Here is a 102,140-nt window from a genome sequence, read left to right as displayed (position 1 = left end):
TAGTTGGACCCAAGCGCAGGATCGTTCATCTGGTACTGAGGGGGCAGGTGAATTCTCATTGATCAGTGGACGGAGTGGGAGCGAGGATCCAAGGACGTGATCAGGGGACGAAGCAAAGGGTCAAAAACCGGAAAACGGAGACGGGAAACAAGGGATGGAGGAGAGCGGGACATGGCGCAATTGGATGGTTGTCTCAGACAAGATTCCGCAAAGGTATGGGAGCTGAGGAGGGTCTTTTAAAGGGTTTGTGGTGAGTCAGGTGCTTGGTGATCGTCAGGCGTTGTCAACTGAGGTGCGGGCGTGGTCGTGACAGGCACTTCCTGGGCGTTCCAGCGTTTTCCGGTGCTTAAATTTCTGCTTCCGACCTCCTCTCGGTGAGAGCCACCGCAGGCACGTTTCTGCCGATACCTTAAAGCACATTTCTGGAATATTCACTGTGGCACATCAGAGTTTACCAGTGTGTCGCAGGTGCTGCTGTTTGTTCCTTGATGTTAAACGATTTTCCATGAAGGATGCTCACCTCAGCACCACACACAGCTTGCGTCCCTCCTTTCTGCTTTTGCCTACAGGAAGTGGAAAAGCCCGTGCGTGGTGTTTTTAGACGCTTATTTTGGCAGAGATGCGGCCTTTTGAATTTCACTCCCTTTGTTTCTTTGGCCCAGAAGAAAGCTCTACTTTAGCTATTTTTTATAGACATCCTTGGAATGTCCACCTTGCCCTTGCGTCTGCCACACTGCCCGGCGAGGTTGGAAACGTGTAAAAAATGTGTGCTGGCTGGAGACACGGTAAGGTAAGGTAAGGTAAGGTAAGGTAAGGTGGTATGTGAGCAGGAGAAGAGCTCATAACATCATGCCGGCTGCCTTGTCAGTTCCTCTTCCTGCTGGCAAAAGAGTGAACCTTTAGACATCAACAGACTGGATTCTAGTTTCACTCCATGGATTTTCTCCTTCTCCCTATGACTTACCAGTCTTTACAGCCAGATGCTTTTTACTGGAGTAATTCAGGGTAAACACCTTGCCCAAGGATAATACAGCAGGAAGTAGGGTTCAAACTTGCAACATTTAATTCTAGAGGCAGAAGCTGTAATCACAACACCTGCCACCCCTGTAGCAAGCAATAATAACATGAAAAATATCTGAGGGTGTCAGTAAGAATAATATAATATACACACACACATTTTCTGATACCGCTTGTCCCATACGGGGTCATGGGGAACCAGAGCCTACCCGGCAACACAGGGCGTAAGGCCGGAGGGGGAGGGGACACGGACGGGGCACCAGTCCGTCACAAGGCACCCCAAGCGGGGCTTGAACCCCAGACCCACTGGAGAGCAGGACCTGGTCCAACCCACTGCGCCACCACACCCCCGTGTTAATATAATATAATAAAATATAATACACACACACACACACATTTTCAGAACCGCTTGTCCCATACGGGGTCACGGGGAACCGGAGCCTACCCGGGAACACAGGGGCGTAAGGCCAGAGGGGGAGGGAACACACCCAGGACGGGACGCCAGTCCGTCGCAAGGCACCCCAAGCGGGGCTTGAACCCCAGACCCACTGGAGAGCAGGACCTGGTCCAACCCACTGCGCCACCACACCCCCGTGTTAATATAATATAATAAAATATAATACAATATCGGAAAAATATCTGAGGATATTCAATAATGCATTTTTAATTAAATATTATGCATAGGTTTCTGTCTGGCGCTCTATCAATTATAGGCGAACACAGTGTCTCTTTCCCTGAAGCCAAGACCAGTAACAGCTGCCAGTAGAGAAGGTGCGGAATGGTGTAAAATGAAGTACTCTGAATCTTCCCCTGATGGCTTCTGCTCTCTCTTCTCACTCTCCTTGGAGGCTCCAAACTAACAAGGCACCCTGTGGCAGAGATGTCCAGCAGACTTTTGGTTGATTTACAGCCCCCTGCCGTTGCAGTCGCTGGACTGTTCTCCTTCATGGCAGGACTGCAGATCAACTGGAACTGTAGCGGTTCTTCTGTGCGGAGAAGCTGCTGTCAAGCTCTTTGACCCCTCCAGACACTTCAGACGTAGAACCCTAAGCTGCAGGATGGTACCTGGACAGGATGGACACGCTCGAGAGATGAATCTTCCTATTAACATCCAAAAACAATTTGATCCCAGCCAGCCTGGCCTTGAGAAGTTAAGTCAACCTGCCAGTGTCCACAAAGACACTGGGAAGAAGTCGGTGACCTTAGACAACCACTCGCATAACCCCTTTCCTGTCAAGGAGGGCTCATGTTGACTTGGTACTCAAATACCGCAGTCAGTCATTTCCCTAGTCAACATTCTGTCATTCCTCCAGCGTAGCTGATATTGGGGTAGGAGGTTCTCTAGTCCTTACAGATGTGCCTTTGACCTCAAGTAGAGACCCTGCTTTAGTGCCCTTGAGCAGAGCGCTGAACTATTGATAAAAGCTGTGAAACTGTGGATCGAAGAGGATAGAGCTAGTAGCGTAGTGCTTCCAGCTGCTGCCTTTGGAGCCACACGTCCAAATCTCACCTCCAGCTGCAGTACTCTTGAGAAAGGTACTAACCCTAAATTAGTCCAGTAAAATTGCCCAGCTGTAGAAATGGGTCAATGACTGTATGCATCTGAGCACTGTAAGTTGCTTTGGAGAAAAGTGTCGGCTAAATGGATCAATGAAGCAACTGAAAAACTGGTGCCGTCAATAAGGAAATATGCTCTACTGGAAACAACCTGGTACAAGTGCGGCAAACTCCCGGATGTCTGATACCGTGTAACTCCGGACACATTTTAAACTTTCGGCGATTGAGCCAAAGGAGCACAGCGAAAGGTGATCGCCCAGGAGGAAAGGAAAGGGTGCCACTGATGTTATGATGCTAATAATAGCCTGGTGTCAGTGGTGCAGTGGGAGGAGAGAGGATCCAGGGGTCAGGCTTACAGGACAGGTGTGTGTGTGTGTGTAAGCCTGTTAATGCACTGTGTAAAACACTGACACATTTTTGTGCTGCATCATCACAGTGTCATCGCGCTTGATCCACGATCTGAAAGGCTGCAGTTTTGCAGTTCCCTACCGGTTTCATATCCCAGGAAGGGTGACTTCCGTTGTACCCTTTAGAAAAGTGCCCGACCTGAAGAGTTTCACTGGATCTAGAGCTGTACAATTGTTAAGCTACACGAGGGGCTTCCGTTAAAAGTGCCTATTCGGCAGAACACTCACAAGGAACCCATTTGTCCCAAATGACCAGTTAAGAGAATCTTTTCACACCAGGATGCTCTGTGCTGTCATGGAACATTTTTCACCAAAGCGCTCGTCAGATGAAAGCGAATCCCTGGAAGTAGAACGTCACAGGGTACTACACATTTTTGGTTTCCAATCTTGTTTGCAGTTTTTGCAAACGCAGCAGGCGAACGATGGAAGTGTCGACTTCATCCACCAGGGAGCTGTCAGCCAGATCCGCAGAGGAGAGGCTCTGCGGTAGAAGTATAAATAAAGCAAGGCAGAGGACGTGTGCCGGGCGCCGGGTCCTGCTGGAGGGGAATCGTGTGCTGGGTATTTGGGCCGGCTGTGGAAGTCACTCGAATTGCCAGCTTGTTGAGCTCTAAATAAAAGGGCTTTGGCTGTAGGAGACTTTTGGAAGCCTTTTCCCAGTGAGGTTCTACAGAAGCCTGCCTTGTCTTTGCAGGACTCCTCTCTGTTTGCTAGAGGCAAGACCAGGACCGCGTCCCAACTGTCCACAGCGGGTGGAGTTGATGCACAAACGCGGGAGAAAACAAAATCATTCCAACAAATGAAAAGAGAATTAATCCATTGAGAATCAAAACGGCAGGAAAAAAAAAAAATCCCAAAACCAGTTGGGGAAATGGGAAAATTTTAAGTGTCTAATAAAGCAAAAGTCAAACAACTGCCGGAACACACGCTGACAAAAAATCGGTAATATGAAATAGAAAATGTCATGGTAAGCGGCCAGCTGAAAGTATGCTGACCGCTTACGGTTTTTGCTATGCTTGTCTTGATGGAGGGGCTTGTAATCCAACAGAATTTTGTGGCCTTTTCTCGAAGACCCCAGGGGCCACTGGGTATACCAGGCAAGAATACAACATATTTGTTTATTTTAGGTAAACTACTCTTTGGCTGCAGGATCGACACATGTCTCACACTGCACTGTGCTCCACACTGATATCCCACCTGGACTTCTTCAAATTCCTTCTGTCTGGTCTTCCAGACTTGACCCTCCAGCCTCTGCAGCTGATCCAGGACGTTGCGGCACGAGCTGTGTTTGACCTACCAACATGTCCCCATGCATCACCCCTCCTCATCTTTCTTCATTGGCTTCCTGTGGCTACCTGTATCAAGTTTAAGACAAGATGGTCAAAGAATCTGCACTGCAGTTCCTTCAGGGTCTGATCATTCCAGCAAGAACTCTGTGCTTCTTCACTTGAGTCACCAGTGCCACTTGCGAGAGGTCCGACATCAAAAGTTCGTAGGTTCTCACTTTTAGGTTCATTGTGGTGATAAAGAACTGTCCATCAGAGGTTAAGGGTTAAGGTTAGAGTAAGGGTTAGGTTAAGGGTAAGAGATAGGAGTTAGGGTTAGGTTTAGGGTTAGAGTTAGGGTTAGGGTTTGCATTTAGGGTTAGGTTAGGGGTTAGGGTTAGGGATTAGGGTTAGAGTTAGGGTTAGAGGTTAGGCTAAGGGTTTACATTTAGGGTTAGGGGTTAGGGTTGGGTTTGGAATAGGATTAGTGGTTAGGGTTAGGGTTTAGAGGTAGGGGTTAGGGTTAGAGGTTAGGCTAAGGGTTTACATTTAGGGTTAGGGTTGGGTTTGGAATAGGATTAGTGGTTAGGGTTAGGGATTAGGGTTAGAGGTTAGGCTAAGGGTTTACATTTAGGGTTAAGTTAGGGGTTAGGGTTGGGTTCAGAATAGGGTTAGGGTTAGTGGTTAGGGTTAGTTGGTATTAGAGCAGTAGGTTATGGTCTGTTGCTGGTCCACAGCAATGGAATTGCTAAACATCCTGCAGAACAAAATTTTTCTGATTAGGATTTTTTAAGATTTTTTGTACTCTTCAGGAACCCTAATAACACAGTACGATACAGTACAATTTGCCGGTGTAGGGTACCACGGTGCCACAGAGAAACGGGCCACAGGGAGAAGAAGTGGGCTTGAGGATGGGAAGGGCACTGTGACTCTACTCCTAGAGCCCAGACTGTCCCCAGGACCTCCATATAGCGGCACTCGCTTCCCTGTTTGCCGCTCTGTTTAGATACTTTGCTTTGTTCGTTGCCCCTGAATATCGCCCGTTTCCCACACTCTGCCCTGTTCTCAAAACCGGAGGCTGTTGAAAGCCTCGGAAACGCGGAGCCCCGGGAAGCTGCGGCAGAGCGCCGCCATGACGACGCGCCGCTCACCCGTCCATTTCGAGATCCGCTCACCTTCCCACCTTCCCACCTTCCTCTCCCCCAGCTGCAGCGGGCTGTGCGAAGCTCATATGCCCCCGCTGTGTTTTAAACAAAACAAGGCCACCTCCAAGGACTCCGGGAATCAATTTATTTCCCGCCGCAGCTGGCTGACCCCTACCTCACTGGAACACTGTGAACGTGATTGAACGGGACCGCTGTGTTGCCACGCCTGGGTTTTCCATTAGAGACTGTAATGAAAAATCACAGAGGGTGATGTCGTTCGAAAGACCGACGGCGCCGAATGTGTCCGATTTCAAAAGCGCACGTATTAGAGCGCTGTAAAATATTAGCCTTGCGCGTCTCCCTCGGTCGCAGTGTGTCCCCCCGGCAAGTGAGTCCCGCCGGTTCTTCTCCTTTTCTTTCTTGGCCGCAATTCTTCATGACCCCTCGACCTTTAGCTGCCAAAGGGCTCAGAGTCGCACAGGCCAACCGGCTCCTTCCCCGCAGAATTTTTTCGTTCCCGCGTCACTGCTGACATGGAGCTCACTGTAAGACTTCTGGAACAAACAAACCGAAGCGTAAACTTCTCCGTTTAAGAAGCCAAAACCACAAATCTGCTTCCCTGTTGGCCAGATGGTCCTAAAGCCCTGCGCCCATCAGACACCGGAGTGACGCAGCCAGATGTTGTGCTAAAGATGACGCTACGGACAGTGTCAAACCTGCAATGGGAACATTCATCTCAAATCCCATTACAGGTTCCGGAGACCAGCAGACAAGGGGACCTCTGCTTCCTGGGTGGCTGCCGTTTGACCCAGTCGGCCATGCGGAGCAAAGCGCCGCGGTATCCTGAATTTACAGTATATGCTGCATGTGTTTGTGGATGTGCGTCTCAGTCCATTTTGCGCGACGCCCCCTGGACTTTGGGACTCTGCTCAGACGCGTCGCCGTGGATCTGTTAGCGCTCTGAGCGGTTTGTCCTCTGCTCAGCTTGTAGGGTGTGTGTGTTCGTGCCGGAGGACACGTTCCCGCACTCTCGATGCACTCAGCTGCTTGGAATGCACGACTACGCCTGGGGGTGGGTGGTGTCGGGGGGTGACCGCCCCGTCTGCGTGTGTCCGCGGCACTGGGCTGCAGGGGGCCGGATTTGTTTCCCCATCCAGCAGGCCTCCGCATTTCATGCAGGTGCCACTTGGTGGCAGCGAAGAGCAGAGGACCGATTCGCCAGACAGCAAGAAGAAACGCATGATTTTGGGAGCTCTGCTGGAGAAGGAGCCCAGAGGGGACTGAGAGAGTGTTTGGCAGCTCCTGCGTGGACTCCAGCGCGTCACACACACCCATCCTGAAATCGCTCCCTGTTCTCATTCAAGCCCTGGCTGCACTTGGATGGGAACAAAGTACAGGCTGGTCAAGACCACAAGCTTCTCGACGCGCATCCTGACCATCGCTGACGTAAAAGGGGAGTGTGCTCTCAGGATTCCCAGACCGTCTCTCTGAGCGCAGCGCAGTGTGTGGAGTGTGTTCCACGCATGCCCAGGTTGTAGCGCTACGTCGATCGACCGTGCCGGACCACGGTGCAATCGGGAGTCGCCATCATTGTCTCCTACCTCCAGGAGACCAGTGGAAACAGGTGACAGGTTAAGTGCACCACTTGGATATCAGTACAACCCCCCCCATCACTTGTGTGTCCAGGTGCCTTTATTCACAGTTGGCGATGTTCTCCAAATCAAGGTACAACTCAGAGTAAACAGAAGTGCGAATCCACAAAGGATGAGAGATATGGGTGGACACGGTCGATGGAAGTGCAGTGAACTGGTGCAACACCACCGTTTAACCAGCGTACTTTACAGGACTAGCTGGGTGTAGAACTGCTAGAGAGTATTGTTTTAAACAGAAGTAGTGGAGTGCAGGTTTATGGAGCACAAAGGAGATCAGGAGAAAAGTGGGTCTGAAAGAGGTGTGTTTTGAGACCCTTCCGGAATGTCGAGAGGGATTCAGCAGCTCTGAGGGACAGGGGGAGATCTTTCCACTGCACTGAACGACAAAGAACCTTCGGGCTTTTGATTTTGGAGCTCCTGTGCGTGGGAGCCATAGGTAGAGCAGTGTTGCAGTGTGTCGAGGTGGGTGCGTCCCTTTGTTTGTACGTCATGTCTCTGTCCCGAGAGGGTTCGAGGAGACGGGGTGAGACCATGGTGACGGGTGGGGGAGCACACGTGGGACTGAACCGCCTCTGGGTCACATCCCCTGCACTCACACATCGTCTCCATGTCCCACCATCTCGCTCCGCGGTCTGGTTTCAGTTGCGCTCCCCCGCGTTTCCGGGAGACGACCCCTCCCGGCGATGCGTGAAAAGACGTCGAATTGTGCGGCCAAAAAGGCCCCAGTGAGTTATTCTTCGCAATCGGCCGAAATATGTAATACCTTCAAGATGTCGGGGTCGTGTCCACTGCTTATGACACACATGCGCGCACTCAGAAATCACGCTTTTTATTTCTCCGGCGCGGCACAATCAGATCCGACCGCCTTGGTGCGCAGACCTGACCTGCAGCTCGGAGGCCGAAAATAGACAACGGACCCAAAGGAAATCAAATGGACTTTATCTCGAGCGCATTAGACTGAGCGCCATTAACATTTGGAGGGGATTAAAACGGCAACAGCGGATGGAGATGGAGGTCATTTGGTGCAATCAGAGGTTGGCGAAGCGAGCGGTCATTTACTGCTGGCAGACCAGGGGGCTCAAAAGTGACCCTCGGGACCCGGTGGCCGAGGGCCTCGGGGACGAGCACCTGGTTTCGAGGTGCTGTGTGACCAGGTCTCTATTTTCCTTTGGAGGTCTTTCCAAATGCGCCACGTTTCGGAGAGGCGGGGCATGGGGTTCGGCTGCAGCCGGGGACCGAGGGGGCTCCGTGACCGCCCCTGAAGGAATGAAACGGTTAAGGGCCCGGGACTTGAAGCGGACGGATTGAAGACTGATGTTCTGCCCTTCTCTTTCACCGCCGAATTAGCGCTCGAACAAAGGGAACGGTCGGGTAACAGGTTACGCCTCTGCGCCCTCTGGGTCCCGCGAGCTCAGCGGAGATGCCCTGAGCGTGACCCTCTGCCAACCTGCTGACTGCAGGTCGATCGCAGCAGATGTCTGCTGTATTATTTATTGCGCTCGTTCCTTCTCCTCTCACTTGTGGATCTTATCTTGTGTACGAGTCGGTCCTCATCGCGTTGACCCGAAGCAACCCCAGCGCCAAATCCATATGTCACCGCAGCTCATCTGCCGAAAGAAACGGGCTCGTTGCCAGGGTTACCGTTTATTAAAACCCATCCATAACTCCGGGCTTGGGAGTGAAAATGACAAGGTGAGGTGGAAAGCTCCGGCTGATCAGGTTTGGGAGGAATGGGCTGCTGGATGAACACGGTGCCGCCCTGATGATAAGCGGTGGACTTTCTACAGAGGCACAATTGTGGGCGCAGCTCACATGGGCTACAGCGACACGTGCTGTGTCGTACCGCACGCAGCTCACTCCAGTGTTTCACCTTCGGTGCTGCGAAGCCGCCAGCTGTACATTTATGTTTCGCTCGAATCACCGTTAGGGACTGGATCTGTCCGAGTCGGGCAGCAAGTGGTGTGTTGAAGGTTCCCTGTTCCAAACCTGCTCCTGCTGCTGTACCCTCGGTCAAGCAACCCTGTTAGAATACCCTGCTGTACAAAATGCTGTATAAATCAGTGAAAAGCTGAGTTCCTGACATGGTATAATTCAGCTTTCACAGCTGCCAGATAAATAAATCATAATAGTAATAAATCACTGGTGTCTCACAATGCCTGGGTGGTGCGAGAAGATGTGGGTTTGATCCCAGCTCAGCCTGTGTGGAGTTTGCATGTTCTCCCTGTGTCTGTGTGGGTTTCCTTCGGGTGCTCTGGTTTCTTCCCACACTCCAAAGACATGCTGTTCAAGTTCACCCGCAGTGTGTGAGTGACAGAGAGAGAGTGTTCCACTGACGTATGGATGAGTGACCAGTGTATGTAGTGTATCTAGGAGTCTAAGTCACCATGGTGAATAAGATGTGTGGGCTGATAACACTACAAAGAGTTCATTGGGAGTCTCTTCGGAGAAAAGCGTCTGCTAAATAAATACATGTAAATGTAAATATAAATTCCTCAGTCAGTTGTTAGAATAAAAGGTAATTGTCTTGATGTTGAGATGCTTTGATGATACTTTGAAAGATGGCTTACTCATATTGAAAGCATGATAATAATAAACAGCACTCGTATAATTTAGGGTTTGTCGGACAAATTTTATTGTGATTTTAATCTACGGGATGTTAGACTTTGGGACAGAAACTGGATGCTGGTTTCCAGAAAACTTGACCTTGAGTGCAGGTTGTGGGGCGGCGCCCCCTGCTGGTACCTGAGGGACTTACAGACACTCACAGTGGCCTTTGCTCCCTGCTCTTCTTTTTTATTTAACATGGCAATATATTTTATTATATATGCAATATAATTTGTAATTTATCATTTATTTATTTAATATAGAGGTTATATAATTTATTTGATATAGAGGTATAATGGTTCAGATTTGTTTCTGGACCTTTGTGTCCTCTTGGTATACATTGCCATATTCAAAAAGTGAAAAGACATGCCTGTTTGGACTGCACCGGAACCTTCTGGCACCTTCATCCAAACGGGCGGCCAACTGGCAGGACTTTGTCTTCCGGGTGCTTCTCGAAGTGAAAGGCGAGTTAATGGTTGAAGAAGTGCATTTGTCAGCATTGGGTTGTAGGTTCAAGTCCTAACGTTCCCTTGGAAACGATCCTTAACCTGCCGTAGTTGGGCAGCTGGGGCTTCACACTGTTCTAAGGGAAAGTTGTGGGGTCAAAGTTGCTGCCGGTGATATGCGTAGTGGATTCTCCACAGCTGTGCCTCCTCCAGCCTTCGTGTGTCTTTCCTAAAATGTAGTTTTTCAAAAATAATGATGAAGCTATAAAAAATCAAAAATGAATTGTAATAAAGAATAAAATAATAATTAAAAATAATATAATAAAAGTACTCTGCAATGGACTGGCGTTCCGCCCAGAGTTTCCCTCCCTCAGCCTTGTTCCAGTGCTTCGGGGATAGGCTCCGGATCACCGCGACCCGATGATGGACCGCTGTCCAGAAACCCCCTCCCCCCCGGTGAACATTGCACCCGCTGGACGGGAATTTATAATGGCTGAAAAGCAGCAGGCATGACGACCAAAGACGTGTATCGAATTTCTTGTGTTAGTGATGCTCAGGGCAGTAGGTGGCATAGTGGTTCGAGCCCCCTCGCCCCCCCCAAAGCTCATTGATCACAGGTTCAAATGTCCCTGTCCTGTTGTCGTACCATGCTCTCAGTAGTTCCCACGGAAGTTGGGTGGTTAGTGCTGCTGCCTTTAGACCCAAAGGTTGCAGGTTTAAATCTCACCTCCAGCTGTAGTACCCTTGAGCAATGTACTTACCCTGAATTACTCCAGTAAAACTACCCAGCTGTATATGTGGGTAAATAATTGTAAACTTACCCAGCTGTGTAAACCATAGGTCTCTGTGGACCATTTAGACACGAGGATGTGTTTCCTTGGTTGACGGTGGAACCCGTTTTGCTGGAAATCCTGCTGTCCTGCATCTAGATCCTTCCCTTGTAGCTGCCTCTGCCCACCCCCACCCCCACCCCACCAACCAGCACAACATAAATAATAACACTCTAAGAGGAACGGACCAACTCCCGAGCATCTGTGTGTGTGTGTGTGTGTGTGTGTCTCAGATCGCAGCCCAACCTGTGAGGAGTAAGAGCCGATGCCCACGACCGACTCCCGCTGGACAAACGGTCGGGCCCCAGCGGGGAGGAGCCGCCCCGGCCGGACAGGAAGCCCACGATCCCTACCAGGCTGCTTGCGCTGCCCGCAGGAAGGAGCCGCCTGACGTGTGGAAGGATGTGACAGCTGCAAGTTGCCCTTTATGGTCGGACCTTGGAGTTCCACCCCGAGCGGCGACCGCACGTGATCGCGGCAGCGGAGTCGGATAAAGGGGGTGGGCGGAACCGTGAGCGGTAGCAGATGTGCCGGAGGAGCAGCTGAGCCTCTCGTGCTTCGGACCAGGGTGCGACCCGCTAGTTCGTGCGCCATGTTGCGGTTGCGGTCCTGTTGGGTCCTCTTGTCCGCTCTCACACTGGGAGGTAAGGCCTTAGCGAGTCACGCAGCCACAGCAAGCGTCTCACGTTTCGCTTCGCCTCGCGGTGCGGGTCAGGGCTCGGGGTGGGGGGCGGGCAGGGTGTATCCACCCGGTGAATTTCGACCTTTGTGCGATGCATAAACCGAACACACGCTTTCTGTGCAACATGAACTCTCCGGGCGACGCGAGGCGGGGTCTAGGGGGAAAAGCACAGTTCTGGTCGACGCGGATCGATCGGTCCAATCGATTGGAACGCACCTCCCCGGTCCCCCCCGCCACACGGTCTCGGACTCACAGAACCGTGACCGCGGTCACTGGGACGAGCCACCTTTGACCCTCAGATTAACCCTTCCTCCATGCGAAAGGCAGGATTGAGTCCCTTTCCACTGTGTTTTCTTCCCATGATGCCTCGGCAGGGAGCTGGAGAGGGGTCCTCTGCGCAGCCAATGGGGGGAGCGACCGAAACTGCACCAGCAACCCACCGGTAGGAGCACTGCAGCATACAATGGGGGGGGGTTCATGGACACTTTCACAGCTCGCACCCTGAGCCGCTTGTCATCGTGTGTCGCAGTACCTCCCTCCGACGGTCGTCAACAGCACCCGGCAGCTGCAGGGCCTCCGGCTCGAAATGAGCGCGCTCAAAATCCACGCCTACATCATCCCAGGGACCGACGCCCACCTGGTAAGCCCCGCCCCTTTCTCTCATCCCACGTTCGCTCTTAAATGGCGTCGCCTTGATGTCTCCCCTGTGTGTCTGTCCCCTCTCCCCACCGCCACTCCCCCCACGCCGTCCCACAGAGCGAATACATCGCCCCTCGCGACGCACGGAGGGCCTGGATGACGGGCTTCACGGGCTCCGCCGGTACGTCTCTCGGCACCCCGGTCCAACCCCCCGCTGAGAGATCCACGGGGCCCCTGTGCTTTGTCCACCACTTGGCTGGTCTCCCCTTGCTAAGATATGAGATTGTTCTAGAAGGGTCTTCTCACACTCCTTGGGCTCCATCACATGTCCTCGCTGTCCTGGTTCGCTTCCTTCACGTGCCACACACTCGCTACAGAGGGCTTCGCGCTGAAGGTGTGTCCTCTGTCCAGGCACGGCGGTGGTGACGCAGACGCGCGCCGTGCTGTGGACGGACAGCCGGTACTGGGTCCAGGCCGAGCGCCAGATGGACTGCAACTGGGAGCTGGAGAGAGACTGTAAGGAGACCCCGGCAGAGCGAGGTATTTCGGCGGAGGGAACTTCGCCGGAGCCGTCAGCGCTGACCTGCGTTTTCCCTTTCCAGCCTCGGTAATGAGCATTGCTCAGTGGCTCATCCAGGAGGTTCCTCCAGGCCAGCAGATCGGCTTCGACCCGTTCCTCTTCTCCATTGGTGAGCGGATCCCTACCCTGATCTACGCTGTTTTTATTCATATTTCATAATCCAGTACACTTTACAGAGTTTTAAAACGTACCCGGCGCTGTAGTTTGCGTCCGACCCAAGGGCACAACGGCACAATCGCTGCAGGGCGCCGAACCCGTGACCCTCTGGTCAGCAGTCCAGGTCCTTCGCCCGGAGCGAAACGCCGCGACTGCGACCGATCGCTCCGCTTGTCTTATGGACGTTCGCTCACCAAAACCCTCCGTTCCCTCCAGACACTTTCCGGGCCTTTCACGACCATCTGGCTCCTGCCAACCGCGTCCTGAAGTCCATCGCTGACAACCTGGTGGACAAGCTGTGGGAGGGGCGTCCGGAGATCCCACCCGACAACCTCACGCGCCTTCAGGACACCTTCGTGGGTGCGTGCCGCTAATCCCTGTCCCTGACCTACGGCCAGATAGTAAAGACCTCGAAACAATGCGAGAACGTCGTGGAGGAATAATAGTCGCTGCCATTAAAAGTTACTTTATGACCCGCTATACAGATCCGGGGGGGGCGCCAGGTTCCGCGTTTCCATCGCGAGCTCCTCTTCCCGCGTCTGGGCACCGTGTAGATAGAGGAGCCATAAAGCCGGTCCTGGCGGCGTCAGAGAGGTTCCTCGCTGATGCGTTTGCTCTTCCGCTGTGCGTTCCAGAGAGAAGCTGGCAGCAGAAGGTGGACGAGATCCGAGAGCGGATGATGGAGAACCCCTACGAGCCCACGGCCGTCCTGCTGTCTGCCCTGGACGAGACGGCCTGTAAGGGTTCCGTCGCGTTGCTCGCGTGCTCCCCTTGACGGCGCCCGCTCCGCCCCTCTCGCGTTTCTCCAGGCGCGCTCGCCGAGCCAACCGATCGACAGGAAGTTCGCACCCGCGCACGCCTGCCGCGCGCGTCCGGGCCCCGCACCTGGAGCTCCAACACGTCACACGCTGTTCCGCCAGCTGGCGAATTCCGAAGCGTGTGGATTGCAGCGAACGAAGATCGGCAGAGCGCTATCGCGGGTGTCGGTATTTCTTGCATCGCGTCGCCGAGCCGACCCCGGGCCCGATTCTGAGCCGAGCTGCCTCGGCGACTGGTTCCGACCGCTTTTCTCGGTAGCGTTTGAGCTGTACGTTGAGCCGTGTGTTGCATTTCAGGGCTGTTCAACCTCCGCGGCAATGACATCCCCTACAACCCCTTCTTTTACTCCTACACCCTGCTCACCCTCGACAATATCTGGTAAGTACAATAGTGCAAACCCCCCCCCCCCCCCCCAAAGGAACGTTACGAGGCTCCGGCCCGTGACCTTCTCTCGCCCCTCCCCCTCGTTTCCGTCTCGTCCTCAGGCTGTTCGTACACAACCGCCGAGTCCCGGAGGAGCTCAGGGAATACCTCAACGCGTCATCGCCCTGCCAGGGACCCCACTGCGTCCAGCTGCCCGGGTACGAGAGCGTCCGCCAGCACCTGCAGAGCTACGTGGCGCAGCCCGATGTGAGGGTGTGGATCGGCACGGAGTATACCACCCAGGCGCTCTTCGAGATCATCGCTCCCGAGGTGAACCTGGCACCGGCGACATAGAGCTGGAAAAGAGCACAGAAACCGTGCAGACGGGAAGAGACACGGGCCTGCTTGCCGAACTGGTGTAAAGAGCCGGGATGGTGGGGAAAGGGTGAATCGGGGCTGGTCGCTTCTCTTCTGCCGTGACACGGCTTTTAATAGGATGTAACGCGATGGATAAATAGCAGAACGTGATTTATGCAGCCGGTGGTACGGTGGTGCGGCGATGCGGCGAGTTTGGCCTGTGCCTGCTCTCTGGTGGGTCTGGGGTTCGAGTCCCACTTGGGGTGCCTTGTGATGGACTGGTGTCCTGTCCTGGGTGTGTCCCTTGTGCCTTGTGTGGCTGGGTTAGGCTCTGGTTCAATGCAACCCTGCTTGGGACTGGCACTTTCAGTCTGCGTGTGTGATTTATACAGCTGACTCTCCAGTGAATCACATGACTCCATTGCAGAACCCCTTCGCCGTGCTTTCATACGTTTCGCATTTCTTTTCAATCCACCGTCTCACCGCCATACAGTCAGAGCAAGGCGATACGAGCACGAAAAGGGTTTCGGCGCTCCAAGCGATCTTGGAGGTCGTTAAAAAAAAGCCTAGAAGGCGGATGATATAAATCGTTTGGAACGGAAAAAAGGTCACAAGGTGAATATTCTTTATTGGCTTCTGCTTCGTCGTTTATTTGCAATGTTGCGTTTGGCAAGTTTTCCACTAACTTCTCATTTAATTTAGGCCGTGCTACGAGTCTTCAGCAGGCGATGATGACTCTATCAGTTGCGCTCTGGCCCGACCCCGTCGTCCCGAGTGAAAGTGTCGCTTGTATTATGCCCTTTCGGGACTTGAACCGGTCGAGTGGCCTTCGCATCCCAAGTACGAAGCCATAACTGTTACGCCACCTGCTGTCCGGATAAAGTGAATCTCTGCCGCAGTTCACGAGTCGCCTCCTCCTTCAACCTTTAAGCGACTCACGTCGTTCACTTGGGAACCATTTACCGTGTTTGCTCTGTTCCCGGATGCCAGAAGGGCTCCTACCTAATGTGGCGCCATCTCTTCCTCTTGAGCTCACCCTCCCACCTCTCCCTGTTCTCCCTCTCCTCCTTCCCCAGGAGAAGCTGCTGACCAGTGACTACTCCCCGGTGCTCATCGCCAAAGCGGTGAAGGACGAGACGGAGCGGCACGTGCTGAGACGGGCTCATGTAAGGAGGGGCGCCGACACGTCATCCCCGCCGACGCCGGTGCCGCCGCGGTCGCCGCATTTCCAGGCACGGCGTAAGCACATGCTTTACAGCCCTGCTTTATGGAGCCGCGGATATTTCTTCTCGTAAATCCATAAAGGCGCCCGAAGACGCCAGGCGGTTCCGCCGGCTGCAAAGAGGGCCGTCCGGTCGGCTCCCGTGACGATGCGCGAGCTTTGCATCGACGTCGCGTTGTTTACACACGGGCGGTGGACCGGGTACGAGAAGGATCGAGGTTTCCCGCGCACGTCCCCACTAAGTCCTCGTCGCCCTGTGGTTCGGTGCCCATTTCCGGAGAGAGAGAGATGAGATGCTGATAAGTGCGTGCGCGCGTGTGTGTGCTCTGCAGGTAAGGGATGCGGTCGCGGTCATCCAGCTTCTCTACTGGCTGGAGAAGAACGTCCCCGGAGGCCAGGAGACGGAACTGACCGCCGCTCGCTTTGTGGAAAACTGCCGCAGGTCGGGGACCGGCTCGCTTGCGCGGGCGCGGCCGAAACACGCGCCCCGACACGAGCGCACGCGGCGACGAGCTCCCTGTCCCTCACCTGTCCTATTTGTCTATCGCTCTCGCCGCCCCCCCTCCGACACAGCAACCAGGCGTTGAACAAGGGCAGCAGTTTTGAAACCATCTCGGCCAGCGGACCCAACGCGGCGCTGGCCCACTACAGGTAGCGCCCGCCGCCGCGTCGGCCGCCTCGCGCCCGCTCGCCCGCGCCAGCGGCCCCGCGCCCAGCTCTCCGTCGTCTTGCGTTTCAGCCCCACCGACGAGACGTGCCGGAAGCTGCGAGTGGAGGAGATGTACCTGATCGACTCGGGGGGACAGTACCTGTGAGTGAAGTACGGAGCTGTCGAGCGCAGCCGGATCCCGGCAGGGAGACGAGCAGCTCCGTCGCAAAGCTGCGCTTCTTCCTAATTCCTTTAGCGCGGAAGCAGCTCTCTGCTCCCCGCTTTGCCGCGGCTCCTCCTTTCAGTGTGTTTTCCCCCCTTAGCGACGGCACGACCGACATCACCCGCACCCTTCACTGGGGGACTCCCACCGACTTTCAAAAGGTAAGGCTCGGCCTGCCGGAGCACGGCATCGAGGGTAAGAAGCGCGCGTCGTCTCGCGTGACGCGTCCCCCCATGTGCACCTCCAGGAGGCCTACACACGCGTGTTGATGGGGAATATCGAGATCTCCAGAACCGTCTTCCCCGCGGGGACGAGAGGTGCGTGTGTCATCGCGCCGAAGGACCCTCTCTAAACGCTCGTAGAGACGGCGCCGTCTGGGTCGCTATAGCAACGCCCTCGCGGCTTCTCCACAAGGTGGCCCTCTTCTCTCACATGCGCGCCTCTCTTTCTAGGTATCAACATAGAGATGCTGGGCCGCAGGGCGCTGTGGGAGGTCGGCCTGAACTACGGACACGGAACGGGACACGGCGTGGGGAACTATTTCGGGGTCCATGAATGTAAGGCCGCGCTTCGCGTTGCCGGGCTGGCTCTGAGCCAAAAGTGCGTGTGGGCCGGAGCTCGTGGTTTCCTTCCCCGCGTAGTTCTACGTAACGCCACCTGTGCCGTGAGGTGTCACCCACGCCAAGGCTGTCGCTCCGATCCGTGTGTGAAAAACCGAGAGCGACCCATCATCCTCCCTCTAATCCCCCCTCCCCCCCCCCACTCCTCCCCAGGGCCCGTGGGTTTCCAGTCCAACAACATCCCGTTTCAGGAGGGCATGTTCACCTCCATCGGTAAGACCCCGGCTGCAGGAGGGAGGACGGCTCTGTTTCGCGTGGCCCCGTTAATCGCGCCGTCGCCATACATACAGCTTACCTAAGGAAATCTAAAGCGGCTCCGACACGTCCACGTGTACATTTCTCCAGCCGTTCGAATGATTAATTCCTTGCTTAGCGGACATTTTTCATCCGGTGTGACTTTATTTAACCGATTTACACAGCTGGGTATTTTTAGCACGTCAGTTCAAGGCAATACCTCGCTCAAGGGTACTGCGGTGGTATCGAGGGACGGGTCTCGTCCGGCCGCGCAACCCCGGGGGGGGCTTTTCGGTGCGCGGCCCGTCTTTAGCGACAAACCGGCATGGCCGTGCCCCCCACATTACTCTTCATCCCATCTCGCTAAACATGGATGTATTGTGGTGAAATCCCTTTCAGAGCCTGGATATTACAAGGAGAACGACTTTGGAATAAGGATCGAAGACGTCGCTGTTGTTGTACCTGCGAAAACAAAGGTACCGCGCACCGTCGGTCGCCCGTTTGGCAGCAAATCGATGTAAACGAGTCGTATCGACATGTAAAGGTCCACCTGAGAGACGAGTCAGCTGCGGAGATTTGTGGCAAAGTGTTAAAGACGAGGTTCCTGTGGGAGGCTCCTGCAGTGAGAAGCCCTGTGACCTTCGACCCAATGTCACCCGCATGACCTCCACAAACCCGTCGTTGGTGAGGGGTCCAGGTGCGTTGGGTCCCGCTGCAGCTCGTGTGTCTCTCCTTTGCAGCACGGTCACGGTTACCTGACCTTTGACACGGTGTCGCTGGTGCCTTACGACCGGAAGCTGATCGACACGTCCCTTCTGAGCCCAGAGCAGGTAAGGGCAACACCTGCTCGCACCGACAGGCTTTTACGCCGGATCGGTGTTGGCACTTTGTTGAGGTAGCGGGTGACGGACCGCTTAGAGCTGCTGACCTTTGGGTTCGGCGGTCACGGGTTCGAATCTCACCTCCTGCTGTACTACCCTGGAGGAAGATAATTAGCTTAACACGTATCAATGGTAAATCACCGTAAGGGGATTTAGAGGGAAGTGTTGGCGAAACGAACGAGTGTAAGCGGATCGTGCCGGAGAGAGAGAGAGCTCTCCATCAATCGGAGCCGTATCCCCCCACCCGCAGCTCCGGTGGCTGGACTCGTACTACCTGAAGATCCGCACGACGCTGGGACCCGTGCTGAAGGAGCAGAACCTCAGCGAGGAATTTGATTGGCTGATGACGAACACGGAGCCCTTCCTGTCCGCTGCCGCAGACGCCAGCCCCGGCCCCAGCCCCTCAGCGCTGGTGGTGATGACTGGAGTGCTGCTCCTGGTGTTCTAAACCCAACTGGGCCTCAACACCATTCGGATACACACACACACAAGGCTGCGGAGTGGCTCGCTCCACTCTTTTCAGGGACTCTTTATATGAAAGCTTCTTGTTAATGTAGAACGTGAGGGCTTTGCTGAATTGGGTTTTCGTCTCGCTTGTGACCGTTGTGTTTGTGCGACAAAAATGTCACCGCTTCCCAAAGTCAGAGAAATACCGTCTTTAACTTTTAGCGTCTCGAGCTCTTTCCCAAATTTCTGTCTGCACGTGACTCCGTTTCTTCGTGATTATTAAAGGTGAACAGCAGTTATGTCGACATGTAAGCACTGTACAGTGTTTTACGCTGACAATTTGCATCATGCGTGAGCCTAAATAAAATTGATCCATAACGTTGTTGGCCCCAGTGGAATGATCTTCATGAAGGGACAGCTGGTGGTGGTTAGAGCTGTTGCTTTTGGACCCAAAAGGCGCAGGTTCGAACCCCGCCTCCGGCTATAGCACCCCCGCGCGAGGTCCGTCCGTCCGAACCGCCCGCCCCATACGGGGCACGGGGAACCGGGGCATAACCCGGCAACTCAAGGCCTAAGGCCGGAGGGGGAGGGGACGCACGCAGGACGGGACGCCACTCCATCGCAAGGCACCCCAAGCGGGACTCGAACCCCAGACCCACCCTGAGCAAGGTACTTACCCTAAAATTGCTCCAGTAACATTAACCAGCTCTACAAATGGGTAAATAATTAAAAGTACGCCAACATTGTAAGTCGCTTTGGAGAAAAGCATCTGCTAAATGAATAAATGCAAAGAGAAGCAGGCAGAAGTTGTGGGTGAACCAGCAGTGAGTTAACACCCCCCAGAGTGGGGCATGGGGGGAAACAGCTGGAAACGAATGATAAAACCTGTAACCGATCAGTGTTGTCAAGCACAAGGTCACGTGTGCCTCCTGCGCTGCGGTTAAGGGTGATCCTGGCAGGAAATAAACAGAGCGTTCTCTGTCTGCAGCTCTCCGCCCTGCAGTGAAAGACCACACTGGGTCCCTGGTACCATGGTACACAGCAGAGTGTGCCGTTTCCCACCCATCCCCACCCATCCCCACCCAGCCCCACACCCCCGCCAACACCGTTGGATGGCGCCTTTGAGGTCTGCCTTTACCGCACGTGAAGCGCTTCCGCCGGCAGAGCGCTTGTTGCCAGGCAACCCTTGTGCCGGCGCGAGAGGAAGGTGCACGGGCGCAGTTTTCCGGTGCGCCCGCGGCTCTGCGGGCTTTCTTCGGTCCTTGTTTCAGAACAAAGGCATCGGTCCAAAACGCGTCTCCGCGAGACACACGTGAGCGGAACGCACTTGGCCCTGAGCCCTCCTGCGAAACGGCGCTCGGTGGTTCTCTGCAGCCTGGCCGTAGCGAGGCCCACGGCCGCGCCGCATCGAAACGCTCTGGTTGCCGGCGTTCAGCAGGGAGGCCTGGACGCGGTCCAGCTCACGGGGCTTTTCTGTGGAAATCATGAACCGAAAGGAGAACCTGGAGAGAGCACATGTCGAAATAAAACGAAAGGAAAAAGGAAAAGGTGAGACAGTAGCGCTGCGGCCCCCGGTGGGAATCCTCTCTCGTTCCCGGTGCCACGCCCCACTACCCCGATGGCTTGGTTTTGTACAGCTGGACTCGGCCGGTGAAATAGCCTTTCCTCCTCACCAGCGGCTCACCTATAGTCATTCGCATTTTTATTTACCTGATAGTTTTCCGCACAGCCGCTTAAAACACTTTACCTCTTTTCTCCCTCCGGGTAGTTTTTCATGTACCGATTCAGGGTAAGTACCTTGCTCGAGGGTGTCACAGGAGGAGCTGGGATTCACACTCGAGTCGTCCGGTATAAGGCGGCACATCCAAACACGACTCCACCCGCTGCCCCCAGTCACTTCAGAACGCGGTGACGTCCACCCTCCCGCACAGCTGCCGAAGGGCTCGGGTTTGCGCCTCTCGAAGGGGGGGGCATTTCGAAGTGCAAGGGCTGGCATGGACACTGACAGTGGAGATCTTGTACTAGTGGACACCCTGGTGGGAGAGCCACATGTACGGGAGTCAAGCATCTGATTCATCACCGCACATAACACAGTGCTCTTGCTGCTGAAAGGTTGCTGGTTTACATCCCGCAAGTGTATAAACTGCTTCGGATAAACGCGTGGGCTGAAAAATGACAATTATTTTAACAACCACTCTCTTCCGAGGACTTAGATCTCGGTCTTGATGAACCGAACATCTTTCTTACTGCAGGATTGTACGGTATGTTTAGTTATTGAGGGCGCAGAATCGCCATCGGTTTGGACCAGATCTCTTGCATATGGGCCAGGTGAGAGGCTCCTGTCGTACTTAGTCTGGGCTTGTGGACTCGTTTGAATTTTATTATCTGGCAATAAAACAAATCATTCAGTCTTGAACAGTGCGCACGTTGACAGATGAGCCCATACCCACGTTTTGGTACTTGCCAGTTTAGAATAACAGAATGACAGCACTCGTATTTTCATAGATATGAGACCTAAAATAACCCTGAGCCAGGCAGGAAACAGCGAATAACACCTGGCAGACAGTAGCGGCACGACAGGAAGTTGCTGTCAAGACCAAATTGTCTACACATCCGCACATCTTACAGCAAGACGCTGCCTTTGGCGTTTCGGGCAATCCGCTCCAAATGTCCCTTTTGCAGTTCCGCAAACACCGTTCTGGCCCATCAGTTCAACAGCCACTAGCAAACCTAGTCTGGTGAGAGACCTGTGGAACATCCATCCCTGCATCATCTTGTTGACGATGAAAGCAGCTTTTGCTGTGAACTTTGGCCAGTTTGAGAAGAAAGATCACTTTGAGGTTAGGAACTGATTGCGTACGTAGCTGATGAAACCACCTGGACAAGTGCCATCAGCTTTCCATAGGAGACCGCAAAGTCATCCCCTGATTTACTCAGAAAAAGTACCTCCTCGCTGACGCTCGGCTACACAGTGGTGTCTTTATCACAGATCACAAACAAACCCACCATTGATTTCTTTCCATTACAAAGTGCACACTGAACTGGTGAGTAGCGTGTATTACCATGGTCAAAGAAAATGAATGTGGTCATGCAGAATAACTAAGGAAATAGGACTTTAACTGCACTTGCAAATAATACTGCCTCATAAAGTTGTAGACTGTATAGGAAAGATACACACACACACACACACACACACTTTCAGAACCGCTTGTCCCATACGGGGTCACGGGGAACCGGAGCCTACCCGGCAACACAGGGCGTAAGGCCGGAGGGGGAAGGGGACACACCCAGGACGGGACGCCAGTCCGTCGCAAGGTACCCCAAGCAGGACTCGAACCCCAGACCCACCAGAGAGCAGGACTGCGGTCCAACCCACTGCGCCAACGCACCCCCCGGGAAAGATACTATACAGTATATATATGTCAGCTTAAGAGTATGGCTTTGACTGTGGGTAACATGGTAAAAGAATACATGTACAGCTAATGGTACCTGTGTGAGGCACACTATATTTTCAGAGTCCCTGCAAGGATAACAGAATCTGTATAGAGCTCAATGTACATGTGTTGGGCTCTCAGAGTCAGCTGGGCTTACGGAGTCACTCTACAGCTAACAGAGTCGATCTAGAGCTACAGCTAGCAGAGTGCATGTATAGCTGACAAAGTCAATCAAAGGCAAAACAGTTAATGTTGGGCTGAAGGAGTCAATCTACAGCTAACGGAGTCAGTGTTGAGCTAAAGGAGTCAGTGTTGGGCTAAAGGAGTCAGTGTTGGGCTAAAGGAGTCAGTGTTGGGCTAAAAGAACTAATCTTGAGCTAACAGAATCAATGTTGGGCTGAAGGAGTCAATCTAGAGCTAACGGAGTCAGTGTTGGGTTAAAGGAACTAATCTTGAGCTAACAGGATCAATGTTGGGCTAAAGGAGTCAATCTACAGCTAACGGAGTCAGCAGATGGAATAAGTTCAGGGCTTTCAAGAAGACCCACTCTTACCAGTTTTGCACAGCGCTTGCCGTGAAGCCGCTGCAGTTTCCTGACAAGCGAAAGCTGCAAGTCTGTCGGCGCACAGCGTCGCACCTTTCCGAGAACGCCACGGTAGGCCGAGGCACGGCAGCGGGGAGATCCCACCGGGACAATCCCGGCCTGCGACTGCTGGGCACTCTTGACGTTGCTTAGCTGTGACACAAGCAGCAGGAACCCCAGCGGTTAACAACCTGGAACCCCGATCTGCGCACGATCGTTCGTTCCAGGTTCAACCCGTTTTTTCAGTTCTCTTTTTCTGTTTCACCTGTAACAAAGTTTTAAACTGAGTAGGCTAAAGACTACTGAGAGGCACTACTTTTTCAGTACATTTCACTTGCGTTTGGGGGGTACGGTGGTGCGGCAGGTTTGGCCGGGTCCCGCTCTCGGGTGGGTCGGGGGTTCAAGTCCCACTTGGGGTGCCTTGCGGTGGACTGGCGCCCCCCCCCCCAGGTGTCCCCCCCCACGCCCTCTGTTACTGAGTTGGCCTCCGGTTCACCACAACCACCGCTTGGGACAAGCGATTTCAGACTCTGTGTGTGTGTATTTATTGCATAGTACTGCACATTAAATGCATGTGCAGTTCTGCCCATGAGCTTTTCTGGGCGGCTGATGTGACAAAGAAGCTGTTTGACTGCAGAGGGTTTTTTCACGAGATATTCGATTTACACGTGCTTGTCAGTGCAGATCCATGTCCAACGCAACTGTGATGATGCTTTTGGAGAAATGGCTCCAATAGTCGCACCACCGACAGATTCAGCTGCTCTTTTTTTTTCTTTTTTTTTTTTTTACTGCCGTCAAAATATTTCAGCGGCTTTTGTTCAAAAATTGTACCGTTGTCCAGGTTTGATTTTATCAGACATTTGTTTCCATTTTCTTTCTTTGGCGTCAAGCCCAGTTACTGTGAAAAGCACACGCAGGAAGTTGGTATTCTTTTTAAACTAGGGCATGCAGGAGTCATGTGATTTACCAGCACGCAAAAATACCTCGTTGTACCAAACCACAGTGTGAATCAACACACACTCAGCTAAAGTGTGTATTATTTTGGAGGTTCGGCTTAGACACTAAGGAGGAGGGCGACGCGGGAGAACGACGGCGTTCGACAATCAGCTGCGCGTGTCGTCACTTTGCGCTCCCACGATGCACTTGGGCGCCAACCCGCGAGTAGCGACCCGGGTCCGAGTTTGCGATAGCGGTTTCGCTTCTACGAAGACCCCTTTGCACCTGCTAGGCATCCGTTGAGAGTTTCTGATTGTGTCACTGCAGGACTGCGCGGGATCCGCACTCAGACCCATGCGGCGCTTCCTCTGGCTGTTTACGGCTCCTCTGCAGAGGCGGCACGTTGCAGGAGCGAGGCCCCCTATCCGAGCGCTCCCGCGGGACCTGACAATCCTCCAAAGGCTGACGCCTCCATGGCAGATTGTCACCTTTCTACAACACGACCCTGACCTCCTTGTCCCGTTTACGCCGATCGGCTCGGCCCCGACGACTCCCGGGCGGAGAACGAAGAACCAACCGCGACGTGACGCTCACAGGAGACCAAAGCAGAAACAGAGTTTCCCAGGGACTCTTTTTAAGTCCCCAAGAAAATAAAGCACCACCAGCACCAGAAAGTGCTGTCATGTATAGAGTAGTGGCTGCCTTTAGACCCAAAGGTCACAGGTTTGAATCCCATCTCCGGCTGCAGTACCTTGAGCAAGGTACTTACCCTGAATTGCCCCGGCAAAATGACCCAGCTGTACAAATAGGTGAACAACTGTAAGTTGCTTTGGTTGAAAAATGTGATCTGAACGAATCAGCGTAGCTGTATTGTTGAACAATAGGTGGACTGACAATAAAATTGACTTTGAACATGTTTTCTTTTGTTTTTTTTTTGTTCTGCCTACTGTATGTCTCATCTCCATGTCTACCCCTGTACTGAAGACAACGACAAAATGATGTTGTTTTGGCGTCAGTCATGGTGCGCACGCGTGCGATGATTCATCCGCAATGAAATACAGTCATTTGCCGTTGCGTATGTGCTGTTTTGCAAGACGTAAATATAGACTTCTTGTGAAATTGACTTCTTGGGTCCCTTTTTCGTAGTGGCACAGCGTGAGCGCTGCGTGTTTGCTCAACTTGCACCCATCCATACAGTATATAATTTTTAAAATGATCTCGTCATTATTGTGAGCGGGAACGCTAAGAACATGCCACAAAGCATGACTTGTTTTCACACTTTTTCTCTTCTTTTTGGTTATTCATATTACCTATAATATTATGAAGATGTATGTTATGAATTACCTTCTATTATAGGTCAAATTAGTGCCATTTCCCTTTCTTTTCAGTAATACCTTTACCATTAACGAGATTTAAAATAGCCTGACTGGTGATAGAAGTTGCAGTCAACTAGTTGCTATGGTGTTGACTATTTGCCACCTGCCTCAGCCCATAGTCCTGCTTCCTGCCTCAACAGCACCCCAAAAAAAGTTTGATTTTGAGCTTCCTATGGCGCCACGTGACTTCCGCTCACTCCGTGCCCTGCACTCTGCACAGCTTCTCACAGTTCCTTTTCCTGTCGCTCTCTCGCTCGCCCGCTCGCTCCATCTGTCCGTCCGCCTCTCCGTCTGCGCTCGAGGACCGCGACGTTAGAGCGAGAGGAGCGCGAGGTGCAGCGCGCCTGAGGCCGTCGGACCATCGCCCTCCCGACCCATCGGAGAAGCCGCCATTTCCGCCCTGCACCGCCGGGAAGATGCTGCGACGGAAGTCCTCCAACGCTTCGGAGAAGGAGCCGGCGCAGGTCCAGAAGAAGAAGGTGAGCCCCTTGGGGACGTGGGTGAGAGGCGCAGAGCTGGGCTGGGGGGTGTCGCCGGTGACCAGCAGCCCACCCGAGGCCAGATCCGTAGGAGCTGAGAAAGGATCTTGATCTCCTCCGGAGATGCCCTCCGAAGGGATCCTTTGAGGAGATCCTTCAAAGAGCTTGCGGAGCTCACTCGAACCCCGTCCCTCTCCCCCCGCTCACAGCAGATGGCTGAACAGGAAGAGCTTTGCCTCATGCACTGCTGTCCTCTAATTCATGTGACAGCTATTGGGAAGACTCAGGATGTGCCAGAGTAGGTGGTTAAGGACCCCGTGACATTAAGGTGACATTAATCACTTGAGCTGCCGCAGTAAAGGGTTAAGATTGGCTGCTGGGCCCAAGGGTAAACCGTACCGTAGTGCAAACTGTTACGTGGCGCTTGCGACGCAAAGCTGGTAAAAGTTTGCAAGCGGAGGTCCCCCGAAGATCCTTTCGCGTCCGCACTGCAGCGTCACAGGTACGTTTCAGGGTGAAAGAGTACGCCAAGTACCAACAGGTGTACAACTGTGACCTGCTTTAGAGCACAGCTTCTCCCAGGCAGTTAAAAACATGGTAAACGTGTGCCTCGTCATTCCGAAACCCGAATCCCTTTTGAAGGAGAAACCGAGTGACAAGTTAGTCACTCGTTCCATTGTGACGCGAAGCCGCCGGGGCTGGTTCAGACTCGGGTACGAGGTGCGCCTCTCGGCATCTTGCAGACGCGGACACCCCTGGGGGGTCCGAGCGCCAGTCTTCCCCAGGGACGAGCCGGATTGGCGCAGCCACACGAGCGCCACAGTGACGTGGGTGTCCCGCTTACCCGACCGCACCGATACGGTCAGCTCTGACCTGTTTTTAGGCGCCGCTCGCAGTGACACATCTCAGAACCGCCGCGTGGCCCACGCGCTCTCGCTTCCCCGGCGCTCTCGGCTTCTCAGAACGGCATCGTTCCGCATCCGTACGGTCGAGAAACCGACTGCGGGAAGAACGCAGCTTGCGACATAGTGGATGGCGCTGCTGCTGCTGCTGCTGCTTTGAGATCCCAGGGTTGCGGGTTCAAGTCCAGCCTACTACTGTAGCACCCCTGAGCAAAGTGTTTGCCCTAAATTGCTCCAGTAAAAATGACCCACCTGTACTAATAGATGAATAACTATAAGTAGCTTAACACATAAGTCGCTTTGGAGAAAAGTGTCAGCGAAGTGATTTAATGCACTTTCATTTGATTGCGGGGGGCGCCTGAACCGATGCGTTCCAAAAAGAGTGACCTTGACATGCGTTCGGAGACCCGCCTTCCGTTGCTGCAGGTTTCCGGCTGTAACGCCACTTGTATCTGGGCTCAGATGTTCGGTGTGCATCATCCCGTCTGCATCATGAAACATCTCAAATAGTTCTGACTGCGCAAACAAAACGCCTTTTGCACTTTCTTACTCCGCTCACATGCACCCCCCGACTTTATGGCCGCGACACCCCCCCACGGCGCTTCCTGCTCAGCGTCGAGCTGTTAACGATGTCACACCTTGCCAGAAAACGGGTCTGATTTGCATAAAGCGAAAAAGGAAAAGAGCTCTGAGACGAGCACGTAGCTGGCCTAAGCTCCGCCCCCATTCTGCGGTTAGGCCTTCAGGAGGAAGGGAGGGGAGAGATAAAGGACGAGACCACGGCTGTCAATAGAGAAAACGGCGTTGCTTCATTTCCGCTGAAGAAACCCAAGGCCGATACCTAAGAATCGTTTGGACGGCACCGATAAGATGCGACGCATGGCTCAGCGGCGATAAACGCAAGCAGAGGGCGTACGAATCAGTCCCACGCTAATAATTTTCCACGATCGCTGTTGTTCTCGCTATTAAGTCTCCCTGGCATCGCGGTAAGGTGACACAAAGTCAGCGGGAATTAAAATACACGCCCTGCCTCCACCTTCGCTTCGCTCTGACAGCCGCCCTCCTTTTCCGAATCGACGCACTGCATTCTGGGAAGGAAACCGTCATCCTGCTTGCCGTTTCACTCGTTCGTTGCTGACTTAACAGATCCTCGCTCACGCTGTTGCCGTTACTTCTTTATTAGCTTTACTCCGAGTTGGCGAACAGCATGAGGACTGTTAGAGAGCACATGGCAGCAACCACATCTCACCTTTATTTAAACGACACTTCTCTCCAAAGTCACTTACAAAGTTAACACACACACACACTTTCTGAACCGTTTGTCCCATACGGGGTCATGGGGAACCAGAGCCTACCCGGCAACACAGGGCGTAGGGCCGGAGGGGGAGGGGACACACCCAGGACAGGATGCCAGTCCGTTGCAAGGCACCCCAAGCAGGGCTCGAACCCCAGACCCACCGGAGAGCAGGACCCGGTCCAACCCACTGCACCCCCCCACTTACAAAGTTAAGCTTCTTACAATTGTTCACCTATTCATACAGCTGGGTAACTTTATTGGGGCAACTGAGGGTCAGGAACTTGCTCAAAGGCACTAGAGCTGGAGCTGGGATTCGAACCTGCGACCTTTGGGTCCAACGACAGCAGGTGTGACCACTGTGCTACCAGCCATTAGACATGAACACATACGAGCGGCAGGATGAAACGAAAACCCGAAGCGTCACAATTAAAGTGAACTGTGAAGGAAGGAGAGCAGAAAGAGACAGACTTAGATTTCACTGTAAGGCGAAGGTCGCAGCAGCGGCACCTCCGCACCCCTAACCGCAGCGCTCCCTCCTGGCTGCCGGCTGTCGTTCGCTCTGACCTTCGCACCCGTGACCGAGCCTCTGTGTCCCTACAGCTCTCGCTGCAGAGATCGAGCAGCTTCAAGGACTTCATGAAGCCCAAGCCCACCTCTCCCGTGGTGGCCGACAAGGAGTTCACTTTGGGCGAGACGGTGAGTGTCGAACCCTAACCCTTCCATCCCCCGCACGGGGTCCGACAAAGGCTCGCACGGTGTCGCAGAGACGCGTCTGTCCACGGAGTTGCTGCGAGGTGGCATCGGAAGGACTGTGGTTTACCGTGGTAGATTCTGAGATACGCAGCAGGACGGGGCAGGGTTACCGCTGTACTGTACACACACACACACACACACACACACACACACACACACACACACACACACACACACACACACACACGGCCTTTCATTCTTCTCGCCATTTACTGGCTGCACCAGTAAAACGGACGCCGTTGACATTGTCTTCGAGTTCCACTGCCTGCGTGCAGGAGGAAGTCCTGCTGGACGCCGCTTCTCCAAATAGACGCTAAAAAAGAAGTCCTGCTGCTCGTCTCTCCACGGAAACCTGCGGAACGCCAGCTCTGTCACTTCCCCCGGTCGCGTGTGTCGGGTGACACACGCGCACACACACACATACGCACACACGTTTAATACCTGACACTCGATTGACTGTCGTGACTTTGTCCTCTGGGGTTTCGCCCTGGATGGTGGATGATGCTGGTGTGAGGGGGGCTCCTCCTTCTTCTGCAGCCCCCTCCATACACACACACACACACACACACACACACACACACACACACATCCACTGAACCAGTGCTTAATTATAGGCTAAATATCGTAGTCTTAATCCAGGCCGAGACCCCTTGGACCGCTCTAAATTAATAAAGGTACACGTACAATATACGCAATTCATATTCATATTATTTTTATTGTACATACAGTTACATACAGATCATGAAGAAGGAAAAAAATGTTCTTCATAAATTTTATAAAAGTTATTCATGTTTTTAAAGTTTTCATTTCATAAATTCAGTTATTTTCCATGTAATCGCTCATGAGGACACGTATGCGAACACTAAAACTAATCTTATTTTGTTACACTAACGTTTGTTAATAGAATAAATAGATATAAATTATTCACTGCGCAGTGACAGTTTTATGGAAATTGTCACCTGTATGACAATCAAAGAGGATTCCTCATATCATGTTTGCTTATAGGACAGCGGATCTTCAGCTTTTTAATGAAACTGTTATTAATAAGTGAGAATTTTTGTGAATTATTTGAGAAAATTATCATTTATTTTCTGTGTTAGTGGCAAAATAGGGCAGCCCTGGGCTGTCTGTGTTCATGTAGTTATAAAACAGGCCCTGCTTTTTATGATCATCTGTGTGTCATAAAAGGGACACAAGCCAACGTGTGTGTGTGTGTGTGTGTGTGTGTGTGTGTGTGTGTGTGTGTGTGTGTGTGTGTGTGTCATCAACGGTCTGCTAAGGTGTGAATGTGTATGTATGTGTGTGTCGGTGTTTCAGTGGGTGTGCTGTGGTTTGTGAGGCAGTGATGAGAAAGCGGTACTGTTGTCGCTCCGGCTGCAGCGCAAAGGCTCGGCGGGGGGCGGGGGGGGTTGTGGGGGTTTGGGGGTGGGGGTGCTACTCGACGCAACAGTTCTAGGAGCCATGCGAGGCTGCAGACCAAACTCCAGAGTCCAGGTTTGAGCCCTTCGCTGGAACAGCTGCGTGGATCCTTGCGTGTGTGCGTGTGTGCGTGTGTGCGTGTGTGCGTGTGTGTGCGTGTGTGCGTGTGTGCGTGTGTGTGTGTGTGTGTGTGTGTGTGTGTGTGTGCGTGCGCGCTCCCTAACACACGCACACACACCATAGCTACATGTTCCTTCTTCCCCTCAGGCTGAGCCGCATGCAGTCACTTCCAGTCAGCGCGTCACACTCAGCAGTTTGCCGGGCTCCTCACCCCCCCGACACCCCCCACACCCCCCAACACCCCCCCATGGCAGAAGCCGTATTAACAGCATTAATAACAGCGGTTATGTCATCACACTGCATGGCCTCGAGTCGGAGCTCCACCACCTCCGACAGCAGAAAACCAGTCAACCTGCGACAATTTCCCCCCCCCCCAACACATGTGGCCCCCATGATCCTCTCTGAGACTCCTGGATGACACGCCTCAGACTCGCTGTAGTCTCGTCCGAGGGCTTCAGCTGGATGAAACATGAGGGTCTTCCCTAGCTGAGCTCCCGGGCAGCCAGGAGAGCGACCTTACATCTCCTCGATACTCCCTGGCGAAAAGAGAAAAGGATGACTTTGGTATTTACCGCGTGATCCCCCTACGCTCACCGCGCATCTCGACACCTTCTTTCAGCTCGTGGAGGATGAGGCCCTGGAGGATTCTGGGAAAGGCAGCAGTAAGCTGGGGAAAAGGTGGCGAGCTGTGATCACGCGTACCATGACCCGCAGGACCTCCAAGATGGTTCAGAAGACCCTGGCGGAGGAGGGGGTAATAATAATAATAATAATAATAATAATAACAATAATGAAAAACTCAGGCAGACAAGTGTGCACTGTAATGATGGAAGTAAAAAAGTTTTCGGATATATTCCTAGGGTTCCGAGAAGCGGACAGACATGAATGGCTCAGGTGGAGAATGATGTAGTAGGAATGGAGTAAAATCTTCACAGCATGATAAGCTCTAGGTTATTAACAATCAAATAATAAATGAATTTCTAAAGCTAAGCTGCGGAACAGGGGATCCAGGAGAAATCGGGGCCTTTTTTTCATTCTAATTAGACTGAGATTACAGGTGAGAGATTTTAACAGATTTGCGTCCTTGATCGAAAGACACTTCCGAGCATCTCGCACTGAGTGGGAGATGAGTTATGTAAAGAGGAGCTTGCATTAGAAAGCTGGTTTCATGGTGGGAGGGAAAATAAGGAGCGCAGCGCCCCCTGTTGGTAGGACACACTCACAGCCCTTCAGCGGTGTATCCCATGTATGCAAACGTACTTTGGCACATAGGACGCGCTCACTCAGGGGCCTATGTGTGTTGCAGCTGGAGAGCGGGGAGGACAGCCCCGTGTCCCCCGCGTCCAACGACTGGACGCCCGACCTGTGCTCCGGCCAGCGCACCTCCATGTGCTCCAGCGAATCGGAGGACGCCTCGCACCCGCCACTGTCCCGCCAGTTCTCTGGCTGTAAGTGCACAGGGTTGAGTGTTTGCGCAAAATCCGCCGAAGAAAAACGCAGCACGTTAACGCGGGGCTTCCTGCAAGATATTGACTTGCAATGGTTTATGGGAAGTGTAGTTTTTTGTGGTCAGGTGACCGAGCTCAAAGTGCCACAGATGGACAGATGAAAAGTAAAGGAATGAACAGGCTCAAGTGTCAACAGAGCACTGTGAAAGGTGTGGGCTGGAGAGGGCCTCACTCCTCACTGTGTGTGTGTGTGTGTGTTCACCGCCCTGCAGGTGGGGACAGGCAGAGCTTGGACAGTGGCTACAGCCAGCGGGACAGCATGCGTTTGGAGGACAGCCCCGCCCCTTACAACGGGCCTTTCTGCGGCCGCGCCCTCGTTCACACAGACTTCACTCCCAGCCCATACGACATCGAGTCCCTCAAGCTGCAGGTGAGAGCGCCTCCGTGCTGCGAACCCGCTGCGGCGCCCGGTGCCAGGGGGGGTCCCCCTCATAAATGCTCTTCCTGCTCGTGCAGAAGGGCGACATCATCGACATCATCGAGAAGCCCCCCGTGGGCACCTGGACGGGGAAGCTCAACAACAAGGTGGGCTCCTTCAAATTCATCTACGTGACCCTTCTGCCGGATGAAGCCACGCCCCCTCTGAAGAGGCGGGGCCACGGCAAACGCCACAGGTCCAAACCGAAGACCCTGACAGAGGTGCTGGAGAGGATCAGCCTGACCGTAAGCACAAAGATCCCCCCCAACGTACTTTGAATAGCGCTCCAGCTGACATTAACGCCTTGTGTTACGAACTGTGGAGCTCCTCACCTCATTGTTCTTCCATATGGAGGAATCACTCATGAGTGTCATTGGTGTAACAGTGTGCTGTGTCTATCTGCCCCCCCAGGAGCTGAGCCCCCTCCTCTGCATGCATGGCTTTGACAACCTGGACAATTTCCGGGGTCTGAAGGAGTCCCACCTGAATGAGCTCAACATCATGGAGCCAGATCACCGTTCGAAGCTGCTGTCCACCGCGGAGCTTCTACAAGACTGTACGCTACACACATCTGCGGTCACGCATGTGGTCGAGTGCACGGTCAAACACTTGTTTTAATAGTTTTCCTTTAGTGTGAAGCGGGTCACTTTTTGGAAAGGGGAAAAAAGCCTTCCTTAAACATGATGTAGATCCTTGGGGTTACAGGTTAGGGTTAGGACTGGGGGTAAGATCCTGGTGGGGGTTAGGGTCATGGTTTGGGTTAGGGGTGTGGTTGAGATTAGGGTTATGATCATGGTTAGGGTTAGGATTAGGCATGTGGTTAGGATTACTTTTAGGATCATGGATTGGGATTACGGGTGTGGTTGGGATTAAGGTGAGGGTCATGGTTGGGTTAGGGGTGTGGTTAAGATTAAGGATCATGGTTAGGGTTAGGGCTAAGGTTGAGATTAGGGTCAAGTACGGTCTTAACCCTTTATGAGGATCAGTTCTTCCTACAGGTGCAGTCTAACATTTTCCACTGGAATGTGACCGCGAACACTTATGTGTCACATGGTTTGAACGGAGACGTTCCATGAACACTTGGATCTCCATTTTCAGTGTGATGAAATCTGTGCGCCTCACACATGAAGGCTAAATCACGGTCATGTTGTCACTGGTTGCCGTGGCGTCTCAGTGCTGGTGCTGATGTGCTGTTTCTCCGCCTGCAGCTGATGGGGAGACTGATGAGGGAGAGGAGGATGGCAACGAGAAGACGCCGGCCACCCGGGACTCGGGCTGCTTCGAGAGCACGGAGAACCTGGAGAACGGACGCGAGGAAGCCGAGCCAGAGGCACAGACTGAACCGCAGACCAAACAGGAACCAGAAGCAGAACTGCAGCAGGACCTGGAACCTGAGCTTGATGCTGTTCTGGACCAGCTGCAGGACCTAACAGTGGAAGACACATCCTAGGAGAAGCAAGGTGGGGCCCCAAGCTTTTTTCTTCACCACTTCGCAGAGGGACCACAGGCGAGACGAAGGAGACAAGAATGGCAGAAGCACCAGCCCGTCCACTGTGCGAGCAGCATGGTCCTTTCGGACGTCTCCACGTTCAAGCCTCGCATTCTGACTTTGAAATTCTCACATCTCTTTTACCTTCCCACTGGTGTCGGTTTCAAGGCGGTGACAGGACCTTCCTTCCTACCAGGAAAATGCCGGACTGGATGAGACATTTAAGGTGGTTTAACCCAGGGTTGATCCAGCTGCCACTAGAGAGATTCCATACTGACCTGTGGGCTGGATCTGGTCTGTTCTGAGCTTTTTATGAGCATTTTATCCAACAATTATTTTTAAGTATGGACAGCTTGCATCTGTGTTCACTCGGAGTCTCATAAATATTACTGACGTTCAAATTTGCATGTCACTCAGGGTGGTTCTTGTAACAGGTCAAAAGAGCTGCACACAAAACATGCTCTTGTGCATTGCTGGAGCTCACTCTTGTACAGCTTTGTCTTTATGAAACTTCTTTCCAGAGCTGAAGACTTGTATATTTAAAACTAATCACGCATAATATCGTCGCATTTTTAGTTAGTTTGTACATACACATATTCGTTCCGTTCTTATTTGTGGCTTCACGTTGTATGGATTAGCCTTCTATTTTTGTCTTTAAATGTTTATATGAGCAAATAAAAATGTAGTTTTTGCAAGTATTACTTCTGGACTTCTTCCTTTTGAATGTATCTAATAAATTACTGCAATCTCTATTTCGTTTTTCCACCTTTTCTACATTTACAGTTCTACATGACAGTTCAGTATATTGCATCTCTCAGATGACATTCAGCTAAAAATCCATCAAGATTCCTTTAACCCCAATCCAGACAGCAGACACTCCAACTGCAAAGTATTAAGACAACTTTCTTTTAATTAAACACACAAATCATTCATGTACAAAGAAGTGAATGAAATAAATAGAGGGAAAGACAGGTCACAGGGGTATTACAAAGCCAAGTGAATATAGATAAGATCCAGAGACACTTTATATATTATATTTTCCATTTATAGATCATACTTTCCCAAATAACCAGGGTTGACAAAAAACCTTTGTGTTCCCTTTTCTTCCGCACATAAATAGCTACATAGGTTTATGTCACCGTTGTGTGAATTGGTCAGAATCTGCGAGAAATCCAGCAGGCCTGAACTTACAGGCTCTATGTCCGGTTTCATTGCTGTCCAATTAATCATTACTGCCATCCGCTTGGGATTTAATTACATAGTTATACACACTGAATCCTTCATTGTATCTTGATTAAATCCAGATTTATGAGCCTAGAGTGCTTTTGAGGAACAGGAGACCCTCTTGCTATAAGTTGCAGAGCATCAACATGGTGTTCCTGTTCTTAGACGAGTCCCAGAGGAAGGTGTCGCAGCAGCTAGACAGAAGGTCAGCCACTGTTCCGTCTGTTTTCGTGAAGATGGAGGGTTACTTACAGAAACGCAACATCGGAAAACAAGACAGCGGGTGCACAGAGAAAGCACTATTCAGGGAAGAAAAAAAAAAAATCCCACCTTCATCACATTAACACTTTACACTGGAGGACCGCGGGGGCTGAGATACAGCAGCACACCAGCACAGCAACAGGGTCAAGCTTAATTTCCAGCCATACTGGGAGCATCATTAAAGCACTTTCTTCAGCAAGCTGCAGTTACAGCCAACAATCAAGTGCTGCTGCAAGCATCCCATTCAGCCAGCCTCCTGTTCATTGGCCCTGCACTCAGTCAGGCATGAAACCAAGAAATATGCTTGAGCAGCCATCATCAACTGGTGGGAGAAAGAGGAGGGCGGGGTGGGGGCGACAAAGAAAAGGTTATGGAAAATAGTCATGAGGTCGTGACATCACGAAGAGAGTGGCACCACATGGAGGGGAAGCTCACATTTGGCTCGACAGCACAAGCATACAGATGGCAGCTCACAGACCTCCATCAGAGGTCCCACGATTGGCTCGGCACACAGGTCCTGTGCGTTTACACATTACAACAATGGCTATTTAGCCTCCCTTTTTGTGACTATGCATCGTATTGTTATTGAAAAGATAACCTCATATTATCCTCTCACAGATGCAAATGTAGTCAAACCGTGGTTAATGTGCCCCAGCGGGCTCCAGTGCTGACGGTGTTGGTCGCATGTGCACATAGTGCAGCGTTTCATTAAGGCACAGTTACTGGGGGATGTTTCTTCACCATGCTCAGGCCACAGCGACAGCAACCCTGTGATCAGTAAGGGGGGTTGGAGTCAACGATGCGGTCACAACCAGCACAAACACGGCACAGTCCGGCAACGTTCAAAAGCTGATCACAGTCTGATGAACCTGCGGCCATCACGTACATCTGCGCTTCGAGGGCAGCAGGTACACAACCCCTGCTTGTTCACATCTCAGTAGGGCTTGTAACCCTATAAAACCACTTCAACTGCCCCACCCATTCCCATTAACACCCCCCCTACTTCCTCATCTGGCTGCAGCATTTTTGTCTGCTAGTCCCCCTTGGAGTTGCATAGGGCAGGGAATGTCTACGTGCCTCAGAGAGTTGCACTAGTTCAGGACAGGACCCTGAAAGTCCGACCAAGGTTTAGCACGGCTCATTAAAAGAACACCAAAACGCAACGCAAGTAAAAGCTAAATGTGAAAACAGAAATAAAACCATGAGGTTGGCAACTGGCCGAGGTCCACAGGAGAATTTCAGAAGTTGACTAATGGGTAAAGAATGCATATTTCCTGTTCCTCATGTGCATTTGTCTTAGTGTACAAGTGAGGTTCTGGCACAGGGAAGCCCCACTGTGTCAGCATTGTGCATCACTCAGGCTTCAGGACATGAACAAACAGCCTGCATCCCAAAACGGTTCTCCTCCGAGGGGAAGTCCTGGGTACTAGATACAGACTCACATGTGATTTAGAGGTCATCTTATCTGGGCTTTTTCTTAGTGTCTTTCTGCACATGTTCAAAGTTGCTCATCAGATAAGTTGCTTCTCAGCCCTCTCCGTCCCTCCAGTTTGGCTACTGAGAGACCTCATGGGTGGGGGCGGCCTCTGTATCACTGTCCGGCGATGCAAGGGGTGGGAACTGGGACAGGTGTGGCTTCTCATCCTCAGAGGCAGGGCATGTCTTGTCAGAAGTGGTATCTATACTTGGCTTGACATCTTCCGGGGTGTGCTCGTTGGGAATGAGTGGGGCCGTGGTTTTCTGCCGCGGGGGACAAAGCACAGCACACTGAGCAAGTAAGAAACGCACCTGTTGTATCTGGTTTGAGTTGGAGGGGCAAACTCACTGAAACCTAAAAATCCCACATCTGTGACCAGAACTCTAGATTCCCCAATCCCATCACTCTGCAGCAGGATGTCAGCATCTGTCTAGCAGGCGGGTTTTTATAAACATGTTCCACTGGATCTATGGGTCTAACTACTTACAGGACAGCTAGTAGCATAGTGATTAGAGCTACTGCCTTTGAATCCAAAGGTTGTAGGTTTGATCCCCACCTACAACCCTGAAGTACCCTTACCCTAAATTGCTCTAGTAAAATTATCCAGCTGTGTAAATGGGTAAATAATTGTAAATAGCTTAACACTAAGTTACTTTGGTAAAAAGCATCAGCTAAATGAGTAAATGTACATGTACTTCCTCCAAAATACAGAACTGAACATACTGTGATGTCACTTGAATCCTAACATCACTCTTTCTAAATGATGTCAAGTAGCCACATTGTACTCATTCACAACTTTGTTCTAAAGGATGTGAAACTTCTGCCATCTCTACACAGTCTAGCTGCTGGACCCTGCAGAGAAACAGAACAGTACCTCCTTGACCTTAGAATAATGCGGGCAACTGTGGAAGTCAATGGTGGGACTTGGTGGACTTACTGTGGTCTGAGGCTCAGGGGTGGTACTCTTGACGGGAGCCGTGGTAGTGGCAGGTGGGGCCTCCAGCATCACCCCCCTTCTATCCAAGACGCTGTAGATGGGAGGAGATATGAGCAGTCGTGAGCAAAAGCAAGGTATTTGCAACTACTGAAGAGAGAGATGGAGAAAGTGTTGAGTGACAAGGAGATAAGAAGAAAGCAAGAAGCAGAAAGTGACAGTGTGAAGGGAAAGGTGCAGTTTCAAACAAGCAGAAGAAGAAAGTGCAGGGAGCTAGTATCACACAAGGTAAGGCAGAGAGGGAAAATACACTCAAGGAGACAGGGTGGCAGACACAGAAATCCAAGAACTGGAGAGAAGGTCGTAGTCCTACCTAGGGTAGGATGGTCCACACAGCACCTCACAGCAGTTTTTGATAATGTTCCTGTGGCTGTAAGGGTTCTGCACTCTATTCTTTCCCGACCATGAACCTTTAATCTGTGTAAACAGGGAGACGGGAGGGGGAAAAAAGGAAAAAAAAAAAACTGAGCTGGGGGATGGATGAGCAATCCTCTCAGCTCGCTGCTCTTTCGGCCAATTGCTGTGGATCACTGCAGAGCGAGAGCCGCTACCACGCGAGTGCTGTGTCCCTTTGGTTATTCCTAATTCAACAGTAATGTTTCTTTTTCAGGGTCCTCTGGTGTACAACTGACCTACAAAAAGACTAAACAAAAAGCCAGACAAACTATCTTGGGTGGGGGGGATTGTTCAAGCACGCAATGGCCATCATCTGAACTATGGTTTCACGTTAGCCTTTAGGTTCTGGAGGAAATCACGAAGATCAGAGATGTCAGAATGAGAAAGGACCAGTGCATATACAGCTGGAGAACACAGCAGTATCATGCACCAGCAGCACTGCCCTCAGATGAACCCGGCCACTTTCATTGTGACAGTGGCCTGTCTTTTTTGCCCTCACCCCTCCACTCCCATCAGGCATGGCGCCTGGCTCCCCTTGGCAGTGCTGTATGAGTCTACGCAATATTGATGGGTTTATTATTAGTGCCATATGAGCTGGTTGCAAGCAGCGCTTGCGAGATGCGGTCCGATTAGGGCAGCCTATACACTATGCTACTGAAGGTGGTGAGGTTGGGGGAAAAAAAAGAGGACCATAAATAAAATCACTGAGGCCAAGCACTCATGTTCTAGAATTTGCACTATTTCCGCAGGGAGCATAAACAGCAGCCCACAATGACAAGTCCTCTTTCCTTCCCAACATTCACCAGCACAAGGTCACCCTGGGCCAGGAAAGGGTGGGGTTCGTACATGGGCTTGTCTACACTTCCTTGCCATCTCCATTTTATTCTCCCAGTCCTGGAAGCACTCCATCTCCAAGGTGAACAACCAAGGGCATTCCACAACATCTGCCCTTAGAACCCCTGTATTGACCCTGATTGCGAGGGAGTTACGATACTCACATCCTCGTTCGTGGTCTGGTTCATGGAGATGAGATAGGTATGGAAGCCCGTGAGGCCCACTACGGACCACAGGGTGAAGAAGCATATCAAAACCTCCAGCACAGTAGCAGATGGTCAAGGAACTCATAACACTGAACCAGATGACAATCTAACGATTACTTATCACATACATGCAATTCTTTCTGTCCAGTGATCTTCTTAATAGACTCCCGTATGGTAAAATTACCAGTCAGCATTCTCACGCTTTAGTATACTGCCATAGCACTCTGCAGATTAACCGTTAAATCAGAGTCCTCCTTTTTCTCTTCCCATCATGCAAGAAGGGAAGGCATGGGAATTCAGATTTTGGCTTAAGTGAAAGGATATGTCCCAGGAGTCTCCTTGAGGGTATTCACAAAACTGGAGTCCATGGAGCCTGCAGAAGAGACGGATGTCAACATGAGGGGCGTTGTCAGCCAGTCCACAATTTTGCACACGCACAATAATGCAGTCAACTTCATACACTGAAAATCACGTGTCAGTGCCTGTACTTTAAATGCCACAGGAGTTTCAGCCCAATTGCTGACACTTGTCCTCTCCTGGGAGCTAGTGGGTGGAGACTGTGGAGCCAAACAGGAACAGTTGCAGGGGTGTGCTGCCAACTCCCTGGCCTACACCACTAAGCTCCTTAGCTAAGGCCCACATCTGCCTCCTGACTGGTTCAAGCCTCTACATTACATCGTCATTATTTTCTTGCTCAGCAGATGCTTTAACCAAAAATCTTAATTTCAATGTACATTTTAACATTATTTACATTTAAACAGCTGACCATTTCCTAAATAAATTCAGGTTAAGTACCTTGCTCAAGGTTCCAGCAGCAGAGCTCTTCAAGATTTGTTTGATCACAATGTCAGGTCTTTACCCATTGTGTAACTAACTTTCACCCTGCTTCACTCAAAATCATCAAATTTCAACTGCAAAAGTACCTATAAATGACTGCACCTCAAGTGACTGCATTCCAACACTCTCCCCAGTGACCCTTCGTGACCCTTGAAGGACACTCACGCAGCACCACATGGACAATGTCGAAGGTGAAGATGTAGATGGTGAGCAGCGACAGGGAGAGCGTGAACAGGTAGAAGTAGCGGTAGTTCCTCCTGCCCACACAGTTGCCCACCCAGGGACAGTGATGGTCGAAACGATCTGTGGAAGACAGAAGGGATTAAAAGGACTGTTTGTTACCAGGAAATTCCCGGAGCTCAGGGAGAACGGGAGCCTGCAGGAGTGTGTGGAGTGAAACAATTCACACCACGCTCCCAGGGTGCCATTACACAACATCCTCTACGGTGGGGAAAGAGCATTCCTCAATCAGCACTTTGGCACAGAGCTTCTAACCATTACAGAGGTGGAACTGGGAAGATTCATAGGAGGAAAGCAAATCCTGCTGATGCTTTGAGAACCTAACAACACAACAGCAATAACAGTAACAGACAACAGCTACAAAACATGCTTGGCTGCTCATGTAGAAGAGTGTGATGTTTAAGCAACGCGCAGACAGGATACAGGCTCAGTGTGCGGACAGGATGCTAACGTGATACGCAGACAGCATCCAGGCACAGTGCACATACAGGATGCAGGTGCCACCTCCACACAGGCTGCTGGTGTTATGCGGGAAAAGGCCACAAGTACAATGTAAAAGTGGGACGCAGCAGTGATGCACAGATAGGCTGCAGGCATGATGGATGGCTGGCCAACCTCACGTTCAGAGTGACTCAGCAAGAGACTCGCACCACACGACCACATGCCCATGTGTCATTCACGCATTCCATGACACGGGAAGCATTCGGGAAGAGCTGGGGATGATCAAAGCCCATCCTGAGTCAAACTCTTTCAAGCCCTTCAAATTACCCATCAGTCAAGCAAAAAGCTCAGGTGTTGACAAAGAAGACCGTTGTTTCCAACATCAAAGTGCATAGCAGTAAAATACCTTGACTGTGGCTTAAATATTGCCAGAGGTCAGAAATTACTCTCATCCATTCCCACAAAATATGCCCTAGAACTCCATAAAATGTCAGTTGAAGATGCCATCTTTACGGTAAACTTTGTAAAAATGCTTTCTAACTGTGATCATGTATAAAAACCGAATTAACACGTACTGAATCCATGATGGACTAGTGTCCAGTTCAGGACATACCCTGCTTCAAGCCCTATGCTCCCAGGATAGGCTCCAGACCCCTGTGGCCCTGAACTGGACAAGGGTTTACTGATAATTGACAGAGATGGAAAAGGTGTTATGTTTACATTACAAAAACCTATCTCAACATGATTGCTACTCAATCTTCCAGGTTGCTCAAGATTAATACATTTCAGGTGTGCAGCTGTGTAAGGAAAAACCCACTGGAGACAATCAGTCATGTAATCAAGGGTCAGCAAAATACAAAAATGTTTTGCACCTGTCAGGAACTGTGGAGGCAGGGCGTGGTGAGGGTGAACAGAGTATTTGGCAGATCCCAACTCACCCACGCAGTTGTCACAGATGCTGCAGTGAGAAGCGCGCGGTGGACGGAAGATCTTGCAGGTGTAGCAGTACTTGAGCTTTACTATCTGGTTGTTGATTTCAACGTTCCGGATCCGAGGGGGTGGGCGCTGGCCTGCAGGGACATTCCCATTGGCTGCCTCTGTGGCGATACAAGCCAATAGACATGCGTCAGTCGAGGGTGTCATTTGTTGCCCTCATCCTGGGAACACGGCTCATACCTTGGAAAGGGAAGGTAAATCCACGGCAATTTAAAGTTGACATACGTACTTGGTTTGCATAAGCACTCAAGAGTCACTCCAAGACCATAAAAAAATGACAGCCTCAAATAACACACGCACACTTACAAATACACACAAAGCCAGATACCTGTAGCTCAGATCCACAAAAATCCCACATTTACCAACACTCTCCAAGTTCATTACCACTGCACTGCTACCCAAGGGGACCTGCAGTCAGAACACGTTATGCTCCATTGCTCAGCAAGTCATTCAGGAAGCACTTTGACATCTCCTGCATGCAGTGTGTTTTCACAAACTTCTTTTTTTTTTTTGCCTTTCGAGTGCAACACCTATAACTGATCCAATATAGAGTGTCATGTAGCCTGTGGAGGTTTTACTCCGGATATACTGTACCACGGTGAAAAACAAGCTGACGAGTTAAGTATCTACACATCACTGTACCCAGCAATCAAAACATGGACATTTTACTCTGCACAACATTTGGCCTTCAGGGCAGCTGACGGCTAAAGTGAAGTCCACTTCCTGTTCACTCTGACCCCATCCTTTACTTTAGTGTCCTGCAGGTAATATTCTGTTCACATTCATATTAATCCATAATAACAGAAATTGAGTGCAGACCACAAAAAAGCAGCCGTATTCCATTCTGGCTCAAAGCAAAATTAAGTTTATGACAGAGATCATAAAATTGATGTATGCTGAAAAATATTTAAAAGATATGCATTTACCGAATATACATTTCAGAGGATCAAAGCCCTACATTTATCCCAGACCATGTTACTGCTGTGTGTTGCTGACGTGGCTGTGCACCTGGGTCCCTTATTGCCATGACAACCATGGTTCAAGCCCCAGGGACATTTAAACTTTCTGATCCTTAATACAGGTGTCAGGCAGAGAAACAATACATGATAAACAAGAAAGGAACACATTCAAATTACACACAGGGTCATAGGTCACCTGTTCATAACCAACATTTAATTTCGTCTGTTTGCTCAATAGCAGAAACACTGGCGTGGCAGCCACACGGGGAGGAGTTGCAAATAACCAGGAATGCAAAAAGGTTTCAGCTGTGTTAGGGATGGCAGAAAATGGCTTGAAGTGGAAGATGAACTGAAGAGCACACAGGCAGGAAGTCCAGAGGTAGGAGATGTCAAATAAAGTGAGCGAATCATGAATAAGCAAAGAGGAGGCTGCAGTTACTGGAGCATCATCAAGGTTCCTCCTGCAGTATTCATGCGGCTTAACTACTTTTCGCAACAATGCGCCTGTTTCCTACTGATGAAAACCATCATCTAACCTCTCAAGGGGATTAGATACAGTAATATGTGAGTGGTGCACTCAGCCAGTGCCTGACAACTGTGGGAGGGGTGGGGGAGTGAGTGAGTGAGTGAGTTGTGGAGGTAGGATAGATGTGGAACTGGCTGGGGGTGACTTACCAATCTCCATCTCGATGAAGGTAGCCTCCTCTGGCAGGGCCCGTGGCAACACCCCTGGGTCACTAAAACTGGTCCTCAGGAGGACGGCCATGACAAACAGGAAGAGCAAGACCGCAAACACAGGGATGGCGGGGGACAGGTGCACTGCCAGGTAAGGGCATCTGCAAGGAATAAAAGACCACCAAGATAATACGTAACAGTAACGATAAATCAAGATCAAGGATAAATCGCTTCAAATCAAGCTCTGGACAACTAAATAATAAGCAACTAAATAATTCAGAGACTGAGAATTTTCAGACTCTGGGTGTGAACAATACTTTTACTGTGAATTTAGGAACTCATGAGTAGCCGCTTCAGATAAACAAACAGGGTTTACAAGATTTTTTTTTTTTTTTTCTTAAAAAAACCTGCTGTGAAACCAACTATCACACTTGTTCATCTTCAGCTTGCTTTTCTTGTTATTGTAAAACAAACTTGACTCAAAACCAGACTGTGACGCTACCACTGATTTTATCATTCCACACATTGTTGTTTGAGGTTTCACTTTTTGCCTTTTACATCAGACCTTTCACTCTGTTTTTCCCCATGATTGTTTGCTAGATCACATGTACTGGGAAGAGGCCAACGAGCAGCCATGCTAAAGAAAGAGGGGTGATAAGGGGGAGAGCTGCGTCACACCCGGGAGTCCTCCCCTAAAACACAGCAGAATGAGTCAAAGTCCACCTTTTCCTGGCACACTGTGCAGCTCACACTAGTAAATCAGTATACCTAAGGGCTGATTTCTCCTCCTGGCAGTACCTGCAGAACCTGTCAAGTGGGTTCGTGTGTTGCTGCTTTGCTTTTACATAAGAAAAGAGAATACAAAACAGGAGGAGATTAAAAGAAATTGTAGAACTCAAACTTTCTGCTGGCTCAGACCCAACAAATCAGACGCCGAGCGAGTCCTGCCATTGAACCCCATAAAACCAAGGACAGGCAATGGGGGCAGGGGGTTGACATTACACTCTGGATCCCTCTCCGATACTGCAGACGGAGTGATGCAAGTGCCCTGCCCCGACAGTTGGTAAACAGCCAGCGTGTGTCAACCCTGCTGAAACCACCCAGTTCCTTTGCAAAAAAGGCGACGTGGTGCTCCACGCTATAATTAAAACAGAATCTCCTTTTAACTTTACAGGCATTTTTATTTTAAGAACCAGTCATGTCTCCTACTCTGAACTTGAGTCTAAATCATTCCACGACACCACCTATGTGACAGACATTTCTTCAGCTGCTTATCACTTTGAGGAGAAAGAACATTTCCACTTTAGTGCTGGAAGTCTCCACTGTCATCTAAATTTATAAAAACAAAACACTTCTACTGCTGGGAGGCTTCATGCATGTTGAATGCTAACCCTGCCCAATCAATTTATCGTCACCACGTCCCCGGTGTCACTTTGTAATGCTCTCCCAGCACTCCAGCACCTTGTCACCATATGTGTGGAAAACTAATTCAGCAGCGTAATGAAGGAAGACCCCTAACTAACGAGTCATCCAGGTGAATGTGGAGCAGCAAAACCACCCATGTGGGAATTTGGTGCTTGTTAGGGGAGGTGGTAGACAAGAAATAAAATGCTGGCAGGAAATAGTAGGATGGAAGTCACCTAGAGTGCAGTGCCATAACAATCAAACCCTGAACTTCACCATCAGTGAGGACTGAAGGAACCTTTGCACAGGCCCAATGAAAGAATGCCAATTACGCCATTGTGGATTGGGGTGGTTCGGGGGGGAATCTGGGATGAAGTACTGCCTTACATTACAGAAAAACCATTAGTACAGTATCTGAAACAGAGATGGAGAAGCAGAGAGAGAGAGAGAGAGAGAGAGAGAGAGAGAGAGGGGGGCAGAAGTGGGCAGGACCACCAGCTCAGAACACCATCTGCAGGGCCATGTGCTTATCTGCGAGAGAACAACAAAGCAGATCTGCTCTTTATCCTCCCCCTCTGGGTGAGCTGCCACTCAGATGTGCAAACATATTGCCCCCTTACACACTCACACTGCCCATTAGATGATTACATGCGCAGAGTGCAATGTGCTTTACATTGATGTTAACTGTTACTTTGGCCGACATTGCGGAGGGTACAAAAAGCAACAAGGACCACACACTCTTTGCCAGTGCAAGAAAGCAGTTGCAGCAGACAGCCTTTACAAGATATATCTTAAAGAAGAAAAATCTGGAGAGCACAGCATATGAGACCTTTAAACATAAGGGACTGGTCTCTGCCCCCTCTTCACTGCTGTTGAAGATTTCAGGAACTACAAGCATTCACCCTCATCCAGTCTCCAGGCTTTTCTGCAGTGCAAACAGGCTGTTTACTCCCACGGATCGAGTTGGTATTTGAGGGCATTCGAGGCTGAAGTACAGTTACAGTACAAGCAACCTGGTAGGAAGTAAGGGGCTTATTTACACTGCAAATCTCTAACTTGGAGTCAACAACCCATATCATGGGACTACTTCTTACAACCGGGGGAGGGACTCTCCTGTACCACAGTGGGACCCAGCTGAGCTCAGCCTGCAATGGCCTCAAGGATCAGCCTCTCAATGCGACGAGAAACACTGCTCCAGAGCGGATAGCCTGCCTTAACTTATGACAACAGCTCACCAAAACAGATTTCCTACAACTCTTTAATGAACCCTGAACATCACTTGTAGCACTTTGCAAACAATCAAATAAAACTGACAGTGAACTTTGCCACTATGTGCTAGAGAGTAATAAAAGTGTGCACCTTTGCACCACGCTGAAACCATCAGCCATCACAGAAAGGCTGTTACAGGTGAAACACTGAGGTAGCTGGAAACATTCACCTGGGGGGGGAGGAAAAAAAAAAAAAAAAAAACACACTCGTGCAGTGTTTCTCATATGATCCAGACCGCACGAAAAAAAAGGGCTACTTTCCAAACATGTCAATTTGGAACAGGTTTCTCTGTACAGCCTCTCAGCTTTCATGGAGGAGGACCTCTTGGGCCATAACCTGACGTTACCAAATTAAACAACCAAAGTGCTTTTCTTTCTTCGCAAAGAAGCACCTGTAAGGTCACCTTTGTTTCCAAATTGACTTTGCTGAGGTTATCTGTGTATTTATGACCACAGAGGAGCCGATATTCTGCAGCGGCAGATCAATTATACATCATGGCAGTAGAGAAAAAAACCCCACCAGCAAATCTAATAATACCCAGGATTCAATTTTAAGCGTGTGAAATACAAAACTCAGGCCCTGAGGGAGTGAAATGGGTGGGGGGGGGGGGGGGGGGGGGGAGGAATTGTGCTGCCCAAAATCAATTACTATCCCAAAACCACACTAATATCCAATGCTGTTCAAATGGCAACAGACACAGGAGACCCAAAGATGAAGGCCTCCAGCAAGGCCTTGGAGAACCCGGCAACATCTGATATACTGGAATACTGCAGCAAAGATTAATTTCACAACAAAAAATTATTAAGGACACAATCTTAGTGTCTTGACTGTGATTTTACCAGCACCCTTTGAGTAACAGGACCAGATTCACAACTGTCTCACAAAGCCTTCAAGTGGACCTGGCATATGGAGTCCAAAGGAAGCAGGATGTTTTTCTGCTCCACTGCTTCAATAAACAATACTCAGCCACTTAAAGGTTTTTTTAAGGTGTGCTACTTCCTCTGGATTTAAAAATCTGCCAAGATGTTACAAATAATACGAAAACACAGTAAAGCCGAGAGCAATGGATACCTGTGCAGTCGCTTGTTCTGTTAGCATTTCCTGCGCAAGGTCCTGTTTACTATGCATTCCTCACGACGAAATGGCTCCTTGGCTGATGATACTGACCCCCCCCCACTCCCTCTCAAGCCAAGCATGCACGCTGACGGTCGATGAGAAGATGTCTGCCCAGTTATTCTTGGTTAGGTTCCAGCATGTTCCGAGGCACATTGCCACTCTGTTTCCCCTGTGTGCCCTCATTCTCTGCTCACTGACCCTGCCATGACATGCCTCACTCTATGCACATACAAGCACACACATACACACCCTGTACTTAGCCTCCCTGCCTGGGCTTAGAACTGCCCAAGAATACATTTACCTCCCAGAAAGCCACAAGTTAAGAAAACTACTTTGGTGGTACAGTGAAGGATCTTTCAGTGACCAAACCTTTTGGACCAGTCGCACAAAGTCACAATTCCCCTCCTGTAAGAACTGGCACCACGAGCAGGACCCTCTGTTTTAGAGATGGCACTTCAGTTCCAGTCAGTGCTCTCCGCTGCAGGAGCTGCCAGCGGTCACAAAGAGCAAAAGAGCAGACTGCAGGGGCACGGACTGGTACCCATTCCTGGCAACCATCAATTCTGCTGGCTAGAAGAGAAATCCAAAAGGCCCAGAGCAGCCCTATAATGGAGAGTTTTGAATTACGCCCCTCCTTGCCTGCTCTGTTTCCATGCCAATAGTTCTCCCCCTTGAGGGATAATTATGGACAACTGTAACATGAACGCAGCACTAACGACCATCGAGTTCCTGAGCTCTGCTGGACCGTCTCCTAACTCCTAGGCTTCCTCCATCAGCAATAAGGCAGCCACTGAAATACCCCATCCCACTGCTTCATCACATTATCCTCGTTTTGCCAAAATCAAAGTAAAATATATACAATTTCCCCCATTTCTCTGTAAAATACAGTCAGTTTACTCTATAATTTCATTGAAGGGTTGACATATTTTCCTCCATTAGCAAAAGGAAAGAGAAATGTTGTAAAGGTGAATGAGACATTGTTCTTTGACTACGGGAGATGGGCATCACTGACCAGCGGCTTTGGGCTGAGTGTGGAGTCCTGGACCAGCAAAGGGCATCGAGTGCTGTAAAAGTTATGAAATTACGTAGCAGAGATTAAACCCCACAAGCCAAAGGCAGAGGTATGAAGCACTCTCAGCACATACGAAGTAAGTCAGAAAAACAGCTAACCGTGTCAAGAGATGGTCTGGGGGTTCACGCTCTCCGCACACCCATCTCCTGAAACGGTTGGCTATCCTCCCCCCCCTGCATACAAAAGAAGTCCACACTAATCACTTGAACAAAGCACATGCCACTTTGTACAAGGCACATGGCATTTTAAACAATCTACTCGGTTAATTTATCGCTGTTCCTATAGCTAGTCTCCAGTGTCTAATCTTTAATTGCCTCTAGTTTACAATGAAAATTAGATGTCCTGTAAAGCCTTCCTTTTTCTATTTATATAATATGTAAATATTTTTTAGCAATGGGTTGGACCAGGTCCTGCTCTCCGGTGGGTCTGGGGTTTGAGTCCCGCTTGGGGTGCCTTGCGACAGACTAGCATCTCGTCCTGGGTGTGTCCCCGCCCCCTCCAGCCTTTCGTCCTGTGTTGCCAGGTTAGGCTCCGGCTCCCTGCGATCCCGTATGGGACGGGCGGTTTCAGATGATGTGTGTGTGTGTGTGTGTGTGTGTGTATTTTTTAGCACTGTGTACATTGTCTGTCTATATTATACTGTATATTGTGTGTACTGTCACCAGACTCTGGCCTGTGTACTGCAGTGTCTTGTATTTGCACTCGTCTGTAACACACTGCACTGTGTGTTTCATGTAGCACAGAGTTCCAAAGAGAAATGAAATTGCATCCTCCTGTATGTGCAACACACCTCTAGGTGGAATGACAAAGCTGAGTTTGAAATGCTCCTTTGGGATCTTCCTAATATATTAAATCAGCAGCAGGAAAGGTATTAAAAGAAAATGTATTAAAAATACAGACAAATTTAGAGAACAGCGATGTTAAGCATAAAAGATTACTTGGTTTCTAAGTATCATGTATTGCTAGACAGATAGATCTATTGATCTTGAAGTAAACTGCATGACACACACACACACACACACACACACACACACACACACACACACACACACACAGAGTCAGAAACCACTTGTCCCAAGCAGGGTCGCGGCAAGCTGGAGCCTAACCTGGCAACACAGGGTGCAAGGCTGGAGGGGGAGGGGACACACCCAGGAAGGGACACCAGTCTGTCAATTTACATATCTATACAGCCATCACATGTTCCTGGCCATAATTAAGAAAATTAATGGCACATTTCGAAGACAGCTCTTAGTATTGATTAACACAGCTGCTGTGCTGCTCTGAGGCCATCACAGTCGGGAAACCTGTCTGATGCGTCATGGTTACAAGGTCAGAGATGTTGTGAAATGTTAAGATTGTTGCACTGTGGTCCTTTCAGCTGTAACTCATACACATCCCTGCCAACAACACACACACACCTCCTCATTACAGCAGTTTCTGTAAGGTTTGTTCCCGTCCATAAAAAGGAATGACAGGGTGATGTCAGGACCAGATAACAGTGACAATCACAAACTGCTCTTTGTACAACCACTAATGACCATAATGGCATGACACAGCAAAACGGTGCAGATACCAAACAAACAAAAGTGTTTAACTACGTGTCCATGTAGAGCTTGAAGAAAATGACACTAGACATGCATCACAATGTTAATTCTAAAAGGTCTGTTAAAAATGGCCTTACCATTCAACCAAGAAAAGGGAAGGAAATTTTTTTAAAATCAATAATTCTCTTCTACCCCAGGTGACCCACTGGTGTGTCGTATTACATTATTCAGCTACCAGGGAGACAATTTTATCAAATTAAACACCACCTACTCATTATTCATTTTCCAACCAAAAAAAAAAAAAAAACATTACCTGCACAATTCAGGTAAAGAAACTGAAGGGTTCAACAGGGAGGTCTCCCCACCAGGGATGCGAACTTCAAATCCAGATCCATCTTAACTACTAGTCACCCTCCCATCAGCATCTCTTTAGGTACAATCGCTACTGCCATCATCTTCGTTTGTTTGGGGATGGAGGGGAAGCCAGCAGGCCACCTCAAAATTGACCACCACTAAGAGAGGCCCTCCTCATGCACCACACATTGAGGGTCCTCAGGGGCGACTGCCAGATGAGCAGTTTCAGGTCAATCCAACCTCATCCTTCTAACAAAGTCCAAAGCATCAGTGCTGTGGACCAGCTGGCCCTTTTCACCATGGCTCACAAAGCAGCAGGACAGCAGCTGGCTACAGAAACAAAATCACATCTCTGCATTGTACTAGAAAGTACCAAGTAAGTCTAAAAGAACTTCATCTTCCATGTGATGAACCCAGAGGCTTCTCAGCCACATCACATTGTGTAGAAACCCGAGAAACTAAGGAGATGTCCTACAGGAGCAGGTCCTGGTGTTGGACACTCTGGTGTGTTCGGTGGGGTGGACTGGATTGGGGGGGGGGGGGGGGGTCCTCCACCCGCGCGCCACTTACTCGAAGCCAAAGAAGAGCGCGCACGTGCCCGTGATAAGCGCCACCGTGAGGTAGAAGACGCCCTTCTGACGGGCCATCATGACCCGGCCGTCGCAGCAGAACGTGTTCTTCCCGGGAAGCTTCTCCCACCTGCGGGTCACCCGCGCGGCCAGCATGTTCGCGTGCTGCGCGGCGCGCGCCGGACGGCACCCGGAGGAGAGGAGGAGCGCGGTCCGGACACGCGCAGCCGGTTGTTGAACTCGCGTGAGCGCACACACCCGGGCCGTTCTCGCTCTTTCTCTCTCACAATCACACACACCCAGTCTGGGCTGGCAGTGAGTCCGTGAGGAGAAACACACTTGACGGTTCTTCGACCGTCACCTCACTCACTCATCCCTTCCGTGAGCGGATTCTGCCGGTAGAAATCCGTCTTCTTCGTCTGAGCCACAGACACAGAGTTCGTGAGGCGAAAAAGACCGCGAGCTCATCCGCCTGTTCCCGGTCCCGCCACCCGGTTAAAGTTCATTTTTCCACACAAAGTGAAGTTCTGTTCCTTTCCAGGAAACATCCCGCCGAGCTGCGGGCGGACAGGAACCCTCAGAGCCCCATTTTCCCCGGGACTCCCGGGCTTCCCTTCTAACTACCGCGTCCCGTGCGTCTGTCTGTGCAAAGCAGGGGATCCGGCGTGAGCGCGTTCACAGCGACTACTTCTCTCAGATATCGACGCTCTTTTTCCGTGAACCGGTCTGGCCGAGTCTTTTTTCCTTCCTTCTTTCTTTCTTTCTTTCTTGTTTTTAATAAACAACAACCCCAAAAAAAACCTCACGAGCTCTTCGCAGCGCCACTGCCGCCGCCCGCGAGGACCCACTCTCGTGTCTCGGGCGCGCGCCTGGCTCCGCTCTAGTGAATGGGAGCTGGGAACACGCCTTAAAGAGGCCGCACCCGTCGGGAACAATGGACAGCGGCCTCGTGCCTCGCGCATGTTACACAAACACGCGGCTGCAGGAATAACGCGTGAAAAAATAATAATGTGCAGTGGAATATTGATTTATGGCAATGAGCATTTAACACGTTGCATTTAGGGAAACAGTCGGTTTTCACAAAAGAAGCTGGCTGAATTATTTCTGATTACAAAATATGACGGTGCCTCAAAATACTGATCATGCTACATTAGAGTATGTTGCTCCAGAGTACAGGCATTTTGATAAATGATTAACAGGTAGTGTGGTGGCCTTGCAATCAGAAGGCTCAGAGTTCGAATCCCCACTCCAATTGTTGTACCGTTGTGAGCAAGGTATTCACGCTGAAGTGATGCAGTAGAAATTAGCCAGTTGTTAATGGATACATCATTGTAAGTAGTTTAATGTACAAACCTAACATTGTGTTTCTACCTGGAGAAAAGTGTCAGATGTGCAAACAATTACTAATAAAAAATACTAATTAGAATGATGTATCAGGGCTTGTTCTGAGCCAGGTTATTATGCAGACAGTTTGTGAATAAAGATCAAACAAATCTGTTAATGGCACTTACTTGGATTTTGAACAGTTTGAACAAAATGTTCATAATAAACATCTTGTATCATACTGCTTATCGCTACTGCCTTTGGATTCAAAGGTTGCAGGTTTGATCCGTACCTCTGGCTGTAGTACCCTTGGACAAGGTATTTACCCTAAATAGCTCCAGTAAAATTACCCAGCTGTATAAATGGATTAAAAATTGTAAGCTTGTAATAACCGTAACATTGTAAATCGCTTTGGAGAAAAGCATCAGCTGAATGAATAAATGTAAAAATGCTTTCATGCAGTGGGTTATCTACGGTGTATATGTAGGGTCCTCTTTAGAAATGCATAATTTCACAAACTGAAGTGTACCAGTGACCCCCTGAGCACTCCTTGCTGGCCTGTTAAAAAAAGGCTACTCATTTTGTATTGTCTCAGGATATTAATCATTTAACAAACAACCATTTGATCTGGACGAGAAAGGCCCCTTTGTGTGTGCCTCCCTTGGCCGATTTATTCTTATTCCGAGGATGTTCTCACTTTGAAAGTGTTCTCAGTGTGAGGATGCTGTCACTTCGAGGATGTTCTCACAGCAGTGATGCTCTCAGTGTGAGGATGCTGTCACTTTAATGATGTTCTCACAGCAGTGATGCTCTCAGTCCAGGGTGGACTAGGTGTTATGTCCACATCGCCTACAGACAATATGTAGGTTGTGACCCAACGAGAAAGGCCATGCAAGTAGAATTCTGGAATTTATTTTGCATCCAGGATCCCTCAGTGACCACTTTGTTTTGTCTCCAGGGGTTGGGTGGGGCGGATGGTCCACTTTGTCTTGTCCTCTGTGAGCCCCACCTGAGTACGGGGCGTTGAGTGATACTGGGTAACTATGGGTGCTGCTGTGTTTGAAGGACGCTGAAGATAAAAGGATGAAAGTGAAGGGAAAAATAATCCTCTGAGGAGAAAGGCTGCCTTTCAGTGTCAGGGCAAAGGAAAGGGTGCAATCGATGTGTGTGTGTGTGTGTGTCTGTGGGAAGCTCTGCATTGTTGTCGGGGGTCTGTGCTATTTAAATCCGCCCTGAACGGCCATTGGTAATTTATGACTTGTCTGCGGTTGCCAAGGCCGAGCTGTAAGAGCTGCACTCAAAATTAGTGTGAGAGCTGATACCAAGGAGATTAAACGAAAGAGTTTCTGTCCAATGTTTCATGCGGATTTGTTGCGATTTGTGTGTGTGTGTGTGCGTGCGGAGGGGGGGAGGGAGTGGGTTGGTTCCACATCTGTCATCAGACGCATAATAAAATGTTGGAAGACTGAGTACTGAAAAAATACATTAATTATAAACATATTAATTTTTCCTTTCTTCGGTAACAGTACGACCTTTCGGTTAGAATTGATTTCGGAGGTTTTAAGCCAGAAGTGTGACGTTTCTTGCTCTAAACAGATGTCTCTCTGGAGGAACGAGAGATTCGCCTCCTTCAAAGTAATAAAGTTCTACAAAGGGAGCACTCCTGCTAAAGGTCAATTTCCCACTCAAATGTTCCTATTCATTATGCAAAAGAAATTGTGAACTGACTTGTAAAATGTTAAATGCAAATACTGGTTGTTCATCACTGAGACGTCGTTCAGTGACAATTTTACAGCTTAGGTCTTGTACGTTTTGGCTTTTTGGCAAAAAAATCTGATTTGCATTTCACGGTCATATCAAAAGTATATATTTTCCTTCCTCTTTATAAACCCCACAACGAAAAGAAGGAATGCACAGCTGAGTTATTACATTAAACATGATGTTTGTTTCATTATGTGTGTAGCTGTCACTTCCTGTTCTGCAGCCCACACATCTCAAAAGACTTAAATAATGCACCGGAGATCCATTGTGTTGCCTTCTGTCTACCTGCTTTCCTGTGCCAGGGTTCTATCTACCAGTGAGTCACATACAAGGAGCTGCACAGATTTATAAATATTCTACGAACAATTGCTGAATTTGAGCATTTGTATCTATGGCATTTAACACTGACAGTGAATTCCATTTAATTAAATATGTATATGTTTTCCACAGATTGCATGGAAACATCATCACAGAGCCCACATGTGTTTTATAGTAAATTTTATCAAAATTAAAACTTTACTTTTTTTAAATACGTTATTTTACCACCCTGGGGAACACATCAAACTGTAAGAATTGACAAAAGGAAACTGTAGGCCTGCTTGTCTCTCCATACCAAGGTCTGTGTGCATGTCGTCTTAGCAGAATAACTCATAACCTCAGTACCCTATACAAATATATGCACAACAGATGTTTAGTTTTGGCTAAAAGCTAAAAAATATTCAGCAACAGTCAAATGAACATTGAATCAGTTTACATTTCAACATTAATTTAATACATTTCTATGTTTTGCACATAAATTACATCAACCATACATATTGACACTTTAAAATATAAAATCCTACGCTTTTTGAAGTAAAGGAAGAAACTGTTTAAAGCCATCCACTGGCAAATTATTCATATCTTATAATCAGAACACTTACATATTATCTCAAGTGAAACATTAAAGAGTTAATTGGGCTCCATGGCTCCACCCATCGGTTAGAACGCCGTACTGCAATTGACAGCACGTAGGGAATTTTAATTACATAACTGAGAGGACGGACTCTTTATTTAATGTTTCCACAAGGAAAACGCGATATTTAGACTAGATTTTACAGCACGACTGCCGTAAACATTGGGCGACCATACTGGCAATGTCATACGTTTCAAAGCGTTTAAAAATAACTTTAACGTATATATTTCAAGACAATACGTCGTACAAATAAAGTTTTGACATTCAAAACGGTCCGACAGTGGAACGGTTCCGACGTGGAAACTTTGTGGCGTAATAATAGCTTATCGAACTATTTTTTAAAGGAATTTTTTTTAAAAAGTTCCTCACAAACTGCATAATCGTCGAAAAACCAACTTTTCCATTACAGTATAAAGCAGCGGTTTAATAACCAGCAGTATTTTAAGATTCAAATATTAATTTGTTTAGCATTCTTGCTAGCCTAATGGCCCGGCGGTAACGCTGTGGAAACAAAGTACAGCGACGATGTTTCGCTAAAGAATAGCAACTATTAATACATTTAATTCTTCACATCAGTGGTGGGATGAACGATATACCAGCCGTGACTGTGCCTCGGCGCTTTGCACAACTGTACCGGTGAGTGTTTTCAGTTTCGAACGATTGACAATAACGCAGCGCAGCAGCCAATAAATGCCCACCTTTACGTGTCGTGGGAAAAAAAAAAAAGACAGATTTACAGCGAGGAACTTAAGTTAAGGTTTAGTCTAGAACCGAAGCACAAGTTGGGGCCACGAGTCAGGGAGTACGTGATTCATTTCAGCAGTTTAAGTAAAGCACGCACCGGAAACGCCTTCAGGAACTGTATTTAAGAAAATATGCTGCATATATATCATATGCACCACAGGTTCGAATCCCTCCTCCAGCCTGTAGTACCCTAGACTAGGCCTAGAGCAAAGTACTTACCCTAAGAATTACCTGGCTGTATAAACTAAGGGGGGTAAATATTGATTGTAAGCAGCTGTGTAGAAAAGTGTCAGCTAAAAGAATGTAAAACTGGTGGTTTTCGATGACGAGAAACAATTTGTTTGTGTGTGTTTGTCCCTAGTGACCGCCTGGAGGCGCTCGGGGTCTTGAACCCGAGGTTCCGCCTACTGAAGCGGCCGGACGGTACGGTGGCCCTGCCCCTGCTGCCCCACGGCGCCTCACAGCTGGACGTGCGCGCACTGCAGCTCCCCCTGCTGGCCGCCGGCGGCAACAGCGCCACCTGCTCCCTCATTTACCTAGAGGTGAGGCCAGGTGTGGAGATCACAGCTTAGTTACATTTTCCCTTTAGCTGATGCTTTTCTCCAAAGCAACTTACAATAATTTACCTTTAGCGGAACCTCAAGTAAGTAGGTTGGAGGTGGGAATCGAACCCGCAACCTTTGGGTCCAGAGATAGTAGCTCAGACCACTACAGTTTATAGCTGTAGCGGTTAGCATCCGAGAGACGCGGGTTCGAATCCCACATCCCGCTGTTTCTCTTTGGAGAAAACGCTGTCGAAAACAGTATCCTATAACACAGGGTTGCGGTGGTCAGGGTTCTATCCCTCAGCATCCATCGCAGCCTTTGGAGACAAGCATGGGCTAAATGAATAAATAATAAGAATAAACATTGCCGTCGCCTGCTTTATTTTTGTATAGCACCGTTCTCGCCCTTATGCCCCAGAGCAGACTGCAGCGCCACGCAGCAACTAGCGTTCCTAACATTAACATTCATTTATTTATCAGACACTTCTCTCCAAAGCAACTTCCACTGAATGCATACCGTACCCCCAGAGATGGCAGCTCGCCACTGGTACATTTACATTTATTTATTTAGCAGATGCTTTTCTCCAAAGTGACTTCCAATGAACTCTATGTAGTGTTATCAGCCCACACACCTTGTTCACCGCGGTGACTTACACTGCTAGATACACTACTTACACTGGGTCACTCATCCATGCATCAGTAGAACACACACACACACACTCTCTGTCACTCACACACTAGACAGAGGAACACAATCCCTTGGCCCCCACCACCCCCCACCCTTAGAATGCTAATGGGGACGGCGTGGTTATGGAAAATGTTTAATAATCGGTTAGGGAACAAGCTGGTCCAAACAGCACGTACAGACACACACTGAGTGGAAAAGAAGTAAGAGCTGGAAATAAAGTGTGTTCCAGACCACTTCTCTCCTGCCATGTGTTTCTTAGTCATTTTCCCTTCCCTTTGCATTCTGAGCAGGAGCCCGTGCTCTCCAAGAAGACCCGAGTGAAGTCGCGCAGCGAGGCGCTGGTGGAGGCCCTGCGGGGGCTGCTGGAGGCGCGGGGGCAGCGTTGGAGCGAGGAGCTCCGGCAGGATGTTCCGCACAGCTGGCAGCGCCACGGCGACCTGGCTCTGCTTGGGGGTGGCTGTTTCTCCCTGCAGCTCTGGAGCACGCTGGGTGAGCCTTTGACCGCGGAGACTCGCTTCGTCAACCTCTACCTCACTATGCATTACCTCATTATTGCCATCATCATATTATCGTGACTTACCATTCAGATTATTCTAAGCATCAAATCCCAGTTAAATAATCATTGAAGGGCTAAAACCAAATATGTAGACATTCACGTCTCTCCTTCTCCACCTAAAGGTTGGAGAATGTGTAATAAATCATGAAAATAATGAACACGTTTAATTAAAGGGAAAAAACGAGTCAAATTATATATATTTTAAACTATACGGCACTTGAGCTGGAACAAATTCCTTTGTCTCCTTGTTACAAAGGGATTTGCGGTCTCACACACTCGCGCGTTTTTTTTCCCTATAGACACGATATAAATAAACTTCTACAGAATCACTTCAGTACGTACAAAGGACACCTGAATAAATGAGACAAAGTCCCTGAGAGTTTATGCTAAATTTACACGTGTTACTATGGTAAAGAAAGGTGACCTTTTCCTGTAGGACCGGCGCTGTGGCAGACTGTTGCTCGCGAACTAGGAGTGAAGCGGTTGGCGCGGATCGGACGCGTCGACAGCAACGGATTCAGGAGCCCTCGGGTGATGATGTTACTGGGAGAGGACAGCTGGGTCACGCATGTTGACAATGGCATCAGGTGAGGCTAAAACACACACACACACACACACACACACACACACACACACACACACGCGGCTTGTCTCACTTTGCAGATCTGTTAAGATTCATGGCTGAAGTTGCATGCGTTGCAGGTTGGAATTCGACGTGACCAAGTGTATGTTCTCTTCCGGAAACATCACGGAGAAGCTGAGGATCGCCGCGTTTGACTGCGGGGGGGAAACTGTTGTTGATCTGTATGCAGGTAAAAAAAAAAAAAAAAAAAAAAATTTGTACTATTCACTTCATTAGCACTCCAACAACAGTCAAACAGTCAAGTACAGCAACTGTTCCCCCCCCTTCCCCTTAGGCATCGGCTACTTCACTCTCCCGTACCTGGTACATTCCGGGGCGGCCCACGTTCACGCCTGCGAGTGGAACCCACATGCCGTGGAGGCCCTGCGTAGAAACCTGCAGCTCAATGGAGTCTCAGAGCGCTGCACTGTCCATGAGGGGGACAACAGACAGGTGGGCAGGTCCACCTGGGTGGTGTGTGTGTCTGCAGCCGTGGTACTGGGTTACCAGGAGAGCCTTGCCGCTAAGCATGGAACCTATCCTTAACAGTTTCATAAAAATAAACAGTGATACCATGTCTAAAGTTTACATGTATTCATTTAGCGGACGCTTTTCTCCAAAGCGACTTACAGTGTTACGGTTACAATTATTACAAGCTTTACAATTATTGACCCATTTATACAGCCGGGTAAGTACCTTGCTCAAGGGTACAACAGCTGGAGGTGGGGATCGAACCTACGACCTCTGGATCCAAAGCTGTCCCCAAATTAAAACGATATGTTGAAAGATAATACCTCGTTAACCCCTGCAGGGAAATTCACTTGTTCACAGTCTTACGTAAGTCACTGTGCAGCTGGGTATTAAAGAAATGGGGAGACTGACAAGTGTGTGTGTGTGTGTGTCTCTGTCCAGTTGCAGCTGCGTGACGTGGCACACCGGGTCAACCTGGGCCTGATCCCCAGCTCCGAGGAGGGCTGGCCTGTGGCATGTCGACTCCTGAAACGGGCCACGGGGGGCGTGCTGCACATCCACCAGAACGTGAGCTCGTCTCCGCGTGGCTTCAGATCCGACGGCCGTCCTCACGAGACGCGCTGCGCGGCCGGAGCAGAGCGGGGAGCCGAAGAAGAAGCCCCGCAGCGAGGGAGAGAGGCGTGGACCAAATGGGCTGAAGGAGCGGCCTGCAGTGTCGCCGCCCTGCTGGCGGAGATTCACGGGACGCCCTGGACGACAAAGATCCTGCACGTAGAGTGTGTGAAGTCATACGCCCCACACATACATCACTTAGTTCTCGACTTGGAGTGCAGGCCCTGCTGACAGGGGCCATCAACACTGGAACGGACAGCAGGGGGAGCAGTGGTTGAGGAACTGAACTTTGTGACCCAAAGTTTGCAGCTCAAGAAGTTGCCCTATCGTTGCAGAGTTACGTTTTTATCAGTCGGTTGTATAACTGGGTAAAATTGTAAGGTAAGTAAAAAAAAAAAAAAAAAAAGAGAGATTTAATTGAATAAAATGGCTATAAAGTTGTTGGTTTTGTCAGCCATAGCTGTGATAAATACTTTTAGACTCATATTGTGTATTAACTTTGAGGTCCATTAAAACAAACTAAAAAAAAATCTTTATAAATGACTGAAAAAAAATTAAAAACATTTTCTGTACAAACACCTCTTTAATGTCAATTACTGACCGATTCCATAAACCTGCAAAATTCCTCCTCTTTACAGGATCTATAAACACTGTGGAAATGAGTTGGATGAAGGCGGTCACACACACTTGTGTTTAAGTGTGTTTCACTGTCAGCTCCCGACTGGCACTGTAAACAACCGTTTTCTCTGCCACAAATTTTAAATAATAGTGAAGAAAGTGCAATAAAATAAAATTTTAAACGATTGTTTCCCCAAAAATTCAATAACTCGGCCGTTCGTGACGTGAGGAGTCACCGTATCCCGTGTTATTTATACTGCTAATGTGGCTCCAGAGAAGCAGTGCTGGTTGTCAGCGGAACAGGAGTTGCGAGGCGGAGACCTCTGTGTGCCCGTCCTTAGTCAAACAAACCTTCACCAACACGGTATTACAACCCTTTTACCCTGTTCCTACAGGCTTCACCCATCAGCTTCCCTATCAGCTTCCCTGTCACCTTGATCTTCTGGCTTGTTTCTCTTACCACCTTTTACTCCAGTTCAGTTCCGGTGTCTGAATTCAGAGTTGTACACTCTAGACCCACGCCATCACACAAGGTGTAAAACTGTAGTATTGTGTCTTACCTGCCCTGCGTCACGACAAACAGGAAATAAAGAAACACTGAAGGATTCGCACTACATCTGTTCTTCTGTCATCCTGTCCATTTTACCTGTTCTCCTCTCCACCTGTCTACATGTTCTTAAACGTCCACTCCTTTTTTTTTTTTAACCTATCCTCTTGTTTGCATGTTCTCCTGTTCCTGTGTCCACCTGTTGTCCATTTCACCTGTTCTTTTACACCTTTCCACCTGTTCTCTTCTCCACCTATTCTGTTTACCCTTCCTCCAGCCCACAACCTCTCCTGTCTACCTGTTGTCCATTTTACCTTTCCTCCTGTCCTACTTTTTTTTTTTTTTTTTTACTCTTCTAGGTGTTCTCCTGTTCTTCTTACCTGTTACCTTCTCCACCTCTGCTCCTGTTTACCCCTCCTTCTGTCTACCTGTTGTCCATTTTACCTTTCCTCCTGTCCACCTGTGTTTTTTTTTTTTTTTTTTTTTTTTACCCATCCACCTGTTCTCGTTTTTATGAACCTGTTCACGTGTTCTGCGATTGACCCGTGCACTTGTTTTCCTGTCCATCTGCCCTTGAGCTCCCAAGATCCCCGGAGCTTCTCGCTATTTCTCAGCTTCTCTGCGCTCTGCGGTTAGAAGAGGAAGGGGAAAAGAGAAAGAAAAAAAAAAAAAAAAAAAAAACTTTCCACATCTTCCGGGATAAAGGGATCGTTCGCAGTGCCGCAGCCACGAGCGCGAGAGAGAGACGCGCTGCGGCCGCGGGAACGAGCGCAAGGAGGAGCGGGACGCGCTGCACGCCGCACCGTAAGTGAATCGGATCTCTTCTCTCACATTTTCAGCGCTGCTCTTTCATGGAAAAACGTGGTATTTTACACTGAAATGTCGGAGAGACCGCGTTAAGACAGCGTTTGTTCCGCTTTCCGGCGCTTTGACTCCGAAATGTGACCAAGGTGGAAATGATTAACCAGCTCGGTGTGTGTTTCTCTACAGCAGCCCGTTCCGCGGCACTTGTGTGTGGGTTTTTTTTTTTTTTTTTCTTTTCTTTTTTTAAATCAACAAGGGGGGCTTTTCGGGACCCCCTCCCCACCTCCCAGCAGTTCAGCCCAGGAAAGTAATTATGCCATAATTTACGGTCCAGTTTGGGAAGCGCTCGCATCCGGATCGCGCTCCGAAACTATCGCTCCTGCGCATCTCTGGCCAAACAGGCGCCGCTGGAGGAGCGGAAAGCAGAGGAGAATGAGCTCCGAAACACACGTTTGTTTGGAAAGTACGCAGTTGTGTCCGAAAACGGCCCAAAAAATACACGTGTGCGAGTGTTTGGGGCGGAAAAAAAGGGACTCGGAGGGAATAAATGGTTCGGTGTTTGTCGGAACGGGCCGTTTTCAGGGTGAAGTAGCGGCAGGAGCTTTAGCCTAGAAAGAGACAGTGATTCATAACTCATTAATTCATTAGGTTTTATTCTCTGTATTATACATCATATCAGTAGCCTGGTTCCACCCTCTATCTTTTGTTTCTTTATCTGGTATTATTGGTTTTGTTTTATGTATTTTATTTATTTCTATAAATGATAGTTTTGTCCTGAAGATCTGGTCCTTTCCTCCTCCAACAGTTTTTTTCATTGTCGCGGGGGTGTTTTATTTGGTTTACTTAGATATCCCTCTCCTTTTCTGAGATTTCTGACCCCTTTTTCTAGAATAAGTGCTTAACGTGCTCTCATTCTATCACTTGTACCAACACCTGGGGAAATGTTGAGTTTTACACATTTATCCATGATGTGGTTATTATAAGGCTCTTGGATACCTGTGTTCATTTGACACTGCAGATTTTCCCATGGTTGCTCCTTGCACACTTATATATATATATATATATATATATATACATACATACATACATACATACACACACACACACACACACACACACACACACACACACAGAGTAAGTGTTCTGGTCTCTTCTTCAGTCTGGTTCCCATAGATCAGAATCACATTATGGGAAGGGATCGTTGCTTAAAAGAGGCAGCTGGTAGCATAGTGGATAGAGCTGCTGCCTTTGCACCTGAAGGTTGCAGGTTTGAGCCTCACAACCTGGTATAGTACCCTTGAGCAAGGTACTTACCCTAAATTGCTCCAGTAAAAATTACCCAGCTGTGTAAATAATTGTAAGTTGCTTTGGAGAAAAGTATCAGCTAAATGAATAAAAATTACTCTAATCTATATTCAGGATGGGGTGCGGTGGCGCAGTGGGTTGGTCCTGCTCTTCGGTGGGTCTGGGGTTCAAGTCCCGCTTGGGGTGCCTTGCGATGGACTGGCGTCCTGTCCTGGGTGTGTCCCCTCCCCCTCCAGCCTTATACCCTGTGTTGCCAGGTTAGGCTCTGGTTCCCCGTGACCCCATGTGGGACAAGCGGTTCGGACAATGACATGACACATTCAGGATTGAAGGACATTTTGCTGCCAGACTGTTGACTAAGTGCTTCTTCATGCCCATTTGTGTTTACTCTTCCTTTCTGAGGAAGAAGCAGGGTAAAGCTGCTGTAGACCAGCTTTTGCTGTGTTCTTGAGAAGTAGGGTGCTGTCTGCACATCCCAGAATTCCACTGATCCCTCCCTCATGCTTTGACCCATTCTCTGGGTCTAACTCTTAACTTTGTGTGGTTTTTTTTAAAAAAAAAAAATAAAAAAAAAAGCTTTTATGGGAATCATCTTGAGAATCTTTACTATTATTTCTGTGCCTGATCTCTAGACCTGACAACCTGTTTTTATACTATAAATAATATAAAAAAAAAAAATATGGCCATCTATGCTGCATCGGATAAGAGCGGCAAGTGATGAATGAGTAAAAGTGCAGAGGGTGGTCGGTATCGGTTGTGGCTCTCTGGAGAGAGGGATTCCCAGCGGGTTCTCCGTTCCCAGGACAAACCGCAGAGAGCGAAGGCCGCGATCCAGCGCGGACCTGATGACGACAGGCCACGTGTCAAACTTGATAAATAGGCTGACCGCAGCCGCGCTCCGCCCAGAACTGTGTGCCTTTCCAGGGTGGGACCCCCATGACAAAGTCGGATTCTTTTCCCTAAGCCTCTCTCAGCCCGGACGCTAATCTTTTCAACCTGGCAGAACGCGATTATTTAATTTCCCAGTTTAAGGACGGCCCTGGTGAGCGCTGGCACGGGGAGAGCACCGGTCGCGCACGCCTCCACCTTTGAATCGTTGTTTACCGTCGTGTCGGGAGGCCCGTTTCACATGTCAGCACCTTTACTCCAGTGAATAAACAGGGACTGTTTGGCAACCACATGTTGGCACAGGTGTCTCCTTACCTGTGCTGGTAGGTAGCAAGGAGATGGGCTCAGTCCCGTGCACCTCGGCCTCCCTCTCCCACTTTCGTAGCTCAGGCTCAGATTCTAATAAGTTCTGGGTCCTGTTGGTCCTCAGAGGGATGGGGGCTGGGTACTGTTTGCTGTCTGCCAGCTCTCCTGTGTGTGGATCTCTGCATGATGGCCCGTCTCAGCCATCTCCTTAATTACCCAGCCCCTGCGGGTCTCCCTGGCGGGAGGGGTGGGATGAAGAATCTTGCAGTCAGTCTTCTCCGTTTGGCAAAAAATGATTGCTCATGTTTGCTTTTTTTGTCATCTTCTGGATTTGCTCTATCACTGCCCATCCGTCTCTCGCAGAGGGGTCTCGGCTCTACACGTGCGCAATCGGACTGTCGTTCTGAGTCCCCCCCCCCAGCAATCTGAATCATCGGGACTTATTCCCGCACAGGACTCCCCACTGTGATTTGGAATTTGCGCCATTTTCCCTCCCCTGTTCTCTAATTTAGTTTTTGTTTTCCTGCCTGCTCCTCCACAGCCAGCTGGGCGTACAGCGGCTCTCAAGGTGTCGCTAACTGAAATGCTTTTTCATGACCAGCTAGATTGACTCAAACTTTTTTTTTACTCCATCTTCGTTTCATGGTAAGACCGTTCGATCGGCTAAGCCGGCGCTGGATCGCTTGCCCTGTTCACCTGTGTGCGGAACCACGGGGTCCGAACCAAAATGGCAATTTGCCGGTACGAAATTCAAATAGGACAGCTGTTGTGCTCCCATCTAGCGTTGACTTCATTTGTAATTGGGTGAAAGCAATAAGAAATATTCAACTAGATCCTACTGTAATTTGATAATACACGGTACTTTTCTTTTTACCCCAGTGCCTGTGCTGTAGGGTTCGATTGTTTTCTGTTAATCAAAGCTGGGGCCAATTTTAACCGCAGCAGCGGAGTCTGACTCGCACAACTGTGGTTCCGCCAAGGGGTCGGTGAGCAAGGATGCTTCAGGCACCAGAGGTCAACGTGGCCTTCCTGACGGAGTCAGAGCGCGAGCTGATCCTGGAAGTGCTCCGACGCGATGAGGAGCTGCGACGAGCCGAAGAGGCGCGTGTGAGGTGACTCCGCCCCTTTCCCATTTGCCCCGCTTCGATGCATCGCCGCACCCTCCTCACTCACTCTCATGTGGGCAAAAAATGAACATGCCTTAGCTGACCTCTTGCTCCCTCCCTGATGCTCTCAGGAAGCTGAAGGCAGAGCTGCTGGACATCCGGCGGAAGGGCGCCAAGCGCAGCAGCGGTAACTACAGTGAGCGCAGTTGTGGCCGGTGCCAGGCCCCGCTCGGTCGGCTGCTTTCTAATGCCAGCCAGTGCCAGGCCTGCAACCACCACGTGTGCCGGAACTGTCGCTCCGTCCGACCCAACGGCTCGTGGCTGTGCAGCGTGTGTTCCAAAGAGGCGTGAGTGTCCTGTGGCCCCGCCCACCCTTGGACACCACCTTATCATGGCCTCCATGAACGCTAGTCTATAATGGGAATCCACCGTTATCTACATGCTCTTTATTTTTCCCCAGGGACCTTAAGAAATGCACAGGGGACTGGTTCTATGACCAGCGTGTCAACCGCTACTTGAACGCCCCTGGCCATGACATTGTGAGGTCTTCCCTGAGGAAGAGGTCTCCAGGTAAGGAGGTGAAGTTCTTCTGCGTTAGAGAGCAGAAGGTCCATTGCATCATAAACTTTGAATTTGGTTTCTCGTTTAAAAAAAAAAAATGGATTTAGAAACGATCCTCTGCGGTCTTATTGGTTGAGTTATACTTCTTCTTTTGAGGAAGGTTGATGATGTGCTTTGTTGGGTTCCTTCCGAACACTTGTAGCTGCATGGCCTGTTTCCCCCCGGATGTTAATATCTAAGCTGTCTCTCTCAGTGAAGAAGCGGGACACGGTGGGGGCAATGCTCCTTCAGAGCACAGATCTAAACCCCTCCAACCGGCCCACCGCCCCCCTGCCCCGACCCCGACTCAAGGACCAGGTGACTCTTGAGAAGCGGTGAGTGCCACCACTTGGGGTCTTATTGCAGCAAACGGCCTTTTTTCCCTGCCTCATTCCCCCCTCAGCAAAAATCTTGTAGGTGGTCGGAATTTGACATTTTCACTGTTGTGCGCATAAGGTTCATGGAAATAAAATCAAATCCGATGCAAGAAAATATTTTTATTTATTTGAAACCCTCTGGTAGTGGAATTAATGAATTATGAATGTATGTTGTGGTAAAATGAGCCATTCAGAGGGAACAAAAAGGAAAACTGCCGTCTTTTCATGCATGTCTGACAACTCGGAATGCAAGTGTTGATGTGAAAAGACTTTTTTTTTTTTTTTTTTTTTTTTTTTTTTTTTTAAAAAACCGTTAAGGAGCTAAACAAAATTAAGAAATTAACGACACAATCATAGCTATTCATATTATATTTCGTAGCCTTGATGTAAGAAATAAGAGCTGCTGGTATGTTGCACTTGAACTCTGTAGGTTCAAGCCTTATTTAAATCATTCTGAAAGTAAGTATAAGTAAATGTAGTGGATAAATCAGAGGGAAACCATAGCTACTTGCAGCACTTTAGCGTGACTGGCATGTGGCGGTACCCAGATGAGTAAAGTCCAGTTTTACAATCAGTACTTAATTGTACTGAACTGCACTAGTTCAGTACAATTAAGTGGCTGGCGTCCCGTCCTGGGTGTATCTCCCCCCTCCCCCTCCGGCCCCACGCCCTGTGTTGCTGGGTAGGTTCCGGTTCCCCGCGACCCCGTATGGGACAAGCGGTTCTGAAAGTGTGCGCGCACACGCGCACTAATACGCTGCACTGTGTGTGTGATGCAGTGAATATTAATACATTAGTAACTTTTGTCTGATCTGGGGTCTGTTTTCCAACGTTGTACAGTCGGGGAAATTTTAATTATACTTCTCCCCTATGCATTGAACTATGGTCTTAATGGGCCAATGATGCTTTTTTGGAAATGTACCCTGATTTGGTGTAATGCAGTCACCTCCTTTGTAGAATGAATTTTTTTTTTTTTTTTTTTTTAAGATGAGTGTTTGGAACTAGTGGGGGTGCGGTGGCGCGGTGGGTTGGACCACAGTCCTCCTCTCCGGTGGGTCTGGGGTTCGAGTCCCGCTTGGGGTGCCTTGCGACGGACTGGCGTCCCGTCCTGGGTGTGTCCCCTCCCCCTCCGGCCTTGCGCCCTGTTACCGGGTAGGCGCCGGTTCCCCGCGACCCCGTATGGGACAAGCGGTTCTGAAAGTGTGTGTGTGTGTGTGTGTGTGTGTGTGTGTGTGTGTTTGGAACTGATGGGGCACAGTGGCGTAGTGGGTATGGCTGGGGTCTGCTCTGTGGTGGGTCTGAGGTTCGAGTCCTGCTTGGGGTGCCTTGTGGCAGACTGGCATCCCATCCAGGGTGTATACCTTCCCCCTCCGGCTTTGCACCCTGTGCTGCTGGGTTAGGCTCCGGTTTGCCGCGACCCAGCTCAGGATAAGCGCGTGTGTGTGTGTGTGTGTGTGTGTGTTTGTTTGGAACTGACCCCCCCCCACCATAATTTCCAGCTCTGAGCCAGAAACCCTGAATCCCCCCGAGGGGCCGGTGAAGGAGCAGGAGCAGCAACAGCAGCGTAGTGACACCGAGTCGGCAGAGAAGGGCAGCGTGAGCAGCGGGCAAACCGGGACAGAGTCGTCACACGGAACACCCGTCTTGCCCAGGTGAGGGAACTGGCCATCTACACCCACCTCATCCCCCCAGCCCCTGCTGTTTTTGTGTTTGTGTCTTATTTGGCCTTGCAGGAATGTCGCGGTGACCACAGAGGGAGGGATGACTGAGAGTTCCAGTCCTGCGGGATCCTGGATGTCGATCCCTGCCGAAGAAGTGGAACCCAACAGCATTACTTCAGAACCTGAGACGGTGAGACGGCAATATCTTCACATAGTCCCGCGCCCGAGGACCCGTGCCTGCTCTGTGTAACTAGCAATCCTCTGTAGGTGGTAAACACTCCACCAAGTGTGGTCATCTCCGAAGAAGATAAGCTGTTCAAGAGGAGCACCAGGAGAGCGCAGAAGCTTGTGGGTAAGGTGGTGCATCTAGCAGTCTGGGGAGGGGGATCATGAAGGAAGGTCACGTGATGTCAGCCTGCAATCGCATCTCGTGTCCTCCTTTGTTGGTACCCAGAGAACAGCTCCTCGGTAGTGGACCTGCGTGGTGATGGGGCAGAAGTCCCAGAAGTGTCCATGGGGGACCGGAGCAAGTCGGTACCGGGGCTGAACGTGCAGGTGAGTGCTGCTCCTGGCACAGGATAGAGGTCTGGGGCGAACCCACCAGACAGTCTTGAGTGGCCTGTTCTATGTTTATATATTTAGCAGACGCCTTTCTCCAAAGTGACTTCCAATGAACTCTATGTAGTGTTATCAGTCCACAGACCTTATTCACCGCTGTGACTTACACTGCTAGATACACTACTTACGCTGGGTCACTCATCCATACATCAGTGGAACACACACACACTCTATCACTCACTCACACACTATGGGGGAATCTGAACAGCATGTCTTTAGACTGTGGGAGGAAACCAGAGCACCCAAAGACTTCCATTGCTAGATACACTACTACACGACTTACACTGAGTCACTCATTCATACATCAGTGGAACACACACACTATCTCCGTCACTCACACATATGTGAAAGTGGCTATAAGCACTCTGGGTGCTGGAGGGGGATGTTCTCGACGGGATGCTGGGTTCAACGTGTTCAGGAAATGCAGCTCACAGCGCTGCAGTTGCAGGAAGAAGAGGAAGACGAGGACATTGATAATCTGGTGGAAATCCACAGGATGACAGCAGGCGGAAGCATATACAGCCTTCGCAGCAAGGTAGCCAACTCCAGAAAAACTTCAGGAATTCTTGTTGTTCTTACCTTTCACCGTGCAGTGAAAGGTTTGGTAATGGATATTTCAGCGTTACCTTGATTGTACTTCATGGGTCATTTTGGCACCCTCGCTATCTTTGTGCATTTCGGCTTGCTGATCGGCTGACCTCTTCCGTTGTGGCCTTCTGATTGGCTCGCAATTCCCATTGCGGCCTCTTGATTGGCTGAGTTTTCCTCTGCGGCCTCCTGATTGGCTGACCACTTCCACAGAGCACTCTGGGCAGCATGATGAGCGTGTACAGTGAAGCCGGGGACTACGACATTGTGGATGTGAAAGGGGACATTGTATTCTCCCTCGGCTACGACGATCGCACCCAGACCCTCTCCGTTTTCATCAAAGAGTGCCACGACTTGGCCTATGGAAACACAGCCAAGCGTCGCACCAACCCGTGAGTGTGTTTCCATGGCGATGGCAGTAGGTGGGGGTAACAGTTCAGGAAAGACTAATGCATGTCCTATAACAATCTGCTGTAATGCTATTGATGCAAATGTAAATGGTATAAATATCCATCTGTGTAAATGTGACAAAATGATTGTTATAAGGTACCAACCTTTAAAGGTGTCCGGATAAAAACAAGTGAGCAATAGTGTGACAAATTCCTGTTGGAATTAAGTGCTTCCTGACCGTTTACACAGTGCAAATTCATTTTAAACCCCCTCAACCCACCCCCACCATGTTCACTCTCTGCCTGCAGGTATGTCAAGTGCTACCTGCTCCCAGACAAGTCCCGTCAGAGTAAGAGGAAGACCGCCATCAAGAGCAACACTATCAGCCCCACCTACAACGAGACCCTCAAGGTAGCAGCTCCTCGCCCGCGACCGCCCCGCCGCCGCACCGACAGCCCTAGGCGGCCCGCTTAATTACTCATCGCTGGGCGCCAGCTCTTCAGCAGCAGGTTGTTGGGCAGATAATGCACAAGCCTCCAGGAGACAATTAGATGGATGTTGACATTCAAGATAAGGATTTTTTTCTTAATCTCTGGCTCCTGAATGACAGACAAATATTGATTTTTATTCCTGCCCTTTGTTAATCCAATATAAACGGCAGGTAAGACGGAGCTGCGACTTTGTGGAGACATAATGACCAGCGCTGGTGCTCAGTGTAAATGATTAACAGTGTGCAGCTCTATTTGCTTGCGGACCTGCAGATGGGATGTTGTGTCTCCAATGAATGCCAGCAAGCGTGTGTCCTTCCCCCCCCTTAAAAAAAAAAAAAAAAACCTCCCCTGCTGCCAATTTCTCCCATTGTTTCTTCCTCTTTCCTTTCTCTTAATCATCTCTTCTTCCTGCTCTTCACATCCTTCCTCTCCCCCTCCCTACCCCTAGTACTCCATCAGCCGTACCCTGCTGCTCACGCGCTCCCTGCAGCTGTCCGTCTGGCATCACGACCGCTTTGGTCGCAACGCCTTCCTGGGCGAAGTGGAGCTCCCGTTGGACAGCACCAGTCTCGTGTCCACCCACGACGAGTGTGTGCCGCTCCGGGGAAAGGTATGCGCTCCGTTCCCGATAGGCTGTGGCAAGTGACCCTTTTCCTCCTTAATCGGACTTCTTCTGTGTGTCCCCTCGCTGAAGGCGACGTCTCCCTCGCAGTCGTCCGCCTTTGCCCAGTACAAGGGGGAGCTGGTGATTTCCCTGAAGTATGTTGATGCGAGCGAGACGCCTGTAGAGGCCACCAAAGGTTTGATCTCAGCGGGGCGGGGAGTTGCAGCCAGCTGTTCCACAGCCTTACCCTTCACATCTGATGAACTTCAATGTCAATCTCACAAGCCTTTTTATTTCCCAAGGTAAGGAGAAGAAGAAGAAGAGTAAAGGGGCAGGTGGGGAGCTGCATGTCTTGATCAAGGAGGCCAAAAACCTGACTGCCATGAAAGCAGGAGGTACCTCTGACTCTTTCGTAAAAGGGTGAGTCCCATCGTGTGCCGTTGACCTAGTTCATAAAGAGTGGCCGTACTAGACCAGAAGAGTCGCTTGACTTGGAAAAACAGATCAAGACTTTATCAGGTTTCTTTTGTTCACACAGGTATCTGCTGCCATCAAAGAACAAGAGCACCAAGAGGAAGACCCCAGTGATGAAGAAAACTCTGAATCCACACTATGACCACACGTTCATATACCAGGACCTGACCCTGGAGCAGCTGAGCGGTATGTGCCTGGAGCTGACCGTGTGGGACCGCGAAGCCTTGTCCAGCAATGACTTCCTGGGGGGAGTCCGTCTGAGCTCAGGGCCAGGTGAGAAAACACCTGCGTAGGAGGTGAAGGTTGCCCTTGACCACTGCTTCCTCAAATGTGCTGTATTGCATTGGATCACTTTAATTTTTTATATTACATAGTACTGTGATAACGAGGAAAAGACAGGAGGGTTAGAGCAAAAGGGGCTGTGAGTGACCACCACCCCCTCTCCCCTATGTTCTACCTCTCCAGGTGTGTTGGCAGATTCCACTGAGGATGAGGTTTGTCTGTGGAAGAAGATGATGCAGTATCCAGGTTCATGGGCAGAGGGGACTCTTCTACTGCGATCCTCCATGGGCAAGAACAAATGAGGGGGCCCTCAATCCCTCCCCGGGTGCCACCTTGGGGAGAGCTGGCAAGAGCTTATCATATTTAATTAATCTATAATACATTCCTTCACCCAGCTTCTGCGTGCTATGGGGGTTTTCAGGAACTTCTACTGGTGGGTTATTGTTGCCTCTGACACTGGCCTTGTATTTCATGAGCACCCTGACACACACCCTCACTGGGAATTATGTGGGTTCTTAAAACATTAGAGAAATATTCTTTTAAGCTTGGGAAGCCTCCTTTTCTATGGATGAAGAATTGTTGGATCAAGGGCTTTTTGAAATGCATTGTGGAATACAATTATAAACAGCTTTAGCCAAAGAATTTTGATGACTTTTTTTAAAAATAAAGTGTATGCATTCTATGTATTTAGATTTATGCGAACGTTTAATGCCGCCTTTTTACGTGTGAGCTTTGGAAGGTGGTTCGCCCGTAGACCTGGTGGTCGCACCTCATTGAATGAGCGCAATCTGCGGCTTGGATCAAATAGTGTAAAACGATCCTCATATACACAGTCTGGGCATCACTAAGAACTTGGGGGGCTTCAGTCAGATGTGTCGCAACAGAGTGCCTCGAAATATGTACATTTGCATCCATTTGTTGTAAAAAGCACTTTAGACTGTTACCTACAAATGTATGTCACCTTTTCAGTGTTGAGTCACTGCGATTGTCTTTTTTGAATTTAATAAACACAAATCAAAATTATATGTAAGTTATAAAGCCAAAAAGAAACATTTGTATCTTAAGACCAAATGATCATTAACAACTGGTTTTTAATGGTGGATACATCCAAATGTCTTAATAAATATTTAACTCTTAAGCTGCTGTCTATGATTTTAATATTGTGCATTCACTTTAAAGCGATACTTTATGGATGTTAATACAAAAAAAAAAAAACGCCTGCGTTCTTCAATCTGTGAAACTGTGCCTTTTGTAAAGACTTGTTAATATTATTCGTTGACATTTAAGGCAAACTTTGGACTCGAACACCTGGCCACACAATGGACTAACATTACGCACACGCCTACTGAGCCGTAACCTCAGATCCACTGGACAAGAGTAGGCTGCTGCGAAAAGGTTCTTTCGTTCTGTTTTTCGGCAGATTCTGGCACTTGCTCGCATCATTGTCTTGTTGTTGAGCACAGATGGTTGTATTCCACAGAGCCTCCTGCCATACACTGTGCTCAGTGGTCAGCCACCAGGTGGTGCACTGGCCAATAAACCCTCCCTGCCCCTTTGGGGGAGGAGGTGGCAACCAGAGACTCAGTCGCAGAGGCTCTTGTAAGGCTCCAGGCGCTCGTGCTCCTCTTCGTTCAGCAGGTACATGTCAATGACGGAGTACAGCTCCTCCAAGGAGACGGGTTCCCTAAAGCGCTCGCGGTCCACGCCCCGTTTGTCCAAGAGCACCATGGAGAAGAAGGTCCTGGAAATCCTCAGGGCAAGCCTGTGGGGTGAGACGTGCGGGAGGAGACAAACACAGGTAGGCGTCACACCTACGACCTTGACGCAGAGCAGTTGGAGGCCATCAGAGACATATTCCAAACGCTTCTCCAGCCTTCTGAGTTGCTTCCCAACTGATGACCAGTGAGAAGAACCACTGAATGTTTGTGGACTCTTTCCTATGCCCAGTATACCTGTTACCCTGGAAACCGTAAAATTAGTTCTGCAACTCACCAATTAGGAGTAGCGACTAAGTGATGCACCCTCTCTGCGGGACAGCTGTAGGTACCTGAGCTCCTTGATGACCATGGGGTCCAGGTGTTTGTCCTTGATACGACCCACCGCGTGAGGAGCTCTTCCCAGCAGCTCGATGACAGTCACCTTCCGCATGTCCAGGCCGCAATCAGCTTTCTGCAAATGGAGACTGACCGTTAAAACCTGGGCCATATTGCGGTGTCCAGATTAGGCAGCAACGTATGTGTGGGGATACATGTTCCGCCTGAGTAGTTCGAGCAAAGAGGAGGAACAAACCAGTGCAACAAATTCAGCCACGTGGCATGAGGTAGCTTCAAAATCTGCACATACCATAGCCATAGTGAGGATTGGAGGGGCTGATCCAAATAAACAGATAAGCCGCCCCCTCCCACCCACCGTGTGGTGCGGTCGAGGCGAACGCACCTCCAACATGAGTTCTTGGAGCTTGTAGTACTCATTGGCCTTGTTGGGCGTGGACACGATGAGCAGCCGACGCTTGTCGTAGAACTGGTCCAGCAGGGCACCAGCAGTTTCGACCTTGACGTTGATCTCCGTCTCTGCAAACACATGCACACGTGCACAAACATACCGATGACTTCTTTCCAAAAATTGAATCTTCTCAGACAAAACAAATCGGGCTTCGAAACATCCGTTTCCATTTATTTTTCATGATGTTTTGGGACTTGCAGTGTTTGTGCTGGATGAAATATTTAAATTATGCAAAGTCAACAAGCCAGGCTGACAAAATATGCGTTGATACCCCAAGGTGGGCAGGAGTTCGGGGGTCCGCACTGGAACCAAGGTACATTCCGTCATCATTTGGCAGTAATACTCACGGACGCATGTTGGCGCCACGTCGGACCAGCTGCGGTCGAACTGACACACCCTCAGTCGCGGGCCCTGCCTCTCGTAGCCTTGCTCGCAGTGGTACTCGCACTCCGCCCCGTAGTTGTTCCCGTCCGCGGAGCAAGTGAGGTAACCGTGGAGGGGCTGTGGAAGTGTGGGGCACCGCCTCACTGGTCGCAGTCACAGAACAAACAGACACGCCCCCCATGTTACTCATCCCACTGCCGCCACCATCATGCTTTCTATGACAGAATCCACCAGCTCCCTGCCTTTCCAAAACAATGTTCTCAGGGTCCCCTCCCACGAGCAGACTTTCAATAAGACGTTACCAGTAACAGCACCACCTACAGGCAAATTTAATGATTTCAGACCCAGGGCAAGCAGATGGAAACTCAACTGGAACCTGGACTGAACCGAACCATTTATCCTGTCTACAAGTTTGCAGCCAGTGCTTCAAAAATTATTTGTGATGCTGAATATTTTCCACATTATTACATCCCGAGCTGTCCAAAAGTATGATTACCACTTGCCTCGTTAAGCACATTTAATACACATTCCTTCCACCCAGGCCTTGATGCCTCACCCTCCACACGGACGACGAACTTGCAGGCAGCCTTGTTCCTGGCCTGGTCGTACACTTTATACCGAATAACGTGTATCCCTTCTTCAAAACTGGAGCCTGGCATTTGGCCTACAAGTGTCACGCTGTAGGTTAAATTTTAAAAAGTTCAGAATTTGTTCCCACAAAATTAAAGGGAAAATCCATAATTTAAAGCACGTGAGAGAAAAGGACACAAACATCACATACTCGGTCAGAGAGACGTCAGCGGTATCCTTGACAACAGGAGGATCCCAGGTCACCTTGGCGGTCAGCTGCCCTGGATCCGCGATCCTCACTCGGGACAGCGGGCACTGGATTTTTGGAGGGTCACGATCTGAGAAAACACGAGTTGGCAGCAACAGGACACAGGTTTGGATCATTGACATGTGAACTGCCTTTCTGGGAAAAAAAAGTGGCTCAGCTAACTTTCAAGATTACAAAATGCTCCTAGAGGAGTGATTGTGGGAGTGGGGATGGGAGGAAAATGAGCCAAAGCAACAGAGTTCTGAGGACATGAAATGGGTGGAGGGACTGTGGGACGCTTTGCAAGAACGCCTGTTGACAACAGAAAGCAAGCTGGAGATAGAAAGAGGTCATGTTCAGCACTTTCTCATCTCCTGCAGCGTTTTTCACCAAAGCCCTATGGCCAAGCCTGCTCTTTATGCAGCGTCACAGGGAAGCGTGCGATCTCTCATCCTCTCCCAGCATCTTCATTTTGCGTCTGTATCTCAGGGCTTTGAAAACGGCCTCACCTGCACAGGTGGGCTCCCTGCCACTCCACGTTCCGCCCTCCTGGCACATACGGCTATTGGCGCCCTCGATCATGTAGCCCGGGTTGCAAGTGTAGTCGCACTTGGAGTCCACCAGCACTCCTTTGGTGCAGCTGTAGGTGCCGTGGAAGATCAGCGGCAGTACATGGCAACGCTGCTCTGCGGGATCGTAGTGGTGCGGAGGGGAGGCAAAGACACACACTTGAGTTCATCTGAATTTGACTGGCTGGGCAACAGGTTGCGCGTCCGCAGTTCTGGAGGTAAAACTGAGCAGGAGGAGGTTCCAGCAGGGCTCTGCAGTTGTACTTAAGCAACGATCTACTTCTCTATCTCTTCAGAAATACTCTCTCACTCACTCACTCACTCACTCACTCACTCATTCGCTGTCAATAACCGCTTATCCTATGGCAGGGTCTTGACACCTATCCTGGAAGCAGAGGGTGTTAGGTGAGGCAGGGTACACCCTGGACAGGGTGCCAGTCCTTTACAGCATATATGGATCACGCACACGCCGACACACTATGGGCAATTTAGTGTCACCAGTTCAGCTGAAACACATCTTTGGACTGTGGAAGGAAACCAGAGCACCTGGAGAAAACCCACAGGGACATGGGGTGAACATGTAATTCTTATTTAGCAACACCTGCAAAACTTTTCAAGGGCTGTAAAGCTGTAACTCACAGAAACTGTATTTGAGTAAAATATCAAAGTAGAGATCACATTAACGTCAGTTGTCTGAACTACATGAGATTTTTGCGTCCCTCTCGTCTTTATTAGTATAATGTGTTTCAGAGTGTCTTTCCTCTTCAGGTCTTCCAGGAATTGTCACACAGCCTGCCTCGGGGTTCCCCTCGGCTCACTTACGGCGGCACAGTGCGGTCCCCGACCAGCGCCGGGTTGGCATGCACTGCACCGAGGCTCGGCCCAGCAGCCGGAAACCGCGGTCGCAGGTCAGCTCGCAGCGCGTGCCCAGGGTACTGCGGTAATTGGGCCCACGGGGGGAGAAGCAGGTGACCTCTCCGTTGGGCAGTCTCATGGTGTGGCACCAACGCGGCTCTGCCGTGACAAAAGGTGAGGTGGGGGGACACACATCCGCCCATGTCATTCACACTAATCAGTATTGATGGCCAAGGTGTATTTCACCCTCACAGCTCTCGATGATGATGGCTTTTACACCTGGTTTACACCTTCAGACACCCCCTCGCTGACCTGTGAGTCCAGATGTCAATAGTTGTATCCTCACCCTTGTAGTCAAGCTGGGGTGTGTGATAGGTTTCCTCCTCTTGAACGTCATGAACAACCTCATTGTGGCTGTTCTGCAGAGCGGTCCCAGAACCTAAAAGAAACAAGAGCCCTCTGTTTATGGAAAGTTCTAGAAATGTTCCAGGCTAAACTTTCAGCCACAACAATAGCAATTGTAATTCACAAAGGACACTTGCCAGTGGCTCATGGTACATCTTCTGCTCTTTTGCTAATTTTTTGTGGCCTTCAAGTTAAATTATTCCATTTAATTTGTCTCAGATATAGATTTCAGAGCCCTTCGTGGATGTTTTAAATGGTTAATGTTGAAAAATTTGGACTAAAGGAAAACCGGTCAGAGGTCCCTTGGCTCTTGGCATTTTTTCTTCAGGCAATTTTTTCTTCCTTCCTCTTGACTTTTAGACAAAGCCAGATTTTAAATAGCCGTGTACATCTAACAAGAGCACACCTGGGTTCTCTATCAGAGATTTAAAAAGAGAAGCTTCTGCACTGTGACCTTGTAGAAAGTTTTGAAATGTCCACAGCATCCACACGTCCCGTCCGCATTCTCAGTTATGTTAATTGATTTTCTAAAACCGAGGCCAAAAAACGTTCGGCTGTGTGACGAGGGGCACATTTTGGGTCGTGAATCTTTCGTTCAAACTCATTTATGACACTCCACGTGTCCTCTTCTGGATCGGTGAACGAAACAGATGTACGTTCTTTATATAAACACATACTCACACGTATAGACCCGGGGTGACCCATATAAACTGAACTGTAAGGAATTCATTTATTCATGGAGAACACCATGCATAATACAACTATCCGATAAACCATATGCGAGGGAGTAAAAGAGCAGCTTTAACCAGGGCAGCAGCAGAGTTACAGGGGCTCAAAACAACAGAATTAGACTGGATAAAAAAAAAAATAAACATATTGATTAAATGTTTCCACAACATTTCTTGTTTTAATTCCTATACTGTACGTGCTCATATAAGGCATTTTACAGACAACACCATTTTCAGGCCATCGAGAGGCAGAGCGGGTTCAGCAATTTTGAAAAAACACTTTTCCACAAGACGGAGAAAACCCCTAATCATAAAAAGTCTGTTCTTTATTTTTTGGAACAATCCACCGCCAAACTATCCATGCCTGCCACATTTCTGTAGGACTTCTGGGTTCCTGCCAACACCCCCTTCAGGCAGAACGCAGTACTGGTCTCTCGCCGGGACCTTCGTACGACGTGGAATTTTCCACTCGAGTCCCTGAGAAGGGCCTAGGCCAACATATTAAATTTCCTTTTTTTTCCTTTTGCTTCATCATCATGGAGCTGCAGCTTTGTGGCAAGGAACACAAAATCCCTCCTCATCCCAAATGGCCACCTCTAAGGGTGATCCATCAGCACCACCAGTATTTCCCGACTGCGGTTTGTCCTGTTTTCACATGCTCAGCCCTCCTAGAGAGATATTCCCAGTGATCCTGCTCTCTATAGACTGGGAACCAGTATTACACTTCCCAGCATTCCAGTTCAAGCGATGCTGAACAATTCCTCTGAGCACCCAGAGCCTCCGCAAGAGACTCCAGATGCAGAACAGCTGACAAACTCCTCTGTGACCTTGGACCCAGTGCAAAAGATGACTTTGGCTCCTTCTGTACACACGCGGAAGTGGTGACAACACCACCCAGTAATGAGCCCAGCAATGGAAACTTGGATTATATTTTCTAACACGCTAAACACTGTTTTTACGGAACACCGCAAGGGCACAGAGACTGTGTTTCTTCATCACCCAACTTCATGTTAAAATGTTTATCTTGCTCAGCGTGTTGCAGTTACACAAACCCGGGTAAAACCGTTGCTTCCAGCCTTTTCAGACACTTTTGCCTGTAAATGGGATTTTTAAAAAAAAAAAAAAAATTTGCTCTACCTTCTTTCCACATCCGCACATTGGATTCAGGGACATCCTGGGGTAGCATATTCAATTGCATTGGAATGTCCAGCAGAGCCGGTCCAGACTCCACACACAGGAATGGAGCCAGAGGAGCACTTCACACTAGTGGGCAAAAAGCTTCCTTCAGCGGGTCCAAACCACAATTCAAAACAGAAGCGAGGAGTTCCAGTTTCACAAGGACACCGATGAAGCTTGGAAGTACTCTTCTGAGCCGAGGACCAACAAAACAATGATAAAACCTCTTTGATGCAGTGGAACATTTCAAATCAACATCATGTATTCCTCTGCCTGAGCCTTCCTCTCTGCACCTAAACAGCCAGGTGATGGTGCTTGTGGTGAAGCTGCCTACTGAGGCTGTACTGACAGCAGCCTTGATATCCTGTGATTCCACAGCAACACCATCATGTGGTAATTTACCATGACGACCTACCTCGTTCTGCTTGAGCGATGGGCACTGCACTAGGAGCCATGAGTCGCAGCGGCACTTAACGTGTGTCAACACGATCCTTGATGAACCGAGCAAACATGCAACGGCGCAACTGTGGCTGCAGACGAAATTGGCATGCTGCTACCGTCATACTCAGAACGAAGCGCAAGCAAAGAACATCGACTTAATTAAAAGACGAATTCCTCAGGCACAAAAACGTGGAACTTCTCTTCATCCGTCAACTTCGGCGACAGTTTGCGCAGAGTCCACCAGAATCTGAGCGGAGAACGTATAACTTCCGGTAGATCTTTAGACTAAAGCCACGTTTTTCCGAGCGCACGACTTCGAGACCTACAACGAGCAAACAATCAGAGCTGTTAGTCACGTGTCGAGTCTTAATCTAAGACCACCTGCCCGTAGAGTCGCACCACTATCAGAACATATTATTGTGCTTCTTCTGAATGTTGGCTTGGTGAACCCATTTATTCATTAGACTCTCTCGAGTCAATAAGAGATTACCAGAGCGACTGAGCGGAAAAGGTCAGGCGGCGGGTCCCGCCACAGCAGGTGTGCGCACATTCAGTCATTTACAAGTCACTGGAGCAACAGCGGGGCTGTAATTACACAGCTCTAAGGGAGAGGGGACACGGTGGTCACAGGCAGTCTCCAAAAAAGGGAACGCAGGCGTGTCCTCCCTTTGCCGACCTCCACCTCCAGCCATCTCTCAAGCACCTTTCACACACCTCAGATTACCTTCCAGTGCTCAGGACCGCAAAGGCACAAATGTTCCGAACATCCATTCATTCCTGATCTGAGATGAGGGGAGTCGAAAAATCTGCGAGACATCGACTTTACCCTCATTAACATTCATTCGCTTAGCTTCCTGACATATGAGCGATGATTTTGCAGACACCGGAAAATCCTTCTAATTTTATCTCATACTGTTGACATTGTGAGGCCAAAACTGGAACACATCACGACATCCTGCAATTTGAGCACACAATTCTGAGATTAATGGAAATAACCAACATTCACGTCTAAGCAAATGCATCTTCTGCAGTTAGAACAACGCAGTTCCGTGAAAAATGGCCTTTTGTATTGCTTGCATGTGCTCGTACAGAGGGGAAACGAGGCGCCACCGAGTAACGGATTCCATCTGTGAAAGGCTGGAGTCTGAGCATCTCACATGACTCCGTTTATTGCGGAATGATTACAGGACGCCACGTTCCCTTGTATCTCGGAGGGAGCGCTAAACGCAAATGTACGTTTCACAACATTTGTTTTCTCGCTGCTTAAAGCGATAAATATGACAGAGGTAGGATCTTCAGCAAGGAGCTGAACTCTGAGGACTCGGTGATGATACCAATACACTACAGCAAAGTCTTTGAACACCAGCTGGCACAATACTACACACAGCTGGATGCTGAAATACTACATCAGCCGCACGTATGCAGCGTGAGGATTTTTCCACCAGCTCCGAAACTGTTAATGACAAACTCAGTTCATCGGAGAGGAAAAACGTGTTTCAAGGGAAATACAGCAAGCCTCACGAACAGCTGTCACTTTTTCCTGCAAACTTCTCTTTCCCTTAAAGCCTCCCTACCATAATAGTTCATTTAAGCACAACATAGTGAAGGCTTTCATTTTCACCTGCATAGAATTATTTTGCACCCCGGAGCTGTACAGCTGCTATTTCTGAAAGAGTGACTCTAGACAATTCCTCGGGGCCCTGATGGGTGTACCTTTTGGAAGTGTGGATGGGGTGGGGGCAGGGCTGGAAAGGCCATATCTCTGAAACAAACACATTCAGCCTCACAATCCCCACAGCCTTTCCATGCCTTTAAAGCCGTCGTCAGGCTGAAAGACCATCAGTAGTCGCTTCTAGTACAAGACCCCCGATTTGCGGAGATGGTGGCATTTCCTCATCCCGGAGAGCGCGTGAAAATCATGCAAAGTAACTGGAAAAAAAAGGAGAAAAACATGAGAACAAAAGGGAGGAAAAGTGTGTGATGGACACGATGCTGCAAGAGATGCGCTTACATTATTGTCGCGTTCGCTGTAGCCAGTTTTATTTTTCAGCCTTTGATCTGCTCTAAGTAAGAGAGAGGCAGAGGAAACGAAGGGAAAAGAAGAGGTAAAGGACAGCGGCTCGAAACAGGCGAACTATCCAGAAGAGGGCTGTTCTCCATACCTTCATTGTTCCGGGAAAGAACCCCGGCCAAAGTGGACACTTCCAGGAGGAAAGCGATGCAAAGAAATGACATTCCAGTGTCTGGATGCCCACAGCTGTGAGAGATACAGACACACACACACACACACACACACACACACACACACACACAACACGACATATTCTCTTAACAAATAAAGAACATTCTCAGATACGTGATGTGAATATGTGGGAGAGCGGCGATAAGAAAGAACTCGGGAGTTCTATTCTTTCAACTTTGAAACTTTGATACTTTGTAACTTTCCTTTGAGCGCGTTTGCGGTCTCTGCGTATAATAATGTTTGAAAAAGGAAACACGGTGTAGCAAATGTGAAGCGATCGATGTGCCGTTAATGTGTGGAAGTGTAAAAAAGACAGGTAAAACTCGTACGTACCAGGGTTTTGGTTGTGGCTGTGCGGACGAGCGCTGCGCAGCGGCTCCCTGTTCCACAGCAGAAGAAGGAGATTATTGCGGTTTTCCTTGAGCGCTTTGCCAGGCGGACAGGGACTCGGCTTTAAAGACCCAACACGGTGGGTGGGGGGTCCTATCCTCACTGCTTCGAATTACTTTGGTTATCGATTACAATGCTTTGTATAATCACTTAATTCGGAGAATATGAACGACTGTGATTTTTAAAACCGTGCTAACCCAGGAACCACAGATTAGTTTTAAAATCTCTGGGCTGGTGGTGGTGGCGGCAGTGATTTGAAAATCGTTTTCAGCTCTGGGATAATGAATAACACAATACTTTCATGGCGATACAACTTTAAAATGACAATTGAGCACGAAGATACCGAATACGGTGAAAGTAACACTTGAGAATATTGAGCACTATCTGTTTAAGCGGCTGGGGTAATTATGACTCTGAACATCACTGAATTAAACTCATTGTCATTTGACGTTGACTTTTAATCACTTCTGACTCATGGATGACTGATTTTAAAAACACTTTTAACTCAGCAGATGGTTTTAAAACCATGTAATTCATTACAATCTTCAAATGTGAGAAATGGGTTTTTCTCAGTTTATTACACATATATGAATTAATAGTTTAAATTTTGTTTATTCATTAGCAAATAGAGTCTATGTGCGTGGCTATAATAAACTCAGCTTTCGTATTCATCCTGACGGCCTTTTTTTTTTAAAAAAAAAAAAAAAAGAAGAAAGTTTGGTACCACACACACACAGAGAACCGCTTGTCCCATACAGGGTCACAGGGAGCTGGAGCCTACCCGGCAACACAGGGTGTAGGGCTGGAGGGGGAGTGGACACACCCAGGACAGGACACCAGGCCGTGGCAAGGGACCCCAAGCAGGACTCGAACCCCAGATTCACTGGAGAGCAGGACCTGCTTCAACCCAATTCAACCCACTGCACCACCACACCCCCAGCTTGGTACCATTTACTTTTTAATTAATGCTGCCCAGATTTAACACTATTTGGAATAACTTCACTTTAACTAACAAGCTGATTGGAAGTGTGTTTCATACATACCTTTTCTGCTGTCACTTCTTTCTTAAAGCCATTTACACTGTTCCTCTAAGCATTCATACAGCTGGATAACTTTTCTGGAGCAATTTAGGGTAAGTACCTTCTTTAAAGCTACTACAGCTAGAGGTTGGATTCAAACCTGCAACCTTTGGGCCTAAAGGCAGCACTTCTGACAACAATGCTACCAACTGTCCCATTTAGGTTGCTGATACTGCAGTAACAGTCAGAAATGTAATCTGTCCTTAATTTTTATTTGCATTAAATAGTACATATATACATTTACATCTACATGTAGACTTTTAGAGGTGGCGCAGTGGGTTTGGCCAGGGCCTGCTCTCCAGTGGGTCTGGGGTTCAAGTCCTGCTTGGGGTGCCTTGCAACGTACTGGCATCCTGTGCTGGGTGTGTCCCCCTGCCTTCCAGCCTTGTGCCCTGTGTTGCTGGATTAGGCTCTGGCTTGCCGCAACCCCACTCGGTGTGTGTGTGTGTGTGTGTGTGTGTGTGTGTGTGTGTGTGTGGGGTCATTTAGCAAACTCTTTTCTCCAAAGTGATGTACAACTCAGAGAATACAATTTGTGCATTACATTAGGAGAAAGAGAGACACTTGCAGACGTGATTCTTAAGTAAAGTTAATTTATTTCTTTTCACTACATGCCCCAATGTTCATCACACGAGTAGCTGCATAAAACTCAGAATAGACAATTCCTCATCACCTTCCTACAATTTTTTTTTAGATACACAAACATTTACGTACAATACAGGAGTAGCGGTTGTGTAAAGGGTTATCTGGTGAACATTTATATCTTACATGAGCTCATGGGCAAAGTGAGTCTGGAAGAGGTGAGTTTTCAGGCTCTTTTTAAATGTGGGCAGCGAGGAAGATGAGCCAGTCAGAGTATGAAATCACCTGTAGAAAGATATACATTTTAAAATGATGTGATTTAACACCTCCTCTATCCACAAACAGCAATCTTCTCTCTACAAAATGTTTATGACAGACCTCATACAAGCTCTGACATACAGACACCCTTTTATTCTTACTGGACAGTTGTTATTGTTTCATGAGAAATTACAGTCTAGTCAGTTGCAGACAACTAGGAATTACATAAGTAAACTAGTCATTATTCAGCTAAAGGCACTCGTTGTCTGCGTGGTATTTCTCTTTCATGTTTACATAAATGCAGCAAAAAGCAAAACAGTTTCAGTAACTGGACAAGGTGTGTCATGCAAGGCAAATACAAGGAAACATATAAGAAATAGTCATAATTGTATGTTTGTCAGTTTGCTACCAAGTTATTTTTTTTGGGGGGTAGCAGTTTAGTAAAAATTAATTTCCTGTGTCAACCCTAAATTTTAAAAAATATTTGTACCACGCTTCTTGAAGAAAACACCAGAAATCCCTGTGATTCAAAAAAATGATGTGACTGGACATATGTGCACCATAAATTAATACTATTTTTTACTAAGATTGTAAAAAAAAAAGTGTGGTAGTATATTTTTTGGTATAAGTAGTAAAGTTTAATCTTAAAATCACATTCTTTCTGAGTACAGTTTAGCCTCTTTGAAATTGTACACTTGGATGTAGTGCTAATATTCGTCTCTTTTATTTGAAATCCAATCAGTTCAGCTAGTGTTGAGTTTTAAGTTTATCTAGTGTTTGTGTTAGGTGTTTTAAGTTACAATATGGCAGTAACTATTTTTGTGTCCACTCGCATGTTAAAAGTTACTTTGTCGTTGCAAAAACATACAGAGGGTAACCAACTGAACTGTCATAATTCAAGTGTATGGTTGTTCATTTACACATATACTTGTACTCTGAAGGTTGTTGACTCAAGTCCCAGTGCCGCAGTACCCTTGAGTAAGGTATCCTTACTCTAATTTCATACATCCATCCAGTTCCGATAACCGCTTTGACCTTGAGCAGGGTCGCGGTGGTCCGGAGCCTATCCCGGAAGCATTGGGCGCAGTGCCTGTCTTTGAGCTGTGAGAGGAAATCGGAGCACCCGAGGGAAACCCACACACTCAGGCGCGGAGAGAACGTACAAGAAGAATAATAAGAAGAAATGATAATAATGATGATGATGATGATGATGATGACGTGTACCGAATGGAGAAAGAGTTGCGTCTTGACCATCCCCCACCCCACCCCACCCCACCCCACCCCACCCCACCCCGGTACCTAGTTGCCATAGTAACGGGCGCGCAGGAACGGGCTCCCTCGTGGCTCCGCTCCCGTGTCAGATCTGTTCTCCGATCGGTGGCAATTTTGTGCATTTTTTTTCCCCCACCGGAAAACGGGCTACAATCAGTGACGACATTTCCCCTGTCCTTGGAAGTGCCGAGTGAAAGTTCCCAAAAAAGAAGAGGAAGGCGGTGGGAAAGTGCGGCGAGTGTTGTTGTTGTTGTGCCCGGAAAGTATCTGGCGCCGAGAGAATCATCATGTCGTCTCCGTCGCGAAGACTGCAGACCAAGCCGGTGATAACGTGTCTGAAAACCTTCCTCATCTCCTACAGCCTCATTTTTTGGGTCAGTTTGCGTGGCTTTTCTGTCAGTTTTGTGTGTGTGTTGCGCGTTGTGTGTGTTTAGTCAGTAGTGTGCACTTTTGGAGGATGTTTCGGCTCTCTGAGGAGACAAAGGGGGCCGGCGGCGCTGCCGAGTGCGAGGCACCGAGCGAGATAAAACTGAATTTAAACTGCACACTTCCCGTCGGCTGCGTCTTTATTTATTAATTATATATTTTTTGAAGTAAGAAAAGTGTAATGTGGTAAAAGTCGCCGCGATATTTCTGGGAAAAGAGTGCGTGTTTTGTTTGCCACAAACTCTGGCGCTAAGTGAATGGCGAACTTCCCTTCCTTGCGCTCGAGCCCGTTCGTTCGCGCCCGTTTCTTTTGTTCTTGGGCTTTTTTTCCATTTTCAAGTCTCCACATGATCCAAAAATCAGTTCGTTTAACAATTTTTCCCCTGCACGATTTCGCTAACTTTTTTTACGTTGTGTTTTTTTTTTCCTTTTTTTTTTCCCCTTTCTCCCGTTTTCTATGTTTAGTGTTTTGGACGCGCTGTGTGTCACTTTCGCTGGACTCGACCGGTTCATGCCTAACTTCTAATAATTAAGTTTAAAAAAACTTTTTTTTTTTCCTCTTCAGTTCATATTAAACGGATGCAAGTTGCGGAATCTCTGCTGTCGGCGTAGTTTAACCGCGAGTGATCCAAACTGCTTACGATTTCGGATTTGGGATGCAAAACGGACACATGAAGTTCTCAAAAAATAGACCAAACTAATGGATAGATTTGTCCGAGATCTGCGTTTAAAATAAAAAAAAAAAAAAAAAAAAATCCCCAAACCCAGATTTCCCTGTGGTACCACGATCAGATCAGATATAGATGCAGAATGAAGATCTTTGTGTATTGTCTCGGGTGTTGGGGGGGGTCCATGGAGTGTGACGTGGCACAGGGACACAGTGAACATCTGTGTGTCCCTGGAAACATCTCTGCAGGACCCTGACCCTTCATCACCACCACCATCATGCTGCGCTCAAAGTCCTCCGCGATATGCCCCATGCCATCTATTTATTGCCCTGTGGAAGGTGCCGGTTGCTGGCCTGCTGCCAGGTGGACTGGTGATCAGGGACGTCGATGACCCTGGGCTCGGAGACCAGAGGCGGGGTGCCCGTGAGCCTTTTTATCAAAGGTGCTGAGGACCGTGTTGATCCCGAACTTACAGGACTGGTTTGCATCACACGCTCCCTGCACCCTCGTGTGTGTGTGTGTACTGTGGTGAAATGTATTTCTGGCACGTTTAAAGCCCGGTGCGCCTCAGGGTTTGTCACCAACACCATGCAAAGCGTTGTTAAAACTGTCAGCTGACAGTCCTGCTGTTGAATAAATAATAGCACTCGGTTGCTGTGAAAGGCGCTGTACGCGGAAGTATGTCTGCCCTCTGGGCCGGCACAGAGGCATAGTAGGTAGCGCTGGTGCCTCTCAGTTCCTGGGCTGAGGGTTTGGAGATGGGTTGAATCTGATCTCGCCTGTGTGGACTCTGCATTTTCTCCCCTTGTTCCAGGTGCTCTGATTTCCCCCTGCTGACCAAAGACATGTCTTGGGTGAAATGTTGACTCTAAATTGTTCTTAATATCTGTACAAATTAGTGAATGTGTAAACCCATCCTTGCCTCATGCTTTGTGCTTCCAGAATAGGTTCCGGTCCATCACAGCCCTGGAAAAGCGGTTATTGATAATGAGTGTCTGTCGTGCACTGAAAGCAGATGTTTTAGGGCCGTCCCACTGCAAGGGCGCTATGAGTATGTTTACCAGGTCTGACCTGGCTTTCACTTTCAGTTCACAGGTGTCATTCTCCTGGCTGTGGGTGTATGGGGCAAGGTGAGCCTTGAGGCGTACATCTCCTTGGCCACAGATGAGGGCACCAATGCGCCGTACGTGCTTATCGGGACGGGCGCCGTCATCGTCATCTTCGGCCTGTTTGGGTGCTTTGCCACCTGCCGTGGGAGCACCTGGATGCTCAAGCTGGTGAGTGGAGTTGAGTGGGTGGTTGAGAATATCATGTCATCCTGAGGAAGACTGATTGTGTGTGGGCCAGCTTGGTCCAGGTGTTACTTGGCGCCTAATGTGATGGTTGCTTTCCCCTTCAGTATGCCATGTTTTTGATGCTCGTGTTCCTGGCTGAGCTTGTGGCAGGCATCTCTGGCTTCCTCTTCAGACACGAGGTGATCAGCTGTCTTCATTTGTACTTTTTACACTGCTGTGCCACAGTCGTTTCAACAGGTATAAAAAGTAAAACGATGTAAGTATAGTTGTAAGGTAAATATTGAGACCTGTTGTGTCCATCTTTATTGTGGTTGTATTGCGAAAATAATTTTCGCACAGTAATTTACAGTATTCACAGTGCACAGCACATTAGATGTGTTCTGTTGCATGCAAAATGTAGCTGTTCCCCTGCCTTCCAGATAAAAGCCATTTTTGGTGAAACTTATAAGGATGCTATCAAGAAGTACAATGGCTCGGACAAGAAGAGCAAGGCTGTGGACACCATTCAGAGGAGCGTAAGTCCCCCCCCCCCCCCCCCCCCCCCCCCCCCCCCCCCCCCCCTTTGAATTGTGCACAACCCGGCTCTTTATTCTCAAACACTGCGAGTTGAGGGACTATAAACTGTTTCCTACGTTTAAAGTATATTATTGCCAATGAAACGTGCATGGCCAGGATACTGGCTTTATCAGAAATATATCTGAATTGACTGTGAAAAACAGGACCTTGAAACTAAGTTGTGCAATACTCTTCAGTGTTTGCAAACGTGAACAGGTTCTTGGTCGCACCAAAGGTAGTTTTAACACACTGCCTGGAACTGGGGTGAGAAAGGGCCTTTGTTGACAAGCCTTCTTACATTTATATTTATTCATTTAGCACATGCTTTTGTCCAAAGCGACGTACATCTCGGCAGAAGTACAGTTTATGCAATTTATTCTTGTTAATTGGACACACACTTTCTCTCGTAAGAAACACATGACTATTGTAATTTTTTTTTCCCTCTAGTATTTAGCTGACCATTTTTTTCCAAGGTGACTTCCAGCGCTACACACACTACACTAGACCCCTTACAATTATTCACCCATTTACAGCATACAACACAGCAGTGTAATACACACACACATAAACACTGTAGGCAATTTACAGTCCCCGTTGCAGTTGAAACTTGTCTTTGGACTGTGGGAGGAAACTGAAACACCTGGATGACTCTCATGCAAACACAGAGAATGTAAAGACTCCAAAGGGTATGGAGTTTTCTGGGTTTAGTAGTTTTGGTTGGTTGGTTTCACTGTCACTAATGTGCTTTTCTGTAAATCTGCCTTTCCCACATATCTTCGGTTAGATCAGCTGAAGGTTTTTACAGTGGAAAATGTACCCTCAAATTTATTTTGCATGTAATAATTGTGTAATAGTACCAAGTCATATTACTGATGTTTAATGTAAGCTATGAAATACTGTATGTATTAATGAGGTAATTTGGAAAACTAGTGCCTGGGTACTATTTCAGGTTCCTGCTTGTTGCATGTTCTGTAACTTTGTGTTTTTTAAAAAAAAAAAAAAAAAAAAAAAACTACTTTAACTGGGCTGAAATTCAGTGAATGTTTTTGGAAGATGCTGTAGCTTGTGCGCCTCCCTTTGCTTGTCAGTGTCTCAACAGTTAAAAATGCTGTCATCCACATTGCAGCTGTGGCTCTTGCTGGAGTATTTCCGTGCTTGGCGGGAAGTGGGGTTATGCACAGTGACCTGCCCAGCTGTGTTTGCGAGAGGGAGGGAGCATGAAAGAGAGCATGTCCTTATGAAGTTCAGCAGTATTTATTTGCTTAGCTCGGTCTGTACTTGATAGCAACTTCTGAACACTTTTTTTTTTTTTTGAGCAGTTGAAGTGCTGCGGCGTGAAAAACTACACAGACTGGTCAGACACTGACTACTTCAAGACTGATGGCGTACCTGTCAGTTGCTGCAAGGACCCCAGCAACTGCACCCTGGATGTCCGCAAAAACATGGAGAAGGCGGCCACTGAGGTGTACAACACGGTGAGGGTTGCTGTGGGTGAGAAACAGGTGTACACGGAGGACACTGGGAAACGACTCTGTTTCCAAAGGCCTAGCTAGAAAGCAGAGCTTTGCTGTTTGCTAAAGACCATAATATATTAAATTGTGTACATCAATGGAAAGGCAATTGTGAAACAGTTTGAAATGGTTTAAATTTTGACTTCTACCCCCACTGCTATATCTTACCCTTCAGGGCTGTTTCTTGCTGGTGACCACAGTGTTGGAGTCCAACCTGGGCATCATTGCAGGAATATCCTTTGGAATAGCTTTCTTCCAGGTATCTACTTGTACACAGTGTATGGGGTGCTGTGCTCTATTGTGCATAGTAGCACAATGTAAACATGTAAACCATCTGCCATGCATTAAAAAACCCAACATCAAACCTTGTCAGTGGCTCAGCAAGTCAATTGTTTTTCTTGAACCCAGGCTGTTTGCAGCAGCTGAGACCACATTTCCAGTCTACTACTTAATGCAGTTCTGTCTGGATTTTCTACATCATCTAGGAGGAGAAGCTTGGCCAGGGTCATTAGTAGTTCCTAAAGATTTGTTAGGTGCATACAGATGATTGTGGGTAAGCAGTGAGTGACCTGCTGCTCATAGCCAGCTTTGATGCAATCCATGTAACAGAGGTTGGTTGTGGACAACTGTTATCCAGTGTAGAATTATATGTGACGGAACGATAGCCCTGTGTCAAAACTGAAATGTTCGGATTTGTACCTGATTTAATGTATTGAAATTTCTTCCCAGCTCATTGGAATTTTCCTGGCCTGCTGCCTGTCCCGATACATCACTAACAACCAGTATGAGATGGTCTAGTGTTCACCTGACACAGGTATTGTCCTGCATCATATGGCTGCCGTGCTCAGCCTGATTCTGTCACTCATCTCTTTGTGTCAGAGCCAAGAGGGATCAGCCTCCCTCTGTTTGTCTGTTGAGGTAGTTAAATGGCTGGAAATAGATTTATATTTCTGTTACTTAAGACTAAGGATCACCCACATTTCTAGGGGTAATGCTTTATTTGAATGTATGGATTTGGATTTTAAAACCTAATAATAGTCAGGGGTTAAGCTGCATTTGAAAACGCTTTTTTGGCTCACCATAGTATGTTTGGTTTTCCTTGCAGGAGACAGAGGAAAGCTGTTGGATGGAGCCTGCCTTAAAGGGAACTCTTGTAGTTTTAAACCTATGTAAATGTGTTTGTTAGATGTTTCTTGCTTTTTGGGTTTTTTTTTTTCTTTTTTTTTTTTTTTTTTTTAAAGACCATTTCACTTCTTGGCGGACAATAGGTTAAGGGAATGAAAAGAAATTGGCATGTAAGGGATCCATTTTTTCTTGCCGTTACCACAACTACGCTGTACTCAACTCTGCTAATGTTTAATCTTTCTTGAAGATACATGTTGTGGCCAGTGCCTCAAGCTTATTTTCAGCGAAGTGCTATTAATTGCTACAGGTTTTTGTTACCACAGTTCCACGAGATTTGGAAACTTAAGTTAATTTTCTGTATTTAACTGGACTCCCGTTGTCAATTCCTGTGCTTTTTTTTTTTTTTTTTTATCATTGATAGGAATCAGACATCACTCCCATTCTCAGTGTTGAGCTGTTTTGCACACTCCCTCTGTTTTGGGTGAACTGTTGGAATGATATGGTCTTCATGTTTCAGCCTGTAATTAAAAAAGATGTAGTTTCAGGGCATCTTGTTCTTTTCTGGAAATGCCTTTTTTTTTTTTCCCCCCCTTTTTGTAATGTAATGAATTGTGTTGTTCAACAAGCTGAAAGCAGAGGTGGACAGGACCTACAACACATGAATGACCTGCCAATAAATCAATGTGAAAAATCCCTCTTATATTGCCCTCAACAGAGAGTCAGAGATGTGTATTACAACAAAGGTGAGAGAATAAAGGGCTCGAGACTTTGTGTCTATTGCATATGCAAGATAACTGCAGTAGAACTATGTATCCTTATTCTCTGGGAAAAATTAGGCCAGGCCAGCTTTTTCAATATTAAAATATATCGCTGTAGATTTGTGTTGAAAGAACGATGTTTTGTAGCAACTGGAGGTGTTGAAGGGTGAGAGGAAGACAGACTAAGGGAAACAGTGTTAACATTTCTTTGGCTTTAACACCAATATACTATCTAATTGACTGATTAAATTCTGTTGCCTTACAGTTTTAACTCCAAATATAGTGGAGGATGATGTGGTTAAAAGTATGGGTTAAGTCAACTGGAAATGCAGCTATAAAGAAAAACAATACAGCTTCTCTACATGCTTTAACAAGGTGTTTACAAGGATACCCATATTAAACTCTCAAACACCACTACTCATGGGTGGGCAGTAACTAAACTAACACATCGCTTTAATGAAAAAACTGGCTTGAACGTTTTCGTTTTGGATCTGTGTTGTCCTTAAGATCTTTATGTATTTGTACAAAAATAATATTGTCAGTGTTAAAGCCGGCCTGTTTTAATATGTAAATCGACCATTGCAGCATATAAAATAAAAAAATACAACTCCAAAACCACTATGAAACAGACTATTTTTTCTGTTCACAGAAGATGCATAGAAACGCACGATGTAGCGCATGACTGGAGCGTCCAGCAGGGGGCAGTAGCGGTAAAAGGCTGCGCCGCTGCTGTGGGACGAGGTTCCCTAATCTAACTTTCCGGCAGGTTTCTCGGAAAGGTGCGACACGTGTGTGAAGCAAATTGTGGCACTAATAAACAAAAGTGTTCTCTCACTAAATAGAAATCGATTTTTGTGTTAACGCGCACAGTCGGTGAGACAGGATCCGTTTAGGAGCAGATGACCACTAAGTAGCATTCCTTGGGAAACATTGTTACCTGTCTCAGTGCTGTACAAAGCTATTTTTAACTAATTTAGTTTATTCCCCCCCATAGTATCAGAGGTTCCATATTAATCGTACGTCGCGCGCACGCAAAAGCAATCAGTACGAGGGCCCGGAATACAGCGGAGGGGGGAGGTGTCCTAGCGGGAACAGCCCGGAATCCCGCGCTCCCATTGGCTGTCAGCGGGACCTACATTGATGTGGAGGCGGAGAAGCTTCGTGTGGGAGGAGAAAGTCCCGTCAGTACAACCGGTCCCTGGAATAAAAACCGGAGTTCTGGAGGGGATGGAGTAATAGATTCGGTCTCCTAGGAGAAGGAGAAGGAGAAGGGTGGTCCTCTCGCTTTTGCTGTAAGTCAAGGTTTTTTTTTTTTTTTTTTTTTTTTGTGTTTGTTGTTGTATCGCGTGTGGTTCTATAGTCTAAGACTGTTGAAGTACCGATCCACACGTGAAATACGCTGTGTGTTGTCCACGTGTCCTGTAACACGAGTTCACGAACATATATGAAGACAAACTGCCAAAAACGGGCTTTAGAATCTCTTCATGCATCTGCTCTGGGTTTCTTTGATCTCTTCTTGTTCTTGAGTTCAACCTGTTTAGCTGAACGTCTGTGATCTCCTTACAACAGTATTGGCTCTGAAACCTTTTGCTCTTCTCAACATTGTTAAGCAGACTTCCTACATGCGTGATTACTCAACACCAAAGGCTCCAAGTGCAGTATTACATCCTCAGATATGAGCTCAACTTGCTTCAGGGTTCTAGAGTTGGTGGTAGAAGGAATTCCTTAACTGTGGCACTTGTGTATGGGGCAGCTTGGACTTGGTACTCCATAACTGCTATAGTCCTGTCCAACCTTGATGAATGATCTTCTGTTCTGCAGGTTTGTTTCTCTCCAGCTTCATAGCTGGTGTTATAACACCACACTCACCCTACTGCTGTATCTTCAGCATCACCATGATGCAAGTGAATGGTGAGCATTGCAGCAACAAGCACTCCCTGCTGACCATGATGAACCGCTTCATTGCTGCTGCCAACAACATGGACGAGACCATCATGGTGCCCAGCCTGCTGCGGGACGTTCCCCTTGAGGAGCAAGGGAGCAAGTCCTTGCCTAATGACAATGAGGTGGCTTTCCCCAGTAAGCAGAGGGACATGTATGAACACTACCTGCTGCTCAAGTCCATTAGGAATGACATGGAGTGGGGTCTCCTCCGCCAGGACATGGCCAATGGTGCCTATCGAGAGCAGGCCATCCACCAAGAGGAGGATCCTTGTGGTGGCCTCATTGCAAGCAATGATGACCTTGACCTTGAGGGCCAGTTTCACTATCATCTACGGGGGCTCTTTGGCATCTTGTCCAAACTCACAGTGGAGGCAGACCGCCTTACAAACAGGTACAACAGGGAGATCGGAGGGGGTAACTTCATCAGATAGTTGAAGTCCCTTCTGTACTTCTAAGATGCTCTCTTCTGCTGTGAAAATGGTGCAGAACACTGAGGTTTGTCTCGTCTTGTGCTACAACATGGACCACAAACTCAGACTACTTTGACCTGACAGGTCAAACCTCCCCCATGGATTCCTAAAACTCTCTCCTCTCAATTGTTCCTCGACAACATGAGGGTGATTCTACTAGAAGTAGAGTCCAGGTGTCTCTAGTCAGAACGCACCTATCATGACTGTCTCACTTGCTCCTCATCTGGCCTTCCGTTCTACCTTGCCAAGATGTTTTAACAGAAACAAATTCTTGCACTGACACAGATTGTATGAGACATCACCTGGTTAGACATGTCTGACCCTTTCACTAATGGCTTGTAGTTGAGTTGCAAAACCCAGTGTCCTCTCAGTCTTTGGTTCCTTTTTAAAGAATCTGACATTTTGTGCATGCAATGTGCCTTAAAGTTTTAAAAGGGATACACCAATGTTTCTTTTGCACATGGAGGAATCTAATGTTTGGGGGGGGGGGAGAAGAATCAAACCACTTTCTTGTTCACCTTAGAAACATGCTGGTTTTTTTTTTTTTTTTTTAAAAATTTGAAATTGTTCATTAAATAAACTAATTTACTGGGACCATCTGTCTTTCTTGATGCTGTTTTCTGTCTGGTGTTTGTGCTATACCTGCTTTGGAAGTAGTAATGAGGGTCCTTCTAGGTGTACCTGAACTCGGTAGCACTTGCCCAACAATAACAACTTGTACCTTCCCATATCTTACAGTTCACTGGGGGGTTGTGGGGGGGTTTTTTCCTTTTTCTCGCTCCTCTTCAGGTCAGTGATTAATGGTGTTGACAACAGTTGCTTCTATTACCCCACCAGGACCAAGGTACAAAATGTCCTTCTAGGAAGGGGTGGCAGTGAAGGGGATTAACTTCAGAAATTCATTATTTCCATAGTTCAAAACTCCACAAATCTCAGTAAATGGAAGGCTGTGTGCAACATTAAAGCTCTACCCACCATCTTTCTCATAGGTCATTTAATAAAATAACTGCTTTGTTGTCCAAAATGTCAAGTTACCCAATACAGGAAGTGTGAAGTCAGTTTGCAACCACCTTCTTGCTGCCACCGCTATGCTACTATTGGTGTTTCCGCCTTAAAGACCTGGCTCACTTTGCCCTAGTTGGCAGAGCTGTTTTGCTCTCTATTGTACAGTATCTTATCTCCTGTACCTGGATCAGCTCTCTGTGGCACCAGGATTGCAGCCAATGGGTGCTTGCGGGGGTTGGACCCTGTTCTCCAAAAACAGGAGAAGCTGGGTTTTGGAAAAAACTGCAGCAACATGTGGAGAGGAGTGAAATGAGAATAAAGCTGTTCCAGGGGGGTGGACAGACCAGGCACTGCACACACATGCTGGGTCCTCCACACACACACACAGCGACTGGCCAGGAACTGCTGCATGTGTTTCAGACCTGCCTGAAGGCAGTTTCATCCCCTTAGGGCAGTGAACACAGATCGGTTCTGCAGACAAACTGGTCACATCTTCAGCTCATGTGTGAAGTGGGTCAGGACCCCAAGGTGCTGTCAGGTCTGGACTGATGTCCGGTTCTTGGTTGTCTCCGCAGGACCTCTATTCTGTCCTCGGAAAGGAGTAGATGGTAAAATAAGATACGTGGGTTTTGTGTTTACTCTCTCCAGGACCCCAGAGTTTCCTTTCATCATTTTCAGGTTTGAAGAGCCATGGTGGCACAGCGGGTCTGGCCTGTGCCTGCTCTCTGGCGGGTCTGGGGTTTGAGTCCTGCTTAGGGTGCCTTGGGATGGCCTGGTGTCCCATCCTGGGTGTGTGTCCCCTCCCCCTCCAGCCTTGTGCCCTGTGTTGCTGGGTTAGGCTCTGGCTTGCTGTGACCTTGTTCAGGACGTGTGTGTGTGTGTTTGTTTTCAGGTTTAGAATGCACGTTGAGCCTAATCTCACTCATATTAACCCACAAACGCAGATTCACCAGCTTCGCACCAGGCCTCAAGGCTCCAGGGACCGGTCGGAAGGCTTCAGCTCGTCTCCCCGCTGCTCCGCTCCCTTCGCGCAGCCTGCCCGGACTGATTCTTGCCGCCCTTCTAAGGGAACCCTGCAGCTAAGCATCCCACCGATTTCTCCGATGAGTCACCGCTCTCTGGAAGGCATCCAGGCACGTTTCTGATCTGGCCGAGCGGCGCGTCCCTTTCCCGGCGTCGCCGACGTGCCGACGCTCGCAGTTTGAGAGCCGACACAGATGGTGACGCAGACGAACGAAATGTTTTTCTCGCCTTTGCCCGTCCGAAAGACGTGTTGAGCAGGAGCAGCATGCTCTTCCTGCAGGGTCGGCGGGGAAGCAGCGGTTAATACTGCGTTGGTGAGAAAGGGGAGGGAGCAGCTGGGCGAGCGGCCCGGTGACGCCACCAGGCAGAATAGAGGCCGCATGGCGACAGCCCTACAACTCGGTGGGACGTGTTCCGTCTGTGGCCTTCGACCTTGTGAACTGAACCGTGTGACCACCTGCCTCTTCGGCCCGTGCCTCAGCCGTCCGGTTGTCCTCTGCCCTCAGGAAGACGCAACCTCGCACAGAAACAACTTGCTCAGAAGCCACAGACCATTTGGTACACATTTACTCTTCCCTTTGCTGTCTGCACACTTCTGTTTTACCGTGATTTGCCGTTCGTGAGCCCCGTCCTCGGATCAGCTGTGACTAGAGCCCCCGTCCTCGGCAGGAGTATCGTGTTTCCACGCACGGGTGGGAGCGCCGCATCTGAAGCGCGATGACAGCACCAGACAAACATCAATATTTATGTTGCAAAGTTAACCTCACCCGTGGTGTTTACAACACGGAAGGACCGCAAAAAGAAAGATCCCGCCCCCGGTGCGGCCTACGTACTGTACACACGCTGGTATGCGCACACGTATAGCAAACCTGGAATAGCCCCGTTTCCATGGCAACAGGCAATAAACACGCTATACACACGTGTACAGTGGTGAAAAATGAAGCTGGAGGAAGGCAGTCATAAGTAGAACCCAATCGAGTTATTGCTGAAAACGAAGAAGACGACTCTCGGAGGACCGTGACAAGCGACGGTCTCTTTTTCGGGAATCGGGAACGCGTTCAGCGTCGAATCAGGACCGTCGCTTGTTGTTGTTGTTGTTGTTTCGGTTCGGCCGCATTAAGGTTCCTTGTGCGGCTGCAGGCCACACGACGGCTCCGTTCCTTGCGCCACGAGCTTCAGCAAAGCGCGCGCAGACGTCCGGCTCTTTTCAGCTCGATTCTTTTTTTTTTTTTTCTTTTTTTTATGACACCCCTTCCGACAAGGCTGCCCTGGAGCAGAACATCATATCAATTGCAAAAGCCAGCATTAATAATAACAGTTTGTTCTAATTAAATTAATTAAAAATAATTAAGAGATCAAATTAGGGGAAAAAAACCCCCACAAACGCACCATCGGTTATAAAATCCTTAAGAAGTGTAGTTAAGAACCACAAGGAAGTGGAGGCAGTTTTATCTCCTGTCCCTCCAAGTGTCTTGCAGGAGAAAAAATCTTTGAGGGATCCAAGGCCACGTGGCCGCTGGGCACGGTAACATTAAACACGTAAACATCACAGCGCCGCAAGTGCACACGCAGGCCTGCACAAGATATTTTGATATGATTTATAAGGGAGTGGGAGGGGTCTCTTGTTTGCTGATGGCAGTGTGGGCCATAAAGATAGCCTGTCGCTCACACTGCGAGCACTGATTCTGACCCTGTCATCTGCGTTCATCACACGTGCCTCCAGATAAATCAGTGTCGCAAGCTGAGAAAAACATGTTTATTTCTCCTTTTTCTGTTATTCCTGCTTTTATGACCCCGCCGTTGGGCGCCCGTCCACGGGATGGCACAGGATGGCACAGGATGGTCTCTAAACGTCACATCCATGCCGTTTACACGCTGTTTATAAGCATGCCTGGGCATTTGTGGTATGTTTACCGATGCAACGTGGCTGGTATACCTCATGAAGCAGGCAGCGAAAACAAGGCTGATGTTGACATCTCTTCTGGTACCCTTTGGCTTACAGCTCCTTAACCATTGCATTCCTGGTGCAGCAGGCCGGTGCTCCTCGAGTGCTTCGCTCCTGGTACTGGGTGGAAAATTCCCTTTCCCAGACCCCCAGAATTCCTCTCTGCATGGCAACATGTGCCCACGTCACAGATATTACCAATGTGACATGTAGAGGACCCGGTGCTGCAACCTTCATAGGTTTATTATTAATAATTGATTATTAATACACTGAGCTGCCAAGTTTCTCCAAAACAAGCTCCAGTGTGAGGTTTGCACATTAAGCTACTTGCATGATTTACCAAATTATACAGCAGGGTAAATTTTACTGTATCAATTCAGGGTAAATACCGTGATCAAGGGCACTGCAGCAGGATTCAAACCTGTGTCCTTAAGGTGGAAGATGATGCTTTGACCATTGCACTAACTGCTGGCCCGGTGTGAGTCCTCTACATCTACGAAAAGTGTTTGGCGAAAATTGTCTGAATAATTATATACATACTGTACAAATTTCTCTGATCTCCAAAACAACGTTACAGATATTACCATGTTAATCCACCTACAATTATTTACCCATTTATACAGCTGGGTAATTTTACGGGAGCAATTTAGGATAGGTACCTTGCTCAAGGGTACTGTGGTGGGAGGTGGGGTTCAAACCTATAACCTTCGGGTCCAAAAGGCAGCAGTTCTAACCACTACATTCGCTACCAGCTGTCCCTTATATATAGAAGCATGTGAATCCTGTAAGGATGGTCATTAGTGTTGTACAAAATATCAAAATAAACTAAAAAATTTACAAGAGGGGGGTATGGTGGCACAGTGGGTTTGGCCAGGTCCTGCTCTCTGGCGGGTCTGGGGTTCGAGTCCCACTTGGGGTGCCTCGTGATGGACTGGCATCCCATCCTGGGTGTGTCCCCTCCTCCTCCAGCCTTACGCCCTGCGTCGCCGGGCTAGGCTTCGGCTCCCTGCGACCCCACATGGGACAAGTGGTTTCAGACAGTGTAAATCTCAAAATAACCATATAAAATGAGTAAATGTCCATGATTACATGTATGTGTGTAATAGGGGCTTTCAGTATAATTTGCTGTTTGAGTACTGCCAGCCGAGTGTGGTGGTGAAAATGCTGTAAAACCTTGTTTGTTTGTTCATCCCGGTAAGTGTTAATAGGTCCAAAGGTAAAGGGGTCCCGTGTTTCCTTTGCAGGTACAACTGGCACTCCGTGGCGAGCGCGAGTGATGCCAGATCGCTCCGCCGTTCCTACTTCACGAGATTGGTTTGTCGCCCGCTGTATCTGCAGCCTCCGTGGATACAAGAACACACCGTGAACTTGTCGACGTATTTTAGTCCCGGCGATGTATTCAACGCATCGTAAAAATGTACAGCGTGACCTTTGACCGCAGTCGTTAGATTTTGCAGAAGTTCAGTCCTGTAGTGCGACATGTGGGGATGAAGAGGACAGTGAATGTGAGAACATGTCCTTCAAACTCTTCCAGACTCCCCCGAGCGGGTTCAGAACCCACGGCCCGCCTGCGGTCGTGCGCACACACACCACTCTTTTCAGCACGTTACGTAACGCACACGAACCCGAGCGAAGAGGGAGCTCTCCCTCTCTCAGACAGACAGCCTTTTTCACCATGTGTCTGCAGCCACGCAGGTCTGTGCTCTCATCCCCTGCACCCATAATCCTGCTAGTTATAGTTGGGATGGTAGCACAGTGAGTAGCGCTGCTGTCTCACAGGGCCTGGGTGGTGTGAGAGGATGTGGGTTCAATCCCTGCACAGTCTGTGTGGAATTTGCATGTTCTCCCCATGTCTGTGTGGGTTTTCTCTGGGTGCTCTGGTTTCCTCCCACAGTCAAAAGACATGCTGCTCAGGTTTACACATAGTGTGTGAGTGACAGAGAGAGTGTGTGTCATCCACTGATGTATGGTTGCGTGACCCAGTGTCAGTAGTGTATCTAGCAGTGTAAGTTGCCTTGATGAATAAGGTTTCCCCATTATTTGTGATACCATAAATACAGGATAAAGTTAGCAATTTAGAAATGCCATTCTAATTTCTAGCTGCCCGGATCAAATTCAAGGCTCTGGTTACAGCCTACAAAAGCATCAACAGAACTGCTCCCAGACACCTACAAGACGTGATCATCTCCTACACCCCAACCAGACTGCTTCGTTCTTCTACTTCTACCCGCTTGGTGGTCCCACGCACGAAAGGTGAAGCACGGAGGTTCTCGGTTCTGGCTCCGTTGTGGTGGAACGACCTCCCCCTCTCACTCAGAACTGTCGAATCTCTGTACACATTTAAAAAGGGTCTTAAAACTCGCCTCTTCCGGACTCACTTCTCTTATGTAAGGTGTAAATGTTCATGCTCTATAACTTTGGGATCATAACTGTTAACAACAGATAAACCTTCACGCAGCTACTCCTGTAGTGTAAATGTTTTAAAAAATAAATTATTATGAATATAATTAGGAATTGTCGATATTCAGATGAAGTTTTATGCAGCGATGGTAGGAAGTTGACAGAATAATATTTAAGAGTGCGTGGTGCATGGTTTTACACGTCGCAGTTGTATACCACCTTGGGAGATGAGGAAGGTAGCGGACAGCGCAATGCAAAATGTACAAAAGGCAGTTATTTATACAAATGACGTTTTGTCACACGAGGCCTCAGGGTGAAGGTAAAAGAGGTTCACACTTAGCTCCTAAACATCTCCAGATGTGTGATGATGGACACTGGGCGCTGCTTTCCACCTTCTCTATTAGTGCTGGGAAACAGCGAAGGAGATGCAAAGATCAGGTTAGAACTTGTGCCTACAGGGACCAAACTGGTGACACAATGGTGTGCCACTGATATTCTTCTTGACAGCGGTGAGTGGTGGGGACCTCCCGGTTCTGTGGACACACTGCGGGTGACGCGCTTTTCCTGAATCGAGCGTCACTCGGCTGCCAAATCCTTGACTGAAAACTTTGTCAGGAAAACCGTTGTGTAACCGTGACCATGGGTGCAAGAATAGTTCCCCCTCAACGGAGATCCTGGCATCTAGGCTTTTACACTTCACACAAGAGCAGGTATTAAGGAATCTGGTGTGTTTTTGAGAAGTTCTTCAGAACTCTAGTCTGAAATGAAGCAAGGGGGATTGGGATGTATATTTTTGTGTCTCCACATGGTTTCGGGTGAGAATCAGGGAGCCTGTTGGCTCAGATGGAGGTCACACACTGCTGCGGTGCTACCATGTGACCCATCGTTTCCCGGATCTCTCCTCGGTCCCATTTGGCTTTAAGCTGCCCCTTCTGGGTCTAATCCAATCTCTGTTCTTTACACCTTCAGTTGGCCTGCTTCAGAACGGCCAAAGGTAGGTGACACGAGCCACGTGGTGCATTAATCACTGCGTGGTGCATTAGTCTATATTCACAGCAACCACATGGACACGCAAAGCTTTTCCCTTTTTACAGTCACTCTGGTCTTCAGCACTTGGTACCTCCTCTTGCTCTTTGCTCTTAGGGCTCTTCTGTTCTTTTTTTTTTTTTTTACATTTGATCACTTTAAAAACAGTGTCTTTCTACATATAATAGTCACCGTCTCCGATACATAATAAATGTGAACTTTTCCTTTGGTAGGGAAGTTCTAGACGGTTGAAGACACTTGCATGTGGAGACTGAAACCCCATGTGTACGTCTGCAGAACGCTCACAGCGAGCCCGTTATCTGTTCCCAAATCCAAAGCCAACCTGATGCAAGCGGCCAGTGTCCTCAGACCGGGACAAAGTGTAAGAGGATGGTGGTGGACGCCAGCGAAGACCAGGCCGTACCAGTTTTAGCAGTGCACGTTGCTGTCGGACCTGGACGTTGCTCACTCAGGGGAATGGACTGTAAAGTCTCTAAAAAAAGCCCCCAGCTCACAGAGGTCCTCTCAGGAGATACGTAAACACATTCAGAGTTGCACTCAGTCCTCCTCTCACTGCACGCTCCCTCTGTCCCATTCCCACTGCGGGAAATCCGCCCGGTCACGCCGTTCATGGTGTGCTGTCACACAGCAGGTTCGTGAGCAGTGGGGGTGGGGGTGGTGGGAAAGGGAGGGGGTACTTTCCTGGGATCAGAACAGTAAACAAGTCTACAGACAGGTCACGTTTCACTAATTCGGGAACCCGGACTCCCCCACCCCCCCAATAGACGAGCACAGCCAGTTGGGACTGAACACCCAGTTCAGTGCTTCTGGGGGCGAGTAGGGGGGGCACTTGGCAAAGTCCAGCCCATTTCACGGCACATGGTGAATATTGTGCTGCCGACCTCCCCTTTACAGTCTCGTGGAGTGATACCGCAGCGGGATTGCGGAGAAAAAGTATCTTCTCCAGAATTTAACAGGCCCACAAGCTTCATTTACTTACACTTTTCTCCAGAATAACTTAGTTATTTACCCTTTTATACAACTGGGTAACTTTACTGCAGCAATTTAGGGTGAGTACCTTTCTTGAGGGCACTGCAGCTAAGATTACAACCTGTAACCTTTAGAGCCAAAGGCAGCAGCGCTAACTACCACACTACCCCACTGCCCCATTAATGACTTATGATGTTATAGAACTCAGAAACTGACCCACTTGTACAACTGCGATACTGCATTTCTAATATTTCATTTAATAATTAAATATTCATTAACCAAACAGTGATTAAATAATTATTTTAATAATTATTTAACATTTGTTTTAATTGAATATATCAAAAAGGCTGGAAGTTTTGCACCTCATATTGACTATTAATTTAGCTTCATAGTAAGTTCATACACATGTATAAATGTGTAGTGTTGATATAGGTGCTGAATTTATCATCAAAACACCAAAGATCCACAAATTGGGATACAAAGTTTTTGAAGTTATTTCCCCCTGGGGATCAATAATCTGTTGATCTATCTTTTATGGTTTTATTACTGTAATGAGCTTGAATAGGCCACAAGTCGTGTTGCAAAACATATTCAATTGTATACTTGAGTACTTTTTCGAAACAAAAATTCAAAGATTATATAATAAACCAGCAGCTGAAAACAATATTTAAGATACAAATGTGTGTTTTGCCTGGGGTTTCTGATGACGAGAAAAGTCGGACCGTTGCTTAAAATAGAAGCAACCCTTTTCAACCTTGCAAAAAAATTATGGCTGAAGAGCTCTTGTGCACACAAACCCTGAGCACATGGGCCAGCGGATGCCCTTTAATCATAAACTACTGTCCAGTAACACAACACTGTGTGTGTGTGTGTGTGTGGGGCACTCAGGCCTCTTCATCTGTACCCTACCTCCACTCTGGGCCCCTGGGCATGAACATGAGCCACTGGCGCCCCCTGCTGGATGTGCACGATATGCGCAGGGCGCAGAC

At 48.7% G+C, this 102,140-nt stretch overlaps 8 protein-coding genes and 1 long non-coding RNA gene across 15 annotated transcripts; 6 read left to right on the top strand and 3 right to left on the bottom strand.

Annotated features, from left to right (window-relative positions):
• Positions 1-6,862: 6,862 nt before the first annotated feature.
• xpnpep2 (X-prolyl aminopeptidase (aminopeptidase P) 2, membrane-bound) lies at positions 6,863-19,315 on the top strand. The gene is made up of 22 exons (XM_029257683.1): positions 6,863-7,015; positions 11,157-11,567; positions 11,980-12,047; positions 12,135-12,245; positions 12,362-12,425; positions 12,656-12,760; positions 12,847-12,933; positions 13,197-13,340; positions 13,616-13,717; positions 14,096-14,177; positions 14,285-14,492; positions 15,596-15,685; positions 16,074-16,183; positions 16,315-16,392; positions 16,481-16,552; positions 16,714-16,774; positions 16,861-16,930; positions 17,066-17,170; positions 17,387-17,446; positions 17,867-17,943; positions 18,208-18,297; positions 18,599-19,315. Exons 2-22 carry the CDS (start codon positions 11,516-11,518, stop codon positions 18,794-18,796), a joined length of 2,034 nt encoding a protein of 677 aa, XP_029113516.1. The 5' UTR covers positions 6,863-7,015; positions 11,157-11,515; the 3' UTR covers positions 18,797-19,315.
• A 5,992-nt stretch (positions 19,316-25,307) lies between these two features.
• sash3 (SAM and SH3 domain containing 3) lies at positions 25,308-34,160 on the top strand. The gene is made up of 8 exons (XM_018733268.2): positions 25,308-25,603; positions 28,403-28,498; positions 30,714-30,848; positions 31,401-31,542; positions 31,815-31,972; positions 32,059-32,265; positions 32,432-32,576; positions 33,229-34,160. Exons 1-8 carry the CDS (start codon positions 25,541-25,543, stop codon positions 33,468-33,470), a joined length of 1,188 nt encoding a protein of 395 aa, XP_018588784.1. The 5' UTR covers positions 25,308-25,540; the 3' UTR covers positions 33,471-34,160.
• Positions 34,161-34,454: 294 nt separating this feature from the next.
• On the bottom strand, positions 34,455-51,255 carry zdhhc9 (zDHHC palmitoyltransferase 9). The gene is made up of 9 exons (XM_018733761.2): positions 50,379-51,255; positions 43,050-43,210; positions 41,358-41,516; positions 39,904-40,041; positions 39,226-39,274; positions 38,860-38,962; positions 37,779-37,882; positions 37,409-37,499; positions 34,455-36,734 (listed from the first exon to the last, which is right to left on the bottom strand). Exons 1-9 carry the CDS (start codon positions 50,531-50,533, stop codon positions 36,549-36,551), a joined length of 1,146 nt encoding a protein of 381 aa, XP_018589277.2. The 5' UTR covers positions 50,534-51,255; the 3' UTR covers positions 34,455-36,548.
• A 3,331-nt stretch (positions 51,256-54,586) lies between these two features.
• trmt12 (tRNA methyltransferase 12 homolog) lies at positions 54,587-59,149 on the top strand. Its single transcript, XM_018733759.2, has 7 exons — positions 54,587-55,049; positions 55,519-55,699; positions 56,681-56,879; positions 57,383-57,533; positions 57,649-57,758; positions 57,864-58,021; positions 58,481-59,149. Exons 1-7 carry the CDS (start codon positions 54,997-54,999, stop codon positions 58,880-58,882), a joined length of 1,254 nt encoding a protein of 417 aa, XP_018589275.2. The 5' UTR covers positions 54,587-54,996; the 3' UTR covers positions 58,883-59,149.
• LOC108923169 (uncharacterized) lies at positions 57,435-58,087 on the bottom strand. Its single transcript, XR_001965202.1, has 3 exons — positions 57,890-58,087; positions 57,603-57,748; positions 57,435-57,489 (listed from the first exon to the last, which is right to left on the bottom strand). It is a non-coding gene; the product is annotated as an uncharacterized LOC108923169 (long non-coding RNA).
• A 1,366-nt stretch (positions 59,150-60,515) lies between the features above and the next one.
• Positions 60,516-71,349, top strand: sytl4 (synaptotagmin-like 4). Of its 3 annotated transcripts, none has more exons than XM_018733663.2 (17): positions 60,516-60,620; positions 64,062-64,231; positions 64,357-64,572; positions 64,686-64,795; positions 65,040-65,160; positions 66,702-66,854; positions 66,936-67,053; positions 67,131-67,215; positions 67,318-67,418; positions 67,924-68,016; positions 68,283-68,461; positions 68,768-68,870; positions 69,399-69,560; positions 69,645-69,750; positions 69,857-69,974; positions 70,093-70,301; positions 70,494-71,349. In XM_018733663.2, exons 2-17 carry the CDS (start codon positions 64,116-64,118, stop codon positions 70,610-70,612), a joined length of 2,109 nt encoding a protein of 702 aa, XP_018589179.2. In that variant the 5' UTR covers positions 60,516-60,620; positions 64,062-64,115; the 3' UTR covers positions 70,613-71,349. The 3 variants fall into 3 exon arrangements, with proteins under 3 accessions (XP_018589179.2, XP_018589178.2, XP_018589181.2); XM_018733662.2 differs by having other exon boundaries at positions 64,100-64,231; positions 70,494-71,348; XM_018733665.2 differs by having other exon boundaries at positions 64,100-64,231; positions 67,930-68,016; positions 70,494-71,280.
• Positions 71,350-71,425: 76 nt separating this feature from the next.
• Positions 71,426-81,152, bottom strand: srpx2 (sushi-repeat containing protein X-linked 2). Of its 4 annotated transcripts, none has more exons than XM_018733667.2 (11): positions 80,350-80,428; positions 79,901-80,116; positions 75,784-75,876; positions 75,405-75,596; positions 74,523-74,699; positions 73,978-74,104; positions 73,753-73,874; positions 73,160-73,339; positions 72,747-72,880; positions 72,358-72,479; positions 71,426-72,072 (listed from the first exon to the last, which is right to left on the bottom strand). In XM_018733667.2, the coding sequence occupies exons 2-11, from the start codon at positions 79,962-79,964 to the stop codon at positions 71,892-71,894; spliced, it is 1,392 nt and encodes a 463-aa protein (XP_018589183.1). In that variant the 5' UTR covers positions 79,965-80,116; positions 80,350-80,428; the 3' UTR covers positions 71,426-71,891. The 4 variants fall into 4 exon arrangements, with proteins under 4 accessions (XP_018589183.1, XP_018589184.1, XP_018589185.1 ...); XM_018733668.2 differs by lacking the exon at positions 80,350-80,428 and adding an exon at positions 80,199-80,333; XM_018733666.2 differs by lacking the exon at positions 79,901-80,116 and adding an exon at positions 80,763-81,152 and having other exon boundaries at positions 71,431-72,072; positions 80,350-80,444.
• Positions 81,153-84,058: 2,906 nt separating this feature from the next.
• Positions 84,059-90,961, top strand: tspan6 (tetraspanin 6). Of its 2 annotated transcripts, XM_018733675.2 has the most exons (8): positions 84,068-84,384; positions 86,193-86,381; positions 86,504-86,578; positions 86,819-86,914; positions 88,274-88,429; positions 88,641-88,724; positions 89,195-89,279; positions 89,571-90,961. In XM_018733675.2, the coding sequence occupies exons 1-7, from the start codon at positions 84,298-84,300 to the stop codon at positions 89,261-89,263; spliced, it is 756 nt and encodes a 251-aa protein (XP_018589191.1). In that variant the 5' UTR covers positions 84,068-84,297; the 3' UTR covers positions 89,264-89,279; positions 89,571-90,961. The 2 variants fall into 2 exon arrangements, with proteins under 2 accessions (XP_018589190.1, XP_018589191.1); XM_018733674.2 differs by lacking the exon at positions 89,571-90,961 and having other exon boundaries at positions 84,059-84,384; positions 88,641-89,273.
• Positions 90,962-91,544: 583 nt separating this feature from the next.
• mid1ip1l (MID1 interacting protein 1, like) lies at positions 91,545-93,018 on the top strand. The gene is made up of 2 exons (XM_018733676.2): positions 91,545-91,640; positions 92,170-93,018. The coding sequence occupies exon 2, from the start codon at positions 92,244-92,246 to the stop codon at positions 92,721-92,723; it is 480 nt and encodes a 159-aa protein (XP_018589192.1). The 5' UTR covers positions 91,545-91,640; positions 92,170-92,243; the 3' UTR covers positions 92,724-93,018.
• The last annotated feature ends 9,122 nt before the right edge of the window (positions 93,019-102,140 follow it).

The sequence above is a fragment of the Scleropages formosus genome, chromosome 13 (assembly GCF_900964775.1).
Source record: "Scleropages formosus chromosome 13, fSclFor1.1, whole genome shotgun sequence".
In the NCBI taxonomy this organism is placed as follows: Eukaryota; Metazoa; Chordata; class Actinopteri; order Osteoglossiformes; family Osteoglossidae; genus Scleropages; species Scleropages formosus.
This window is presented reverse-complemented; position numbering and strand designations above follow the sequence as displayed.

Coding starts and splice junctions, on each gene's coding strand:
- sytl4 (XM_018733663.2), top strand. CDS start 64,116: ATGCTTCAGGCACCAGAGGTCAACGTGGCCTTCCTGACGGAGTCAGAG. Junction 67,419..67,923: donor TACCGGGGCTGAACGTGCAG/GTGAGTGCTGCT, acceptor ACAGCGCTGCAG/TTGCAGGAAGAAGAGGAAGA. Junction 68,462..68,767: donor GCCAAGCGTCGCACCAACCC/GTGAGTGTGTTT, acceptor CTCTGCCTGCAG/GTATGTCAAGTGCTACCTGC.
- xpnpep2 (XM_029257683.1), top strand. CDS start 11,516: ATGTTGCGGTTGCGGTCCTGTTGGGTCCTCTTGTCCGCTCTCACACTG. Junction 12,048..12,134: donor ACTGCACCAGCAACCCACCG/GTAGGAGCACTG, acceptor CGTGTGTCGCAG/TACCTCCCTCCGACGGTCGT. Junction 18,298..18,598: donor CCCTTCTGAGCCCAGAGCAG/GTAAGGGCAACA, acceptor CCCCACCCGCAG/CTCCGGTGGCTGGACTCGTA.
- srpx2 (XM_018733666.2), bottom strand. CDS start 80,422: ATGTCATTTCTTTGCATCGCTTTCCTCCTGGAAGTGTCCACTTTGGCC. Junction 73,875..73,977: donor GCTGACGTCTCTCTGACCGA/GTATGTGATGTT, acceptor TTTAACCTACAG/CGTGACACTTGTAGGCCAAA. Junction 72,073..72,357: donor ATGGTCATCAAGGAGCTCAG/GTACCTACAGCT, acceptor CTCACCCCACAG/GCTTGCCCTGAGGATTTCCA.
- trmt12 (XM_018733759.2), top strand. CDS start 54,997: ATGAACGATATACCAGCCGTGACTGTGCCTCGGCGCTTTGCACAACTG. Junction 57,759..57,863: donor TGTTGTTGATCTGTATGCAG/GTAAAAAAAAAA, acceptor CCTTCCCCTTAG/GCATCGGCTACTTCACTCTC. Junction 58,022..58,480: donor ATGAGGGGGACAACAGACAG/GTGGGCAGGTCC, acceptor GTCTCTGTCCAG/TTGCAGCTGCGTGACGTGGC.
- mid1ip1l (XM_018733676.2), top strand. CDS start 92,244: ATGATGCAAGTGAATGGTGAGCATTGCAGCAACAAGCACTCCCTGCTG.
- sash3 (XM_018733268.2), top strand. CDS start 25,541: ATGCTGCGACGGAAGTCCTCCAACGCTTCGGAGAAGGAGCCGGCGCAG. Junction 30,849..31,400: donor AGACCCTGGCGGAGGAGGGG/GTAATAATAATA, acceptor TGTGTGTTGCAG/CTGGAGAGCGGGGAGGACAG. Junction 31,973..32,058: donor TCGAGTCCCTCAAGCTGCAG/GTGAGAGCGCCT, acceptor CTGCTCGTGCAG/AAGGGCGACATCATCGACAT.
- tspan6 (XM_018733674.2), top strand. CDS start 84,298: ATGTCGTCTCCGTCGCGAAGACTGCAGACCAAGCCGGTGATAACGTGT. Junction 86,579..86,818: donor GCTTCCTCTTCAGACACGAG/GTGATCAGCTGT, acceptor CCTGCCTTCCAG/ATAAAAGCCATTTTTGGTGA. Junction 86,915..88,273: donor TGGACACCATTCAGAGGAGC/GTAAGTCCCCCC, acceptor TTTTTTGAGCAG/TTGAAGTGCTGCGGCGTGAA.
- zdhhc9 (XM_018733761.2), bottom strand. CDS start 50,533: ATGCTGGCCGCGCGGGTGACCCGCAGGTGGGAGAAGCTTCCCGGGAAG. Junction 38,963..39,225: donor CTCAAGGAGACTCCTGGGAC/ATATCCTTTCAC, acceptor ACCATCTGCTAC/TGTGCTGGAGGTTTTGATAT. Junction 37,883..38,859: donor ACCAGACCACGAACGAGGAT/GTGAGTATCGTA, acceptor CTGTTTACACAG/ATTAAAGGTTCATGGTCGGG.